The 113518-nt window shown below is 34.7% G+C and overlaps 2 protein-coding genes and 2 long non-coding RNA genes across 7 annotated transcripts; 3 read left to right on the top strand and 1 right to left on the bottom strand.

The window, feature by feature from the left end:
- The first annotated feature begins 7751 nt into the window (after positions 1-7751).
- On the top strand, positions 7752-67156 carry jim. Of its 2 annotated transcripts, none has more exons than XM_069036756.1 (5): positions 7752-8381; positions 26305-26769; positions 43262-43633; positions 54832-55494; positions 63807-67156. In XM_069036756.1, the coding sequence occupies exons 1-5, from the start codon at positions 8294-8296 to the stop codon at positions 64115-64117; spliced, it is 1899 nt and encodes a 632-aa protein (XP_068892857.1). In that variant the 5' UTR covers positions 7752-8293; the 3' UTR covers positions 64118-67156. The 2 variants fall into 2 exon arrangements, with proteins under 2 accessions (XP_068892857.1, XP_068892856.1); XM_069036755.1 differs by having other exon boundaries at positions 7755-8381; positions 43262-43717.
- An 89-nt stretch (positions 67157-67245) lies between these two features.
- wde (windei) lies at positions 67246-82320 on the bottom strand. 3 transcript variants are annotated; one of them, XM_069036728.1, is made up of 6 exons: positions 82144-82320; positions 75651-75809; positions 74408-75571; positions 68847-69451; positions 67894-68362; positions 67246-67837 (listed from the first exon to the last, which is right to left on the bottom strand). In XM_069036728.1, exons 2-6 carry the CDS (start codon positions 75805-75807, stop codon positions 67344-67346), a joined length of 2889 nt encoding a protein of 962 aa, XP_068892829.1. In that variant the 5' UTR covers positions 75808-75809; positions 82144-82320; the 3' UTR covers positions 67246-67343. The 3 variants fall into 3 exon arrangements, with proteins under 3 accessions (XP_068892829.1, XP_068892837.1, XP_068892845.1); XM_069036736.1 differs by lacking the exon at positions 82144-82320 and adding an exon at positions 77599-77748; XM_069036744.1 differs by lacking the exon at positions 82144-82320 and adding an exon at positions 77614-77733.
- Positions 82321-95188: 12868 nt separating this feature from the next.
- LOC138122318 (uncharacterized) lies at positions 95189-96711 on the top strand. The gene is made up of 4 exons (XR_011156432.1): positions 95189-95610; positions 95659-95955; positions 96024-96064; positions 96112-96711. It is a non-coding gene; the product is annotated as an uncharacterized lncRNA (long non-coding RNA).
- Positions 96712-97748: 1037 nt separating this feature from the next.
- On the top strand, positions 97749-105800 carry LOC138141394 (uncharacterized). Its single transcript, XR_011163133.1, has 5 exons — positions 97749-98026; positions 101724-102337; positions 105273-105413; positions 105478-105618; positions 105669-105800. It is a non-coding gene; the product is annotated as an uncharacterized lncRNA (long non-coding RNA).
- The last annotated feature ends 7718 nt before the right edge of the window (positions 105801-113518 follow it).

The raw sequence follows: 113518 nt of genomic DNA, 5'->3' as shown, positions 1-113518 counted from the left end.
ACCCACACAGTTGCCATATACATTTCCGTACATATTGGATGATTCAAAATGATTGTGGCCAAGTATGGCAATTATGTACGAAAATTTATGTGGCAACTGTGTGGGTAGGGTAGAGTTGACATTTCCTTGACAGTTCATAGTCGCGCAATTTTGTAAGTTGTCAAATCAATGTGTGTAATGGAATTGAAAAAATCAAATGCACGCTTATGAAATGTCATACAAATGTCAACTCTACCCAATTCACACAGTTGCCACATACATTTTCGTGCATAGTTGCCATACTTGGCCACAATCATTTTGAATCACCCAATAGTTGTAGTTGCCATACATATCCACAATAATTTTGAATCACCCAATACATACATACAGTAGGTATAAACAACGGGTGTTCAAATGAAGAGTTCATCAAGTTGGCTGACTTTTTGATGAAAGAAGACCTACAGCAAAGAATTCAACATAAAATAATGGAAATTAACAATAATTTGATGATGTTGGAAAATGTGATGAGACATTTTGATCATAGAGGTATAAAATGTATCGATAAAGGTGGTCAACATTTTCAACATCTTCTATGATTTTAAAATTGTCTTGGTGTGCATTTAAGACCTTCAACATAAAAAAAATAATATATGTAACTTAAGATTTTACAGAATACACATACGAGTAGTTGCGACGTTCGTCAAATTAAGAGGTTTTGTGTTCAATGTAACCAAATATGTAGCCAGAAACAGAAATAGTCTGTATTTTGTGCGAAAACATAAAGCGTTAATCGCGAACAATGCCTGGAATTGCCTGAAGACAGCGTTTTCAGAAACTGTCTGACTTTGAAAGGGGGCGAATTGTCGACATGCACGAAGAGGGTTTCTCGTTCCGTGAAATAGCGCGGCGTTTGAACCAAATCCATTCTTCGTGGTCTGAAGAAGGCATCCAACACCGTCGACCAGGAAATGGACGCCCTAGAAGAATAAACGAACGTGAAGATCAGCGTCTCAGTTAATTGGCTGTAAGATATAGGTTTCACCCTTCAGCTACAATTGGCGTGGATCGAGTAAGAGAAGAGACCTAAGACAATGGGTGCCAATCCGAACTACTGACACAATTGCAATAAAGCAGCGAGACTTCAGTGGTGTCAAGAAAGGCAACAGTTGGGCAAGAATGGGATCAAGTCATGTTTAATGACGAATCCCGAATTTGTTTGTGGTAAAATGACCACCGTGTACTGGTTAGAAGATTCAGTGGAGAGAGACGCAATTTGGAGTTTACTGTACGGGACCATGGCGGCGTAACACCAGGTGTTATCGTATGGGATTCCATTGGCACTGGGTCTTTATCGGAGAGACAGTTTAAATGCGAATCGATATATCGATGATCTTAAGAACCGTTCTGTTACATTTGATAAATGAACACCCTGGAGTAGTTTTCCAGTAAGATAATTTCCGATCCCATATCGCACAAATTAATAGGACCTTTCTGCAACAAGCAGACGTAGAAATTATTCCTTGGCCAACTCGTTCATAGGATTTAAGTCCCATAGTACATGTGTGCGATATCATGGGTCGACGTTTTGGTCAACTAGCAAACAGTTTGGAGGAGCTGCGTCGTCACCTACAGCAAGCTTGTGATGAGATACTTCAAGAAAAGATCGATCATCTTATTCGGGGCATGCCACAGCTAGTTAGGTGAAGTGACAAATTATTATTTTTTTTCCTTTAATTTCTATATTTTTTTTCCAAAATGAAACAAATCAATTATATATTGAACTGTGAAAATTTTAACTTTGTAATTTGACCCCTTCTTCGTGGTGCATTTTTATCGGCACGTCGTTAAATAATAATATCTACAATATTCATGAACATTACAAATTTAAAACTTCCTCAACAATAGTTACCAATTTGAAAAAAAAAAACTCGGAAACTGATGAAAACTCGACACCATTATTCGTAACATAATTGGTTGCAATTTCCAATTATTATTATTTTCAGGACAATGTATAGATTTCAATACCTAGATGGAAAATTAGTATAAACTATGGAAGGAGGTACCCAGACAATTCAATTAAAATTGATTATATTTAGGAGTAAGTACTTATCAAACATTTAATTATTATTTAGCTTTTTTATGACATCAAAGAGAAGTAGTTACTGGAACGACAGCAATTACATTATTATGTTGTATAAAGTTCTGGCTGATTGTTATAAAATAACTATTTGACATAGATCGTTTTCAGTTTCCGATTCCTTCTACATGACCTACGCATAGTTTGACACAATTTATCCCTTCGTTGTTGCCCCAATAAGACTAAATGTGGGAATGGAAGTCCTTCAAACTTCTGAAATGATTTGTTGACAAACAACACAACTTCTCCCACTTGCTTGTTCTAGTGTACTCTGGACTGAAGCAAACTACTATGTATTTTGTAACTCACTTGCGGACTTCGGATGTCGTGAAGTTAAACCAGCGACACGTAACTTGAAAATGTTATTTTAAGTATATGTACACTATACCTACTAATATTGTAATTTGAAAAATTTGTATATTTTATAATAAACGGTACCTTATTTGAATGAGAATCGCCCTCAAATGTCACATGATTTATATTGACAAATCACAACTCCGAATTGTTTGAATAGCAACCAATCACAATTTAATTAAGCGGAAATTTTCCCTAGGGAAAATTTCCGATATAATTGACCTAGGGAAAAAAATTTTCGGGCGATTCTCTTCCGAATATACCTCGGGACAGATATATCTCGCCAGAAATTTTTTCTTGCAGTCCAACACTCGTGTTTGTCGCTCAAAATTACCCTCAGGCTGGCGCCCTCGTGTAATTTTCTTGCTACAAACACTCATGTGTGAGGACTGCTCGAAAAAATTTCCGGCAATATATCTGTCCCTTGGTATATTATATATGAAAATTAATTTACAATAACTTAGTTTTCAATATGTTTATAATATAGGATTTTATACTAACAAACAAGTAGTGATGTTCTAATGTTCAGCTTCCTGCAACGGATTGTGCATTGCTTTTATTATAAATCTCTTAAGGATAAGCGGAGACTAGCCATTGTAGATTAAGGGCCAGTTTACAGAAGCGAAATTAAGTTAATCGTAATGCAATGCGAAATTAATTGAACACGTGACTAGAATGAACCAATCGAATTTTCGGATTCATGGGTTAATGGCGCATTAAAATTTAATTCGAATTAAATATTTAATTCTCTTTCTATAAACTGGCCCTAGGTCTATCAGCCAAAGAACTGACATTATTATTTTCAAATAGTCGTTACAGTTGATCAATCTGGATTTAGAATTTTTCTTAGAGCCAAATAAATTCTGGAAAACATAATCTTGACATGGCTCGTAAAACCATTTTATTTTGAGTAAAATATAACACAGTTCAACAATTATGATGGAATTCTGTAGAATATTTATTTCAAAATAAGAATTATAAGATAGATTTTCATTATTCTATATTTATTAGAGCTTATATCTCACAATTTAAATAAAATCTCAAGTTAGGTTAAAAATAAAGTGAATTTTAAATATTCTTTAAACTTTAAATAACTCACCATAGGAAAATAATCATATCAAACTAAATCCTATTTAGTTGACATGACTCATAACAATCCTTCAGAATGTGCTTTTAAGATATTATTTAAGAAATACATACTGGGTGTAGAATGGATTTTGGTACATAGGCACTTTACGTGTAAAAGTAAAAATTCTCGGATATTGGCTCCCCTAATTATTTTAGAACAAAGCCTTAAATACAAAAGTTGTAGAGTTTTAAAAATGGTTCCCAATTCTAATGTGTTTTGTTTTTTAACATCTTCCGGAAGTACACAATAATGGAAACAAGAATTAAAGAATTTGTCAAAATAGCAATAGCTGGGAAGTGTAACCGAGGTGACAACCAAAGATGACAATGTATGATATTTGACATGTCAAACTTGGAACTGGTCGCTCCGGATAGAATACAGGAAATGTTGCTTGCATGTCTCTAAAAGACAATCCGGAGTAATATCACTTTACGAAGTTAACTTTTTCTTCTTTGTTAAAAGAGTTCATTCTTTGAGAAATCAGCAAACTCATTACGTTTGTCAAAAAATGCACTTAGTTGTTGTCGGGAGTCATGGGTATTACTATTTTATCGGGAGGTTTTTAATATTTAATTTTTCTTGTCTAGCAGAACCAGAAGGTGTTAGAAAATAATTAGAACAGGATTTAGGTACAATTTATTTTTTACTGTACTACTTTTGTGTTTAAGGTTTTGTTGGAAAATAATTAGGGGAGCCAATATAATTGGATATTAATATATGTAGTAACATTTACCTCAAAAATATTTTAATCATATTATCTTCAAATACAGCGGTTGAGTTTTTAATATTTTAAAGTACATACATACTTACATAAAATATAAAAATATTTTACAGTCTACAGCCTTGATGCTTATCCGGAAAATTATGCTTCTATCTTTTTTTTTAAGTTGAATAATAAAATACAGGCTGTTTGATAAAAAACGCCTCAACCCATAACTTTTTTATGTATTTTCCGATTTCAATGAACAAAAAAAACAAGGATATGGTTTTTCATGCGCTACGAAGCAGCTATAAATTTTTTTTTTTTGGCGTTAATTTCAGTAGCTAACGATAGTAAACTTTTTTTTTAAATGGACATATGTAGTTTTTTAGGTTCAGTCTGGAAAAGTTTTTTTTTTAATCTAATGATGTATTAAAAGTTATCGTTTGGTCCATAGCCGACTGGAGAAAAATAAAACAATTTTTAATTGTGGTTCAGCTTATTATGAAATTTTCAAGTGTGCCGTGAAAGACAATTGGAATACAAATAGCAACAAATGTCAAGTGTGAGTTTGAAAATTTTCGGTTGCAATCTTGAAGCGTTTTATTATTATTTTTTCTATTCTACTAAATTTTTGTTTTTGACTAATTACGATTTTTATTATACTCGAACATAAAATAATAGCCAAATGACTGCTATCCTGCATGACTGACAATGTTGTTATTTTATATTTAAATAAAAAAAGTTTGAAAAAGCAGATGAAAATTTCTAAGCTGACGTTTAGATGACATTTATCGTACTTTGTATTCTGATTGTTTTTCACAGCAATTTAAAAATTTTATAATAAGCTGAACCACAAAAAATTGTTTTATATTTTTTCAGTTAGCTATGAACAAAATATGAACTTTCAATACATCATTAGATTCAGAAAAAAAAAACTTACCAGACCAACCCTAAAAAACTACATGTCTCCATTAAAAAAAAAAAAGTTGACTATCGTTAGCTATTGAAGATAACGCCAAAAAAAAATATATTGTATGGCTGTTTTGTAGCGCTTGAAAAGCCATATCTTTGATTTTTTTATTCATTGAAATCGGGTAATAAATAAAAAAGTTATGGGTTGAGGCGTTTTTCATCAAACAGCCTGTATAATACTTTATTAACTTCCTCAAAATCGTAATAAAAGATTATAATTTTAAAAACCCGACTAGGTACATTATTTTTCTCTTTTTCGGCAATAATCGATGCAACTTTACTGACTCAGACCTTCAAATCACGTCAGAATCTTGCTAATATCAAAGTAGCATGTCTGTAGTTATATTTTGCAATTTATTCTTTAGGGTGAAGAACACATTCGGAATCCGAAAACGAATTAGATGATGATAAGCCCCAACAAAATATTTATGTTAAAATTCCATCTTCACGAAATATCTATCAGTGAAAGTTCCGGCGAAATCCGTTTCAATATTTAAAGGTACAAATAATATAACGGGTGTTTTTTTTTTAATTTGGCGTAGAAGTTGGCGTTGAAAAGTCGATTGTGAACGTACAACTCTGATCAGCTGTTTAAATCTAACCTCACTTTTTGCATGTTTTTAATATGCAGTTTGAAAAATCAGTGTTTTTAAGACGCGTGGTTCATTTACATTCGACTCTTCATCGCCAACTTCAACGCCGAATTTAAAAAAAACACCTTTTACAAAGAAACATACATTGCACCCAAATATATCGAGCGATCAAATTAATTTGTAATCGAGTCATCCATGGATTTGAATCCGTATGTCTTTTGTGATTGATATGTCGAAATCTAACCTGTGTTTATTGGAGCCTGGAGTTCAAGTAACGACATACGATTTCAATTTCATGGATAACTCGATTACAAATTAACTTGATCGCTGTTTACATATTATATCGCCTCCTTCAGCAATCAGATAAAAACCAGCATATTTTTTCAATTTTTGTCTGTATAATTAAAGGATTTGCTATTTGCTTGTTATAATAAACTATTTTCACGAAAAAATTATTAATCCAAATCATAACTAACAAGAAGCAGATTTTGATAATTCTCTACGTTATTCTGAGGAGTGCTGAAGTAAGCCCTACCTTAACATCATAAGACACACTTTAGCTCACGAATATTTATTTGTTAGAGACCTGAATTATTGTTGTTAAGTCTTTGAACAGTTTGACAGAATTAATAAATATTATTTGAGTAACAATAGAAGTATGGTGGATGGCCAAAAGTCAAATTGGACTTGGACTGGTGGTGGTTATCATTGCTTTGCATGATTATTATCTATTTGTTCGTTATTACGTGGAAGCAATGGCCGTATGATGAAGTTAAGCCTGAATGCCGGTTAACTGCCGGGTCAACGGTGGGAATAGACAATAATAATAATAAGTTTGGTGTTTTCTTTCAATATGTCATCAATTCAAAACTATTAAGGAGTCAAAGATCATAAAACTTAAAAATTCAAAACTAGTAATCTGCGGTAGTGGTTACTTGTCCTAAAGTGGATCAACTCTAGTATACTTCATCCAGCGAGAGATTGGGAAATTTAAATTGTAGGTTTGTAATCCAACAGTCCCAACATTACAAAATGCACTAGAATACATTAATTACAGCATAAGTTCGAATTGTTTTTTCTTTCTCTTATATCTAGGGTAGAATATTATTTCGTTTTTCAATTTTTTTTTTGGAAAAAGATTTTTTTTTTACATTTTAAATATAAAAATTTTGTTTCAGGTGAATAGAAAAGTAGTGAAGAAGAGTTTTTCATTTTCAAGGTTTATTAATGTTATTGCAGTTATACATTCATCTTAATCATCACAACATACGTCAAGATTAGATGATAACGTAACGTACATTATTTGTAAACATTTTGCATATTAGTATTAGTTTTACTCGTTGAATGTTTTCGAATAAAATCTTTTCATTTTTTGCATGTCTACCGATTACCACTAGAAACAACAGAAGCAGAACGAAATAATATTATATCTAAAAGTAATTTTCTGAGTATTTACTTAATATTTTTTTATGTTGTTAGTATTTCAACTTTCATGAATTGTCCTCAAAAAAAAAGGTGATACTTGTGGTTAATGTTTTCCCGATGAAATAATGAACAAATCATTTGTTTTTTTCGTGGTGGAATTCTTGTGCTGTTGAGCATCACAGTTTGATGAAACCAAACTTGTTGTTCTTTGTGCAGTACAGAAGTAGTGGAGCGATGTCCTCGTTTTTCGTTAAAAGTTTGAAAGGAAGAAACGATTTTGATTGAAAAATCAGCCTTCACCGGTAGACAGAAGATACAAATCGACAAGGAGCGACGGCTAACGTATGACCTAGAGAAACTGGTGAGGGCAGAAGGAATAAATTATTGTGTAAGGTGTCGACGATGCGATCCTGACCATGTAGAACAGCACTAGGTGTGCTCCACCTAACCGACAGTTTTGGACGTGGTGTTCTAGAGTTGACAGTCCACAGTCTAGCTGGCGCGTCTCGGCGAGTCGGCGAGCGAGGCAAGGTGCAAAGCCCCGCTTCAAGTCGGGTCAGTTTTTTGTGATAATGTGTGATATTGATTCGGGTGCAGCAGGCCGGCGCGATGCACGTGCATAGGACGGAGGGGGTGAGGTGGGTGGTGAAGTGCAGCCAGACGGGCAGAGCACGGCGGCAACAGCGCGGGCTCCTCATCTCGCGAGATCGCAGCAGCGAGCCATGAGGTCGTCGGCAGCCGACACCGACTCCGACTCCGCCGACCCACCAGCGTCTGCATCCCCGCCACCGAACTCAAACTTGAGCGAAATCGTATGCAGCCAACTCGGTTAATGCTGCTCGTGTCCGCGTCGCCCCAAATGGATGCTGCCGAGGCTCCGGTCGCTGCATCGCCCCCGAAGAGTGCATCGCGCGCGCTCCCAGTGCCAGTGCCATGTGGTGCGTGCCCCCTGTGAGTGACTCGAAATACTCCTCGAAGACGCGACGGTGATCTCCGACGGGATGGCCATCAACTTCTCCGCGTCTTTCGCGGCGTGTCTGGCCGCCGGCCTCAAGGTGCCCCGCCAGATCATGTACTGCATCTCTCAAGGTAGGCGCCCCGGCCGCGGAAAACACCACACCAGACGGTGCTGCGTCCGCATCTTCTCTCCTCTTCCTCCTCCTGTCTTATTGTTGCCACACACGCATCGCGTCGGGACTAACGCCCGGCATCGGGACGCAGACTTGTACTGACCCATACCTTCGCTCTTGTTTTGTTGTTTTCTGCGCGTATTGCAGTTTTAGAGGAACGCCGAAACGAACAAAAGGAATTTGCAAACTTAGCCGACTTCGCGATGCTGTCTGCTGTCTGCTGCGGTCATGATGCATTATGCATGCACGCATGAAGCCCACGCATCCAATTATTAAAGCAGAAATATATCGTGTCTTCAGTGAAAATAACACTTGCTCTTTTTATTGTTATTATCTTATCTAAAATCGATCAAGATTAATTGTTACTTAAACACTTAAACTAAGACTTAATGATCATAAATGAAGAAAATTTATAGAAAAAAAGACAAAAAAAAAGATAAAATTAATATCGAAAATAAGTAACCGTGAACCGAATAAAATATTTTCAGAATTTCCGGTTCGAAACATTTTAGACAGACATCGAACGTGTCGGACTCGATATGGTTTCTGCAATTAACATTGCACTCCAGTAAAATCCTTTAAATATCAGAGCCGTTGTTACTATAAATTTATTATTTTCTTTAAATAGTTTCAAATTAAATGGGTGTCGTCGCTTAGACCCCTCGTTAGTTTTTATAGAACCTAGTGTCCTTCTGATATCGTGGACGAATATATTCAATGAGTGACATTTTTGACATTTTCAATTATTAGAAAGTCCTTTTTAAATTTCTTAGGATTCGATTATTGTATGTTGTAATTTGTACATCACGTAAATGGTCTTTTTGACGAAAAATTTAAGTAAAATGGATCCATTGGCGACTTGCTGTACATATATTTAGAATTTACCTTGATCTGCAGAAATTATGTACATATAATTAATATTTAAGAATAAATATTTTTATTATCTTATTCTTGTCTCCCACAACAAATTTTATTTGAATTTTTTGCTTTTATTAATTTATTTCTATAAACTACAGCTTTTGTTTGCCTATGTGAAAAACTACATCTTTCTAAGATAATAGAATGAATCATAAAATTGACGAAACAGAGAACAGCTATTGGGTATCGCCGTGAATGTATTCTCAATTCAACTCCTCATGACACTTCTTGTTGGAAACGCAGAACACATGTACTTCTACCTACACAACACGTAAAAGGGTTCAGAGTTTTATATACATGTTTCATATTATATTAAATATTAAATTTACAATGCATGTAGCTATTGTTAGTAATTAGCTTACATTTGATTAAATTTAATCCGAAATATTCATGACTGTTAAAAGATTGAACTTTTTCACATTTGTACTTGGTAAAAGCTGAAGTAAAAGCAAACCTGTTTTTTACTGCAATCGACAGACTGTAAAATGTACTTGTACTTACGAAAAATCTGTTACAATACAATACATTATATGACTTCAGTTACGATAAGAAATGAAGAATAAATGCAGTTTAGACTGTCATGAGTCTGTTCTAGATACCAGACTTCTAAGTTGCATGGTGTAGGTAAATCCCATTTAGTCTGTCTGTATATTCTTAATTGTATTTATTTGGTGTATTAATTAATATCTACGTTGGTGTTGATTTTAGAACAATTATATTCTAAATTATGTAGTGGCCTTTGTTTTTCGTCTTTTCACTTTCTGTATTTTAAAAAGACGTATTAATCATGTGCAATAATAATACTACAGATTATTTTAAATTAAGCCTGATAGATTATTTTATTCATTTCAACATACGCCTTTACTTTGAAGAGTAAGGTAACATCGATATCTTTAATAAGAAAGTAAAAACTTGGCAAAATGGTTAAGCTTATTTTCTTGATTAAAATTTCACTGTGAACTTTAATTAAATTTAAAATTTTCAACAATATTCTGAATTTGAATGTTTTCAGTAAAAATGTGTTAAGTAATTTTGTTTGAATATATGTAGTACGTAGTAGTACATTATTAAGTAGTCATTAAAATATCAGGTAAAAATGTTTTAAAAAATCGATCTTTTTTGTAGAGGATATGGACGTATTTGTTACACTAAGGGCCAGTTTACACAAGCGAAATTAAATTAACCGTAATCAAATGCGAGATTAACTGAACACGTGATCAGCTTGAACCAATCGAAGTTTCGGATTCATGGCTTAATCGCGCATAATTTTCTAACATGAATTTAGATTGGTCCATTGAGTTGTTCCCCGAATTTTGGGGCACTTATATAACATTTTTTTATGCAGTTTTTTATTACAAAAAGAAATCACTTGATGATTATCAACTAGAGAAGTAGATATTGTAATTTATCATGTGTTTGACATAATGAACATGCACTAAAAACATAAAAAAATACATTACATATATTGTAAAATAAATTTGATATTTATGAATGACGAACTACCATAATATGACCACAACATGGTCATCTTAAAACAATTACGTAGACATTTTACAAATGGTTCATAATTATGTCATATTAACGTAGAGCCAGATATTTTTTAATAATTCAACATTAAATTTTGAATCAATCGTAAAATTAATTGAATTAATTTACTGTGACGACAATTTTATGTAAATAATCTAAACATTTTATTTTACTTGTGACCTGTGGTCATTTTAGGCCTTAGGACATGTTATATCAATATCAATGCCCGATTCTACTTTTATGTCTTAAAATTTATAAATGTACTACCTACATACATATTGGTATAAATTTACTCTTAACAAGTTATTTGCTGAAGAAAGTAATAATTTCAAATTTTTGTCACTCAAGTTTACTACAAAGTTGTTGCTGGATTTTATGATTATTTGCGATTATTACAATTATTATGCATAATGTATAATAATAATCAATGATTATTGGTAAAATAATATAAAATTTGATCAAAAATAGTAGTGCTGCATTACTCACTCTGAAATCCTGAAGATTGCGTTATATCACAGCCTAATTCAAAAATATTTCTTAATCAGACTGACACCCTGAAACATAACCTTGTATATTATATTATCAATTGCCAACTATTATTACATGCAATGATAATTATGTATGTTATGCAGCTATAATAATTATGTTCATTAAAATTAATATAAAGACTGATTCACATAACTTTCTGACCCTAATGAAATTTAAATGCAGCCAGCAATACGTTGATTCAGTTATAATTTGATGTTATACCTTTATGTATTTACCATGAAATCTGAACATTCCTGGCATTATTGACAATCACTTGACAATTCCTTTTTGTATCATTCTGAAATATTTTTTATTTAAGAATCAGTTTCTTAAATTAAAAAAATACTGTGGATTGCTGCCATTTTAAAATGTTTATAATTGAGACTTTTGTAAAGGATGTCCTAACCATACAAAACTTTTAAATAATTCATGTTTTTGGATCAAGTTATGAATGAAAAACGTATTGCTGGCTGCATTTAGGCTAGGGCCACACTACAGACTAAATAATCGGCCGATAATTTAGTCCTATTGGGTAGCTTCCGCGCCCACCAGGTAAACTAAACTGTTTTCGATCAATCTGTCGGCCGACTACAATCGCTTTAGTGTGCGCACTCACATAAGTCCTCATACTTATTAAGCAACCAACTAAACTGTCGGCCGATGAAAAGTCTGTAGTGTGGCCCTAGCCTTAATGTTACGGCCCAAGCTCGAAATTGTTCATTATCAGTATTGGTCGGCTATTATCCGAATCGGCCAGTTCAGGTTGTCTAAACCCGACAAAATTGTACCGTCTGTAGTATTTCGAGTTTAGGCCAGCCATTATACATAAGGACACACGTGATTCGGCCATTTCTACAGGTGTCCTAGCTAAGAATTTCGAGCCTAATATATCGGTTATTTGCCAACGGATTTTTATGAAATTTAATAAAATACAGATATCTTTGAGGGTAAAGGTTCAATTAGTGATAATAAAATTACCTCAAGTTAAAAAATGTAATTTTAAGAAATGTTTTCTTTATTGGAAATTAAGCGCAATTATTATTAGATTGTTAAACATTAAGAAATAGGTGTTTACACAAACAATTAAATAAATCACTCGTCTGATTCAGCGAAAAGATTAGATTTTGTTGTTAAAAATTTGATCTAAATTTTGAAGGTATTTGAGCAGTTACCTTTTGAAACAATTGATGATTAATTGCCAAGCAACATTTTCTACACCCCTTAAAATCTGTCAAAAGTGGGCGCGCTTTATTAGAAAAGTCAAATTGTGTAATTTGTGTATTGAAAATAATGGCAAATAATGGCAGAAATTTTTATATTTTTGAAAAAGGAATTTTTTTTTGCCTATGTCGTAATTCTCCGAAATGTAGGCTTTACAAAATTTAAGGTTCAGAGAGTCGTCAATTTATTTGAAAACACAGGAAGCGTACGTGAACTAAATTACCTTTATGGAATTTCCTTTATGGAAGAATTAAAGCATCCAGTATAATAAATTACGTCCAAATGTTGTCTTTATCTTTCTAAGTGTTTGCAAAGTTAGAAATATAAACGTCAAATATGTCACCTGCGTTTGTCAGAAGAGGGGTGACCAAAATTCGGCGATAGTGCGCGTTTGTTTCATACGCGTCTACGTTTTTGCATCTGCAGCCACGTTTAACACAGTTTTTTCTTTTTTCTTGCAAACCAGACGTCTTTCAAGGACGAGTTTCTCCTTACAGCATTTTTTTTTGACGATCAATTTTTTGATATAAATCTTAAGTAATTCAACATTTTAAAAAGGCATATAAAAATTACGTTTTTAACACTTCGGTTATTGCATTAACGGGATTTTTACTCTAAAATATCTAAAATATCTAAAATATCTATGTTTTAAATTTCACAAAAATCGGTTGGAAAATAATCGAAATATTAGGCTCGAAAATCTTAGCTGAGACACCCTGTACAAAGAGTCGAATTGTGTCTACGTCGTGCACATGGTGTATTTTTTGAGTTAAAGCAGTTAAGGGTCTTGGATTCTCTCATGGGATGTGACCTTGGAAATATCTGCGCAAAGGCGGAACGATAAACCAGTGAAAAATCTTTAAATGAAAACTGAAAACGTCGATTACTTTCAAATTAAAATACTACATACTAAATACTAAATACTAAATAGACGAGAGAGACGATCTTTTCCAGTCGGTTTGTAGCGCCTACTTGAGACCGCTTGTCGTCATTTGAGCAGACATGACCCATAGCCCATAAGAATATGCAAGACCTCTACGAGTGATAATAAAATGGAAGCTATGAAAGTAAAGTTTAATAGTAAAGTAGACATTCTATTGGCTAAGAAAAGTAAGCTTTGTTTTACAATATTACAATAGTATGTAATTAGATTCACGGGGTTTAATTATCCGCTACTTTGTTTTATTTTAATTTTAGCCAGATCTAAGTAGCTATTATTTATACTGGCCGGCCCAAACTCAAAATATGTATCATTTATTACTATTTCGAATATGGGCCAAAGAGCTGTTTGGTCAATACTAATATTGACCGGCCATTGATAATGCCAGTATTTCGTGTTTAGACCGTAACACACACAAAACTAGAAAATAAAAATAAGTCATCAATTATTCCTTTATTTCTATTAAATGGCGTTAGGTATTCTACACATTTTATGATCATTTTGATCAAATTCGCCATTGTTAAAATTATTTCGGTCACAATTTTTTATTTTCTTGTTTTTATTCTATACTTTTGATTTAATTAAACCCAGGAAAAATTATCTCAAAAATCTTTCATTTTAGTAGGTATTTAACATATGAGAAAAGCTGTTACATATTGAAATGTAACAATAAATCTGGGTATACAATACCTAAGAAACTGCTCCGACTTGGACTCCAGTCTATTAAATTATCTTCAGAATACATGGATCAACAAGAGATTTTATTCTATTTTAGTCAATAATCGTCTTTATATGCCCTCAGATGAGGGCATGAATTGGCCTTTATGGCACAGATCTGTCAAAAATCTGCCAAGCAACGGTAATTATTCAAAAAATGGTATCAAACATTATTTTATTAAAGAAAATCATACATTATATATCGGGCGTTCAAATGAAATCCTGGGCTGAGTAGGCGTTGGAAAAATTAAACCGTTCAGAACAGTGTAAAGTTTGAATTTCCCACCGTTTGATACGAAAGATATTTGTTTATGTTTAATCGGGACATAATTGAACATGTTTGTTTTCAGCAAAGGGTGTCCTTAGATATTTGGTTCGAGAATAGGAATCGTTAAGTTATTCAATTTTTAATGTAAAACATTGCAAAGAGAGAAAAAAAGAAAGATCTTTTTGGCTTTAAATTTTAGGTTAGCTGTCAACATACTCCAATTAATCTACGCTTTAAAAAAGCACAACAATTGACGGTTGAACACAACTTTTAGTTGATTTCCTTTAAGGAATACTAAATATTTGTTTGAATCTTTTAGAAATTATAAAATAGAATAAAACATTGTATGTAACACGGGCATAATTGTCGATTATGGCCCTCGGGAATTTAAAAGCCCTCGTTCCTCGGGCTTTAAACATTCCCTCATGCCATAATCTCCTGATCATGCCCTTAATACATAAATAACTATTACCTACGTGCTTAAATGTGTGAATGTGGATTCACAACTTGTCTCAGAAATTTCTTGGGACAAGTTTTTTACTTAAATTATTTGAATATCAATATATCTTTGGTAACAAGTAAAATTAAGTTACTTATCTCTGACTTAAAAGCAAAATTTAGCTTATCGCTGCAGTGGCAACATTTTAAAATAATTGTAGCATAAAAATAATAAGTTGCAACTGCTTTTATTCGATTGTGAATTTAATTGTGGAACCTTACACTCCAATTAAAGTATTGTCAACACATTCTTTGCTCGCCAGTTGATAACCTTGTTGAGCTAAGGCACACGAAGGTTAAATCGGTTTTGTATATTTGTAGGTACCTATATTTTTTAATTTTGAAAACTTGTTCAAGGGTTACAACACTTGCATATATCGGGTGTTCATTTAAATTTATCCTCAAAGTTGTCGTTGAAGAGTCAATTGTGAACGCACCACTCGTCTGCAGAGTAAAAACACAAACAACGCAGAAAGTGAGGTGAGATTTAAACAGCCGATCCGTGATTTGTAATCCGTGGTGTGTTCACAATCGACTCTTCAACGCCTTCTTTGAGGATAAATTTAAATGAACACCCGATATATTCATGTACATATTCTAAATATTGTTAGTAGTAACTTATTATAATCAGATTTGAAAATTATTATGACAAATACCATTACAGCTCAATTTACTCTCAAAAAAATAGTTATTTTTATACTAAGTGCGTGAAGACAGTGTTTTTTCTGCATGAAAAGGTCTTTTAAGACGAGACCCAGGTCGAGGCAGTAAAACCCTTTGAACGCACGAAATATAAACAATATTTTTTCTATAATTGCTTTCAAAACTTAATTTAAAATTGAAATTTTTGAAAGAAATCTGACCAGTGACCATGTTGCTAGGTAAATAATAATTCCAGTGTGAATGTTATTAGGCGTTTTGACCAACAATTAAAAGAAAAAAAAAAGTAACCCTGACAAATATGTACATACGGTAGTTTTTAGTTACCTATTGCGTTGCTGCCATTTTCATTTTCACTTTCTGGGAGTTTTTTCTTTATCTGGGTCTGTGTTAAGCCATGCTATGCTACTAAAACGCCTATCCATCCTTTTTGACACACATTTTGATATATTATGCATAACATATTATCATGCACATAAATTGTATAATTAAAAATATATGCTTTCATTTTACTGACTTGGGGTATTATATGGACTATAATAACAATAATAACTAAATAATAAAGTTGATACCACAGTTTTTGGTGAAATGATTCGTAGCGTTTACACTAAAAGTAATTACAATGGCGGACAAAAAATTTCGTCCACAACTGTCATTCCACTCACGTATGCTGTACTCGTAAAGCAGCCTTTAGGAACGAATAACCTCACTTCACAAGTTCACGTGTCAATCAAATTGTGTCCATGTTCTTATGGGTGATAGTAATAAATTTCAAATTTAGTTTGCAAACGTCAATCATAATGACAATAAACGTTAAACTACACCCAATTTTTGTGAAGTGACAGGAAAAGGGTGGACGAATTTTTTTGACCGGAATAGTACTTCCACTTTTGAGCATAATTTTTTAGCTTTAAATTATGATTTATAAGATATTATATTAAAAAGAAGCACTCGGTATATGTTTATAAAAATATCATGTGATCAAGACAATTTGTAACTGAGTCAAGTCAGTTTTGGAGATGAAACCGTATGTCTACACCGATTGATATGTTCCTTTTGCCGTCTTAAGTTCCGTTATTTGATGCATTTTTATTTTAGCTGCTACTTTATACTTATTTTTCGTCAGATTCTTCGCAGGCATTTCACTGCAACTTAACTACGTTGCACACATCACCTACATTCCTACAATTTAATAAACTAAATATCCTCATAGTACATATACAGGTTACAGGTGTCCCAGAACTGCCTTCCCAGAGAAAAAAATGAGTATTTGGGTAAATGTGATAATCATAATTTTAAAGAAAAAAAAGTCCTATGTCAAACGATAATCCAGAAAAGACATCCTAAACTTGACCACTCAGAGTTGAGCAGCATCAAGGTAGGATGACCGCAATTTTGCGTTGCCGGGGTTTCGAACTCAAAATTCCAAGTAAACTTTTCGCTGATTGTTGCGATATCAATTATTTTTGCCGTCTAGCAACCTGTCAGATTTTTTAAGTAATACCTGAGGACGAGCTTCTGGGATTGGTGAAATGAAAACTTTATGTGAGCTACAGAAAAAGTTATTTTAGTCATCTTGGAGTCTCTTTTACTGTCGGCACACGCCTGTTTTCTATGGGGAGGCAGTTCTGGAACAGACTGTATGGACAGGGTACGACAAGAGTACGAGTCTAACGCGGCCTGTGAATTGGGTTGCATGTTAAGCTCGTACTATTGTGTGAATAATCCTGTATATACAGGTGCCCCACCTAAGGTTTTATATCTCTTATATCTCTATGTTATATATCTTATATCTCTATTATTTGTGGACCAATTTTTGGAAGTTTAACGGACTTAAAAATTACTAGAAAAGTTCTCATCAGATGTTTGTTGGCTGTTTACCCCAACAATGAGGTTTTTATTTATGAACTGTAGTTGTAAATCTTGGTCATTTTTCGTTACATATTAATATTAAAATTGGAATAATTCAAAAACGAATAATTTTCTTTTGATGCGAATTTCATAAATGTGTTCTTTGAATTAATTGTGAATTATGAGTGTGTACGAAATAGTTATTTTTATATTAAGTGCGTGAAGAGAGTGTTTTTTGTGCATGAAAAGGTCTTTTAAGCCAAGACGCAGGTCGAGGCAGTAAAAGCCTTTGAATGCACAAAAACCATCTTCACGCACGAAATATAAATAATATTTTTTCTGTAATTGCTTTCAAAACCAAATTTTAAAATTCAAATTTTTGAAGAAAATCTGAAGTATAACAACCAGTGACGTAACTAATAAAAACAGTGCGTGAAGTGAAAAACAGAAAAAGTTATGTGCGTGAAATCGCATTTCACACACTGTTATGTATTGTTTCTATAGAACTAAAATAAAAATTTGTTACACAGTCTAGGACTGGTTTACAAATCTATGAGGGGCATGATGACCAACTCAATAGACCGGGACCAATGGCTTAACGTGACTTCCGAATCACGAGACAGAATATAGCCTTTTTTTTTTTAAATTATTATTTTAAATTTCGCCCTGGGTCGGAATCGAACCCGCGACCCTCGCGTCCCTGAGCCGAAACGGACTCCCTTAGGCTATATTCTGCCTAAATGTAAAAAAAATGCACTAAGAAAATGACCCACTTCACGCATGGATAACAATCCGTGAATATCAATTTTTTGAATCAATTATAGAAAAACTTTTTTTTGCTCAATTTCGATTTTTTAAATGTTATGGCTCTGAATGAAGTGATAAGGGAAATTTGATTGCACACATTTGAAGCCTTATATCAAGAGAATATAACCCTCAAGTTTCGTAATTTTTACAAATTTTTTAATAGGGTTAATCGTGCGGGCGGTAAAACTTGACTCACTCTGTACATACAAAGTCAGTAGTCGTAGATCTAGCGAAAATAATCAACTTCGCGTAAGAAAAATGTCTCCGTGCAAAATTTTACAAAGATATTCGATCTTGATAACTTTTTATTGTCCAGTCAATTTTGAGAATTTTTGGGTCAATGTTACGAGTATATATCTTTTGCTATTTGGAACACTGTATCTTGGATAACGCTCTTGGGGACTTGGGGGCACAAAGCATCTTCAGACTTTCTAAACTAAAGACAAGGTAGTGAGTTTATCTTCATAAATTTTAAGCTCATTTGCAAAATGTTCAGCCTGTTTTACGTGAAAGAGATATACTCATTTGATGCCGATAAAGCTTTTTCGAGATAAACAATCAATTACATATCAAAATTACAAATTTTAGCTTATTGAAAATTTAAAATTGAAACAAACGGAATTCAATAAACGTCTTTTTGCTGGCTTATTCCTTGCTTCTGGTTATTAAATTGAAATTGTTTCAATACATCATCATATCCCACAACTTTACTACTGGGTTGAATATTTTCATGAGGACAAAAGTTACCAGGGGTTGAAAAATTAGCATGTAAAATCCTATGGCCACTCCGTACATTTGATCTATTGAAAAATAAGTCATTATTATTTAATATTACAGACGCTAAAATGTTGTTTATTAAATTAAAATCGTGATAAATCATTGAGCACTAACCTTGAATTAACCTCTTTTTCATCTAGCTTTTCAAAAGGTAAATATACATATTTACAGGCTGTGGGCCGTTTTTTATAAGACAGCCTGTATAATAACATTACAAAATCAATTAATTAAAAAACAGTCTGAGGGGCCAGTTTATAGAAAGAGAATTAAATATTTAATTCGAATGAAATTTTAATGCGCGATTAACCCATGAATGCGAAACTTCGATTGGTTCAATCTGATCACGTGTTCAGTTAATCTCGCATTTGATTAAGATTAACTTAATTTCGCTTCTGCAAACTGGCCCCTAGGTATTTTATTTTATTGTATTGTTCGTTATAGAGGTGAACATTTTTTTGACATTTCTAAAAAACATGATGTAAACCAACCATTAGTGTCATTAATAAGTGAAAATTATTAAAACTCACTTTGAAGTTTTTCTTCTGACATCAAAAAAGCAGGGAAATGGCATTATCGAGTCAAAAGTTGGGTTATATTTAATAAAGGGCAGTTCACACATATTTGTCAGTTAAATGTCAGTTGTGGCCAAGATTCCATGTCCGGAATAGTACATACGAGTATGTACATATACCGGGTGATTCAGATTGGTATTCGCGCCCCTATATCTTTTTTATTTTAAGAAAAAAGTATAGCAAACCATATATATTTCTAAATCGCTTATGAAACTACAATAGATGACGTTGTCAAATCTTATCTACGATGACATATGTCAAAGTTAAGACAGTCAACTTTTTTTTTTAAATAATACACTATACATTTCTTAGCCTATTCTTGTAAAGCTTTTTTTTCTACATTTGAATGTGTAAAAAAAGTTGACACTTACATCAGAAAAAAATCGAGAAAAAAAAAAGATTTAATTTATTCGAAAGCGTTATTTTCTAAAAAGAGCTAGTTAGCCATGGAGACAATTGAATTTTGACATTAATAGCGTCAATTATTAAAGTACCTACATTTAAATAAATAGCTATGTTATAACCTACATTTAAATAAATAACGATGATAACATCTGGCTTCGAAACCTAACTTCTTCCTGACTATACCGATTTGAATGCATACACGATGAAAATATGTAGTTGAATTTTGATAGCGCATGAATGACATGATGAGTCTTGAGAATCGTATTCGAATTATTCGAATACTTATTTGAATAGCTGACTATTAAAATTCGAATAAGTGTAAATTCTAATATTCGAATAAAATAAATTCAGGATGGATTGGGTATTTCACGGTCAAATAATTTTATTTTTTAGCTATGTAATTCTTAAAATAATGAGATGCAGGGAACCAACATAACGCGAATTTAGCATAGTAAATTCAGTATGGATTTGGTATTTCGTCCGAGTCTTAGTTTTCTGGCCGAGGCGCACCCGAGGCTGTAACAAACAAGGTCAAATAATTTTATTTTTTGGCTACGTGGTAGTCTTGTAAATAGTGACATTCAAGGAACCAACATAATGCGAATTTACAAATGTTTGGCTAACTAGTTCTTTTTAGAATATAACGCTTTCGAATAAATTAAATCATATATTTTTTTTCTCGATTTTTTTCTGATGTAAGTGTCAACTTTTTGTACACATTCAAATGTAGAAAAAAAGCTTTACAAGAATAGGCTAAGAAATGTATAGTGTACTATTTAAAAAAAAAGTTGACTGTCTTAAACTTTGACATATGTCATCGTAGAGAAGATTTGACAACATCATCTATTGTAGCTTCACAAGCGATTTACAAATATATATGGTTTGCCATACTTTTTTCTTAAAACAAAAAAGATGTAGGGGCGCGAATACCAATCTGAATCACCCGGTATAGTATGAAGTTAATACTTTACTTTGTTGTTGGAGCGGTCACTTAACTACGTTCTTATATCTAATACGAGTACATTGATATTTTTACAGGGAATTATTTGGATGTTTGTAGTTGTAAATACCTGCTTTAAAGTTACAAAATGCGTTTAACAAGTTTTAGCTTTACTTGCAAAACATCTTAAAAGTTGTTGTTAAATAGGGATAGTGAAATAAAAACGTAAACCGATAATTTTAATAATTTATCATTTGAGGTCGTCTCCCTTATATTAATTAATTAATTAATGGAAGATTTAAACGTCACCAGGACATTTTGGTACCTGATAATCCTAATTGTTAATAATAATAATTTTGCGAATAATTGTGGGATAAAAATAGAGTTAAACGTTTTTTATAATACACATAATAAATTGGTTACGGGATCTACCAACAGTGCAATTTGTCTGGTCGTTAGTTTATATACAGACTTAAGGTCATCATTATTAACCATTTGTGCAAGCAGAAAGTGATGACTTTTGTATGATAATTACTGTTAAAAATAGATTTGCATAATATTATCTCTTTAATATATATATCGTTTGTTGTCATCAGGAGATTAGATAGTAACTTTGCCGACAGCGAATATTAGTTTAATGAATGCATATCTTTTTTTTATTCCCTTAGACAAAATTTATACAGGGTGTGGCATAACTCACGCCCCAGAGGAAACTGACTTGTGCCGACAGCAATAATACAGGGACAGGGACGATTGATTCTTTTTTCTTATCTGGTTTTTTAATCGAATTATGAGAATATCAAATCCACCAATCCCGTTAATCAAGCGCGGATGAACTAGGGAAGAACAGAACGAATAGAGCCGTTGCTTGGTTTTCAAAAATACTATTATTCTACACGAAATATCTGATCAACCTGATCGACTGTATTTTATTGTCAAATCTGGCACATTATTGCACTGTCAAAAAACGTAGCTTAAGAATAATGTCAACGAATTTAATAAAAGTTTTCATCGTATAACCGTAAATATTAATAGGTACAAATTTATTATTGGGCAGAAGTCATAAAGTAAACAACAAATGGTGGTTCAAAAAAGAACCGAGTTTAATAGAACGAAAGCAAATAAAATAACAAAGCGAAACACCAACAAAACTCAAAGAAAGAAAAAAGAATTAAAGGAGATCCTCAAAATGTCCACCATTCATTTCGAGACATAGTTATGCACACCGTAGTAAGCTAATTTAGAGGCCCTGACCATTTCTGGTGTAATTGTTCCAAAAGCCTGTAATCTGTTTTGAATATCCTCCTCGTTATGAATGGGTCGGTGTAAATAACATTTTTCACGTCCCCCATTGAGGATTGAGGTCCGGAGCTCGTGCAGGCCAGTGGCGTAGACCACGTCGTCCGATCCAACGATTAGGATACATTCGATTCAAAATACCTTGCACATTGTGACTGAAATGGGGTGGAGCCCAGTCATCTTGGAACCACTGATTTACGAGAAAAATCAATGGAGTATCTTCAAGTAAATGAGGCAGTTCCATGTTTGAAAGGTTTGTGTACACTGCTCCTGTTAAACGCATAGGGAATTCAAAATCTCCGATGTGAAAATAAAGAATACCTAAACACGCATTCTTTATTTTTACAATTTTGTCCTGTCACTAGTCCTGCCCACAAATTTAGGGAAAATCGACGTTGAAATGCACGCGGATAAATAGCCCTTGGATTATTATCGTACGACCAGACATGCAGATTTCGATGGTTGAAACATCCTTGCCGACCAAAACTTAATTCATCCGAAAACAAGAACCGCGAAATAAAATTTTCATCTACTGCCGCTTTATTAAGCAATCAAACACAAAAATTTCTTCGAACAGGGTCATCTTCTGGTTCAAGGTGTTGCACACGAGGATAGTGGAAAGGATGAAGTCTGTTCTCCTTCGAAACGCGATGTACCGATCTCTTGGAGATATTCAATTCTTGAGCAATTTCTCTTATACTCCTAGTTCCATCTTCCTCAACGATATATTCAGTATTGCCTCTTCATTAGTCAAGGTTTGTGCGGTTCGTGCACCTCCGCCAATTTCATTCCGATTCGGCAAACTTTCCTTGCTTCTTGAGCCCTAGCAAGTACTCTCAAAATTGTTTTGTGATCAGGAGAAGGTCGGTCAGGGAAACGATTAGAGAAAACTCTTGCTGCCTCCGCCCGCATTCTCCAAAAATAATAATCAACATCTCAACATAATCGGCAGCTGAATACATCTCGGCAAAGTTTTACAACACGATTTCAGATCTTGAGAAAGCACAATGACAAATTAAAATGTTTAAATTGTCAAGGTGACACAAACATCTTTAAAAAAAAAGCAGTGGCCCATTTGATTATAAAAAGTTTCGCCCGGGTCAGTAATATTGGATTGCGTAGCGACCAATTAAGTCCTGGATGGTATTCTTGTCTGATTGGTCAATTTCGCAATTTTTAATTTACATTTCAGCGTAATCCCACGAATTTGTCAGTCTTCTGTGGGGTGTCAGTCCTGCCACACCCCATATTTATGTTTTCATTATTATTACACTAATTATTTTTTGTTTCGATTCACCGAGAACCACAGTGTTATATAAATAATATAATTTTTTTGTTCGACACTGGCAGAATTTGAGATTTTGCTCCTATCTGAACGGATTTTGATAAATGTGACAACTTGTCAAAACCAAACGTCAAGTTAATTTTAAAGATTTTAAGCGATTTGGAGCCTTTAAAAGGGTCGTCGAACAAAAAAACGTTGTATTCAACTCGTTCTTGTGTAAATTGGACTTTTTTTGGCACTCGTCTTTAAAACATTCGCGTTTTAATCTGGCCCACTCATACCAAAAAAAGCCCATTGTACACACGAACTCGTTAAATAAATAACTATTATTATATCGGACCATAAGCTTATTCCACATTGTAGCGAGTTGTCTTTTGGATTGTCAACGTGTCAAATAGGTGCTAATCATTATAGTGTCAAATTCTTTAATGTTCTCGCCCTTGATATACGAGGTCTGAAATATAAGAACGCATACTTATTGATTTTTTAAATTTTAATTTGTTAATTATATGTATTTTTAATTAATATGGGTAAGTATCTTAACACTAATAAATTTTTTTCTATCCCACCTCCACCCGGCGGCACGGCAATTTTGCCGGAGTACATACACTATTACGGATAATACTATCAAGTAATAGTGCAGTGCTTATCAACATAATTACCGGCGTCTCGCCTCCGCATTTATTATTAATACATTATTATCTATATAGTTTGAGTATCTAATCAAACAACGATCTAAACATGAAGTTAAAACATTATTTCAATATGTAACACATCCTTCTCCACACTTTGAGGTACTTACCTTAAACAAAAAAATGGAAATGCTTGAAGATTCTTAGTTGTCCTCATTTTCATCGATATTCAGAACATTATAATAATCTACCTATTGGATATTTAACGCCTCTAGACATAAACTTATCAAAACAGCTTCGAACTAGCGACATTAGAAAGGAATCTTCATTAAAAACAGCACTAGATTTCTTAATTACTTTAATAACTCTTTAAGTTTGCCTTTCTTTATGTTAACGGCTTTATGCAAAAAGTGTCAAAAGAATCAAACTAGGTACTTGTTAACTAGGCTTTCACTGGAGTATATTTATAAAACACAGAAAAACAATTTTAAGTAAAGAACTTGATCATCATTTTTAGTGGAGATGTGGAAGATGTGAACCGTTTATGTATAAATTACGTGATCAGATATTCGACTTGTTGACCTATCACAATATCAAGTTTCTCATTCGCCGTGAAATCTACTTTGCATAATACATAGTTTATTTCGAGGTGGACGGTAAAAAAACTTGGGATAGGTAAAGTAGTAGAGGTTTGGCATTTTACTTCTATGACGTATACTTCTAAAAAAATTAATGATTAGCGTTATTTATGGATGCCTTTTTATGAGAATTTTTCCGGTTTCTAAAAGTATACATTCTTGGTAACAGTTCAACTCAGGCTATATTATTATTTGTAATTTTTCTTTATTTAATTTAAACAAGTATGTTTGCTGAATAGCACTTAATGCACAATACTGGTTCTAATAAATATGTATTTAAGAAATAATAATTAGATTAATCCTATGCACACTCCTTTTTTAGGTTACAATAAACAATAAAATTAAAGAAAACAAACAACCAAACAAGAGTTTAAAGTCATACAGCAACTCAGTGTAAACTATAAATTGTTCAGGATGAATGTTTGTTTGTACTTATACAGAGAACAAACGTAAAAAATTAACAATTTACAACTGTAGAACTTCTGCAGTTAATCTTATTCAATTTTTACGTCATATAAATTTTTTGAATTTCCTTTTTAAGTGGAATGCTCTAAAAAAATAGGTTTCTGCAAAAAATGCATGATTTTAAACTGTAAATTTATGTATAATACTTAAAAGTAATTACATAGATACAGGGTGATCAAGAAGGACTGTTTAAGTTGGTGCAACTGGTACAACTGGAGTAACTCCCGGTTGTTGACGACTTGTTCTGTATTTAATTTAATTTCTTTCTACCGTTAATTTTTACTTGTTACTGTTAATGTTACGTCAGGTATCTGTCAAATAAACGAATAAAACATATCCAGTTGCAGTGTTGCAAATAGCCGAATAAAAAAAAAATCTTCATTGTACAGTCGATGGACAAATAAAACTGGGACAAAAATGACAATCACATAAGTCAAAATTTACAAATTTGCATCGTTTAATTACGGCTTTATCACAAACAGGTTAACTTTGGTATGACATGTTATATAGACACTGACAAATATATTGACAATTCAATGGTCTGATTTACATAGATTAAATTTTAAGTGTCCCAGTTTTATTTGTCCACCGACCGTACATATTGCCAACACAAACGGTCCTTCTTGATCGCCCCGTGGAGTCGGTAAAAAATATAGAGGTATTAATAGTTTAATAGTTTAATGGAAATTTGTGTATTTTAAATAAGCAGAACAAAGAAGAAAACAGAAAGATAATGGTATTTTAATGCACATATGAATTTTTAAGATCCGCCTGCGTATTTATATGTACTTCCGTCGTAGTTGTTCGTTTATTAAAATATAAAAATATATTAATAGCAATAGCTTAACTGAAATAATATTATTTTGTTCAAATGAATGCAATGAAATAAATTGGTTTGCTGATTAACAAATTAACTTGCTAACTATTGTTCCAGATACGGCCGCTCCCTACGTATTATACAAAGATGGAATGGATCAAACTAGAAGTCAGTGGGGTGCCCAAGACGCATATCCACCACCACAGCAAGGCACCACTGGTGCAGGGAGCCCCCAACAAGCCTGCGGCCCAACCGTATCACTTGGAGTTGAAGCAGACGCCGTTCCTCCCAGAGACCAAAGTTTACCTTCTCCCGCTCCTTCTCCTTACCCAGCAACTCAAGCAGAACCACGCGATGATGAAATACAGCCTGAACAACCGACAATGGATTTAGAACCGAGACCGGCGTCGCAATGTTTTCCGACGGATCTTCAACAACAACAAGCGTACCAACAGTACGCTAGAGCACCACCACCTGCGGCACCACCTCCTGTTCCTCCACACATGTTGGGAGCTGGGAGTTTTTCTGCGCTTCACTACTTAAAACAGCCCGGCGTTATGCTAACCAGTCTTGGATCAGAAGGTAATTATGTAGATACAACCCATTCAACAATTGAAGTGGAACGCTCGCTTCGAGTGATTTAGAACCAATTCATCTTAAGTGAACAAGAGCTCACTATACTTACGGTTATCACCGTTATCTTATTTGATAAACACATCACTCACTTCACTTTTTGCGTATGTTCGCCGCCAGTGATCACAAGTGACTGTAGTTTTGCTAACAATTTTATTTTATGAACACCGAATTTAATTTTCTATTTATAATGTAATTGTAAATATCGGCATGAAGAATCATACATCTGACTTCAAGTTTCTAGAATCATTTTTTTAAATAATGGTAATTGTTCACTTTAACTACTTCTGGAATTTTCGCGTTTTTTCTGGCTAGACAGCCTCAGGACGTCCTCCTACATCGTTTCCCACCAGTCAAACCTTGTGCAAATGAAAATTTCCTTACCCTTTAGTTACACTAAGACTTGGCGCGACCTTGACGCGACCTTGAAACACAACAAGAGAGAAAAAAAGGCATTTGCACAAGGTTTGAATGGTGGGAAACGATCTAGGAGGACGCCCTGAGGCTGTCCAGAAGTAGTTAAAGTGAACAATTACCTAAATAATTTTTCTACTAGAATTTGGGAAACTAACATAATGTGAATGCTAATTTGAGTTAGGAAAAGTGGAATATTTCCTAACAAGTGCGGAAATAATATTTCAACAATAAAAGTTCAATTTTGATCGTTTCCTGAGATACGTAACTTGAAATCTGTCAAAGATAACCTCAAAATTTACAACAGAACTAATAAATGTTTTTTTAAGACTTTCCTTAAACTAACACGAAAAAGGTTGTTCAATATTCGTGCGCTGTTACTTTTACTGTCTTGCATATTCTTCAATATCAAACGATTCAATATAGCAGACATTTTAATGGAATTTCCGTAAATTTACTCGAGCGAACACCTTAAACGCCTACACAAACTTTGTTCCTTTTAAACTTCTTTTAAAACAACAATTTTGTTTCCAATTTTTAATTTATAAATAATTTTCGAAAATTTAAAATAATCAAATTTAATTTATTTTTTCTATAATTGATTCAAACAATTGGTATGTATTCACGCACCGTTATTTATGCGTGAAGTTGGTCATTTTCTTACATACATTTTTTTTACACTGTTGTAAGATTGAAACTATAGAAACCATACATAACAGTGTGTGAAATCCGATTTCACACACATAAGCTTTTCTGTTTTTCACTTCACACACTGTTTTCTATTCCATTAGTTACCTAGCAACATGGTCACTACGTTGATACTTCCTTAAAAAAATTGAGTTTTCAAATTTAGTATTAAAAGCAATTATAGAAAAAATATTGTTTATATTTCGTGCGTGAAGATGTTTTTTGTGCATTCAATAGTATATTATATCATTAAGAGAAAAGTGAGTCTTTTTGTGACTAGCACAGAGATTGAAGACCGAAACGCAGTTTCTTTCCTTGTAATATTATTGGTACTTGAAGTTTTCATAATATTAGTAAAGTCTACGACGCTATCTAAATAATCCGATGTACTTTCAGCAAATTTCGAGGTAAAACTTTCTCAAAATGGTGAATGATCGCGATTTGTAATTATTAGTATCCTAAAAAAATTTTTACTAAGGTAGCAGAGCCCTAATCTTCGATATCTCCCATTGTCAGGTTGGTGATTTCGTCGTATCGACAAGCCCTGTCACACCAGTAGGTATTTATACACCTAACCTACAATAATAATTTATAATTCTTCCTCTAAGGGATTCAAAATTTTTACCTATGTAGCCGAATACTTTTCATCAGAACCAGAGCATTATGTAGAGGAGGGTTATTCTAAATGATTGTAGTCGAAGTAGGCCATGCCCATGTTATTACATTTTTGCCGCTTTCATGGGAATTGTCAGTTTTGTCGCTGTCACTGTCATTTTTTAGGTGAAAAGTGCGGTGATGGAATTTTGATTTATTTTTGTTAAATTAACGATTGAATCCAGAAATATTGAGTTCTTTTGCACTGAATTTAACTCTCGTGTGTGAACGGTGTGTACTCACTTAGGGATTCACATCATTTTGATGTTTTTTATGTGGAGCGGCAACCATAAATTTCACATTCAATTTTCACGCCTATTTCGACTACAATCATTTAGAATAACCCTGTAGAAATCATACACTTTTCGCCGGAGACTAGTGCGATTAGATCTCCATAGAGTTTGCCGCGATCTGCATCAATTCTTTGAGTCGTGCCCCGTGCAATGCATTTCGTTTTCACTGGCACCGGAGACAGATAATTCCTAAATATTACAAAAACTATCAAAACGTAATTAGCAAACGATTACAATTTACATTTACAAATGTTTATTTTTACCGAACGACCATCTTGCTTGCTGTCTTGCTGATTTTGACATCACATCTGACAGCAAGGGAAATGCGACAGCGGGGTCGGTTAAATATTGGCTAATAATTTCGTTATTTCGCTTTTTTAGAGGCTTTATTTTAATGGGGGATAATTTAATTATGAAATATTTCGTGTAATTGATAAATTAATCGTGATAAATGCATCAAATGACCTTACATTTGACTCGGTCGAGCCGCCTCTGGGACACTTCTACTCCTTGGACTTGAAGTACTTCTACTCCGCTCAGAAAAAGAAATGAAACTTTAACAGTCTCATGGAGATACACAAAGGCGCGATTATCGACCTGTTGAAGATGAAGGCTTTTACTGCCTCGACCTGCGTCTCGGATAAAAGACCTTTTCATGTACAAAAAACACTCACTTCACGTACTTAATATAAAAATAACTACATATGTATTTCCAAACTCCAGTAGAAAAAATCGTGTGTACAAGACGTAGGAAATCCATTTTTTCCATACACGCCTAATACGGAAAAAATTACATTTCCTAACTTATTGCACAAATAGCTACATATTTCAATACGAAAAATTTCAGGGGTATTTGTCAGAAATACTTATAGGTACGATATATGGACTATATTGCTGTAAGTTCAAATTTGTAGAAAATTGCGCATATTTTTTAAACAAATTGAGTTCTTCCTGTGACGAATATTTTACAAAAAGAAAATTCAAATCGGAGCACTTTTGCAAACGTTATTTCGAACGACAGCAAATTGCAAACAGAAAATTGTCTGGAGAAAAAAAAATTTCGAATCTAATTCGACGAGATAATTTTGAGACTGTGGATATACAGGCTGATTCACATAATTTTCCGACCCTAACGAAAGTTAAATGCAGCCAGTACTACGTTATTCAGTGATACTTTTATTTACTATGAAATCTGGACACTCCTGGCATTATTGACAACTACTTGACACTTTCTTTTTGTATAAATCTGAAGTAATTTTTGTTAATTAAAATGTGCTCCAATGAAGAAAGAATCGATATGATATTGGTATATGATAAGTCAGTTTCTTAAATAAAAAATATTTTTTGTCATTATTCGGTACATATTAGGGTTCTGTAGGTAAACTGCGGTAACTTACAATTTTTACATAATTGAATCTATATGATTCAGAAGTAGAATTATTCTTATACAGGTGGTCCCGATATAACCTGCCAAAAAAATTCGGGGTCATTAGACGGATCTAACAAGTCTAAAAAAAACCTTTTCATTAGGTCCAAAATAATGGGGATAAATTAACCCCTATCCACACCCATTCGACGCTGCTGACCACAAAAATACGTACCTACTCAGGAATTAATTGTTGGTGTTTGTAAGGATGACAGTATCTAAGCAACATAGGTAGGTACCTGAATCGTTTATGACAAATCTCAAATCTGACAAACTAAATCAAATTAATGACATTTATTGAAAACGCTGTACACGGTGTGCGTTAATTCACCAGCTTATTTATAGGTACAAAAGCTGATTTTGTAGACTGAGATGAATGAGTAATAAATAAAGTGGTGTTCCTCAATGTGTAAATAAATGTAGAGGTAGTGTGTGCAAAATTGTGGAAGAACTGTGTAATAAGAGTATCATCTTAATTGTGGTAAAATAGCCAAAATAATGTATTGAATAAATTTATTTACACTTTACATATTCGTACTTTCAACACTAACTGAGAATATCTACTAACTAATGAAAGGTAAACTAGACTAGAAAAATTATTTTATAATAAATGTTCTGTGTGCCTTCCGTTGGCATTTAAGCACATTTGAATACGCCGGTACCAATTTTCATAAACAGAAATCAGCATTTCTGGGTTTTTACGAATCTGGTTCTGTCTGTTACGCGTTTCTAGAGTTGGCCTTTTGTTTTTATTTCAACTTCGTATACCAAATCTTTCGTGTGGCCCCAAAAACTAAAATCCAGAGGGGTAAAATGGGGGATCGGGGACGCCATCGTATTGGAATCAGTCAGAACCAACCTCACATAAATGCAGATGTAGCTCCACAAAAGTACAACGAGACGGAAGGACTCCTTCAGGAAAACGCTCGCCGTATTGTCGCTTTGCCGGTCTTGAATTACCACGTGTTTCGCCATAGAGTAAATGCAAATCGGCGTATTCTTGTTTTGTGAATTTCATAACTTTTTGAAGGATTCGCAAATTTAAAATTTTAAACTTGACAAATGTCAGGTGTTACAGGTACCGTTGCTAAAGAAATTGCAGCCAAGTAACCAGAATTACCTTTTTAAAACCGATTAACTCATTAGCGTACAGCAAATTTTGACCAAATTTTCAATTATTTTTATCTCGAAAACGAAAAGACTTTTATTAGAAACATTGTTTGTGTATGAGTTCTACTCATCGTCACCTATTACTGTATTTCGTCTGGCAGGTTATATCGGGACCACCCTGTATATATTAATGCATTCCTCTAAGAACTACTGCTTCTTTATTATTTTGCCACGTAGTTTTTTTCTCAATAATGGCGCTTCTAATTTTTATTTAGACGGTAGTCTGAAGTGTAATAAGAACATTTACAAAATTAAAGATATTTGGATGCGCCGAGTAAAAGTTTTTACTGAAGTGATAGAATAAAGTGTCTCACATACCTTGAAAATGCGAGCAACACTTGAACGATGCTAATCCCTTGGTTGCAGATACCTGGTCAAAACCCCTGAACAATTTTAACCATGTGCGCAATTTACCTGCGTCCTATATCTAACGTAGAATGCAGTGTTGGTGGAAATTTAGAATTGAGACAGACTATAGAAGACAAAATATTAGTTTTATTTGATCATTCGTGGAAACAAATGGTGTTGGTATAGTAAACGATCAACAGAGGTACACTTTCTGTTCACTGAAAAAGCATACACGTACATTTTGCTTGTGAAAATCAGGTTTACGAGCATCTGATGTCACTGTCATTGTCAGTAGGTAACTAAAATAATTCGATTTCAGCGTACTCGTACTTAATACACCCTCAATTAAGTATGTATTACTCTTTATTTTCAAGGTTTCTTGTGAGTTCTTTTAAGTTTAGTACAGTATTATTCTAAATGATTCTAGCCCAAGTAGGCGTAAAACTAAAAACTGAATGTAAAATTTATGGTAGCCGCTCCGTATAAAAAACATCAAAGTAATGTGAATAAGTGAGTAGATACCGTTCACACACAGGAGTTAAATTAGGTGCAAAACAACTCAATATTTTTAGAATTGGTTGCAAAACAACGCTACATTTTTGAATTCAATTGTTAATTTAAAAAAAAAAAAAATTCTCATCACCGCACTTTTCACTTAAAAAATGACAGTGACAAGGCCGTTTCCAGCATCGTTTTTCCATAAATGTTTGGGCCGGGATTATTGGAACACATCTGATAGGACCGTTTGTGTTACCAGCAAGATTAACAGGAGAAAATTATTTAAATTTCTTAAATGTTGATCTGCCAGGTCTTTTGGAGGAAATTGTTTTGGAGATTCGGAGGGCCATGTGGTTCACGCATGACGGTACTTCGGCGCATTTTACTTTAAATGTAAGACATTTTTTAAACGTTTCATACGGACCCCAATGGATTGGACGAGGCGGACCAACTGCGTGGCCTCCTCGTTCCCCTGATCTCAACAGTTGCGACTTTTATTTATGGGGTTATATGAAATCTATGGTGTATAGAACTGCAGTAAATACTCAAGACGATCTTTTAAACAGAATCATGTTGGCTGCAGAACGAATTGGCAACGATCAAGATGAGTTAGCACGGGTTAGCAGGTCATTATTAAGACGTGCTAATGCTTGTATTAGGGCAAACGGGGGACATTTTGAACATTTACTATGAGTTTTTTATTTTTTTCAATACAAATAAATAGTTTATACAGAAATTAACGAATCTCATTATAGTTTAAGGTACCTAGATGTTGTATCACAAATGAAGCTGTAGAAATAATTTCAGTTCTTTGTAGCAATAAAAGAGGACTTACCTCAAGGCTGTGGTAAATACAGATAAATATTTTGAATATACTAAGATATTGGTGTAAAGGAAAGGAAGGTGGCTAGAAGTCTCAATTTTATATGTAGTAAAAATTTAATTTATTTATAATTAAACAGTAACTACACTATTCTTTTTATGTCCATTGTTTGCACTTACATGAGTCCCTCTTGAGAAAACCGATTATTGTCATGACCGCGCGGTTTTATTGTTACTAGAGATTTTTCTTTGAGATCAGTGAAAATTTAATCTTGTTCACCCGTATCTGTTGTTGACAGATGGATGATGGAGTCTTTCTTACTGACACCTCCTCATGAGGCGGCACCATTTGAAATTGGCGGAAATTTCAAACAGAATAACATGAATTTTTGATGAGATATTATCCAAGGGGACTTTTAAAATCGAAACGTCATTGTGACAGTAGGTATTCGATAAAATCTGACATAGAGTCATTGTTGTTTTTGGTTGCTAAGCAATTAATATTAATTACAAAACGTTAACTATTTATTTAATTATCACAACAATAAAATCGTGCAAAAGTTCCCAAACAGTGGGGCACCGTTTTAAATTTTTATTTTTGAGAAAACCATTCATGTTAGGAAAAAATTGTACTAAGGTTTTCGACCACATTTTCTCTCGCAGACTCACCGTGAAATTCTCGGGAGACCATTCCCTAACACCCTGTATACCTAGTAATATACAGGGTGAATCGAAATACATTAGAATATTAAAACCCCAGGATCTTCAGACCATTTAGTTTTGCACTACACCTCCGCATGAGGGCAGAAATACAATATAGCGGGTGTTTTTTCTTTTAATTTGGCGTCGAAGTTGGCGTTGAAGAGTCGATTGTGAACGCACCATCGGGTTACAACTCTAGTCAGCTGTTTAAATCTAACCACTTTTTGCGTATTGTTAATATGCAGTTTGAAAAATCAGTCTTTTTAAGACGAGTGGTTCATTTACAATCATCTCTTCAACGTCAACTTCGACGACAAACTTAAAAAAACACCCTTTATGTATGTATTATATGAGCAATCAGTTCTTCAATGGTGTTAATTTAAAATACGTACACAGTTTCATAAGTCCCCACAAGAAATCACACTGATTTAAAACCGGTGACCAAGCTAGGCACAAAATGGGTCTGTAGCGACAGATTGTGAGGGGTGCACAGTGTGGTGGAACTCTGTCGTGTACCTAAATACTACATATCACGTCATGTGGCCAAGGTAACATCATCCAGAAGGTCATTCAATATGTTTCGAAAAAAATCTAAATACTGGCACCATTTAAACGCAGAGATAAAATATGAAGCCCAATTAAACGATCTCCGCCTGCTCTTGCCCTCACGTTACTTGAAATGATTCTGGAAAATCATATTAATGTGGTCATAAATGTTTAAACTCCCGCACGTACGCACGGCTTTTCAATGACTTGTAGAATGCTATCTTCAAATTCCAAAAAACCGTCACTTCCTGAGCGTCCTAAATCTGGAGTTGAAAACTACATTTCTCGTGATCACGTATCTGTTGTACCAAGTGTAAACTTGGCATTAGTGAAGTTGTTCACGAAAATCAAAATAATAGTTATTTGTGTATCAAGGCCAAAAAGTGGGTCTTTTTCCTCCGAGTCTGGGTTTTCTAGGCGAGGCGCAACCGAGACTTGAAAACAGGCGAGGACAAAAGGCACTTCTTGGCCGAGGTGCACATTAAATTTTTTTGGTGATTGCATGAACTACAAAGTAAAAAACATCATTGGAAAAAGTACAAATTTATTTTGTATCTACTTTTTTCAAATAGATACATTTATTAGTACATATGTATTAATAATTTTTTATAGTATTTTTTATCAGCTCACCAACAAAACGAGAAATTTACTATTTGCAATACAATTACTTATTTACATAATTATGGTGACAGGACAATTATTGCGATTATCATCTGCGATGTCCGGCGGCTTATTAGACATTAGACATCATTTTGGCTATTGTATTAGATATTTCTTCATCACGCTGTTCCTACCGATTATACTGGGTGCCCCAAAATTCTGGGAACAACTTAGCAGTACGTTGTTAAGTAGTCATTAAAATATCCGGTAAAAATGTTTAAAAAAATGTATCTTCTTTTTTGTCGAAGATATCGACCTATTTGTTACACTAAATGTGGCAACATTTAAAAACATTCTAAACTCGGTACAGGTTGCAAAGACACACTTGTCATTTGCAACAGCACTTTTATGTTTTATGGCATTAGTCATTTGAAATTACTTTAAAACTGTACTTATATAGAAAATATTCAACCCAAACTATGCTTTTCTTGTCCCTTTGTGCCTTCATTTGGTTCAGAAATATGAAAAAATGCTGTTGCAAATGACAAGTGTGTCTTTGCAACCTGTACCGAGTTTATGTATCCCAATACATAGTTTGCAAATATTTCATTTTTGTTGTATCCATGGAAATGAGAGAGAAAATCAAAGCCATGCTGCCGTACATTATTTGAGGTAAAACGGACATAAAATTACTATGTATTTGTAAATAAAGTTGACGCAAGTTGCAAAAAACCACTTTGCATTTGCAACAGCACTTTTATGGCATTAGTCATTTGAGATTACTTTAAAACTGTACTTATATGGAAAATATTCAACCCAAACTATGATTTTCTGGTCCCTTTGTGCCTCTATTTGGTTCAAAAATATGAAAAAAATGCTGTTGCAAATGACAAGTGGTTTTTTGCAACTTGAGTCAACTATACTTGAAGTAATGAAGAAAATAATTGCAAACCTGATCAAGTGAACAGTGATCAATCAATCGTTCAGAATTATTATACCACCGGCTAGTAAAAGATAAATAGTCAAAATCTTTTTTTATATTTAAAATAAATGATATCAAAGCTGCACCTTTTGAACCCCCATATCATTAAATTTAAGAAGAATAGAATTTTTCTCATTATTTTCTAACATGAGTTGACATTGCCCCATTGAGTTGTTCGGCAAATTTTGGGGCACCCAGTATGAACGTTCATTTTCTTATTATGCACCAAATAAACAGCAGAAATAAACGATGCAACACTTTTTCGGGCAAATAAAAATACTTTGGTTAAATTTAACTGTCAAACTAAAAACATTTTTTTAAGGACCCTTAATGAAAAAGATAATTTTACGTACTCCCATGAAGACGAGAAGTAACTCTTTTTCGGACGCACTTTTCTGACCATGGACCGTGGCAACATCTGTTGGTCTGTTTACTAAGTTAACAACAAAACCGACAAAACCGAGTAAACCGACTGAAAACAAATGAAAATTTGACAATTAAATTTAACCAAAGTATTTTATTTACCCGAAAAAGTGTTGTATCGTTTATTTCTGGGGCTTATTTGGTGCATAATAAGAAAATGAACGTTCATACTGGGTGCCCCAAAATTTGCCGAACGACTCAATGGGGCAATGTCAACTCATGTTAGAAAATAATGAGAAAAATTCTATTTCTCTTAAATTTAATGATATGGGGGTTCAAAAGGTGCAGCTTTGATATCATTTATTTTAAATATAAAAAAAGATTTTGACTATTTATCTTTTACTAGCCGGTGGTATAATCGATAGCAACAGCGTCTAATACACCAGCCAAAGTGATGTCTAATGTCTAATACGCCGCCGGACATCGCAGATGATAATCACAATAATTGTATTGCAAATAGTAAATTTCTCGTTTTGTCGGCAAGCTGATAAAAAATACTATAAAAAATTGTTAATATGTATTAAATTAATAAATTTATCTACATATTTGAAAAAAGTAGATACAAAATAAATTTGTACTTTTTACAATGATGTCTTTTGCTTCGTAGTTCATGCGGTCACCAAAAAAATTTAATGTGCACCTCGGCTGTTTTCAAGTCTCGGTTGCGCCTAGACTAGAAAACCCAGACTCGGACGAAAAAGATGCACTTTTTGGCCTTGATACACAAATAACTACATAACGTGAAAAGTGGTATATGTATAACTAAATACATATACAGTTTGTCCCCGGATGGGTGAAACGACTCTTGTAAAAGGTAAAAAGTTCTCGATTTAAATTTTCATTTTCTGGAGTTCAGCCCTGCTTGGTTAAAGACTAATTTCTAACATCATTTTAGTTTTGAAAAATCAAGTATGCCTTAGAAATTTTCAAAAAAAAAACCTATTTTTCTATAGAGTAAAGTGCCTTTTATGTGACAAATACGACAAAAAGTTATTAAGAAAAGTTGTTTAGAATCAACATCTAGGCCCCTATACCAAATTTCAAAATCATCGACCAACTATGATTTTTCATTTTTTTAATGTTTATTTGACAAATCAAAATTATACGGATCTAAGATTTTGATTTTAAGTAATTTTTCTAAATAACTTTTTGACGTATGTGTTACTAAAAAGCAACTATGTATCTTGGAAAAAATGCATTTTATTTGTGATAGATGTTCCATATTACACACGTTAACATAAAGCTAAATAAAAATTTTAATTAATGTATCAGACTATAACGCATAATAAAACAATATTTTTTTTGTCCTGTGCTTGTTTTTAATACTAAAAAAAAACAATTGAACGGTCAAAATTTGTTGTAGGGCGATTTGATTTTAATTATTTATGACAATGTGACATCTAAAAATAAAGTTTTAAGGCCCCTTCCTTTTAGGCAACCAAGTAATCACATCAATTTATCTTTAGTTTATAGTACAGTACAGTTACGCTATACGTTATACAGATGTGCCAAAACTGCCGCCAAAACTACATGGTAAAACTATACTGAATAATAAATCTTTTTAAAAAATCCATTTACCTTACAATTCGCAATGTCAAAATTTAATCAACTAATAAGACAAAAATTTAAATCTCTGTAAAATCATACAGACGCATAAAAAAACCGTTTGATTACGATTTCGCGTTAATGTTGATATGGGAAATTGCTGTGTAACATTTTTTGGTGATAGTTTTGGAACACCTGTATATGGCACAATTTGCAGCCAATTACGATACCTTGATTACGATGTAAGAAACATTTATATGTAGCAACACTGTTTAAAATGTAAAAATATTGTAATTTGAACATCATACAGAACATTGAATTGTTATTGTGATGTGTTCAGAAAATGTAGGGCTTTTTTGGCATGAGTGGGCCAGTTTAAATTGCGAGTGAAACGAGCGTTTTAAAGGCCCACGAGTACATACAGCTGCCCTAAAATTAAAAATTATTTTTTTATTGTTATTCAATAATATCCAATGACGTCTAGAAGTCAAATTTCTGAGTAATAAATTATAGTTATTAAGGGTGTTACAAAGTTGATAACGCGCGAGGTCGGCAGAGTGAAACCCGAGAGCCCCCGGCCCTAGAGAAGTACATCGACCGAGGGCGTATCGTTATAACACCCGTGGTGCCTTCAAAACTTAATGTCCAACTAGTTTCGTGTGTTTTTGGATTGAGAATGATTGATTAATTTATACCAATCAGTCAAAATTTGGTCGTAACTAAGCAACGAAGACCTTATAACGCTCTAGAGCCTGTTATTTGAAGATAATGTCCTAGGGGATTATTTCTCTAATAACGTATCAGAAAAGTGTGTCATTATCGTTCAATAACAATACGGTCGGACATTCATAAAATTACAATTTTTAGTAGGCAATTGAAAGAGAAATTTACTAATACTGAAATTTCAAATATTTACATAATCTAGCTGACTAAACCTAAGATAAAAAATTTGTTAAAATGAAAATTATACATATTGTTTAAATCTAATAAATAGCGTAAATTACAATCTGCGGATGACAACGTGAAAGTTTGTCAACATTGCAATCTAAACGCATGGAAATCTTTCAAATAATTATATTTCAATTTGTAATGTTCACTCTTGGTTTTTCCTTATATGTAATAAATTTCGTCGGTTTGCGGGTAAAACTGATAAAGTCTCACTCTTCTTCGTTGACATTTTACTACTTTACGTCGTGAGCAACTGATTACTTGCGATCATGCCATATTGGTTTCACGTAAATGTAAACTTTTGTCATATTATTACTTAAATATTTAAAAATCCAATCATATAATTAACATAACAGCAGAAGCGTGGGAAATGCCCAGTAGTCAAGCTGGACTGCTGTTTGAGGGTTGTCACTGCTTTACATACAGTGAGCGGCAAAAGTATGGAATAAATTTCTTAAAAATTAAACAAAATTTTTTTCAAAAAAATCTTTGGACATGTCAATTTTAGTTTATAAAAATACATATTTTAATACAAAATAAAATTACAAGCAGTCATTTGTTTTCGAGTTATGACGTCATCGGTACCTTTTTTAAATGGAAACCCCCTATTTTTTTTCTTGATTCTGATAGCCCTTTTAATTGTCTAAACGCCAGTATAAAAATTTTGTTACCTTACATAAGGAAATTTTTGAGAAAAAAAACAATAAAGTTGGAAAAAATAAATTTTATAACGAACAAAAACAAGTCAAAAACTGTGTTAGTTAGTACTTAAAATTATGGAATTAAATGTTTGAATTGCCATCCCCGGCTTGTTCACAATAAGCAAGTTTATGAAGAAATTCCCCCTGTTTTAGTTTTATCCCAGCACCCAATCAAAATTAAAATTTCTATACGTTGTGTTTTTGTTAAATGAGTCATTTTCGAAAACGTTTTGTAAAACAAATAACACATACGAATGAAATTGACAGTAACATTTGACTGTTTGATTTATCTACTTGATTTTTTGACTTCTTTTTGTTCGTTATAAAATTAATTTTTTCCAACTTTATTATTTTTTTCTCAAAAATTTCCCCATGTAAAACAACAAAATTTTTATACTGTCATTTAGACAATTAAAGGGGCCATCAGAATCAAGAAAAAAAATAGGGGGTTTCCATTTAAAAAAAGTATCGATGACGTCATCACTCGAAAACAAATGACTGCTTGGAATTTTCTTTGGTACTAAAACATGTATTTTTATAAACTAAAATTGACCTGTCAGATTTTTTTGAAAAAAATTTTCTTTAATTTTTAAGGAATTTATTCCATACATACTTTTGCCGCTCACTGTATAATACATACATACAGGATAATTCACGAGTAATAAGGAGCCCAACATAATTGAAAATGTAACCCACACTACATTTCCGAAAAAAGCTGGCTATTGAAATTAAAATATCCAGCTTTTTTCGAAAATGTATTGTGGGTTGCATTTTCAATTCCGTCGGGCTCATTATCATTCGTGAATAACCCTGTACATAAGATGACGAGCCTGACCAGGTAAAAAGGCAATTCACAAAGCAATCTCGATCCCTATTACATTATCCGGCATTATCATAATGCGCATAAAACATAGATAGCTTTTAACGTCAGTCTAATGAATGTCAAGTTCTGACAGAAAAATACCTCTCTCAACAAAGTATGATTTAATAACAATAATAATAAAGTAATGTGTAAGTAGGATCATGTCGGTTCTGTCATCGTTCTAAAATATTTTCGAAATATGAACAAAAAATGCAATGACAGATGTGTATGGATAAATCTTTCAAATTAATAGAGGGTGTTTTCGAAGTTGAGGCGTTCCTTTTAACATGTGATAGTATGCGTTGTTCTAATGTGTTTTAGCCAAAATCACCTTAGTAAAATGTGTACAGCAATGAAGATAAAATAAGTAAATTTTTTTGAAATGTTTAAAACCGGTCCTGCTCAAATTTGCGCTAATTTGTTAGAAATTAGAATTGATTAAAAAAAGTCAAATGAGCATGGACGTTAATTAAAAATACGGTCAGAGTTGTCATCTAATTAGTCGGAATGGCTTTATCATTACGAAAATAATGAGCTCACAGATTATGTTGCTAATGTATGGGCAATGTTATCACGTTATCAGAATGCATTACGCCAAATTAAGTGAGATGGAAATATTCGTCGCAACCGTTGTCGTTACCTTATTTATTATCGAGTACCTTAGGTCAGGCTCGTCATCTTATGTGAATAACTCTGTATGTATGTATGTACATATTATGAACGTACAGTCGTTGACCAAAATAAAATGGAACAAAGGAAATTGCGATTGTGTGATTCGATATTTTTGCGAAATCCATCTCTTAAGGCGGCCTTACACCAAGGCAACAATTGACAACATGTTCCCTGCAACATTTTTTAGTATTGTTGCCGGTCATTACTAAAAAATGTTGCAGGCAATATGTTGCCAATTGTTGCCTTGGTGTAAGGCCGCCTTTAGGAAACAAGTGTCAGAAATTAAAAAAAAAAATCTGTTGGCATTTATTTTTGTTTATTCATGGGTATAAATTTGAGAATATAATTCACGTGTCACATGGTACATTTTTGATTAATTTCATAGGTTAAAATACAGAAACAAAGACGCAGAAGAGGCTATCAAATCGATGATAATTTTATCACCGCAGGTCAGACTGACAGATCGTTTAAAATTTTTGACATTTTTAAAAATGTATTTTCTGTTAGCGTTCATTATATTCTCTCACCAAATATAACACGTGTTATATAAATATATGTATGTATATGTATCCATTTATTATAATCGCGTCAGACCCCAAAAAGTTTATTATGACAGAAGAATCGTTATTTTTTAGAATAATAATTCTGTCAGATTCTATTGTAAGTGCATGTAAAATTAATTCTTTTTTGTGCAACTGTACGCGAAACGAGCATTTCGCGTACCTAAAACATGTCGCAATTTCGCGGCCGTTGTTCTTAACGACGGCCGTTAAAGTAAACGTCATTTTAATATTTGATACAAATCAGAGTTTCCATGTAAGACTGCCGTTTAGATTTTTCGGGTATCACATTAGAAACCGCAGAATTTACAACTTTTAACACGAAACTGAAACATCGCTATCACTGCAATTCGCTTCCGACATTTTTACGATAACTTACAAAGTGAATTTTTTTGGTCATTGTTCACGTTAACTACTTCTGGAATTTTCGCGTTTTTTCTGGCTAGACAGCCTCAGGGCGTCCTCCTAGATCGTTTCCCACAATTCAAACCTTGTGCAAATGAATTTTCCTTACCCTTTAGTTATACTAAGACATTGGCGCGACCTTGAAACACAACAAGAGAAAAAAAAAGGCATTTGCACAAGGTTTGAATGGTGGGAAACGATCTAGGAGGACGCCCTGAGCCTGTCTAGCCAGAAAAAACGCGAAAATTCCAGAAGTAGTTAAAGTGAACAATTACCATTTTTTTTTTATTTGTGTCATTTCTATAGCGACATGTAAGCCGAATTTATATGTATTTATTGACAGTGAAGTAATTTTACTTGTTCATTTTATAATAATTACAAATTTTCGGTTGCACATATGTATACACCTTGGCCGCGAAATCCTCGAGAACGAGATTGTCTTGTCTCGGCCTTGATATATAAATAACTATTAAAGTGTTATTACATATTTGATAAATATGTAGTGGTTAATAATGTGATGACAAAGATCACAGTGAATTTAGTTACATTTTTTTTCTAAAATAAACAATACTTAAAGTAACAAAAAAAAAAATAACAGACGTTTCAATGGATGATAAAACATTTATTTAAGTTACATTTTTCAATATTCAGTTACTCTCTGTTTTGCTTTCATGAATTGCTTCTGCATAATAATGATGACAATTTATAATTTAATAGTTTTGTGACTGAAACTTCTTAGCAAAAATATTAAACATTATTGGAAAAAAAATGAATACACGTGGAAACGTGGCGTTAAAATGAAGAATTGCAGTATGAGAGGAACATCGTTCTCCAATTCTGCGTTATACCCATCCCATCATCCATTGCCACATCATAAATTGTCGTAAACCGATATGCACACCCGTTACCCGATCTTAATTTACATCCACACATACTGTCGATGACTCAAATTCGACCATATTAAAAAAACTCTTGAAGCTATATAGAAATAATATAAGAGAAGAATATAATGTATGTATAACAAATCGCTTGATTGGTTCGTGTTAGTATGTTCATAGTATATGTATACGTCTAAACGAAAGGATGTACATATTTACGTACGAAGTGTTTTACTTTAATTGTTGAAACTGATGATTCCTTTGATTTCTTGAAACACTGACTAAAACACAGTTTTAATTTTCAGGAAGCGGGCAACTCGACCAGTATACGGGAAACATGCAAGACTTGCGATCGGCAAGCTTGCCGGATGTGATTCAACAGCAACAAGCGGGTTTAAAACAGACCAAAAACGGCCTCGGTGGCGAACTAAGACTATTCAAGTGTTTGACTTGCGGAAAAGACTTTAAGCAGAAATCAACACTTCTGCAGCACGAGCGTATCCATACCGACAGCAGGCCGTACGGGTGTCCGGAATGCGGAAAGCGGTTTCGGCAACAAAGTCATCTAACGCAACATCTACGAATCCATGCCAACGAGAAGCCGTACGCGTGCGTGTACTGCGAGCGCACCTTCAGACAGAGGGCCATCCTGAACCAGCACCTACGAATCCATTCCGGTGAGAAGCCCTATGAATGCCCGGAGTGCGGGAAACACTTCCGCCAGAAGGCCATCCTCAACCAGCACGTCCGCACACACCAAGGCGAGCGCCCCTCCTCAAAGGCGGCCACTCTCGCGGCCCCGTGATCTATTTTGTTGTTCCCACCGCACGGGCGGTTAGAGTTGGTCTGCTGCACTCCCCACATATTCACTCTTTTTTTGTGGTTATCGTTAGTCTATTTCTATTCTGTTCTGCTTCGACGTCGAAATTATTGACATTGCAGTTTTATTTAATCTATTTCAACAAAATCGACATGTTTATTACAATACATCAACATTTTATTTTCGTAAAGAGTAACTTAAAATTGAACTTGCATTCATTCGTTCAGTGCCGCATTGATCCACGATCACGATGGTGTACCGAGTGAGATAGAGGCGGACAACTCGACGGGCGTAATGTGTAAGAAGAATGTAAATCATTACAACTTTACTATTTTATAATTACCAAATTGTTACAATTTTATTTGTTGTGTAGGATTACCCAAATAAACGGACAACACGCATCAGTTGTACGTAAACTACGTGAGTCACTTCACCGACAATGCGACAATGTCGACTTTCGGTATTTGGTAACTAGCGACATCTATTCGACAAACAACAAACTCCATCAATTACTCGTCAATTTTACAGATTTGTCTTCTTGTCCAAGTAATTTGTGGTTCGGATTAACCTAGCAAATGTTGTAAAAACAGTAAATTTAATAGAAATGCCAAAATTCTATGGCATTACGATTTTTATGAGTTAAGTAAAAAGTTAGGTGCATCTTACTATACATGCTGTACTATGGCAATGTACTTACAACTATAGCCAACTAAATCTAATTTACCTATGTTAAAATGCAAAAAACAACATATAATTTGTGCCAAACTTAAAAAAAAAAACACCCACACTCCATTCTAATCCAAAATTACAACTGGGAACTCTATTTAACGGAAAAGAAAAAAAATGGGGTTATATTATCAATATCATAATTATCAGTTGTTTTCAATTATGTTGGTTATTGCGAATCATCTGTAATTAGTCTCTTGTTTGTCTCCAGGTCCGCCAATAATATTGTTTCAAACAAATGTAGACCGTCACTTTAAAAATTCTGATCTAGCGTCTAAATTGCGTTGGGATCCCCTGAAAACGTCCATTTGACGTAGTGTTTTTACGTAGTACACTTCTATTAAAAAAAAGCGTACTATTGGGAGCATGGAATTGTCAAACCTAAATGTCATAATAATTAATTTTGACTGAACTTCAAAATAAACTGTCACAATTATTTTACATTTTAGTTATTGATTTCCAAAGTTTAATCGAACTGTTTAGTTTTCGGAAAATCACATCAAAGCACTTGCAACTTTTCAGGATTGATGAATGCAATTTGTCAAAATAATACCTATGTGACAATAGGTAGTATATAATAAAATGAGGTTATTAATACGTCTAGAACCTAAAGCCTATTTCACATCTTATATCAGTCAAATTTGAAGGCTGCCCGACATTCCGTGCTCCCAATAGTACGGTGCGATCAATTAAAAAAATAGATCGAGTCGGCGTGTTACCTATGGCAACCCATGCTATAGCATAGGATCCAAAGCAAACTCGATTTATTTTTTAAATGATCGCTCGGTACTATGACGGACAATAAATTTAGGCCGGCAAATTTCTGACATTTCAAAAAAGTCAATGCAAGCGACCATTTATTGTCATTATGAGTTATGAGTACGACTGATGTGTCAGTTTGTCGAACTGAAGGTTTTCAAGCTGTTTGGCGTTTCCTTCGCCTTTTTCGTAACTTAAAGATCATGACGCACAAGCATAACTGATTTGTAGTAGCACTTCTCTCTGGTGCACGCTTCTTTTCCCAATTTTAATTTTGATTATCGCTGTCACGATGACAAGAATGACAAAAATCGAAAATGGGGTTAGTTGAACATAATGCCAGCTTCACATTTTGATGTCAACTCAATGACAGGCCGGCCTAAATTTATTGTCCGCCATAGTACCTACACGTATTGAGGGCTACCGTAAATGGGGATAAAATTAATATCGCTTCCAAGAAAACGTAGTACCTACTGACATTTTGTATGTATGTCAAATGTGTGAAAATTGCTTTTTATAAATTTTGAAACTTGTTAGATTGTTGAGAGTTGTCTTTTTCTATAAATACTTCTTACTCATTGTCAGCTAAAACGATAAATAAACCAATTATTACAAATTTGCGTAACTGTCCTCATAGAAACAAGGAGTATTCCTGCTATAGAAATTAAAACTTAGTAGAAGATAAGATTGTCAAATTACACTATTCGTTTCTCAGAATCCTGTAACAGAATTCTAATACAACACATGCAAGCAACACTAATTAAAGTGGTCGTCGAGCAATAGTCAATTTTGACTTAAATTGTAAATCATTTTTTTCACTACTAGTCTTAGAAGGCGTCATTATTGACTCTCGAACTGAACCCAGAAGTAAAATTTCTCTCCTACTAATTAATAATTTTTCATTATTAACCAGTGGTTAATAATGAACAGCCGTCACCTAGCAACGAAAGATTTTCTTTGATTTCATTGGTTAACGTAGACAGACGATTTTCAGTTTTCATAGCAACCGTTGAAAAATGAGAACTCGGATCGTCGCATCGGACAAAATAATTTAATTAATAATTATTATTAGAAAGGGTTTTAACGTATCTAGTTGTGAAAAAAAGTAATATATACACCACGGTAGAGAAGACAATTTTAAGCCTCGCTTCTTTATAATAAACTACCTCGGCTTAAAAAAATGTCTTCTCTACCTTGGTGTATAATTACTATTACAATAGGAGAGAAAACCGTATTATAACTACAGTCTATTTTTTAATCAAAGAACCACAACACCGCAATTTACACCCAAAATAGAGCTGACAACATTGTACACTTTTGACATAGGGTGAAAAATCTCATCATATAAAAATTGAGGTTATTAGAGATATTAGTAGCGCGGCATGTTAATAAAGTTAATAACAACTAATAACAACTAATTTGAGAGTTTAATAAATGTCTTACTTTGCGAGGCATTTTTAATAACACGTTCAAATTTTAATTGCGAGTTTGCGTACTTTCAAGGACATTAAAAATGACAGGCGTTGACTGGAATAGCCAATAGATATCATTAAATTCCCTAAATTTAGTAAAATTTTATATTTGCAAACCTAAATCAACAGGTCGTGGTTCTTTAATTAAAAAACAAACTATACTATCGCGGCCAAAATACTTTGGTCGTCACTTTTTGACACTTCAAATGTAAATAAAGTATTAATATTGACATTAACACATTAATACATGACAATTTCAAATTATTCTTGTCAAAAATATGGCATCTTCAGTTTTTGATAAATATAGAATCGTCTTACTTGCTTCCGAAGGTTGTCTAAACCGCGACCTTGTTGATCTTTTGCTTTTGAACCCTGCCTCCACAGCTGGGATTTACCCCACCCGTATGACAATAATGGATTAAACTAATTTTGACAACAGTAAAAAATAAGGTTAAACATCCTAAAGTCTGCTTAACAATTGAATATCATTTACTATCGTGTCAAAAATAAATTACTCCCTAGGATTTAGGGATTTGCGTTACTAGGTTGCCATAAATTTGGTTAGGTCCACATAGCCTCCCATGTGGTTTCTGGTGACAAACAAAAGATATCCCAAAAATGTAAGGCAGCAAATTAATTGTAATTTTGGTTTCTGGTGGCATATTTAGTTGTACTAAATCTCTCAATTCAAAGTAACCAACCTTAGGCATTCAAAATTACTTTTGAAAATTCTAGTTACACACAACATGAAAAACGTTATTTCCCTAAAAGTTCGAAATATAGGGAGTAATTTATTTTTGACATGATAGTAAAATAAGTATGTCACATTAATGACCAAAGTATTTTGGCCGCGATAGTACCATAAATAATTCCATTTTATTGCCCGTTTATTGTGCAGTGCCGACTCAGGGAAGGACAAACAACAGGTAAATTAGCAACCCCTACTTAGAGTATGTATAGTTGGCTTAAAAAAAACGGGAAATGAAATTTGACCTAATGTGAATTGGAAATTTAATTTGTCAATTTATGTCAATTTGTGTCTGTTTGACAGTAGTATTTGTATTTGCATAACTGACATTTCTGGCACATAAGTGTAGTTTTTTAACCTAAATTCTAAAAGACCATTTCAAACTACAAAAATTTAATAAAATTTGACAGAACTTTTTCTGACAGTTCCCGTTTTTTTTTTGAAGCCAACCGTACTTACTTAGAGCAAAGGAATTATTTATGGTAGCTATAAGACAATTTTCTCTCCTATTGTAAAATGATTTACAATTTAACGACAAACACTTTACCTAGTCCTTAAGTTTCCTGAACAGTTTGACAGTAACATTAAACATACAGCAGAAACCTGGTAGATGGGCAATAGTCCAGTTATCTAGGGTTTGGGGGTTGTCATTGTTTCACATAATTATCTATTCCCTTGTTATTACTTATAGTTGACTCAGGTTGCAAAAAACCACTGGTCATTTGCAACAGCATTTTTTCAATATTTGTGAACCAAATAAAGGCACAAAACAACCAGAAAATCATAGTTTAGATTTAATATTTTCCATATAAGCACAGTTTTAAAGTAATTTCAAATGACTAATGCCATAAAAGTGCTGTTGCAAAGGCGAAGTGGTTTTTTGCAACTTGAGTCAAGTTACCTATTGTTAGTCGCAAGACGAAGTTCAGTCTGAATGCCGGTAACTGCCGGATCAGTGGTGGAAATGAATTAAACAATTAAAAAAATTTCGCGACACAAAAAAATAAATAAAAAGTTATACATATTCTGAGTTTTGGTATTGATAAGTGTAAAATGCAATCAATATGTCGCGGTCATCACGAACATTTAGAATATATAACTCCACGAACATTTAGAATATATAACTCAAGAAGGAGAAATCATTAAAAATTTAAATAAAGGAGAATTTTATAAATATTTAGGTATTAATCAATCAAATCATATTCAACATTCAATTATAAAAGAAAATTTAGAAAAGCAATTTTATTTAAGAATTAAATCTATTTTAAAATCAAAATTAAACGGTAATAATTTAATTAAAGCAGTTAATACATATGCTGTTCCATTACTGACCTATTCTTTCGGTGTTATTGAAAGATTTAATTTACCACGCGAAAACGGTGGTAGGGGTTTTTCAAATCTAGAAATACTGCTAAAAAATCAAATTGCTTCACTAAAAAATTATTTCCTCAATAGAGCTCGTGATAACACCTTTTTCAATGCTTTGGTTTCAGCCGATAAAGGCTACACACCTTTAAATTTAAGTGATAATATAATTTCAGACATTGTTAAGCCAAATATACCTGACACAATAGCAAATATAAAACAGAAGTCTTTACATGGGAGATACTTTAAAGAACTGGAACAACCAGAAGTTAATATTCAGGCATCTCATGCATGGCTTAAGAAATCAAATATTCACCCTGAGACGGAGGGTTTTATATTTGCAATACAAGATCGTGTTATAAATACAAGAAATTATAAAAAACACATATGCGGTTTACAATCGATAATTGATAAATGTAGGATTTGCGGAACTGAAGGGGAAACAATTGAACACATTATTTCTTCTTGCACCGTTTTGGCTCAAAGCGAATATAAAAAACGACACGATATATTCGCTAAAATTATACACATGAATTTAGCTGTTAAATTCAATTTATTAAAGAATACACAACCACATTATGGTTATACACCAGAAAGTTGTTTGGAAAATGACAGTTACAAGTTATATTTTGATAGAACAATTTTAACTGACATTCATATTAAGCATAACAGACCAGACATTATTATTTTAAATAAACAACAAAAGCAAGCATATCTTTTAGATATAGCTGTTCCAAATTCACATAATATAACACAGACATATAACACAAAAATTAATAAATATTTAGAGCTGTCCGTTGCTATGAGAAATTTTTGGTGTTTAGAAAAAATTTCGATTTTACCACTTGTAATTTCAGCAACGGGAATAGTACCGCAATCTCTTTTTAAAAATTTAAAAATTCTGGATTTAGATAACACATTGGTAGTTGAAATTCAAAAAGGTATATTATTATACTCATGTCACATCGTGAGGAAGTTCCTTAACATTGACACAGAACATAATACACAACAAAGTCAAAATGCGGAGGCAAGACGCCGGTAATTATGTTGATAAGCACTGCACTATTACTTGATAGTAATATCCGTAATAGTGTATGTACTCCGGCAAAATTGCCGTGCCGCCGGGTGGAGGTGGGATAGTTGATTTCTGAACTAATAAAGTAATTATTTTTTAACATATTAAAAATATAAACTTTTTGGTTTCACGGTCGAACCTTCTATTTTGTGTATACATATAAGTATTTGAGTGATACGAATATGAACGTAATACATACTCGTACATAAACGTTGTTCGCGTTGAGTTGACAATTTCAAAGTCAAATAATTTAATTTTTTGGCTCTGTAATTATGTTTTGTAAATAATGACATGCAGCTATCCAACATAATGCGATTTAGCAATGCTCAATCCAACGTGAACGATGTTTACCTGCATGTTACTATTTACAAAACATAATTACAGAGCCAAAAAATTAAATTATTTGACCTTGAAATTGTCAACTCAACGTGAACAACATATACCTATATACCTACATTTAAATTTGTCTTGGTTCCTTAAAAATCAATTGAATATTCATTTATAATACCACGAGTAGTCCAAATTATGTCGATTATTTTTCAAACTGGTCACGAATTATCAATTGTGCTTGGGAATGAATCCACGAGTGCGTCAGCACGAGTGAGATTCCCAAGCACAATTGAATGAGTGAAACCAGTTTGAAAAATAGTCTACATAATTTGGACTACGAGTTGTATTCGGAGGACTATTCCATGAACCAACTTTGGCAATTTGGCAGCAAATCGGAAGAAGAAATTAACGCAGAAATCGAAGAAAATGTTTCCAACAACACAAAAAAGACACGTGAGTCCATTTGGAAGCAATTCTCAAGGCTGCATTCATTTGTTAAAAATTATCGCTGGGATCACTAGTGGTAGGTATTACCGATACAATTTCCACGAGTGGGAATATTCGGTCCAATTTTTTGAAACCAGGGTAACAAATGTGTAAAATTGTGTTTTTATTGGTCCAGTTTTAACAAATGACACGTGAATGGAATAGTCAGTATAAGTTTCAAGTTTCGATTTCCATATGAATTTTAAATGATTACAAACTACTCAAAATCGAATAATCGGTATACCTACTTTAATCAAGACTGATGGTAGCATACGGTTTCATTATCACCCTCTCAAAAGTTTGTACAGTAAAAAAAATTAATATTTACTTAAAAAGAAAAGGAAAAATCAGCCTATATAATTGAAATTTTTTAATAAACAATTGTCAAAACGTTGTCATGTTGGTATGAGCCAAACAGTGATTTTCATGTTAATACGGTTAGTCACGCTGAGTGTCAATATTTTTTTAATGTAACTGAGCCTGCACCCTGACGAGCGAGAGTTTATTTCAAATTCGAAAAAGATTTCTGCTGATTTCTCATTCAACTTGTTTTGAAAATGAATTCGCGGAAGAAAGGTACGGGAAGTGAAGTCAACATAACCTTAACTATGATTTGGTGTCAAATTGTTATAGGTACCGCTGGTCCATTTGCGTACATTTTAGGGTGGTACAGATGGTTTTTTATATATTTTATTAAAGATCCTTTTTCGTGAGTAGAAGATAAATCAATTATACCGAAGTACTTAAAATTCACCAAATAGAAGAAGGTCGATCACACGTGTATTAAACATAATTTTCAACTTTTAAATTTTTCCAAACTTTCTTTTTTTTTTAATTCTATTGTTGATCCATATGGTGGACAAATTACTCTGCAGCTCTGCGTCGTATTAAAATTGAACATACCTACTCTAACTAGAAATGGAACAACATTCTAGATAACTAAAATGATTAAAATAATAGTTTTGCAAATGACAAGTGGTTTTTTGCAACTTGAGTTAACTTTACATCATGCATAATATTTGAGGTTACACTTTCTTGTCAAAATTCATGACCATGTAGCCAAGCATTATCATTTTCCAATTAACTATATAGTTTCGAGGACTCAATAATGTGTGTATTTAGTGATAAATGTAAATATTGCACAAATTTAAAACTAATTTACCGTAATACTTAATAATTATGTCAAATTTGACACTGGTCTAAAACAAAAATGAATGTATTATATGTTGTACTTTGTTTTTACAAAATGTTCATTTTTTTTTTAACTTTGTGTACCAAAATCAGAAGCAACATTTTTCTACCACTGTAATATCAAATCGAAATTATGTTTAAAGATCACCGCTCTCTTTAAATGAAATACAGCGTGTCCCCTTATGGAGAATGTTTAAATGTAAATAAATCTGGCATCGTTGCATGAACAATAAAATTTACCTACATTTTAGCACTATAGCAACGTGACAGAAATGAAAATATAAATAAAAATAAAACACTGACACTAAACTCATTTAATTTTGACCCCCATGGTGATATTACAAATAAATCAATTATTGCAATTAATAATAATACAACGTAACCAAAGGTAAACTACCTTGCAATGTTGTCGTAGTGGATTTAAGAAAATTTTTGCGATTTCCAAAGCTTCTAAATTCTCTATTATACACGATCAAATATTGGTAGTGACTTAGTGAGTGATCTTGTAGGTACTTTGTGATAATATGTACGATTCGAGGTAGTTTTCATGACAATTTAATACATACAAGATGATTCCTGCAACATAAATTACTCTTTCATAGAATACTTTGCTGTTTTTCATTTTGAATAAAATTTTGTGATCATAGTAATCAAATTTCAGAAAAATGAAACAATAGTGTCAATCAAATGTGTCAGAATAATTATATTTTTGTAAATAAATCAGACACTATTCGTGAATCACCCTGTATATTTCGAAATAATTGTCCTGTTAAGTGCCACTTTGAAAGACCCTCAAATCAGCAAATACGTCCAATAGAATTTTTTTCACATTTTCATTATGTTTACGGTAATCTCTTCTACACCGTAGTACGCCGTTAGTGCGCAATTTTTGGGACACTTGTATAGATAATTAATTAAAATGTCGGAAATGTAAAAATATGTAGCATATCTTGATAATAAACTTGAAGTAGTATCCAATGAAAGTTAAACGTTAAAACAAAAACATTTGAAGTTTTACATTTTTGGTAAAACTTATTACGAAGTAAGTGTTAACAAAAACTTATAGTTATAGTACTTTCAAAATCAGAATTACGAAGAATTTATTTATATTAGATTTAATTAAACATATTTTGGTAAGCCTTAATCAAGCGATCTCCAATTCTTCCGTCATAATACATTTCACACACTGGCACATTTTAAAACTAGACATTTGCTTTTTTACTATACAGGCTGTTTGAAAATTGCTAGTACAAAAAAAACCTGGTAATTGGTGATGGTGAGTTGAAGTCATCGGCAAAAGAAAATTCTAATAAAAATCCTCTAGTTTTCGAGATAAAAATTGCTAAAAATTGGGTTAAAATTGTTAGTGCACCACTGAGTTAAGGTATTTTAAAAAGACACTTCACGTTGTTTAGCAATAACGAAATAAAAAATTAGATGTTCCTAAACTGTCAATCTGTGGTTGCCAAGATCTTGCAAAAAAATATACATTTTTCATATTGTTGTATAGTCCTTCATTATCACTACGATTATCACGCTTGGTTACCAAGGTTTAAAAAATATTGTCCCGCCTGAGGCGTAGAATATGCAGGAATAGGGTTACTTTATCCCTTTTGTTTTAAAAAATTAAAAATTGGTTTCTTGGATTTCTTAGGGCTTCCAGATGCCACAGTTTTTTTTTGTACTAGCAATTTTCAAACACCCTGTATAGTTTTCAAGTGATTTTTTACGATATTCAGGTATTAAATTATTTTTTTCACTACTAGTCTCAGAAGGCGTCATTATTGACTCTCGAACCGACCCCAGAAGTAGAATTTCTCTCCCAAGGTTAATAATAATTTTCATTATTAACCAAGGTCAATAATGAACAGCCGTCACCTAGCAACGAAAGATTTTCTTTGATTTTATTGGTTAACGTAGACAGACGATTTTCAATTTTCATAGCAACCGTTGAAAAATGAGAACTCGGATCGTCGCATCGGACAAACAAATTTAATTAATAATTATTATTAGAAAGGGTTTTAACGGATCTAGTAGTGAAAAAAATAATACATACACCACGCTAGAGAAGACAATTTTAAGCCTCGCTTCTTTATTCCCCGAGAAGCGAAACTACCTCGGCTTAAAAAAATGTTTTCTCTACCTTGGTGTATAATTACTATTTTATGCTAGTTTTATAATGTAGTATGGAAATTCTGATACAGTTATACGCCAAGGTAGAGAAAACATTTTTTTAAGCCGAGGTAGTTTATTCCCCGAGAAGCGAAGCTTCGAGGGGAATAAAGAAGCGAGGCTTAAAATTGTCTTTTCTAGCGTGGTGTATATATTATTTTTTTCACTAGTAGATACGTTAAAACCCTTTCTAATAATAATTATTAATTAAATTTGTTTGTCCGATGCGACGATCCGAGTTCTCATTTTTCAACGGTTGCTATAAAAATTGAAAATGTCTGTCTACGTTAACCAATAAAATCTAAGAAAATCTTTCGTTGCTAGGTGACGGCTGTTCATTATTGACTACTGGTTAATAATAAAAAATTATTAACTAGCAGGAGAGAAATTCTACTTCTGGGTTCAGTTCGAGAGTCAATAATGACGCCTTCTAAGACTAGTAGTGAAAAAAATAATGCATTAACTAAGAATTAAAAAACGAATTCATGATTAATGTAATAAATTAAAATTAAATACAATCGATATTATTAAACATATGAATTATTCGGGGTGGAAAAAATGGTTCAATTTTAAATTACTACTAAAGACTTATATTTGCATAAGATAATATTGTAGTAAAAAAATATATGAACAAAATGTAAGTCTATTTTTAAATTTTAAATTGAATATCTCATTTTTTTTTTTCATTTGCAAACTGAAATCCATCTGTTCAATATAATTTTTTATTTCAGATGTAAGCCCACATCTTGTTTTTAAAAACGGAATCAATCCAACGCTGTGGCCTCAAGATGTTCCTTTTCCACCAGATGAGGGAAAAGAAGAAGTAGCTTCAACGTACGGTGACGGTGACACGAATTCGCAAAATGATCGCACCGGTTGTTTTTCTCCCAATGGAGTTTCTGGGAATCTTCAATACCCCGCCTATTTTAAGGACGCCAAAGGCATGAACCACTCCGTGTTCGGATCAACTACGAACTTTGGAGCTTTGCAATATCTCAAACAACAGCAGTCTGGAAAGATTTTACCCGACGTCATACAACACGGTAGATCAGCTGGAATGCCATTGTACGTGAGGTGTCCAATTTGTCAGAAAGAATTTAAACAGAAGTCCACTTTGTTACAACATGGGTGCATACATATCGAGTCGAGGCCGTATCCTTGCCCAGAATGCGGAAAAAGATTTCGGCAGCAGTCGCATTTAACCCAGCATTTAAGAATTCACACAAACGAGAAACCCTATGGATGTGTTTATTGTGGAAGGAACTTTAGGCAAAGAACAATTTTAAATCAACATCTCCGAATTCATACGGGAGAAAAACCCTACAAGTGTGGGCAATGCGGGAAAGATTTTCGACAAAAGGCCATTTTAGATCAACACACAAGGACCCACCAAGGTAACTTTCCTTAATTAATTTTGCTTTTATAACCTTAACCACTAAGATAAAAGGTCTGTACATTTATACTATTATATTGTTCATCTTTAAATGGACATTTTGGATTCTTTAATATGAAATAAATATAAGGCTGAATTGCCCTGATTTATTTGTAGTCATACAAGTTACTACGAGTAATGGCACCAACTCTACTATTTGCGTCCCTGCAATTCATCGATTCTGTATCACTAATTCGTAGATATTATTGATGTTTTCTTCTGTGCTAAGAGTAGTGAGTAGTAGTGAGGACTTCCAACATGTGCATTCCTTGTTCCATTCTTCTACATTTAAATTTTACCACATCATATAAAATAGGGTTGTTAAATCATGATACAGGTGTCTCAAAATTCGCGAATTCCAGATTCAGAGCGTTGTAGTCCAAATATGGAAATTTAAAAAAAATCGGGACTCCCCCCACCAAGATACATTGGTCTGAAGGTGCACTCTTTGAAGTGCGTTTTCTTCAAATACAGGCTGAAAAGTGCAGTGTTTATTGTTATTTATGGTGTGGATTGTGGAAAATAATAACGTAAAACAATTTTTTTAAAAATAGCTTTACTTTGGAGTAAAAAATCTTAAATTTTTGTAATTTTTCTTAAAAATGGAACGGCAACGTAGCTAGAATAGTATTTTGTCACTGTGGATATGAAGGCTGCTATGTATTGAACAAAATGAAAGTGCTTGTATCTTTTTCAGGAAGAGCGATTTTTCGATCTCCACTGGGGTCCTTCCCTACCACGCTCTGAATTCGGAATTCTCGAATTTTGAGACACCCTGTAGATTTGAATCACCGTGGTTGTAAAAAAGAAATTGTGAATATCGCCCTGTTTATTTCAATATTTATCTATATTTCCGTGGCCATGTGTATTTTAAATTCTACCTTATGATTCATTATTATTATTTCTACTTTTTTTGATTATTTTATTCGAGTTTTGTAGTTCTTTTATTTCTTTAGTTTACATTAAAATGTTCTCAAACAATGAATATGTGGAAAATCATCTACTGTTGGGAAAATGTAGAAACAATGCTACCTCTGCTGCTGTGATAAGTACCGGTTAAGAAGATGTTTTAGCAATAATTTTTTCACAAGGCGGAACCGAAGAATAAGAGAAATTATAAGGTAGCAGCACCGACGGGTGTATTCTATTGGTCGGCATAGATGTCGTCCAGGAGGTTATTAGTAAACTGAATTTTTGAAGCAGCTTGTTCTGTTAAAGTGCCCAAACTAATATTATTAGAATAGTTTAGATATGCAAATAGATATCTGCACGACAAAGTTTTGAACATTGGTTCTAATTTTTTTTTAAATTTTGACATTTCTGTAAGTACCTATCATTATTGACTTCGTTCGATGCCTCCCTAGAAAGTGAGTCTGTATCCGTACTTACCAGTGGGTGAAGGTTTCACTTTCGCTCACTTGTTTTCATTCCGCATAATTGAAATTCGATTTTATGAAAAAGAATTTGTATATCCTGTTCACGTTGGATTGAACATCAGTGGTGCAAATCGCACACATTTGGCATTAGCTTTCATATGAGTTGTCATAGTAACAGGTCAGGTCATTTGCACCACAGATGTTCATTCCAATGTGAACAGATATTATATTGACAATCCAACTCGAAAATTTTTAACCAATCGAATTGCAGCATTTTTCAAATTTGGACCAATCAAATTCAAATTGATTTATAGTGACAATCCAACTCGAAAATTTTTAACCAATCGAATTGCAGCATTTTTCAAATTTGGACCAATCAAATTGATTTATAGTGAAAAAACACCGAGCAGAGTGAAAAAACAACCAGCTGAGTGAAAAAACAACTAGTGGTTTTTCAGCGAAAAAATTTATGTCAAAATGAAACGTCAAATTTATTAGGTTAACTCGATAAAAATTTTCTCGGTGGATTGTCAAGTCGAATACAATTCGTGGTCTAATTTTTTCTTCAAAATTTGTCATTTAAGACATACGTAGCTTTTGCTTTTGGAAAATTACACTCGTCTCCTTCGTCGACTGGTGTAATTTTCGTTGCAAAAGGTACTCATGTCTTAAATGACAAATTTTGTTGGAAAAAATTAGACCACTTCTTGTATTATACCGGGTGTAGAATTGGTTTACGAGACATAGGATTTTACATGTAAAAATAAAGAATTTCAATTATTGGCTCCCCTAACAATTTTATGGCAAAATAGTTAAAATGAAAGTTAGAGAGAATTAAAATTACTGTCTAATTTCAATTTTAGTTTTATTCTAACATCTTGTGGTACTGAAAGAAAGGCAAGAAAAGAGTTAACACAAAAATACTAAAAAGTACTATGTACTAGGCATGAAATTTTATTTCTTTCTTTAAATGGTATTATGGAGGATCTTCTTTAAAAAACAGATTTCCCAGACCGACCAATTTCAGCCATAGAAACAATTCGAAGAATTGGAGAGAAGTTTGAACATTTAATGGAAGATACCTTTTCATTCGTCCTGTAGCCCTGTATGAGTTCATTTGAAGGGCAGATCAAAAGAACATTAAATAATAGTGACAAATAATTTTAGAAGTCAAATTTCATTGCTAATACTGCTTTTTAGTATTTTTGTCTTAATTCCTTTCTTGCTTTTCTTTCAGTACCACAAGATGTTAGAAAAAAACAAAGAGTGGAATTAGACAGTACTTTTAATTCTCTCTAACTTTCATTTTAACCATTTTGCCATAAAATTATTAGGGAAGCCAATAATTGGATCTCCTTATTTTTGCATGTAAAATCCTATGTCTCGTAAACCAATTCTACACCCGGTATATGAAAATACAGTAGAGTCTCGATAAATATGAACATACCATAACGTGAACATCCAAAAACGTGAACGGAAGGTTTGAAATTTACGTATTCCAAAACGTGAACGTCAAGATTTTTCATACTCTAAAACATGAACAATAAAAAAATTATACCAACTTTGAAGAAGCTTAGGCTCATAAAAATTCGCGTGAAAAGAACACCATACTCGCAACTAAACAAACTTTTCGGCAAAGTAATTTATTGGACTTTTTCTCCAGAAATTAGTAGGTATGTTCTGATACCTGTAATAACATAATGTACTATTCCGGACACGGAATCTTGGCCACAAATGACATTTAACTGACAAATAGGTGTAAACTGGCCTTATTGAATATAACCCAACATTTGACTCGATAATGCCATTTCCCTGCTTTTTTGATGTCACAAGAAAAACTTCAAAGTGATTTTTAATAATTGTCATTTATTAATGACACTAATGCTTGATTTACATCATTTTTTTTAGAAATGTCTAAAAAATGTTGGCCAAGATTCCGTGTCCGGAATAGTACGTACATAAAAGTGTTTTTTTTTTTTAATTTGGCGTTGAAGAGTCAATTATGAATTAAAAACACTGATTTTTCAAACTGCAGATTAAAAACACATACAGGGTTATTCACGAGAGGGGTACTTCTGAATTTTTATTTGCCGCAACCAACAATACTAATGGCAGTAACTACTAAATCAAATGTGTTATTTCTTTTAAAGTAAGTTGCATAGATTTGTGAGAAATGTCAGATTGGCAGATAACCTGTATTTAATCAAAATTCACCAAATAAATTAACAAATTAAGTTAATGTAAAAGGTGTTCGAAGTGTCCACCATCGGCTTCTAAACATCCGCAGCGGCGACAGAATTCTTTCCACACTCTCCATAAATGAGGAGCATGTCAGTCTTTTCGTCGTTATTGTAAAATACATTTTTCGAATTGACAAAGATTTTTTGCTTTAACGTCAAAGAGACAGAACTAAGAGCCATCGTGAATTCAGTTATAATTATTTTCAAATTTTGAAATCAAGATATTGTTGCAATGTGTATAATGGGTTGCGGTAAAAAGAAATTCAGAAATACCTCTCTCGTGAATAACCCTGTATGTATGTAGGAAAAAGTGAGGTTAGATTTGTCTGCGTATTCCATAACGTGAACTTTTCGAAAACGTGAACACCGCCTGCATTAATTGGTTCACATTATCGAGACTCTACTGTAATAACTACATTATAACAATTCATAACTTTTTCACAATATGTACCGGGATATTAAAAATTATCTCGGTCAAGGGTGGTCATGGATAGGAAAACGTCCGTCGCAACTTATTTAGTGTGACTGACGATTTCTTCGGTACGAACGATTGGCCTACCAGCACCTTTTTTATGAGTTACAGAGCCAGTTTCACAAAACACACCAACACAATTTGTGAGGCATGCAGAAAAATCCTTCGGCATTACCTACTGCAAAGTGTGGGAAGTGCTCTCAAAAATTGATTTTGACATTCAAAAAATTGTTTGACTCAAAACTTTTGACAATTATTTGAAAATTCATGACCACCTTTGACCAAGATAATTTTTGATATCCCGGTATATCTAACTTATCAATTTTACAATTATTAGCTCCTAGCTACACCAGTTTTGCAATTTCTACAACTAATGTTGAATTAACGTCCTCAAAATTTTCTTCTACGTCACTGATCATCGTTGTACCTGTTCAGGACAAATTTATACCTATTTTGAAGCCAAACCTCATTTTTGTTCGACGACCCCCCATATAGACTCCAAATCGCCTAAAATCTTTAAAATTAGCTTGACGTTTCGTTTTGACAAGTTGTGACATTTATCAAAATCCATTCACACAGGAGAAAATTCTCAAATTCTGACAGTGTCGAACATAAATTTTTTTTTTAAATCATCATGACGAATTCTGAATTCCACATTTCTCATTTTGTCTCGATGAACAATTTTCACGCCTGGCGATAAAAAGTTTCAATTTTATCTCTTGTTGTATAAATAGCTGTTTTCAGCTCTTTAGTTAATTTACCCCATTTTTCAGTTACGTTATTCATTGCCAGTTGAGATAAATTCAATAACTTACCAAAGTTACCTTCAGAAAAGGTCCATTATCTTCGAGAATAAAGGAGATGTTTTTTTCCACATTTTTCTAATGTTCTTTTATGTTTAGGTACAGTCGATGGACAAATAAAACTGGGACAAAAATGACAATCACATAAGTCAACATTTACAAATTTGCATGGTTTAATTACGACTTTATCACAAATAGGTTAACTTTGGTATGACATATTATACTATAGACACTGACAAATATATTGACAATTAAATGGTCTGATTTACATAGATTAAGTTTTAAGTGTCCCAGTTTTATTTGTCCAGCGACCGTACCATCGTGATCATTAAAAACGACTACACTAGAAATTTGGCTGTGTAAATTTGAATGAATGTCATTGTGACAATTAAAAAATTAAGAGATTTAAAAAAAAAAACCATTTTGCAAACCCGAATACATGATGGTGGTACCGTTAGAAACATTGCTGCTGAACTGGGTGTTAGCACTAGCACTGTGTTGCGGGCGGGTTTATTTTTACAGACTTGAAAATTTTAAATATTGAGGTTGACAAACTTTGACAAATCTCGGTACATTCACTCAGCCTAAATTTTCAAAAATTAATTATTATTCTTTATTTTCAAGGTTTATTGTGGGTTCTTTTAAGTCTGGTATAATCAAAATTTCTTTTGTAAATTCTTACCTGATAACTTACATAATTAGTATGGGTTAGCATGGAAACAAATATCAAGCAAAATTACACAGCCAAAAAATTGCAAACATCTCGCTCAAGGGTTGCATGCTTTTTCCGTGAACAGAAGTGTACATTTTTAGCGGTCCTGAACTAAGCATGATTTGTGACTTTTTTCTAGTAATACCGTTAAAAAACATATTCATGTATACAGGTGTCCCAGTATTCGCTCCCCAGGGAAAACTGAGCAATGCCGACGACAATCTATACTCAGCGGCAAAATTAACCGCCCATCAAAATTTTATTAACTATTTTCAAATAAATTAAAGTTTAGCTGAGTTTTATTTGATTTATCTCATTTTGTCCAGTCAGTAGGGGATTTTGCCTTACAAAAGGTGGGGTAGTAATGATTTTGAAATATGTTGTTTAAGTAGAGACCCTTGGGGGCGGTGAGCGCGAGCCGCCATCTTGAATGAAAAGTGCAAAAAACAGGTTCTCACAGAATAACTCGCTACGGTTCGTTATGAGAAAAATGTTCAAATAAAAGTTGTAAAAATAGAATTTGGCAACTTTTTTGTATTTATATGTTTCTTGTAAGTTTAATAGGAACTGAGATACAATTGACGAAATATGCAATTTAACGAAATTTTTACTCCAAAACACGTCAAACTTTATTGTTAAAAGTAAATTTTGCAAATGATCAAATCAAAAATATTTTGTGTAATAAATAACAATTATTATTAGTACTATGGCGGACAAAAAATTTTGAACGACTTGTTATTCCTTTGACATATAAATGTAAAATTGGCTTTATAGTCAACTAACTTCATTTTTTATTTTTGCCTTTTTTGTCATGTCACCAGTGACAGATTAGTCAATCATAGATTAACACAAAAATTTTGGTGTGCCTATGTCGGCTCACGAATGGTGAACGTGGATGAATCTTAATCGTTTCGTCTTTGCCGTCGAAATTGCGAAAGTCGCTGCAGCCCCTAGGCTATCGAGTGGTGTAGATTGTAGAATGTAGATACGTATCTATTTCCTTCTTAGAGGTTTAGCATCAACACAAAATCAGGAATGTCTTCATCATAGATGAAACCAAATTTAGTTCATTTACGTCAAGACAGAAAGACCCAACAGGTTGTATTTTGGTACGCAAATATCAAAAAATTCAAAGTACAGATCAATCCACAATACTAACAAATTATAACATGTATTTATTAAATATAAAATTAAAAGTTTAAAATGAAAAAACTTTACAATTAAAACTGAAGAAGTCAATATTTGATCTCTGTAGCAATAGGGGGCTCCTGAATACAACATTTTTAAGAAAGAAATCTAGAGGATTTAAATCGGAGGACCGCGCAGGCCAGTGACGTAGACCGCCACGACCTATCCATCGATGAGGATATTGTTGATCCAAAATTTCTCGTACTTGTCGACTGAAGTGTGGTGGTGCGCCGTCGTGTTGAAACCAGCCATTAGCATAAAAAAGAAGTGGCATGTCTTCAAGCAAATTGGGAAGTTCTGTATTCAAAAATTTTGCGTAAATGTCTCCCGCTAACCGTGCAGGAAATTCAAAAGGTCCTACCCAAACAGGGAAGTTAGCTGACATGTAAACTAATTTCTGTTGAAGACATCCCACACTATTCCCTAATAGACCAGTCCACAAATTTATATAAAATCGTTCTTGAAATGCTCTTGGAAATAGAGCATGTGGATTTTCTTCCACCCAAATGTGTCTGCCAAAAATTGATTCATCAGAAAACAAAATCCGAGAAACAAATTTAGATTGTTTTCTTCTAGATTTAAAAGCCATTTACAGAATTCCCGTCTGGCGGGGTAATCTTCTGGTTGCAAATGCTGCTCATCACTCAATGTACAGAAGTTTTCGAAATATTCAATTTCTGAGAAACTTCTCTAATGCTTTCGAAAGTACTTTCTTCAAAGGCATCTAAAATAGCCTCTTCGTTCTCAACAGTGCATACAGTCGTGAGAATTTGATCTGTCTCGACTCAGATAACACTGAGGATCGGAATGATTCCTGTTAGGAAAACATCGGGTATAAACCCTTGCTACCTCTCTAGCATTCCGTCCACATTCTCCGTAAATTATCAACGTTTCCACATAATTCGCTGCAGAATACATGATGAAAGAGCACGGTTGACCACGACGGCGGTACTAAAGCGATTTGAAGAGATTTTAATGAAATTTTGACACCGACGTTTCTCAAAAGTTTCTTAGGGCCAGTTACACCAACGTCAGTTAAAGTTAACTGTGGGTTAAAATGCTTCGTTACTTTAGTTTCTTATTGTTATAATAATATTTTCGTATATTTTAATCTGTACCTAGTTAAATTTAACTCATATTGGTGCAACCGGCCCATAATCGCTCAGTTTATTGAAAACAACAATAGCAACAATTACGGGAAATAAACCTGGATGGCTTAAAACGCTTTATTGACTAAAATAGAATAAATAACTATAATTGATCGAATTAAAATGTTCTTTTCTTGAATACCATTCAAGATAGAAAAATTTTTCTTTGGGATTATTTATTTCTCCTTTTCTGGGGAGCGAGTTCCGGGACAGCCCCTGTATAGAATGGAACATCTGAAAACTTTTAATGACACATTTAAAATTTAACAATATAATAATAGTACATATTTTATGATAGTCAATTTGATACATTGTTTTGGTTTTTTATGTTTTAGGAGACAGACCATTTTGTTGTCCAATGCCGAACTGTAGGAGAAGATTTGCTACCGAACCAGAAGTTAAAAAACACATAGACAACCACATGAATCCACACGCTGCCAAGACAAGGCGGGATTCTACAGGTTCAGATGGAAAGTTAACGGCGAACGGCATGCTGTCTCGAGGACTTACACCTACAACGGTAGTAAAACCTGAATTATATTTTCCGCAGTGCTATGCTCCAAGTTTCAACCCTCCAACAAGCGTGGCCCAGTTTCAAGCTACGAATTCAGAATTCAAGCCGCCCAACGCCTTGCCAACTCAGTGACTAACGGCGAGCTGGCAACTGGGTCCGTGTATTGGGTGACCCCTTGCCAGTGTATGGACTGAACCCAACACTGTTACTTAGTTTCAAGCTTAACAAACTGATTTGAATAGTTAAGTTATATTTATTGGTGATTTCAATAAAATATCGTCAAGATATTTTGCTGAGTGATTATCACATGGTGCTGAGAACCACAAGGTTTGGTTCACTGTAACATACGGAATGTAGCACATTCACTAATGCGATAAGTATACATACTACTATAAATATATGTAAAATGTAAAAGTATTTTAAATTTTATTCAGATCGTGTCCTGTTCACTTAGTGGCAATACTTTTAAGAAGAAAGTACTTTAATAAGTATAACATTATTGTTGTAGTTAGATTTTACTCTTATGTGATCTCTTTAATGTAAATTGGCAAGAGAGAATGATAGAACTGTTTGACGGGTTCTAACTACATGTTCGCGTTACATGCATTCTAAACATATATGTACATTCTATACATACTACAATCCTCTTCAATTCTCTCGTTTTTCGCAATATAAAACAATCCAAAAAATTTCTTTCAATGTAATCTCAAGCACTTTTGAACTTTTGGTCGTATTAAATTTTACTTACCTACATTAAATACAACACTTTGAAAAGTTACAGCTAAGATATAAAATACACAACATATAGTGGTGATGGTCTGAGAAATCAATTCTTTATAAATGATCTACAGTTTTTATAAATATATATTCTATATACACAATTATTACTTAAGAGTTAAAATTTTATAGTCGGTCTACACACCTAATTTGTGACAGTTTACTACTTCTAGTTTATATCAGTTTAAATGAATCGAAATGTGGTTGTAATTGTGCTACTACTACTACTACTACTACTGTTACTTTGTTTTGTATTTCCAGAATTTCATTTGAGTTGGTAACAATTTAAAATTAAATGAAAGAAAAATTTTCCAATTAATGCAAATGCTTAGAAACAGCGATTGTAAATTGTACATAATTTCCTATTTAGGTCCCGTCAAAACCATAAATATTGTAATTAACTAATGACCAAATCGTTTTGTAAATGTATTTGTTTATATAGATTATTTGTATACGATTACTTTAGTAAAAAAGGATATATTGAACTGTTTAGAATTTGAAAGTGGTGTGCAGGCCTACCTTTTTTAATTATGATATTGATCAAGGCTGTAGCAGCCAAATTTTGTTGAGCTACAAGACTTACATAAAACGTGATAGCATTTAATTAGTTGTAAGCCATTTTTATGTATATAATTAAATTTTTAAATCATTTTTACTAAAATGTGTTAAACCTACTGTAATAATGTAAAGAGATAGACGAGATTAAGTGATTGTGTGATATCCCAGTTGGGTGACTTTTGTTAACTATTCTACTCTACTAATTTTGAAATGGAAACCCTTTTTTAAGCTGATATTAATCTCTCATTTTATCTTAAGTTTACCACTAAAAAGACTGATTTTTACAATCACAATATCGTGGTGGTCAAAAAGTAACAATTTAAACGTGCTAGAAATCGTTAACTTTCTATTTATTGTTTTTGTAATGCATTTAATGCATACCATCTGACGCAGTTTTTTGTTCAAGTCTCATGTGCAACGTTACTTCACCAAAATAGCATTCCCGAATTGTCTGTTCAGCAGATACATTCCAACCATCCTGATGCAGTTAGCGAAAAAATGTCAGTTTACAAAAAGGTTTACATTATTGTTAACAATTTTTATAAAAATGTTTTTTATAGAATCGAAATGGATCTATCGAACTCTGTAGCTTTAATATTCTAATTTTCAGATACCAACTTGAAAGAGTTTTTTCCATTTATCTTGATATTATCCTGTTACAATAATGGTTCCATTTCGATGATACTGTAGTATAACTACTCTAAAATACTCAGATAGTAATAAGAAATATTGTACTAAGTGCAGCTAAAATCAATGAAGAAAATTAAATCTTACTGTTTCTGCTGTATTTTTTGATTAATGTGTTAGTGAAAATTAAACTTAAGTAGACTTTTTGTTTTGAAGTATTTAATTTTGTAACATGGCTGCCATAGTAACAACTGTAAATACTTCGAACAATTTGAACTAAGATCTCTTAGAGTGGAAATGGTGTAGAACTAATTAAAATATATTTAAGTGCCATAGTCTAATAAATATTGTAAGGGTTTTTGTTTTTTATGTTTTATATTACCTATTCATTTTACACTGCATTTTAGTATGTATGTTGATATAATTAATGTGTGACCAACATAACATTCAACTGTTACTTATTAAATTTTCATGTAAAGAACTACTAGGGGTTCGTCAATTTGCCAAGTGATATATTTACTTAGAAAATCAAAATTAAAATCCTTAGTAATTCTAATTGAAACATGTATCAAATATGGAAAAAAATCAATAGTAGGAACAGATCGAACCAAAAGACTGGGATATTAATGAACAGGGTTTTTAAAATTGTCTTGTAAATGTTTTTAGTTAGTCAGAGTGTTTGGACAATTGTGCGTTTTTAGTGTTTTCAAAACGCCCTGATTTCTTTCTGTACGACAATCTCTAAATCAAACATTATGTTTATCTTATAGGTTGGTTTTTATTTTTTCTATGAAAATTGACTTTATTTACGATGTTTTTGAAGTATTACTTAGTTGGATTGAAATCTATGAGATAAACATAAAACTATTCAAAAGTTTATCCAGTGGTATATGTGTTTATAAATCGAAACTATTTTGCGTCCAGCGTACTTTGAATAAGAGAATCATTTCAATTTTTTTCAACTACAACTACTCACAGTAACCTCAATAATGCCATTACACAATGACAGTTACTAAATGCTCAACCAATGTACAATAGTCGTATTTTTTTTAAACACATGCAATACAAGTATTTGCTCAAAAGTACAAATACTGTAAATAATAGATACCGGAATTGTTTTATATTATAAATATATTCTAATAGAAATATATGAATTGATTCTCTTTGTATTGCATATTAAATAAATATGAATGTATTTGTTAAATCCCACCTTGTTATATTTTTGTCCCCCCTCACCTCATAAACAAGTCATCGGTTTACGTAACTCTTGTTATGGAATTATCAATAAAACACAAATATTCTACTTTATAAGTTATTTAATGCACATTATAAACATAAATTATTAAATATCAAATGAAACATGATTGAATGCTACCTAACTACAGGGCTTGTATATTTACAAAGAGATTTCTTCTGGATCACTAAACATACCGATTCTCTTATGAATATCGACAGGACGTACCGCAAAGTAATATTTGTTTTTATCAGCAAACTGAGTTAAAGTGCAAGCCATAGGAAGAGCAAGCGCTTTCACGTCACCAACTTTCCTCCACATATCTGTACTAGGTAGCGCGCTAGTCTCTTGATATGCATACAATTGATAACTTGCTATTATTTCATACATATCTAATTCGTATGGCATTTTCCACTGAAGAATTATACCGGTGTCTGTTTTTCTTATAGTCAAATGTGGTTTAGGTGGAATCGGCTTGAGGGGTTTGTCCGGGTTTATCCTAACAACCGGTGGAGAAGGTAAAGGGGCAGGATGTTTACTAGGCATTTTAACTAATTTATTATTCGCTAGCGTTTTAGCAGGTGCAACCGTTTTCAACTGAATGGTGTTCGATTGTTTAGGAATAACAGATACTGCGGAACCATTCAATGCTGATGCTGCAATAAATTTTAAAATTAATATATCTTTACAAGCAATATACACAATAACATACTTAACACACCATTAGCCGACTGAAAGTTTACGACCACTGCTTTAGATCCTAACGGGGATGTGAGAACATTTTGAGGCGACGACTGCACAACGTACATCACTTGAGGCGCACTAGACGTAACCACCGAAGTAATTGGTGAAACCTTGCCTTGGGAAGTGGTTAGTCTAATCCCTTGTGTTGTGTTAACACGCAACGGACTTGTCCTTAAAGGAACTGTGATGTTTTTCGGAGGAATCATCTTTAAGGCAGAGTTCTTATTTTTATCTTTCTTATCGTCTTCATCTGTCAGATCGATCACAGATGCCGAAGGCGCTCCACTTTTGGGATCGGCGGGTTTCGTACGCATTACTTGCGGAGTTACTTTATTAGCGGAATCGTTAACACCAACTCTTCTGTTTTGTAAAGCCTGGGATAACAACGGTGTGTTAGGTTTTACGATCTGCTGCTGTGGCTTCTGCGGAGACGTTATCTGTGAATAACAATAATTGTTATTGCTTCACATAATTATCTATTTACTAGTTACTACTCGGTAACAAAACCCGTAATGCAAAGTTCAGCCTGAATGCCGAGTCAGCGGTGGTAATAATAATTATAATAGTAACAGATGGGCAATATTAAGACGAAAACGAAGGTAAGTTTCAACGATTTGCCTAGTTGTCACTTGAATTATTTAGAAACCATGTACATAATTCTAAAACTCTAATACATCATATACAGGGGCGTGGTAACGCTCTTGGGGATGCTCCCAGCTGTCCTACCCGAAGGTATTAGGTCTCATACGCAGGGACGGTCAACACTTCATGGAAACTCGCTCAGTTAAAAGTAACACTAAGCTCATTAGTAAAATTTCCCATATTTACCCCGCACAATTCTGCCAATTGAGTTATTAGACTATTTTTGGTCATATACCAAAAAATATCCGCGAAAATTTTGATTAAGATTTAACGACATACCTGACGACTAGGACCTGGTGGGACTGCGTTTGGAATGTTTCGAGGACCTCTGGGGGGTGCCGCCTGTTGGATTTGAACCTTCTGAGTAGTTATGGAGGCATTTGGTTGTCTTCTCTTCATATTGGCTTCACATTGTGGCGTAAACTTAACTTGCAAACCCACAGATCTCGTTATTTTGAGAGGGTTAAGAGGCTTCTGTGTCGCTGTTTGTTGTTTTAAATCATTCATTAACTTTTTATTCACGATTTCCAAGTCGCGAGCTTGTTTAGTAAGTTGCTGAATTTCCCTTCTCATTGTTTCAATTATTTGCTCTTGCAATTTTAATTGATGATGAACATCTCCTAATTCACTTTTATGGACTATTACTTCACAAATTTTTTGTACACAAAATTCTTCCAAATCGTGCATAGTCAGTCTTTTGCTGTTTTTTTTAGGTTTCATAAAATCTGATAAAGACACTAGTGTCTTTAATGGCAGTTTTTCTTTTGGCTTTTCCACTTCTTTAATTTCAACATCCGCTACTTGTTCGGTTCGCAATTTTTTTGTAGCACCGATTTCTCCTTCGTCAAATATCGTTCTTTTTAGGGATCTTCTCTTCTGGGAATCTATGGAATAATATTAAACTGTAAACGTTCTCGCATCTAAACATTAACATACAGAAGGATTTGCGTAAGTCTTTCTTTGCAAATATAGGTACTGAATGACCCACACTTTGTAACTTTGTACGACCTATTAAATTCACTTTTTTATCACAACTATTTCAGTCACATTGATAATACTAAACTAAATTTAAAGATCTAAACTATAAAATCCAATATGCATAAGTTATCATAGGAGTAACATTTTGATACTATTAGACCAGACTACTTGATTAAGATTGTCATCGAGCAACAATATTAACGAAAAAATAAATCAAAATTATGTATAAAAATCCAAAGAATTGGTGTTAGATACTGACAATATAATTGAAAATGTACGGTGTCGATAGTTCTGCGGCTGTCACTTATGGCCATATTAAAACATTTGATTGTAAAACGCTTGCTAGAGGTTAATTGAAACTTGCTAGATACACCTGAATAAACATTTATTTTATTTCCTTCACTATGGTTACGCACCTGTGTTCACTAAATTCATGCGTTCAAATGAAAACCTGGGCTGAGTAGGCGTTGAAAAAAGTAAACCATTTAGGACAGTGTAATAATGTTTGAATTTCCCGCCGTTTTTTGCTTTGAGAATAGGAATCGTTAGTTATTCTGTTAACATGCTCTAATTACAACTGTCAATTTACACTTTAAAAAAGCAAAACAACTGATGGTTTCTAACGCCTTTCCAGCCCAGGATTTCATTTAAACGCCCGATATCGATATATGGAGCACTACAGTGTGGAATAAAATGATCTTCATCTAGTTACCTTTGCATTACCCTTGTAAAAATACCATGCGCCGTTCTACGAAAAAAGGAAGGCAGTACCCCAACCTCAAAATATACATACATCAAAATTCCAAATGTGATCAATTACAAAGGGATGAGATCGGAAATACGCCTCAATAATGAATGTTTTCTTGCATGGTATATACTTTGGGAACGAGAAATTGGAACTTTAGCTTCTTCACTTGCAATGGGTTTAGGGTAGGTTGTAAAGATTATAATAACGGAGATTTACGACTATGAGCACTCCATTCCAGGAGGCACAAACAATCTGCATTTTGCCGATATTCGGCATCCCTTTTTAATAACTAGCAGGTATACTAGACTAGCTCGTCAGCAGGCAAAAACTGACCACTGTCGTAAATCTTCCATATCATAATCTTTACAACCTACCCTAAACCCATTGCAAGTCAAGAAACTAAAGTTCTAATTTCTCGTTCCTAAACTATACAGTCGCGGACAGAAAACAGTAGGACAATGTTTTTTCGCTAATGTAAGTCTGTTTACTATTTCTATGGTTACTATAAAAATATTTATTTATTTATTATAGTAAGCCCGGTTTACTCAACTCAATTTTATCTAATTTTTGAATAAAACTTGTCCTACTTTTTTCTGTCCGGGACTGTACATTTTAATCGTTTATTAATTCAATCCAAAATTTGTAATAATTGTCAATTTGATTGATGATATTTATTAACAGAACTACATGGCTACTTCAAAAAGAGTAGAGCGGTGCAGGAAAATTTACATATGAAAAAATTCCAAAGCCAACTAGATGATAATCATTTTGTTCCACACTGTAGTTACTTGTTACCTGTTAGTAGCATTATACGTAGTCACTACGTATATTTTTCAAATAAAGATTTAGAATCAATAAGACGAATATTTTGACATTCCTTCTTATGTATTAAATCTTGGTTATAATCAACGTCAATTATTATTATTCATACTAAATTTTAGTAGCTAATTCTAAATGTTCATAGTTATCTCCTGTGTATACTGGTGCCCCAAAAGTCACGGAACAACTCAATGGAGCAATGTCAACTTAGTAGAAAATTTGAGAAAAATAATAAATTCTATATCTTTTAGATTTGAAGATATGGGGTCTCAAAAAGTGCAGCTTTGATCTCATTTATTTTAAATATTAAAAAAGATTTTGAGTATTTGTTTTTTACTAGCCAGTGATATAATAATTCTGAATGATTGTGATCACGTTTACCATTATTTAGGTACATTGCATTGCATTTCCAAGAAGTGTCTGTTGGCAATGAAACAATTGAAAAGTACTGGTGTTTTTTGTCTCGTAATTGGCACTGACAGTATTTTTTAACTTGAGACGACATTAAAAACCATTTTTGGTTATGTCAGTTATGTTTATGCTATTACAAAAATGAACCTTTCATGGTAAATTTCAAATTTCAGATAACTTTCCGAAACTGACGAAGTTTAAATGCAGCCAGTAATACGTTTTTCATTCGTAACTTGATTCAAAAACACGAATAATTTTAAACTTTTGTATCCCTCACAAAAGTCTCATTACACATAAAATTTTAAAATGGCAATATTTAGCATTTTTTTCAATTTAAGACACTCACCATATATCGACCCTTTCATCATTGGAAACACATTTTAATGAACAAAAAATATTTCAGAATTATCCAAAAAAGAATTGTCAAATGATTGTCAATAATGCCAGGAGTGTCCAGATTTCATAGTAAATAAAGGGGTGTAGTTTGTCCAGCGAGAGATTGGTTGACATAACTAAATTCTACGTATAGAAAGTAGTACCGTGTGAGCAACAATTACTGTTTGATTGGCAATAAATTCTGGTCATTTTTGGTGACTTTTATGTCATGTCCCAAAGAGAAAACCATTTTATTAATAAAATATTACAAAAACCAAGACGTTTAGATGGAAATAGGTACAATGAGGCACATGGAATCCTGGGCAGTCTGTTATTGTCATTTCAAAAAGTGTTAATGTAAATGCACCTTTACCGTCATTATAATTGATATTTAAAAAAAAACTGTCAACTTGGTTATGAGTAGCTAAGGTATGGTTTAGAAATTTTGACAACTGAATGACACATCTGCCCAGTTTTCCGTGTCCCCAACAGTACAATTCATAGCCTTGCCAATTTCATGTACATTTTTTATTGCCAACTGAAACAGTTATTGTTGCTCACCCGGACTTAGCGCACGTAAAATTTGAAATATATCCTTCCAGCAGTAAGATTTTTTAATTAAAATTATGCTCTAATTAATGTATTCCACTGCATTTTGTATTGTTGGGTTACAAGCCTACAATTTAAAATCTTTCAATCTCTCGCTGGACGAAGTTATATCAAGATGTAACTGAATAACGTATTACTGGCTGCGTTCAAAATTCGTTAGGGTCGGAAAGTTATGCGAATCAGTTTGTAAATACATACAAAATGACAAAGTAGAATCGATTTCAAGGCAAAGAGGTTCCTTATACCTAAATACGGCACGTGTTGAATACAAGAATTGTAAATGCTCTAACAAGCGAAGTATTGCAAAATTGTACATTTTTATGTATTTTTAATATGCTATACATATCAGTTAACGGTTTCTATGTTAACACGAATTTGTATAGCGTGCTATTCTTTATAAAGTCTTGTGGGATATGGATTTTCACTTCATTTACTACTTTCAAAGAACGTATTTATTTCATCAACCGAAAACTACTTATAAATGCATTTTTTTTCTTTTGGTTTCCTGTACAACAGAGTAGGAACATCAAAGGATAAATATCGACTACAAATGACACGCGCTGCGCAGATCTGGCCAGCTTTTCAAAAGACTAACGAAAAAATGTAAACAAAGACTCAGGACTATATACCAATGTAACAATCATACCTCCATATTTACGTCGTTGTCATAAATTTCTAAATAAAAAATATACACAAAGTAATAAGTTTTAATGTATTATTGAAGTTATTTACAAGTTTTCCATAAATTTACAGTAACAAGGATTATAATTAATAAAATAAGTTTAAAATGGTGCTTGTCATATCCAAAAAAAAAAAAACAATTGCTGCTACAATACTTCTCAGTTCTTGGGGTCCAATTTCCATGTTTGTTAACATTCAAAACTAACCCGAAAAAACTTTCAAGTAATTGTGGTGATTTATATAATAAATATTACTGTTTCAAGAATTGCAATACAGGTATAACAATAAAAACGATATTTTCTTAAAAAAAAAAGAAATTCAATTATAAACATCGTTAAAGAACACTGATAAATCGGAAAATCGTATTTGACATTTGTTTTTGCTGTTTTTGCCAACCGCAGAGTCATCGAATTGCCGTTGAATAAGTGTTTTAACATTAAACCGCAATTTTAACATGAGACCCAATAGCATCGAAACCTGTTACATTATGATAACATAAAATATAGATACAAAGTGTTAGAGCATTGCACAGTTGGTTTTAGCTCAGATTTACTGCACTTGAATGAGTATTTAAAAAAATTGGACACGACAGACACGATACAGGTGATCAATAAATCTCAGAGACTGACGTGGCACTAGCAGTTAAACCTATAAAATCCCTTATACAATTCATAACTTACTGTAATATATCGCAAGATCATAGTAGCGGCTGTTAGATGCCACCGTTGAACATTCTCCATCTCGGAGGGGTGAGAATTTCAGAACATTTATTCCAAAATTGTTATTCCCAAAAATATTATTGTGTATAATTATGCACTTTTTTGTGTATGATTTTTATTTTTTATTTTTATCACGGTTCATTCACTTCAATGTTAAAAATTAACGCTAGAAATACTTAATATACTTCATCCAGCGAGAGATGGGGAGATTTTAAATTGTAGGCTTGTAACCCAACACTACAAAATGCACTAGAATACATTAATTAGAGCATAATTTCAGGGCAAAAAATGTTACTGCTTGAACGGTATATTTTAAATTTTACGCGCGCTAGGTAATACTTTCTCTGCGTATAATTTAGTGATTTTTTGTGAACCAATCTCTCGCTGGTCAAATATTCTTCCTTTGATGATATCAAAACACTACTTCAATAGGTATAGCAAAAATATATTAACTTGGTGAGATTGTTAAAAATTCTAGTTTAATCTTATTTTTCACCTACCTTCACTAGCATGATCTGATCCTTCTTGAAGGGTATCTTTTTGATCAAGGTTTTGTTTACAATTAACTTGCAAACTATCACCAGGAATTAGGTCTCCTGTAATTTCATCCAATCTACATTCCGTGATACCTCCTGTAGTTGCATTTGATGTATCAGTGGTTTCTTGCATGCGGCTTTTATTATTAATTTGCACTAAGTCAGTCTTGTTACAATTATCACTTTCCCCATCACTAACTGCATCTCTAACACCTTCACAATCCAATTTCAAATTTCCCTCTTCAATATCTACATCATCACTTTTTAACTGATCTTCGTGTTTGTCAATGTCCATTTCTTCCTCTTCTTCAAGGTGATTAACTTTATCACTAACACAATCGTCTTCCCCTTTGTCATCATTTCTATCATAATCTTCATTTTCTTCAGCATGGGCTTCATTGTATGCGCTTTCTGCATTATCTTCGTCGGCATCTCTAATTATGCTAATGTCAAATAAATCTTCTGAATCTTCGTTTTGATTCTTTGAAGAATCGTTAGAATTATCACACTTTTCTACCAAATTATTGTACGTTGACGTATTTTCGTGTGATGGCGACAAATGACTCTGTTCGACACTGTCAAGACTTTTTTTATTAAAACTTTCTAATTGGCCATTGATTTTCACAGATATTTCTTCACTGTCCTTTGATTTATCTAATTTAGATGATTCCTGTCCCAATTGTGCAGTTGAATTTCCACTCGATCTATCTATTGCACAAGCACTCTCATTTGTTCTGTATAATTTTTCCTCTTGGTCTACATTAGGAACATCATTGCAGGCAACATCACTCGTAACTGCTTCAGCGTTGTCAACCACTGTGTCACCATTTCCGATAGTAACACGATCCACCCACTCATTAGTTTTGGTCCTTCCGTCACTAGTATCACTTGTATTTTTATCCGAGGAAGTTTCACCATTAACACCACGGTTTGCAGGAAAACTTTCCTTATTTTGTGCATTTAGGCCGATGTCACTTTTATTTTCCTTTTTTCCTTCATCCTCATTTAAAAGACAGTCTTCTAATTGAGAATCTATCTGTTCCAAGGGGACATTTGTACTATCAAATTTATTTAAAATTTCATCTTCTGTTTCATTACCACTTCCGTTTTTAATAGGATCTTGAGATTCTAAAACAAAAATAAAGTGTTAAAAATGCAACTAATCCTGTTATAAAAATCTAAGGTAACTCAAAAACAATATACCCACTTGTTTCTGACTCATCATCATCCAACGGTAGATGAAAGCTTTCTTCGTCAGAATCTTTATCTTCTCGATGTTTATAGGTATCAAAAACTTCCAAAGAATTTGTTAATGTGGTCATGTCTGCTGGCTTACTGATACAGTGGTCCAAAGACGGCATCATAACTAAAACAAAAAAGAACTCCCTAAAGGAACTGAAGTCAAGAACTAAATTGAACTTTGCGATTTTTAAATAAAACCCGAAGTAAACCTAATTAGACATTTTAAACAATCTCTGCGGACAAGATTTACGAAATATCATACCATGACAATTTTTCTTCAATCATCACTATTATCTGTAATCTATTATTAGGTAGACCCAAAAATTGTGAAGCGCAGTTAATGGATGTAAAAATCGATGCTACCAGATTTCTTTAACTCGTAAAATTAGAAACATCGTCTAACACCCTGATAAGTATGTAAGTACATAAAGTAGTAAAATATCGGGTGTTCATTTAAAATTATCCTCAAAGTAGGCGTTGAAGAGTCGATTGTGATCGCACTACGGATTACCAGAGGATTACCGATCACGGATCAGCTGTTTAAATCTAACCTCACTGTTTGTGTCGTTTGTGTTTTTACTCTGCAGACTGACGAGTGGTGCGTTCACAATCGACTCTTCAACTTCAAGGATAAATTTAAATGGACACCCGATAGTAAGACGAAGGAGTGTGATATACGATATAAATTCGATTTTCATACATTCTACTTAAATATGAACTTCTTATGATTGTCACGATTTTAATGACTATCTGATGGATCTCGTAATTTACGATTATTAACAACCTCCAGCATTAATAAATAAACTATCCACTTCATAGAGTTATATTCATGTTCGACTTTTTTGATCGAGAAATTTTTGTTTTCTTCGTATATTCAACATTTTTAAGAATGCCCAGAAATTTAAAAATAAATACATCCAGAATTTAACAAATAAATACGTATGTCCCCCTTTTTACAGGTAGGTATACAGGTACTGGCAGGCAAAAATTTATCCCTGTCCTAAATCATAATGAGCCTTTTACATTTATAAGAGATGGAAAATATGCCCAGGAGATCTGCGCATTGTGAGAGAACAGTTGACCGCTACATTTATTTCCATTGGTTTTTGTTAGTTTAATTCGTGGAAATTATTTTACCTAACTGTCAACATCTTTGTTGTTTCATGGGACGCATAAATTCCTTTGCGCAGTGACGTCACTGTGCGACAAGGAGCATCCCTATTTGTAAAGGTCCATAATGATAACCCTTATAGTTTTATTTAAATACAGCCCAAAGTAATTTAAATCAAGAAGTCAGATTCACATTTTGCCCGGCCGCTACTATAACTATACATTCATTTCTCTCTTGAATCGTTTTTCATTTAAAATAAAATAAAAGTTTGTGTACCTATAAGTTAAAATAAATTCGAAATTTTAATCGAACAATTTTGATTTTAATGAGATATATGGCACTAAAAAGACTTAAAATAATCTATTAGTTTTTCACCGATTTTTGCATAAGAATATACAACAAGCGTTGAATATATATGTATCGGGTGCTCATTTAAATTTTCGGTCGATTGTGAACACACCACTCATGGAAAAACACAAACAACGGTAATATTTAAACAGCTGATCCATGATCCGTAGCGCGTTCACAATCGACTCTTCAACGTCAGCTTTGACCGGAAATTTAAATGAACACCCTATATACATATAACAAAGATTAACGTCATGAACCCCAACTGTTTATTTTAATAGTAAGGTAATCTACTTGTACAAAAAAAAATCTGATTATTTTATTAAAGAGCCATTGTTATCAATGCAACTCTATTTAACATACGGTTGCCCCCCACCACGTGCAACTAAATTATGGGACATAGTCAGCTCGACGTAACTATACTGCGTGGTTGCCATTCCAAATAAATATGTACCTCATTATACGTTACCATGTTGAAATGAGCAGCGGATACTTGTTAGAAAACCGAAATTCTTTCGTGGCTACATCACTAAACCCGAACGATGTCGAGAAATGTGTACATAGAGACTAGGAGACTGCAGATCCGATATTCTACAATGCTGCATTCTACTTTTATCCGTTCACTGCGCTTGCGCAAACGCAACCATGGATAAACTTGGTTCTTGGACCGCAAAATCAAAATGCTTTTAAAAATCTTCTCCAGTCTCTTGGTATCTCTAATGAAATACCTTCTTTCAAATCGAATAGGAGAACAAATCGGATGATCGACAACTTGATCAATATTTTAATACAATTACTACAATTACAACCATTGGTTAATATAAATAAAATCTTGAAAAATGGAAACATGTTTTCAGTTCTAAAAACTTAATTTACAAGCGATATTTAAACTCTTGGATGGAAACAAAAAGCAAAAGTCCGAGAACAAGCCGTGAAGAACCGGAGAGAGGTATAGATACTTAACAGGCCAACTTTGACGCACGGCTACAAAACCTGCAGTGCTCGTCACTTACGTGGTTTCGCATTGTACAACGAATTTCTACGTATTGCGGCTGCATTTTTTCTCACAATCGTCTTTTGTTTTTCCATAATAACCCAAAAGTCTTACGGAAATTTGTCATTTTAGTTTTATATTCATATTAATAATTTAAAGTTATCCTACTGTGGTGGCTTCCTCTCTGCTCTGGTTAAATTTGCAAAATCTACCGCGTTATATTTAGTCAAGTATTTTTAACCTCAAACATTTTTGATTAACACTAAAAATAGTTACTAATAGATAAAGATGAATAACAAACAAAGATAAACATATAAGTGGTACCAATTTAAGTAAACAATTCTAATTAATCTGTTAGTAAAGAGAAAAAAGGCACCACTTGATCAATACTGCAGCAAAATGAATTGGAAGCCACAATCTTGAAAATGATGGTCAAAAACAACTCCCTCTAAAATTTACCAAAATAAGAAGATTTGAGAAATGCAACATCGAAACGAAAAAATCGTTAGAGATGTGATGAAGGTCGAACAAAAGCATTGGTCGTAGGCGCATGCGCACACAGTTGACCTCATATTCTCTCGATTCTCGACTGTTTCAGGTGACCAAATTGGCAACAGATTAAAACAATATTATTCCGTTTAATTTGACATACAAAAAAGTAACGAAACACATAAAAAATACTGTAGAATCAAGTAAAATTACTGCAAAATATAGTAACACTAGAAAGTTTTTTTTTTACTATAATAACGTTATCTATTCGTTTTTCTGGTGTTAACAACTATTTGCTTTGCTACAGAATTAAAAGAATTAGCACCGTAAACACTGTTTTGAGTTTGTCCAATACTGTTCATAAGTTTTCATCAGTTTAGAACTACTGTATTGGAAATCAACAGCCAAGGACAACCGTGAATCCAATTCATTGAGTGGCCTTTTTGGTTCAATGAGTTAAAAAAAAACTATAAGAATTGTTGGTTTTGTAAGATATTTTGTTTCAAATAAAAATTATCACGATGAAATTAAAACCATCTTTATCTTTAAAAGATCTTCAGGGATTTTCTAACCCCGTCTAATATAGCATAACATAAAACGGTTACGGACTGCATCCTTCTCTTGGAGTATTACAGGACGGGTCTATTAGTTTGGGCGTCGTGCATTGGAGGGGTGTCCGTTGGAGAAACTAGAATCGGGCTCTATACCAGAGTTTTTAAGCAGGGTATATGTTTAATAATCAAAATTGAGACCCAACTACCTACATTGTTTCTTTTGGGACATATACCTATTACGTTAAAACAAAATTGTTCCATCACACATTTTGGAAATATGAAGTTTTAAGTGAATGAATATATTTTCTGGGTAATTCGACTCTCTGGATGGAACAAAAATAAAAACGATCAAAAAGTACATAAGAACTTTGCCACCTTGGGAATCATATTTAATTTAAAAGTCACAACATAAACAAAAATACTGTTATGTATGTATTTCATATTTCATTGTTACGTGAATGTAACGTTGCGCTACGACTATGCTAACCGCGTGCTGATATCAAATTGGGACGCAATAGGCTACGGCAACTCCCCTGTATAATTATAATGGACTCGTCCGAACCAAATGCCGAGAGATTTTTATATTTCTTTTCATTTTGTGAAACTCGGACGGTCTGGGAAATAGAAAAATAATTAAAACTTTAGCAATCTTCTTATGTGATATTCTAAATTAAAAATTATTACAACAAACAATGAACACTGTTGGAAATACGATGAATATATTGATCTAAAATCGTACTCTTTCCTAGTACCTTTAAAGGAATATTCTGAATGGAAAACTCTTAGGTCCAGCAAAAATAATATTAGTGTAGGTATCCAAGTTTGAGATAGCTGCTGAAAATAATCTACTCGTAATTTACTACCAAACAAATCCCAATGGTCTTCGTGAAATTGTCGTATTTTGTGTTTAAAATAAAATATAATAGATAAAATGGTTAAACTCCGACTTTCGTGGCTTTCTTTTTCGTAAATACTAGCTTATCTTTCCCTTTGGGCTACAAGTCAGAACATTTAATTGTTTTATTTGCCATATAGATATTTTCATATTTGTTAGTGTTGTGATTTTTACATCTAAATTTGGCATACTTTCAACTTCGTTGGAAAAAGTGTTCGAGTACCAAGAACCGAATTAAAAAGTGTAACTCGTGAGAATATAACCCGTACCTAGTCGTGATTGACCAAAATCACATCCAGACTGGTCGAGTCCATTTGCTGAATGTAGGGGTGTACGCCTGAAGAAAACGCTAGAGTAAGACATTCTGTTTTGCCGCACTACAACTACATCTCATTTTACCTCATGTAATATGTCTCTTTACAGTAAAATTAAAAAAGGAATATAAAATGTCTGTGCCTATGTTACTCTGACATATATATTGTAATAAAAAATGTATGGAATCCACACTTTTCGCGTCCTAAAATTGTTTCCACGCAAATACGGTACTTGGTTCAAGCGTCATTAACACGTCTGTTTCTGTTGGACATTAGATGTCAAAATTTTGATCCCTTACCACGCCATCACGTGATCAATTGCTCACGTTTTCCATTCTGAAATTTTGCAAAATCACGCAGTATACGAAATTTGATTAGCTATTAGGGAAAACCATCTATTTACTACAACATACAAAAAAAGTCTTTTGGACTTCCTCACAATACTGTTATGGTCATTAAACTTAATTTTTTTAAGAAGCTGAATACATAAATTTTAGAGTTGCCATGTAACGCTGTAAATTGTTAGATCTTACATATTAGGTTGATATATCATTGTGACCTTGAACTACATGTAGTCACTACAATTAGATGGAATCGAGTCCGTACTATATTCCAATTTTCAAAAAAATCGTAACCAGTGATTAATTTTGATATACTGCACGTGAAAATATCAAAATGTTTTCTAGACTATCAACGTCATCACTTAAATTATTTTGACTTTCTACCAGGTTTGCGCACGGTAAAACTGGCAGCGCTGTTAGAGGTAAACGAACGAACTCCCCTGTCCGCCGCAACATGAACTCGTCGAAATAAGCTAGACACACAGTACTTACTCGGCATCGACAATATGGCGGCCACAATGAATACTTTTAACTTTTGAAAACTCTTATGTATAAATATCAGGTTGCATGAGAATTTTCACAAAAACAAGTCATGGCAATAGGACTGTAAATTTATGATGTAATATGAATTTCTACATTTTTCCAGAAATAAACGATAGCAATTAAAACTATAAATCGGAAAAATCAATCTCATAACACATTGTCTACCGACAAAATATAAAAATTACATCTTCTACGCAAATTTGACTTCTTACCATTGGTTAAGTTGCAAAGTAAACAGAAAGAACTCTGAAGCACATTAAATTCTTCAATTCCAACTTATGCCAAAGTAAATTATAACCAAACGATAAAAAAAAAACTTAACTAAACCTTAGGAGTTCAGTTTTATAAAAAAAAAACGTCCCTTTTGACTATTACCAACATTAAAAAGATAAACACATTACCTAAATTAAATGTAAGGTTGTTTTACACAATACCAAAAATTAAAACTAAAACGAATGAAAATGGGCATCTCTGTTACATCTCAACATTTTTTTGAAATCACTACCCAGTTTTACATTAATTTTTGCTCTAAATTTATGGGTTAGGAACGTAAATACCGCATTACATTATTAGACTTTCGAAAAAAATCTAACAACGCAAGACATACTAAGTACTTCACTCGACTACGCTCGTTATCGGTCGTAGAACTTCGGGTGAAGATTCTATTCCCCCCTCCTATTGGCTGGTCGCCATTTTGAAAGTATTTCACATAACCTCACTTTCTCTTTCTAACATTCAAATTACATAGGATGTTAAGTTCTATTTGCGGTAAATTTTTTATTGTATCAACAATATCGATGGTTTAATCACGTGAATGGTTTTCATGCCACCATATTAACATTACTAAAGATAAAAATGTATAGGCTTACCTTAATAATTCATTAGCTGACAGCATTTGTGACATGTGTCAATAAAGTTTATGATTTGAACATGTTTTTAATTTATAAAACACTAACTAAGTGCCGCCACTATCGCTTTGACTGTTTCCGTACCCACTGTGTCATAAAAAGCAATGTCGAGAAAGACTGTGAACCGAGCGTTGTTGCCAAACATGCTACAACCGTGCTCTACGTCTACGGCGCAAGCAGTACGCGTCTGCTTTTGTACCCTGTTCTGGTGAATGTTTAGCAACTTGATGTCAATTTCTGTTTTAAATTAAGTAATTTTTAGTATCCCCACACCGTTTACGTATTTTTGCACATTCTGATATGTTACTCCACGTACATACCTAAGTGGTACGTTATTACTTATTACTAGGTCGGCAATTGTTCGGGAGTTAAAAACAATATAGCCACGACACATCAGAAAAAACTAGATGTAACTAAAAATTTAAGATACACATGGTCATATATGACGTAGTAAAAAAACTTAACCATTATTTTTTCTTTTCATGTACATATTCGAAAAACAACTGTTTAATTACTTAATTTTAACTCAACTTTACCGAGTCGATAAAATTACAGTTTCAATATGCCTATCGTGTAGATGTTATTAATAATGAACAATACTGATAGCCGCGGGGGTGACATTTTTTTTTACTTTAAGACAGGAATTGATCGAAATTACAGCACCTAGTAAAAATTGTGTTCAGCGCGCATGCTCGAATATGCTTTTTCCCAACATAGCAGCTAACATGGAGAATGAGACAGGAAATAAGTTTGGCCTCCCAATGACAATATTCATTATTTTATTTTTAGTCAAACTTTACACCAATCATAATGTAGTGTGAAACAACATTCGGTTGAACAAAACTTTGCTGCAAGTTTAATTCTTCTATTTAAAGGCAAAACATGAGGCAGATACAGATAACATTGATTTTTCAAACTGTCACTGCTTATTTTTGAAACATGCGAATTTAATGTCAGTCAAACATCTGAAAATTTAACAGTAGTGTGAAATGAATCCGAAACTCCCCACCTGTCCGTACAATTTGGCGGGCGAAACCAGTAACCAGTTGGCCTGAAGTGCGGCTTTTGCTCCTTTACGGTGCACCTCGTCGGAGGGTCTGACGAAGCGTCAAAATCAACGCGTCCACGCTAGGAGTTGCAGAGTAGAAAACAGTATCCTTATTTGCTTAAATGCTTGTATCGAAAAATATGAAAATGAACAAGAAAATATTTCCTAGCAATATTTTGTGAAAGAACCTCAGAATCATACAGCGGATAGTCCCATAATCAGGACATTTGTGCCGAATGCTCAAAAGCAATCCCAGAAAACTAATACGTGCTTTATGTATTTCGATTTATAGGATAAAATTCTACTTACGTGGTATGAAGTTATTTTAATCACCAATGGAGGCGTGAGAATGATAGTCCACGCTAATTGTATTTTTTTCTCAGTTTAACACGTTAAGTATTGTGCTTTTTATAAGACAATACTTAATATCTTGCATTTTCCTTAGTTATTTTGTAATCCTCGTAATTAAGTCAGTCGCTTTTAAATGTGTCTTAACTAGACAGAACGCACTGTATTTATAAAATAACTTACTAGATATTATTAAATTAAATTATTTTAACATTCTAAAAAATAGTGTGACAAAATTAAAATTTTCGTTTTAATGTGCAAAATAATAAAGGCCTATTTTTAAAGAAATTTTGCCACGGCGATTTAATTTAGAGTTATCGACTTTTAAATAAGTCAGCGTCTCGGTCGGGTAATCGATGGTCAAGTTGTTTTCTCTTTCAGAAATCGCCTTATAAAATGTCAAAACAAAGAAATATTTATTTATTTAATTCATCTATAATTTTCAATATGAAATACTTAATTATTTTATAAGTCTGTGGGCCAGTTTACAGAAGCGAAATTAAGTTAATCGTAATCAAATGCGGGATTAACTGAACACGTGATCAAATTGAACCAATCGAAATTTTTACAAACTGGCCCTATGAATATTTAAATAAATAAAAATTATTAAAAACAACTTTTCGTGGATTTATTATTTTTACAGTTAATATTTTCAACCTCCTTTACAATTTATTCTCGATAGATACACCACAGAATTTGTTAAAAACAAATTCATAGTCAAGAATTCTAACTATCTACATGATACCCCTAACTGAAAAAGGCAAATTCTTATTCTTATATTTGACTCTCAAATTCATTCTCATTTATCTGATGGCAATGAACAAATTTAATCCGACTGTTCTGATGTTCCGTTGATTGCAAACTGATAAAAGTGTTTATGCAACCAGTCGAAAATATTTTTAAACACTATCGTCCATTCATTTCAATTGCGTTGTATGCTGTATCTGACATCTGACAAGTAACAAGAGCAGCTAAATCATCGCCACTTACTGCGCATGCGCAACTATGTAGGTGTATACGCGGAACGTTCGAAACTGACTGAGGCAAATGACTAAAAACAATATGATGAATAAAACAAGAGATAAGAGGAGGCTATGGAAACAACATTTCTAAACTATTTAAAAAAAATCAATTCACTTAAAAGTTAAAATTGGCAAGTGACATACCGGGTGTCCTACCTAAGACTTTCAGGTCTTATATTTCTCTTATTTATGGACCGATTTTTGTAAAATTTGCATAATAGGTATTCTAGCGAACGAAGTATAAATTACTAGCAATAAAATGCCCGATTAATAAAAAATGTAATTTTAAAACATTTTCGTTTATTTGAATCTATACAAGACTAGTGTCCAATTGTTATTCGTTAGAGAACATGTGTCTACAAAAAAAAAAATTAATGCACATTTTCAGAAATTTTATTTTTCATTGCCGTTCCTTATCTCTTCTTTTGTAGATTATTTGGTATAAAAAATGGAGTTACTATACGTACTGCGATTCGTCCTCAGATTGAATTTAGAATTGCATCAGTTTCATAAAAAAAAACATTCTAAATGAATTTACCACAAGCGGTAATCAGAATTCCATAAATGTATCCAAATCTGCAAAAAGGGAGGATTTTCATTAGAATAAAAGGGCGATGATATCATTACGGGGAAACGATATGGGATGGAAAAATTAAAATCATGAAAATGTTCGGAGAGTCCGAATAGAGTCTCAAAACTTCGGGTGTTGGTCAGTTGCCCGCCGCGGTCAGTTTACTCTTTGATACACATTTGACGCCCCCAAAAGGTACAGGAACAGGATTGCACACGATTGCATTTGCACGCAAATGAGAGATTATGATATTAAACTGTACCTTTAACGGTAAACAGGCAGGTGTACTTATTGCCTATTGTCTAACCATTTAGTGAATGTAAGCTGCATCATTTCTATGCCTATTCCAACTCGAACATGTACATACTCGTATCTTTTCATCTTGCTATTCTTAGTATAACCTGAAGGTTTTGTGAAGTTAGAGAGATTCCGAAATTTGAGAAAATCTTCAGGAAGTGGATGAATACAATAAATGAAGTTTCTACCTTCCACATCCAGATATTTTAAAATTTATACACATATTGAAAGATGTACAACTACATACTAATATTAAAATGAATAGCGCTGATTTGCGTGTTTCGTGCACAAATTCAAAATATAGGAAGTGTTACAAATATACTTGGTGGAACAGCTCAATGGGGAAATGTCAACTCTTGTTAGAAAATAATGAGAAAAATAATTAAAAAATTCTATACCTCTTAGATTTGAAAATATAGGGGCTCAAAAGGTGCAGCTTTGATCTCATTTATCTTAAAAAAGATTTAGTTGTCTTTTACTAGCCAGTGGCATAATAATTCTGAAGGATTGTGATCAGGTTTGCAGTTATTTTCTTCATTATTTACAGCATTTCCAAGTAGTAATTTGATGTCCATTTTACCTCAAATAACGTACAGCAACATGGCTTTGATTTTTCTCTCTCATTTCCATATATACAACAAAAATGAAATATTTTTGCAGGCTATTGGGATACATACAGTGCATTCGTAAAGTTCGGAATAAATTCGATAAACTGTAAGTACTATCGCGGCCATCCAAAAGTGAACGTTTTTTTTAATGATTTGATTTTTACTTTAAATCATAGGCGTCCTAAAATGTCAAAGTTTGACACTAGCGATAAAAAAATTATTGAAACTATTTTTTTTAATGCCACATCTCACTCCGATGCAGACAGCTAGGGCTATTGCAAAGCCCGAAGAAGGTTTCTTTACTAAAGCTTACTTTCACTTTAATAATGTATTAATTACTTCTCAGTCTCATTTTTATTATTACAACTTTTTATTATTAAAATAGTAACGCCTGCTGCACGAACGCCAATGAATACAGTCTGATTTAATCTAACGAAAAATACGTAAATTTTCGTAAGCTATCGTTCACTTTTGGATGGCCGCGATTGTACATATTAATATCTGAGAAAAATTCTCGAACCGGTCAACTTTGTTTTTAAAAACTGCATATTGTACAGTACGTTATTTATGTTGACAGCTTGTCATATCCTAATAATGACGTCATCAATAATTTTTTTTAATGACAAGCCCCACTTTTTTTTTATCTTTTTCTGGTAGACCTTCCTACTACTTAAACGACTAGTGAAAAAAATTGATACCTTACATAACAATTTTTTTGAGAAAATGACTAATTTTAGTTAAAAAAATTTAACTTGTAACAAATGTAACAAGTTGAAGGAGTTTATTGAAACTTAATATAACATTTGATATTTTGTTGGTACGTTAAATTAAAAAACTGCCACAGGTGGTCTCTTTGAAAGCCCAGACGAAAGAGCGCGCAACCAAGATGGCCATATCAGAGCAGGCGGTGTTGAATGCGTCGTTGGACAGCGTCCCCTATGGGCCGTTTTGTTACACTCCCCCTTTGGATTCCACTAGCTGTCGTCAGGTGGGATCCAACTGGGCACGCTTGGTTTATATTTGGTCTTCTCGTGGTCGAGCAGCACCTCGACGGCCTCGACGAACTCCTCGGGTTTGGCGTGGAGGAGAGCGTGGTTGGTTTGACGTTGCTTCGTTTTCGGAGCGGTCATCGGACTGCGCCTTCCGGGGGCGATCTCGTCTTCGGAGAGATGCAACGGATTCGGCGTGGGTCTCACCTACGGATAACACAAAAGGTCTCAGTGCCGAGACGTGGTATTTACCTAGGGGACGGTCCGGGTCATCTACCGCAGCCACCACATAGGCGACAGGGCCCTTCTTTTCTATGACCACGTAGGGGCCGTCACGTCGTGGTGCGAACTTGCTAGTGTACGAGTGGGAGGCTTTGCTCAAGGCGTGCACGTCGACGAGGACTCGATCACCCACTTCGAAGGGTGGACTAGGTCTTCTTCGCAGGTCAGCGTACTTCTTGACCTTGTCCTGCTGCCGCTCGTACGTTTAACGAACATTGTTCAAGATATCAGCGATCTTCCTCAGATGCTGGGTTATCTCCGAGACAACCATCAGGGTCTCCCTCTGTGTTCCGCGTATGGTGGGGGTTCATCGCTCTTCTCGAACACTTCTTTGTGGGAATCAAGCAGTCGAGCAAGTTGTTCTTTCTGAATTTCGTCCAGCTCAGTACCCTCGTCATCTCGCAATGGCTCCAGTTGAACGGTGCTTGCCGTCAGGGAGACTTCCTTTTCACTGACTAAGGGGGTCCAATTTGGCTTGTTTCTGAAACGCCACTGCATCCTTGGAAAGTCCAAGATAACGTCAGCCGCTTTGATGAAGTCCATACCCAGCAGAGTCTTGCCTCGGCTATGTTCAGGTATGGCTGTAACAGAAGTGTGTACTATTCGACCGTTCACTTGTACCTGTACTTGGTAGACTTCGGTGGCTATCTCCACAGGTTCTCCATCCGCCATCGTTAACTCTTGGGTCAACCTGGTGAACGGCGCTTTTATCCGCTTCAGATGCCCGTATAGGTTATGTCCGGCTATACTACGGCTGGCTCCCGAGTCAACACAAGCCAGACCTTCTTTTCCGGTGATTGTTACTGGCATGAACGCTCTGCAGACATCACCTAGACCTGCAGTCAGTATTTCGGCGGTGGTCGAGTTCTTCTGTTGGCGCTCGTTTGGGCACTGCGAGCGCACGTGTCCTGGTTGGCGACACCCAAAACAGATTGTTTGCCCTGAAGTTGTTCGCGTTGTGGTCGCTTGACGTTCTGAGGTGGCTTCCTGACTCCTCGCGAGTTTCCGACACTCCTTCTCCGTGTGTCCATGAGCTCTACAGTATGAACACTTCGGGCGGGTCTTGGTTCCTTTTTCGATTTCTGGGATTTCTTCTTCCTTCAGGGCGTCCTCAGCTCCTCGTGTCTTTGCGATAAACGTCTCGAAGTTGTTCAGTTCGTCGCGGGGAACCAACCTTCGGATTTTGCTGCTGAGAAGTCCATAGATCATGTCGATCTAGTGGATCTCGTGAAGGGGAGGCGTGGAGGATAGCTTCGACAGCATCGCCCTCGCGCTGTTTATGAACGCGTCTGTGGCCTCCGTGTCTTTTTGTTGCCGGGAAAACAGCTCCCTAAAAATTTTGTAATTTGGCTTGAGCTCACCGAAACTTCGCCGCAGCGCGTCGATCGCGGTCTCCCAGGTGTCCACGGTGGCCTTGGCTCCCTGCCACCAAGTCGCTGCCGCACCGTCCAAGAGCATCGCCAGCCCTTTCAACGCATTCAAGTCGGAGACACCGACGCAGTCTTTGTAAATCGTCACGGCGTCGATGAAGGCCGCAACAGATTCTCCCTTGGCTCCTGCGAACCTACTTTTGCAGTCAGCCAGATTTCCACTTAGAGTCGGGCTTGATCCGGTCTTCAGACTGGCCAATAGTCTCTCGAATTGTTCCGGACTCATCACGAGATTTCCTGACGTCGCGTTTCCTGGCATTGTTTTTTGTGTCCCTGGCCTCAAGCCGTATCCGTGTGGTTCTTTGCTCATTCACAAAAAATGTTGTTGGTCGAGGTGCAAGAACCCTTATCTCCTTTGATTGTGCGCGTTTCTCAAGGCCAACTTCTCTCAGCGCTCAAGGACGACGGTTTTCTTCTGACGAATGACCACGTGCAATTTCACTTTTCCGGAGAGCTTCTTTTCGTCTAAGCGCGACTTCTCGGACCAATTCCACCTGGTGCTTGAGAACGACGGCCTTTTCCGAAACGGTTTTCACAAAACTCGGGCGTTTCACAGTTCGAGCCCGAGTTGGAGCGCCAGTGTAACAAGTGTAACAAGTTGAAGGAGTTTATTGAAACTTAATATACTTAACACTTGATATTTTGTTGGTACGTTAAATTAAAAAACTGCCACAGGTAGTCTCTTTGAAAGCCCAGACGAAAGACCGCGCAACCAAGATGGCGATATCAGAGCAGGCGGTGGGGAATGCGTCGTTGGACAGCGTCCCCTACGGGCCGTTTTGTTACAAACTTAATTTTTAATGTAAAAATTGTAATTGACCTCAAACAAAAACAAACAAACATTTAAGGTTAACAATAAAATTTAACGCAAATGCTGAAATTGCCTCCCGCCAACTATTTGGCAGTCACCGACACTTTGTGCACTGCGCTCAATAATGTCAGGGCTTATTTGTTCTATTTCAGCGCGAATTCTCTGTCGCAAATTTTCTACATTGTTTGGTCTATTAAAATAAACCTTCGATTGTAACTAAACCCATTGAAAAAAAAATTACGTTAAAAATGAAATTACATTTTTTGAAGTAAAATTTGTCATTTTCTCAAAAAAATTGTTACGTAAGGTATAAATTTTTTTCATTAATCGTTTAGCTAGTATGAAAGCGTACAACGATTTTTAGTGCAAAAAGTGCCTACTTTTTACACAATCCTAATAATAGCTATTAACATACCTAGCGATGTTATAACTATCGTAACTCCCGCAGCTGTCGGTTTGAAATCCGAGCTCGTAGAGCGAGGATTTTAAGACATCTAAGGTTGTTATGATTCAGAACATCCGTGGTTTGTTCAATGGTTTACCGATTTCAGAAGAAGCCGAAGAGAATAAAATAAAACAATTAAATCCAAAAACTCATTTGAAAATAGATTGAGTTGATCGCGTTTGCATGATATATTCAGGTGTCATAGTTACATTTAATTGTTTATACAAACAGACATTTCGCAAAATGAGTTTGAAAATGATAGTGTTTTACCGGAAAACGTCTTAAATGAAGAAGAACAAGCTTTAAATAATTTAATACCGGAAAAATCGAAAGGCAGGAGGTACTTATTTGAAATCATAGAGACATTCAAACAATGCCAATGGCAGGATCTAAATAAGGTTACAACTGTAAATGAAAGTGATGTTGGCGTATTTTCATGAACTGGTAAGTCCTCATAGTGTAGTTTCGTAGCGTATTTATCTATTTGTTTATACAGTCGAAGAAGCCCCTCATCATTATGGACGTACCACTCGATGCTACGAAGTGCAGTTCATTCTTACTATGGCATTGCTCTGTCTATTTAAGTAATTATTATTATTGTTTTCAGTTCCGTCTGTTTGAATTAATAATGAATAAAGTTAGATATTGTCCTTCATTTGTTGATTGTTGTTGACATGTCAGTATGGCAATATTACCCTACAGCATAACTGTACTAGTACTATGCCGGACAATAAATTTAGGCCGGCACATTTCTGACATTTCAAAAAAGTCAATGCAAGCGACCATTTATTGTCATTATGACTGATGTGTCAGTTTGTCAAACTGAAGGTTTTCAAGCTGTTTGGCGTTTCCTTCGCCCTTTTCGTAACTTACAGATCATGACGCACTAGCATAACTGATTTGTAGTAACATTCATCTCTGGTGGACGCTTCTTTTCCCAATTTTAATTTTAATTATCGCTGTCACGATGACAAGAATGACAAAAATCGAAAATGGGGTTAGTTGAACATAATGCCAGCTTCACATTTTGATGTCAAGCTAATGACAGGCCGGCCTAAATTTATTGTCCGCCATAGTACAGTTATGACTCACCTACCATCCAACTTTTGTGAATGTAAACCAAGGCTTACTATACTGAAACCGGTAAAAGTATTTTACAGTAGAAGTCCCATAGAATAATACTGGCCAGGCTGTAAAGGCCCTAACGGACGTGTATTGTACAATAGTTTTTGTAATATCTCTACGATTTGTTCACAATTATCTTTTTGAAATACACTTTTTTCAACGCCATCGAAAAAACCGAATGATTAATAAGTGTGCGGAGGACGTCGTCATGTCAACCGTTGTTTGTGAAAAAAAAAAATGTTTCAATGTTGTTTGTCAGATTTGTTCAACGCTTAACTTTCCGTTGAAAATAAGTGAATGAAATCAATAAAAAATCGCAATCAAGATATGCCCGATATCCGGAAGTGAGGTCATCGTTATTGCCTGCAAAATCGCGCTTGTATTAGTGTTAAAATTGTGAAGCATCATCTTCGATCTCGTCTACATCTGCTAGTGGCATACGGATTTCGATTAATTCAAGGTGTGTCCTATAACATAAAATATTAATTATTGTACCAATTGTAAAAAAGTTGAAAAATAAAGTTTAGATCTACGTTGCTATAGTTATTTAGTCATTCATAACGGCCGCTCCCGCTCATAACGGACACCCTTAACGGACTCCGGCCGTTATGAGGTTGTTCACATGGTGACAATCTGTCCGGAAAGCCACCTTTAATAACTAGATATTACAAAAAAGAATTAAATGCAGGCTCATGAAATGTCATAGAAACGTCAACTCTACCCCACCCACACAGTTGCCACATAAATTTTCGTACATAGTTGCCATACTTATCCACAATAATTTTGAATCACGCAATATTATTAGTTAGGTATAAAATAAACTTTTGGTTGGTGCCATTTACGATATAATAATAAACATAATTAAACGGGGAATTTATCAAGGAGATTCTTTAAGGGCCACTTTCATAATAAACTTAAAGTCGACTTTATCTTAACGTGACTTTAATGGATTGTTGGAACAATATGTTTCTATGGTAAATGGTAAACTTTAATGTTAAAGCAACTTTAGGCTGATTATGAAATTGGGGGTAAGTCCTTTATGGTTTTGTCTAGCCATTAATCCTTTGACAAATCTATTAAATAGTACTGGATATGGTTTTAATATTAGACTTAATAATACCACACTATCCAAATTAAATCACCTTCTTTATATGGATGACATAAAACTTTATGCATCTAAAAAGAATCACATTTTATCTTTACTAACAATAGCTGAAAATTTCTCAAATGATATTTGGGATGAGTTTTGGTATTGATAAGTGTAAAATGCAATCAATGTGTCGCGGTCATTACGAACATTTAGAATATTATAACTCAAGAAGGAGAAATCGTTAAACATTTAAATAAAGGAGAATTTTATAAATGTTTAGGTATTAATCAATCAAATCATATTCAACACTCAATTATAAAAGAAAATTTAGAAAAGCAATTTTATTTAAGAATTAAATCTCTTTTTAAATGAAAAGTAAACGGTAATAATTTAATTAAAGCAGTTAATACATATGCTGTTCCATTGCTGACCTATTCTTTTGGTGTTATAAAATGGTCCAAAACTAATTTACAGAATATAAACATTCAAGCTAGAGTTCTCTTTACAAAATTTTGTAAACATCACCCCAAATCTGCTATTGAAAGATTTAATTTACCACGCGAAAACGGTGGTAGGGGTTTTACAAATCTAGAAATACTGCAACACAATCAAATTGCTTCACTAAAAAATTATTTCCTCAATAGAGCTCGTGATAACACCTTTATTAATGCTTTAGTTTCAGCCGATAATGGTTACACACCTTTAAATTTAAGTGAGAATTCAACGCACGTGTCAAAGAACCAATGAACGTTAAGAATTGGACTGAATAACAGCCATTTACGAGCGAGCTTTTTTGATTATTCTGTAGGTCCAAAATAAATAGGCGATTATTCTGCATCTAACTCTTCAATAGTCACAAAATCAACAAATTCGCTTTTGACAGTTTAAATTTGTCATTATGCAAGAAAATAGATGGGGGTCTACTTCAGTGGCAGAAATTACCATTGTTGATATAATTAATAATTAATAAATACCGTTTCGTAAATGTCTGTGGTTCTGGTTTGTTAAATTCTCATGTAAAATACAACTCTTGACATTGACATGTGCCATGTCACTCGTTATATTACTACTGATAATATAATTTCAGATATTGTTAAACCAAATATACCTAACACTACAGCAAATATAAAGCAGAAGTCTTTACATCGGAGATACTTTAATGAACTGGAACAACCAGAAATTAATATTCAGGCTTCTCATGCATGGCTTAAGAAATCAAATATTCACCCTGAGACGGAGGGTTTTATATTTGTAATACAAGATCGTGTTATAAATACAAGAAATTTCAAAAAACACATATGCGGTTTACAATCGATAATTGATAAATGTAGGATTTGCGGAACTGAAGGGGAAACAATTGAACACATGATTTCTTCTTGCACCGTTTTAGCTCAAAGCGAATATAAGAAACGTCATGATATACAGGGAATGGCAGGGCTGACGCTCCACAGAAGACTGGCAAATTCGTGGGATTACGCTGAAACGTAAATTAAAAACTATATTTTTTTACTCTCAAAATAAGCGAGAAAAGACATTGCGAAATTGACCAATCAGACGAGAATACCATCGAATATTATCGCACCGCGCGAAACTTTTTATAATCAAATGGTCCACTGCTTTTTTTGACAGATGTTTGTGTCATCTTGACAATTTAAACATTTTAATTTGTCATCGTGTTTTCTCAAGCTCTGAAATCGTGTTGCAAAACTCTGCCGAGATGTATTGAGCTGCCGATTATGTTGAGATGTTGATTATCTTTGGAGAATGCGGACGGAACGCTAGGGAGGCAGCAAGACCGACCTTTCCTGATCACAAAACAATTTTGAGAGTACTTGCTGGGGCTCAAGAAACAGGGAAAGTTTTACCGAATCGAAATGAAATTGGCGGAGGTGCACGAACCGCACGGACCTTGGCTAATGAAGAGGCAATACAGAATATCGTTGAAGAAGATGGAACTAGGAGTATAAGAGAAATTGCCCAAGAGGTAGATATCTCTAGCAGATCGGTACATCGCGTTTTGAAGGAGAACAGACTTCATCCTTAACACTATACTCGTGTGCAACATCTCGAACCAGAAGATTACCCTGCTCGAAGAAATTTTTGGTCGGCAGGGATGTTTCAACCATCGAAATTTGCATGTCTGGTCGCACGGTTGGCTTCAAAAAAAAACGGGAACTGTCAGAAAAAGTTCTGGCAGATTTTATTAAATTTTTATAGTTTGAAACGGCCTTTTAGAATTTAGGTTAAAAAACTGCAATTATGTGTCAGAAATACTACCGTCAAACAGACACAAATTGACATAAATTGACAAATTAAATTTTCAGTTCACATTAGGTCACATTTCATTTCCCGTTTTTTTTGAAGCCAACTGTACGATAATCCCAGGGGTACTTATCCGCGTGCATTTCAGCGTCGATTTTCCGTAAATTTGTGGTCAGGACTAGTGGGAGATTGAGTGGTAAGTCAAGATTGTAAAAAATAAAGAAAGCGTGTTTAGGTATTCTTTATTTTCAGATCGGACCTTTTGAATTCCCTATGCGTTTAACAGGAATAGTGTACGCAAACTTTTTAAACATGGGACTGGCTCATTTACTTGAAAATATTCCACTGATTTTTCTCGTAAATCAGTGGTTCCAACATGACGGGGCACCACCCCATTTCAGTCGCAATGTGCAAGGTATTTAGAATCGAATGTATCCTAATCGTTGGATCGAACGAGGTGGTCCACGCCACTGGCCTGCACGATCTCCGGATCTCAATCTTCTGGATTTTTTTATGGGGGTACGTGAAAAACGTTGTTTACAACCGACCCATTCATAACGAGCAGGATCTTCGAAACAGATTATGACAAGAATCTTTTGGAACAATTACACCTGAAATGGTCAGGGCCTCTAAATTAAACTTACTACGGCGTGCACAACTGTGTCTCGAAATGAATGGTGGACATTTTGAGCATCTCCTTTAATTCTTCTTTCTTTGTTGTTTGCCTTACGACTTCCGCCCAATAATAAATTTGTATTAATAGTTGACGATGACAACTTTTATTAAATTTATTGACATTATTCTTAACCTAAATTTTTTGACAGTGCAATAATGTGCTAAATTTGACAATAAAATACAGTCGACCAGATATTTTGAGTATATATTACCATTCACGATGTTTTGGCATAAGGGGAGGCTATGATTTCATTTTTTAACGTTGGATACATGTTTGATTTCTGTCATCTCTGCTGTCACTAAAGTGCCTGACATGCGGACCTATCAAAATGAACGTAACATGTTGCCGAATTTACCGTAATCATAATTAAGCGACTTTAAGACGCATTGATGATGTTTGTATTAGACTGCAGAACATATTTTCAGTAAGTTACAATGAAGTCAAGTTTTTTTGTGTATAAATTGAATCGTAGGTGAGTACAAGAAAAAAATGTAACACGGATAGTGAAAGAAGAAACGACGACCCAATTGAAATGGCACAGGGATTTTGTAAGACCTATTACAACTTCGCGATAGAGTTGTGAATATATGGCTTGAGTCTATTTTGAAATGTACTCCTGAAATTTGCCAATATTTTTGTAGATATTGTGAAGAACTTATTTCGGAAGAATGGGCAAAATTAATGTGAAATCTTTCATTTGAAAACGTTTTTCCTTTAATAAGTTCATTAGGAGAAGCTGCCTCGGAATTTGATTGGGATTTTGATGCAGGTAATGATGATTCAGAATTTTCTAATGAAATTATGGAAGTTGAATAGTTTTGTTCTTTTTTGTCATAGACGATGGGTGTGTAAATATTTTGCAGAAAGATTCGAATAAGGTAAGGCTTAATAAGTAGGTACAAGATTTTATACAATCTAGTTCTAGGAATGTTTTGGTTAAAATGAAAAATTCATTGAGAAGTTACTAACCGGTTGGTTAAGACACTGTATAGGTGGGTTATCTAAGTGGTGTATAAATTAACAGGAGCCATTTCGTCTTTCGGTCCCGGTCCCTACTATTCTGTAGTTTGTTCAAGTCAGTTTCCTGTTTTGTTAAACTGGATTAAAAATGTGTGAGTATTGTTATATTGCAAACTAGTAAAATTGACAACAATGCACTAGACAATGACGCAGTTTATAGCCTCAAACTTAGAAAAACATAACCTAATTCAACAGACAGCTTTACTGCCAACTTAAATGCACTTTTTCCATGGCCTCCCCTTATGCCAAAACATCGTGAATGGCATATACAGGGTGTTTCCGAAGTTGAGGGGTTCCTTGTAACACGAGACACTATACATTATTCTTAAGAATTTTAGCCTAAATCTTCTTAGTAAAATGTTTGTATTAAGGGAGATAATTGATTGTATATTTTTATTGTTTTCTAAAATTTTGAGTCCGGTCCTGTCTATTTCTCCGCTGTCCTAGATTAATAACTGACGTGGCCCAGGATGGTCTCTTTCTGGAAATCGCTCTGCGTACTCTCTGGACGCCGCAGCTGCATTCTGATAACTTGATAACATTGCCCATACATTAGCAACATATCTGTGAGCTCATTATTGTCGTAATGATAAAGCCATTCCGACTAATTAGATGACAACTCTGACAGTATTTTTGATTAACGTCCATGCTTATTTGATTTTTTTTGTCAATTCTAATTTCTAACAAATCAGCGCAAATTTGAGCAGGACCGGTTTCAAAAATTTAAAAAAAATCAACTTATTGTATCTTCATTGCTGTACACATTTTATTAAGGTGACTTTGGCTAAAACTCTTTAGAACAACGCATCCTATCACAGGTTAAAAGGAACACCTTAACTTCGAAAACACCCTGTAGAATGATAATATTTTTGAAAACCAAGCAACGCCCTCATTCATTCTGTTCTTCCCTAGTTTTTCCGCGCTTGACTAACGGGATTGGTGGATTTGATATGCTTCTAATTAATCTGTAAACACGGCCGCATGCAGGTGAAGGACGTGACTAAATTGTGTCAATAAGTTTTTGCAAGACCTACCCGCCTGGGTTTTCGCCGTATTTACTTTTTTTGCGTTAACCTTTTTCGTACGAAGCCGCTGTTCTTCCACCGTGCCATCCATAAACGACTCGATGACACGGAATACGGTGAAAATAAATTTAAGTATAAATTTGAGTTTTCGAAAAAATGGTAAATAGAAAAGTAATTTGTTTTGATGACTTCTATCACCGTTTAAATTTTCTTAACGTATTTCAATAACACGCTGTATACATATACACTGTGTCCAAAAAGTTTGGAAACACCCCAATAAAATAGAAGCGAATGATTTTAGAGAAAAACGCAAAAACAGGTGTTAGCGTTTTCAAAAAGCTTTCTGTTGATGGTTTCTGTTTGCTGTTTTTGATAACCTTGAAAGAGTTATCATGTCATCAGAGGTTTTTTTAAATGGCAACGTCACATTTTTACTACCGTTTTTAATAGATCTTTTAATTGTCTACCCGACGGTCAAAAAATTTTCAATTTACATAAGAAATTTCCTTTGGGTGTTTCCAGACTTTTTGGAACTTTTGGACTTTTTCAGTCCCACGTTATAAAATATGTTGAAGTAAAAATTCCCAAGGAGATACATAAGTGGTTTATCGTCAGGTGGTGACCACTTTCGCGGACAAAATGAAGCAGAAAGACGCCCTCTTTAAGACCACAGTCTTTTTTGTAGAGGAAGAAGAGAGGAGTGAACAAAACGAACACGTTTAGAATTTTGTAGCCCCTAATTCGACACTTCGCTCATGGGATAATAATCAATTAGTCATCAATTGAAACGAAAGCGTAAGTGAAAATGTTTTTGTGCGATAAAAAGTTTGCAGTTTCTTTTGAGAATCGCCCTCAAATGTCACATGATTTATATTGACAAATCACAACTCCGAATTGTTTGAATAGCAACCAATCACAATTTAATTAAGCGGAAATTTTCCCTAGGGAAAATTTCCGATATAATTGCCCTAGGGAAAAATTTTTTCGGGCGATTCTCTTCCGAATATACCTCGGGACAGATATATATCGCCGGAAATTTTTTCTTGCAGTCCAACACTCGTGTTTGTCGCTCAAAATTACCCTCGGGCTGAAGCCCTCGTGTAATTTTCTTGCGGCAAACACTCGTCTGTCAGGACTGCTCGAAAAAATTTCCGGCAATATATCTGTCCCTTGGTATATTATATATGAGAAAAGAACGACCGCTTTTTACAATGTTATCGTTATCATTATTAAAAAGTCACAGTACGGTAGCGGTTCGATTTTTAAACCGAAGTTAAAAATTGTTTTTAAATTTTTAAAAATGGTGAATTTCACCAATGCCGAATTAATTAACTGATATAATTATGGCGAAGCTTTAGATAGAATCGTAGAATTCCGAATTCCCGAACTTTTTCAGCAACTGTTCAACGAGTGCGTGATCATGGAAAATTTGATTCACCAACTCATGATCTGGGATGTCCAAGAAGTGACCACGTTTGTTTTGGAAGTAGAATCTGAAATGTTATAAGCCATTGAAGAAGAGCCAAATTTGAGTATCAGAAGCTTACTTTACGTGTCGGTGCTTCCAATTTTATTGTCTGTCGCTCGTTAAGGCGACCTTACACCAAGGCAACAATTGGCAACATTTTGCCTGCAACATTTTTTAGTAATGTTGCCGGTCATTACTAAAAAATGTTGCCGGCAACATGTTGCCAATTGTTGCCTTGGTGTAAGACCGCCTTTACATGAACAAGGATTACCTACATTTTTACCTCGTCCAACGTGTTCAAGGTCTTCAACATGGAAATCCATTTCGGAGGATTGCTTTTTGTCAATGGCTTGGCCGGAAGATCGGCGAGATATGTACCAAATTTTCTGAGTCGATTATTATTAACAACGTACGAAGCGGGTTTTACACGTGATAGTGTGTTTAATTAACATCCATAGCAGTCATGTGTAGTCTGACGAAAATCCTCATAAAGTCCAAGAACGTGGTTTTCGAGAAAAAAATTCAATTAATCTACAGGGTGTAATCAAAATAGGCGGAAATATTTGAAGCCGTAAACCACCAAGACATTTGAAGACGATTTCCACTGGCCGAAATTGAGAATTTAAAAATTTAAAATTCACCTCATTCCGACTCGTGGTCGACGCTAATGAAGAGTAAATGAAAGTGAAATGGTAAAAAAGCCACAACGAAAACGATTACCTACCACGCAAGAAATTTGACATTGACACTGAATTGTCTCGGAAAACGTACGAGTACAAAGCACTTTTACTTTTAGCGTACGTTATTCACAGTAAATGCTGAAAATGTTGTCCTTGATGCGTGATACACGCCTGTGCCCTCACTGCCCTTCGCGCCATTGAACATTGGATAGGATGTAATGGCCCCGTAGCATGTCCTGCCAAGTCGCCGGATCTGAATCCTTGTGATTTCTTTCTGTGGGGTTAACAGCTTGGAAATGTTAGGGGTATCGTAACGTTAAATTTTTTTTTCACTCACCGCCTAAGGCGGGTAGAATCAAATTAACGCGCGAGTTAGCGTCGCAGCCCGAAGAGCGCCGAGTCCGTGGTCGCTAGATCAAAAACCCGAGGGAGCAGATTATGTAATAACACTCAAGATGGTGAATATCGAGGAACCCTCCTATATTTAACAAGCTTACAACCCAATTTTGATACTGGAGTCTATAATAATAATATAAATAATTAAAAATTCTGAAGGTACAACAAGGTCTATACGTTTATCAAAAAAAGGGGTATGACCGAAAGAAGTTCGGTCTGGTCTTATCTCTTACAAGGCCTCTGCCCGAGATAAGACCAGCGAACGAACAGGACAAAAAAAAAGGGAATTCTCAAACCAAATGTGTCTTCCGTCTAGGTTCTCTGCCAGGTTATTCTCAGGGAGGTGCTGTTGACAGCTTCTCTGATCCAGGGGTTGGACTGGTCGGCTGCTCCGGGCGAGGAGTTACTGAGGCGGAAGTCCCTCGGATGAGGGTTCCCGGTTAGCGAAAAACGGGACTGGCTCGTCGCCCTCCGGTGGGTCTACTCCGGGCCCGAAGGTTTCTAATGTGGTGGTGGAGCCCTGTCTCCGCGATTTGAACCGATACCAATCGGTTCCTGCTCGACCTAGCGCGAAATTCCCGTAATTTCAGCCCGAGTTACTACTTGCTCCCGAAAGGGATAACGTAAGGCGTGTCGATTTTATTACCTAACCGGAAGTTGTGCTATGAGTTTTGATCCGTCCTAGGCGCACGGTTCACGAGTGATCCCTTTTAAAGTGCGGTCCTCTTTTCCGTCTCTGGACGTGCGGGGCTAGATCCCCTAGGCTTCCCCACTTCTGGATACTGCCCCTATTGGAACCGCACAATTACTCGCGTGAGCAGATGTGGTGTTCGCAGGTCTTTTGGTGCAAAAAAATTCCTTTCGCACTGCGCGAGCGTCTCCTGAGACGAGTTCTTGAGAGAAATTTTTAAAACGTTACAGTACGTATCGAAAATCCTGCTGTACCGATTTGAAACAATTGTCACGGTTAGGACATCCTGTTTCGTTTGTTTCTCGATTTTTGCGGATTTGACCGGAGGGAAGGCCCAAGGGTTCCACTAATGCTTGGGGATGTACCATCGTTATTCGAACATCTCGAAAGTAACCTTGAAAGTAACCAACTCGGCGAACGCTCGCTCATAATTAGGCTTAGAGTAACCGCGTTACCCCAACTGTTTTGTTCCTGTTCCTTTTCCTTCCCGATCCCTCATCTTCCCGTTTGTTTGTCGTCGACGTTGGTCCTTCTATTCAACTTGCCTTCTCTTCGAGTTTTTTGCTGGAACTGTGCCTTCTTCCTCAAAATTTCAGCCGGACGGTAGCTACATACCGTCGGGTTTGTCAGGCTGCGAACCTTGGCCCATGCCAGAAAAATTCGTTCTTTCCTATCTTCCTTTCTCTCCACGGCCTAGAGTTTATCGGAGTTTGGGCAAGTCGCTTGAACGTACCTTTCCCTTTTCCCATTTTGGACTCCAACCGATAAATTCCCTTCGTCTTTCCGACCCTTGATTTTTCCTCTCCGTCGACTACTCAGTTTCACTTCCGCGCCTCGAAAATTCTAGACCGCACCTGCCGGTTCTCAATTTTTCCTTCTGTCGGCAGCCGTTAAGGTCTGTTTTCCTTCACCAAGACTGGGTAGACATTTTTGGGGTAGGTGATAAATACTCGGTTCGACGCGATTCTGCCTCTTTCTCATGCAAGTATCGTGACTGGGTGCACTTCGCCGCCGTTGTCGTTTGGACGTCTCCCGTACCCAAACAAAAAGTTGAGTGGTTATTCGTTTCTTTGCCGTTGTTGCCTTTTGTGTACCTTGGAACTCCAATTCGTGAGGAAATTTCGGATCTCTGGGAGTCACGGTCTTGCACGCCCCAAAAAAAGACCTCACGCCAACTGAGTAAATCACGTTTTTCTATCCAGATCAGTATTAATTCACGTCTCCTTTTTCATGAAAGGGTCTTTTTTTTTCTTCCAGTCTCGTCACGTCTTTCGTCTCGTTTCTTCCCCTTCGCTTCACTCGTTACGGCGAAAAGGACCTGAATCCGGAGGAACCATGTGGAACTCTTCACCTTTCCGGAGATCAGCAAGGGAACATCAGGCTACAGTCACCGAGGAACCACAGTCGCGAGGTCAACTCCCTCAGGACGCCGCGAACACCACTGGCTCCAGCTCAGGTCGAAAAAAAAAAACATCTTCCACCTTGTCGGCCTTGAGGTGCGAGTTATCTCCCTCCGCCGCGGCCTCCGTACTTTCGCGGGAAGATAACCTTTTGTGACAACTCTATTCCCCTCGTGCCTTGTATTTTCTCTTTTTAGATCGCCCATTCGTCTCTGACTCGACATCGTGCTCCGCCGATGAGTCAGAGACAGCTGCGCTCTAACAGGAGGGGCAACCTCCTGACACCCCCGTCCGCGGCATCCGCGATCCCTGCATCCCTGACCCCGAGCTCCTCGAGACGCTGCTCCACGTGTTCGAAGGAACGCTGTTCCGCGTGTCCCCGGTTAACTTCATCCATTAAGACGACGATTGCCCTGAGCATGGAGTCGTCAAAACATCACCGCAATACACCAACGCCAACAAACCCTAACGGTGAGTCCACTAAACATTCACCGACTCCTACACCAACTAATTCGAGGGCCGGATCTCTTAAATCGACCTTATACAAGTATACAATCAGGAACATTCCACCTGAATTCGCGGGACAGAAAAAGTTCCATACCCTCTTAACAACTTATCTTCTAGTAAAAAAACATCCACAAACTAGTCGTAAATTGGAACAAAACCGCGTTTCTAATAACGTCCCTCCACTTCCCAGATAAATTCACTCATAATCTCAAAGCTGCCACCGGCTCAAAAACCACATCTTGTAGCGCCCTAAAGCGTAAATCAGAACAAACCCCCATTCAAATCGGCAGCGGCTCCATCCGTAAAAAACCACAACTCTCGGTAGTCGTTAAAGGAGTCGATTTCGACATTGACGAGAACGACATCCGTAACCAACTCGACGCGTTTCCACTCATCTATAAACTCATATGACGCATCAAATCGCATAAGACCAATAAATTCACAAACCTAATTCGCGTAACTACCGAGAACACTGACACGGAGGATTTCCTTCTAACGTACGGACTCGTCCTCTACGGCAAGCATCATCAATGCGAACCGTCTAAACCACCAACCCCGACCCCACTCCAGTGTACGAAGTGTTTCCAGCTCGGCCACCACGTCACCGCTTGTCCCAACAAACCTGCATGCCCCAAATGCCCCCAAACCCCCGCCCCGAACAAATGCGAAGCCGCCGTCTCAACTTGTCTCCTCTGCGGAGGTCCCCACGCCCCCACGATAGTAATAAACCCCCCCGCGGAAATCTCGGACCCGGACATCGCGCTCACCGAACCCGTCGAACCATCAATCAGCGCGAAACAAACCATCGCTTTTGTCACAAAAATCCTTTACGACCTGTTCCCCCTTCAGCGCCCCAAAATTCATGAGCTGATCTAGCTCACCGCGTACAAAATCTTAAAAACCAGAACGCCCATTAACCACACAGGACAGATTAATTTCGAATAGCTGCGCTCCGGCTCGTCCTTTCAGAACACGGCCTTCCAATGGCTAACACACCTACACCGCCCCCCGCCGCCCTCAGCGGCGCACCTACAGCCCCTCCCCAGTACGCTCCAACATAGCCACCCTGAACGTTGCTGGTCTCAACCGCAAGAAGCACGCCCTCGAAAATCTTACCGAAACCGACCTAATAAAAATTGTAGCAATCACGGAAATTCACGAAACCACGTCAATAAAAATAAAAAACTTCACATCCTACAGTTTACACGGTCAACCGCTCCCGCGGAGTGGTCCTACTCCCATACTAGTTGCCTCCAACATCTTGAGCATAAAGCAACATAAAGCATCTCTCAGATCTCGAAGCCGTAGCCGCTGACCAATCAGAATCGTCAAAGCAATCAAAGAAAAACGCAAAATCTTCCGAGAATATACGCGAACGCGAGACCCCTTCCTCAAAACCGCGCATAACAGACTTAACGCCCTAATCAGACGCGACATCAACGTATACCGCGAAGAAACTTGGACAAAAGTATGCGAATCTCTTGACTACCGCGACGGCAAAAAATTCTGGAGTAAATTCAAAACTCTAACTGGACAAAAATCGGTTCCGAACCATCACCTCGTCTACAACGCCCAAACATATCATTCCTCGCGTGACAAAGCCAACTGCTTCGCGGAGCTTCTGGAGAAGGTTTACCAAGTCCCCCAAAACCCCAATGTCGAGAACGTCTTCTTCGAGAAAATCACCAACAATGTTAACGCATTCAAAAACTTTCCCCTCACCGAGCCTCTTCCCCACCCCCTCAACGACGAACATATGACTGACGAGGTTGAGTCTATTATCTCCCAGCTTAAAAACACAAAAGCCCCAGGACCGAACGAAATCAGACCCATCCTACTTAAAAACCTCCCTGAAACAGGCTTCCAAGCCCTGACCAATATTTACAATAACTGCTTGAACACATGCATGGAAAACCGCGAACACCATAATGATTCCCAAACCTGGTAAAAGCCCAAACGACCACAAATCCTACCGCCCAATCTCACTACTCAACATCACCGGCAAAATTTTTGAAAGAATCCTAACCAACTGTCTCAATCTTCTGCTTGAATCCTACAACCTTCTTCCCCCCGAACAATTTGGTTTTCGCGCTCAACGGTCAACACAAAATCCCATAGTACTCGTAGAACTACAGACAGACATCACCAGACACGCCAACCTTGGCGAGTGCACCGTAGGTGTCTTTCTGAACATCGAAAGAACATTCGACAAGGTTTGGCACGACGGACTCATTCAAAAACTCCTCAACATCAGACTTAACCTCAAATGATTTACTATAATGAAAATATTAATTTTTGACTTTTTGACCCTAGGGACTTAAAGTGACACATTTTGACCCTAGGGACAAAAAGAAACAAAAAAGTGTCATTTTAAGTTATTTTTGACACATTATCCACTTCTTCGGAGAATCCGCGCGATTGAATATTTATTACAAAACATTCATACCTAGAATAGGCCCAATGCGATACGTGTTTATACAGTTTACATTGTGTTGCCATAATTTTGTACTGCGTTTCTAAGGCAATCTGCAAACAATTACCGCCATTGCAATTTTTGTGCGCAAATATCGCCAGTCGTGTTGAAAAACAAGCAGTAAAATGAGTAATATTAGTGATTCTGAAAACGAAGTGGATGTTGTAGAAGAAACTTGGAATGTGGGGTGCGTTCAGCTCTGATTTCTGACAAATCCAGACAAGGCTAAGTCTAGAAGTCACTCGTTTCCTCGAAGTTCAGCTATATTATTAGCTAAGGTGAAGACCTTCTTGGACTGAAAAGACACATAGGGCGGGTTGTCTTCAAGTGCAGCTGAAGGCTACATTGAAAATTGAGTCGAAAACAAGATCCAATTTGCAAGAAAATTCCTCCTAGCGCAAGTTCGCTAATGTTATTTCATTACAGCGGCAAGGAAAGCCGATTACAAGAGCCGTGTGAGTTTCCAGAAAGTGCTAACATCTTGTCTTCAACTTCTGTCCACATAAATAGAGAATTTTCCAAACCAACGACCTCAATGTGTAATCAAGAAGACAAGGAAAATTCGAGGTATGAAAATTTTGACAATACTAAGTAATGTCGCGGCAAGTTCGCTAATGTTATTTCATTAGAGTGGCAAGGAAGGCCGACTACAAAAGCCGTGTGAGTTTCCGGAAAATGCTAACATCTTGTCTTCAACTTCTGTCAACATAAATAAAAAAAATTCGAAACCAGCGACCTCAGTGTGTAATCAAGAAGACAAGGAAAATTCGGGGTAGGAAAATTTTCATGTCGCGGCAAGTCCGCTAATGTATTTCATTCCAGCGCTAAGGAAGGCCGACTACAACTGTATAAGTTTCCAGAAAGTGCCCCAACTTCTTGTCTTCAACTGCTGTCTACATAAAAATTATTATAATAATTTTTTAATTTTGAATAAATTTACTTACCGTTCTAGAACACCAACAATTGCTTACCGTCGAGTTTATCGTTAGCAACGAGTAAACATAGCTTACCGTCTTGGAAACAGACGTGGTAAATAAGCAAATAGAGTACAATCGCGCAAAAACATATACTTATTTAACACTATGGTCGAAAAGACGTTATAATTTAACGAAAGTGACACTTGTCAACTGTCAATTTTCACTTTTCAGAACAGACTGTGTAGTTTTGCTGGTTTGATGATGATGATGTAAATGATGTACTCGTAATGTATAACTTGACAAATGTATATTGTCTCGTGTTGCGTTGTGTTACAAAAGGTATGATACAGGTAAAGGCAGAGTGGTGACAGAGAGACGGACAGTTCTGGACAGCTCTCGTCAGTGGTTATATAAGCTAAGTTGGGGTGGGAGAGGGACACCCCTACTGGTTACTTAACACAGACGCTACGCTTCTGATTGGTTCACAGTCAGCGCAACCGCATCAGATATAAAATACAGTGTGGAAACTTTAACTGGAATAAAATTCATAACTTGAACATAGGTAAATTTTGTAAAAAATCCCGAAACAGGTCGATTTTTGCTTTTCCTTGCCCACATTTTGGCGTATATGGTTTTTGCGTATCTACTTCCGGAAGTTCGCAACCACCCCTAACTTTTTTTTCAAATGGAAGGGTATGCAATTTTCTCCTGTGTCAACTGATTTTGATAAATGTCACAACTTGTCAAAACGAAACGTCAAGTTAATTTTAAAGATTTTAAGCGATTTGGAGCTTTTAGGTGGTCGTCGAATAAAACAACGTTGGAGGTCCTCAGGCTCCTTCGTCGCGATAAGGCCCGGAGAAGAACCTCACTTGGTAAGCGCCGGTGCTCACTTCCAGGTAAGGTCGATGACAATGTGATATTAAATATAATGTATAATAGTACCTATATTAGATATTATACGAGTTTAATAAGACGATTTATTAACACATGAGTATGTTTAAAGCACGACGAGCGTAGCTAGAAGTGCTTAAATGGAACGAATGTGATAATACGTCTTGTTAAACGAGTGTAATATATTATTTTATCTACTTTGCTTTACTAATTCCTGCAATTTCAGCTGCTCAAATTTTCATATTAGACTAGGGACTTTCGCGTGGGTTGGCAACAGACATTTTTCACAAAAATCATAGTTTCACTCATTACCTTAACACCTGACGTCAAACGGCTGATGTTGCCAATATAACAAAAGCTAAAAGCTCGGCTAAAAGTTACCAAAAACAGTTTTATAATATGATTAATTATTATTAAACTGTTTTCGATATAATAATGAGCTCATTTGTAACGCAAAGTAGATTTAAAAAATTATGAGATTCTACGAGAAGGAAAATGTATAATGCTCCCAATCCCGTCATTAACAATAAATGAACAATGATAATGATATAGCAGCCGCGCAATTAATGATAAAATGTACGAAAAAGAATATGATTTTTGCCGCTCGTCCAATAATAATGAGAACCATGATGGAATGAAAGATTTTAAAAGCCACGGCCCTCAATGATATGCAAAGCGAATTTCACCATTCCTCCGGGACCTGGATCCGGTGATGGCTGAAATCCAGGTTCCTTCAGCAGAGCCTCGGGGACGACGTCGGTCAGCAGACGCTGGCGTGGGTGTAGATCCGCTCTTCGGCGTTCACTTGTGAAGAAGCCTACGCGGTGGGGCCGCTAATCCACAGTCCGCGCTTGGGTCTGGAATTCCTGAAGAATCATCGTTCCAGCCAGCCCTCGTCGACTCCACCACGATACCACACCAGCACCAACTGCACTCTAAATCACCTAAGGTTCTCGATGTTAAATAAGGTAACGACAACTCATTGTTTATTTTTGAGACTCCAAATTAAAAGAGAGGACATTATCGATAAATGTCTTGAGTGTGACAAAGACAGAAGCACACTATTTTTAGGGATTTTTGCGACTTGAAATTTTACGTTAACGCCAAATTAAGTGAGATGGAAATATTCGTCGCAACCATTGGCGTTACCTTATTTATTATCGAGAACCTTAAAATTACCCTCCTTTGACTCCCCCTTTGGGACACCCGTAGAAGAATCGTAACATAAAGTATCCAGCGATCAAATTAATTTGTAATCCAGTTATCCATGATTCCGAAAACGTATGTTGTTACTTGAACTTCATGATCTAATAAACACAGGGCGAAACACAGGTTAGGTCTTGACACTTGAGATTTCATGTGAACTGCTGCAATGGAGGTTAAAGTTACAACGAATTTAATTGTATAGCCAGGATTAGGATATGACGAAAACCAAATCAGTTTTAAAAAGTCTTTAAAATGACGTAACTTTAGATCACACAATTAAGCATATCAGTCGTAAAAGACATACAGATTCAAATCCATGGATGACTCGATTACAAATTAATTTGATCGCTCTTTACAATAGCATTATGTTAAAAAAAATGTTTCTTCCTGTAAATGAAATAAATCTGATCCAGATCCACTAGTTGTTTTGGTTTTATTTTTTAAAGTATTGAAATACTGTTATTTGGCGAAAACTGTAAAAATTTGATAACGTTTATTAAAATCACGAATTTAGTCGAATTATACTATCACATGATTGTGCTTTTAGATGTTGTATCGGGTGTTTTTTTAATTCTATCTCAAAGTTGGCGTTGAAGAGTCGGTTGTGAATGCACCACAGATTATGCTTGTTTTACACGGTCAAAGAAATTGATGAATTTTTTGTCCTTGAATTGATTGTTGCGTGTAATACACAAAATTGACGACAATAAATTCATGAATAAATTGTCAAAATAGAACCAGCTCTAATTTTTCGTAAATTTTTTGGAGAATTCTAGTTACATTGTGGTTTATAAATTCGTACCAACTTTAGTGTGAAGACTGTCAAGTCACATGTGAGGGTATCGTTTCGGCAACCGGCGTATTATTGTCATCGTTTATATTATAGTGTTTATTTGTTTTGATATTGAAAGTTTAGACAAGTTTAGTGGATAAAGTTGGCAACACATTCGCGGTGCAAAAGTCCCTAGTTTATTGTGCGCAAAACTTTGATCGTGTAAAACACTTTCACATTTTTAATTTATTCATGAATTTCTTCACGAATTAATTTATGAATTTATTCGTCAATTTCTTTGACCGTGTAAAACAAGCATTAGGTACAGATCACGGATCATGGATCATTCGTCCATCTGCAGAGTAAAAACATAAACAACGCAAAAAGTGGTGTTAGCTTTAAACAGCTGATCCGTGATCTGATCTGTAATCCGTGGTACGTTCACAATCGACTTTTCAACGCCTACTTTGAGGTGAAATTTTAAAAAACACATGATATGACTAATTTTCTTTATCTATAATTTGTATAAACTCGGTACAGGTTGCAAAGACACACTTGTCATTTGCAACAGCACTTTTATGGCATTAGTCATTTGAAATTACTTTAAAACTGTACTTATATGGAAAATATTCAACCCAAACTATGATTTTCTGGTCCCTTTGTGCATTTATTTGGTTCAGAAATATGAAAAAAATGCTGTTGCAAATGACAAGTGTGATGTGTCTTTGCAACCTGTACCGAGTTTACATAAGTACGGTCGGTGGACAAATAAAACTGAGACACTTAAAATTTAATATATGTAAATCAAACCATTGAATTGTCAAGATATCTGTCAGTGTCTATATAATATGTCATACCAAAGTTAACCTATTTGTGATAAAGCCGTAATTAAACGATGCAAATTTGTAAATTTTGACTTATATGATTGTCATTTTTGTCCCAGTTTTATTTGTCCATCGACTGTACATACACGGAATCTTGGCCAACATTATTTTTTTGACATTTCTAAAAAAAATGATGTAAACCAATCATTAGTGTCATTAATAAATGATAATTATTAGAAATCACTTTGAAGTTTTTATTGTGACATCAAAAAAGCAGGGAAATATGTAGCATTATCGAGTCAAAACTTGGGTTACATTCAAGAAAGACTAGTTTACGCATATTTGTCAGTTAAATGTCAGTTGTGGCCAAGATTCCGTATCCGCAATTGTACAGTGGCGACCATAAATTTGGAAACACCAAGATTTTTCTATTGTATGCCATAGCTATGTCAACATCATCTAATACAGAGTGATCAACAAGGACTGAAGCTGTTGGCAACAATGACAACATGATGAAAATTTCAGTGAAGTTGGTAGCATTACATTTTCAGTTGTCAGTTTTGACGGGCAAATTTAAACTTCAAAATCAAGTGTCATTTTTGTATCAATTTATTAATGAAAATGGTTTTTATACTAGAGCAAGACATTTTTATTGGTATGGCGTACTTTCGGACTGGAAATTTGGATGCTGCTAACGGTTGGCAGTATTCCACGGAGCACGGACGATACATTGCACCAATTTCAACAAATGTTCCCCGAGCCAGTTGGTACTTTGGGCGGCGCGGTACCTTAGTCGCGTTTAGGCAGCATTGCACGAGATTGGTGCAACGTTACCTACAAAGTACAAACAGATGATGTGAAAAAGGCAAAACCTACTGGTAGAACATCTACACTTACACAAGATGTATTTGAGAATGTTCGAGGTAGAATGGAACAAAACCCTCGAAAGTCAGTGCGAAAGCTTTCACTCCAAACAAGCGTGATTCTTATGTAAAACACACGCATCCAAAGTTCTTTGTTGGGCACGTTTAATGCAGGTCTTAATAATCCTTACCATTAAAAATCCCTTCATTCCTTTTCCTTACTTTACAGGCTTGTCATATGGAAGTTGCCTAACCATTTTAAAGAAGAAATTAAAGTTACACCCTTACAAATTTTCCCCGATCTAATCTCTGCATCCCACAGAGTTTCAGCTCGAAAATAATAACGCATAAAACATGTATCTGTTTCTCAGGAGGGCCATGCGGGCACGGCCTGTCGCTTTGATGAATATCGAAACAATGGGTCATTATTAAGTACCTACTGCTAATTACATTTTATACTGTTTTTGGTCGTTTTGTACGTATCTTGTTTTAAAACTACCAACTCGTAACATAACCTAAATTTTTTGACATTCACAACTTGCAGCGGGTGCCAACACTGACGCACAAAAAAATTTCATACTTTGGGAATATTTTGCTGTCATTTGCTGCCAACAGCGCTTCAGTCCTTGTGGATCACGCTGTATTTCTCTTGACGAAAATGATAGTTTTTTTGAATTTAAATATCCTCAAGACTCAAGATTTCGTTTACGAACTACCCACTGGAAAATTAGTGATAAAGATTTAACCGACGCAGGTCCTTCGAACGTTAATATAAATCTTGACGAAAAATTCGGAAATGTCAAGAAATGTCACAATACAATTTATGAAGATAAATTAGTTTTTCAATGTGAAGAGTGCAACAGGAACTTTAAAAATGAAAAGGGTCTTAAAATTCATAGAACAAGAATCCATGGACTAATGGGACAATCTTTTTTGTGTGAATCATTTTCCTCAAAAATTGATAAAACAAGAAGAAAAAATGAAACAATCCATCAAATTCTACCTACTTCCATGGATTATGAGAAACAATCCGGATCACAAGATAGTCAACCTGATGGATCTCAACGATTACGTTGTACTCTATGTCCTGGAAAATCATTTAAGGATAACAACAGATTGAAAATTCACGTAGATAAGTATCATGTCGATAATAATCTATCAACTTCTTCTACTTCTTCTTCAACCGATTCACTAACAAAATTGCTAATTAATTTGAAACTTCAGTTAGCAACTATTAGAAGAATTCCAAAAGCTTGTAGACATTTAGCTGCAGATAAATTAAGTTCCGTTATTAATAATTGTCTTTCGACCAAATCATTATCATCCTTTGAGAATCTTTTGCTTTTTTCGTATAGAGCTTTCAATGTAGCAGAGAAATCTGATAAGTCGTTAAATAAGCATATAAAAGAAAATCTTTCTAATTTTGAAGTACCTCAAATACGAACTGGTTCTAAGAAACGTACAAATTTATCATTAGCTAAGAAAGTAGAAGCAAAAGTAGCCGATTTTGATATCAGAGGAGCTGTTAAATTATTGTCCTCGGATGACTCATTAGCTTCATTCAACGAAGATGTTGCTGAAGAACTTAAAAAAAACATCCTTCACCATCTCGCGAACTTTTTTTCCCAGACCCTTCCAAACCAGGAGACATTAGTTTAATAGTCAATGAGCAAAACGTTCGAGAAGCTATCAATTCATTTCCTGCCGGTTCTTCACCAGGTTTAGATGGCATGAGACCACAATACTTGAAAGATATCATATCTTTGTCAGCGGGTGAAGCAGGTCAGAAGGCACTAAGAGCTTTAACCAAACTGTGCAATTTTTTATTATCTGGGCAACTTCCTTCAGAAATCTGCCATTTATTGTATGGTGCGTCTTTATGTGCCCTTAACAAGAAAGATGGAGGACTTAGACCGATCGCTATCGGAAACTGGTTGCGAAGATTGACCTCAAAACTAGCCTGTTTTCAAAGTCGAAATATTGTAAATTCGTATTTATCTCCACACCAACTTGGAGTTGCAACTAAACTAGGATGCGAAGCAGCAATTCATACCCCACGAACCTTTGTTAATAACGATCAAAACCGTGGCAAAGTTCTTCTTAAATTAGATTTCAAAAATGCCTTTAACTCAGTCGAACGGGATTGTATTCTGAAAGAAGTCCAATGTCATACCCCACTTCTGTACCCTTATCTTTATCAATGCTATAGAAATCCTTCAACTTTATTTTTCGGTAATCATTTAATTTCTTCTTCTGTTGGAGCTCAGCAAGGAGATCCCTGCGGTCCCATGATTTTTAGTCTTGCCATTCAACCAATTATTTTATCTTTGGATTATCAAATGAATATATGGTATTTAGATGATGGAACCTTAGCTGATTACCCAGAAGTAGTTTTATCAGACTTTAAGAAAGTTATCAATTTATCTCAGGAAATTGGCCTTGAATTAAACTTTAACAAATGCGAGATCTTTTGCTGTTCTGGAGACACAGATTTAAAAGTCATAAAGGAATTTCAAAATTTAGCACCAGGCATTAAAATCTGTGACTGAGAAAGTTTATCTCTTTTAGGCTCTCCAATCTTTGACCAAGGTTTCAAAAACACCGTCTAAAAGACTATAATTACAGTTGAAAATCTTTTAAACAAAGCTGAACTCCTTAACAGACACGTGGCTTATACTTTAATCAAAAACTGTCTTTTCATATCAAAATTTAATTTTTTATTAAGAACAACTCCATTTTGGAAATTTTCTAATTATGTTAATTCAATTGATTCTTCTTTAAAGTCTTGTTTAGAGAGAACACTTAATTCACGTTTAACTGATTTACCATGGCGTCAGTCCACTTTACCGATTAGATTTGGTGGTCTGGGAATTCGTCGCATTTCCGATATTTGCCTCCCTGCTTTCCTATCTTCAATTAATGGGGTTAAAAAGCTTGTTTCTTTATTACTAAACTCAAAGGATAATGAGCTTAATATTCACAATTATGATGAAGCTTTAGCAGTCTGGGGTGTAGCAAATGAGAACGAAATACCAACAATTCCACAATTTCAGAAGAATTGGGATAATATTAATATCAAAGGAATAATTGCCAATGACTTAATCTTTAATTCACCTAGAGACTTGGCTCGTTTTAAAGCTTGGCAATGCAGAGAATCAGGATCTTGGTTACATGCAATACCTTCTCCTAATATTGG

The sequence above is a fragment of the Tenebrio molitor genome, chromosome 1 (assembly GCF_963966145.1).
Source record: "Tenebrio molitor chromosome 1, icTenMoli1.1, whole genome shotgun sequence".
NCBI lineage: Eukaryota > Metazoa > Arthropoda > Insecta > Coleoptera > Tenebrionidae > Tenebrio > Tenebrio molitor.
Note: the sequence above shows the minus strand (reverse complement) of the source record. Positions and strands in the feature narration are given on the sequence as shown.

Coding starts and splice junctions, on each gene's coding strand:
- jim (XM_069036755.1), top strand. CDS start 8,294: ATGGCCATCAACTTCTCCGCGTCTTTCGCGGCGTGTCTGGCCGCCGGC. Junction 8,382..26,304: donor CATGTACTGCATCTCTCAAG/GTAGGCGCCCCG, acceptor CTATTGTTCCAG/ATACGGCCGCTCCCTACGTA. Junction 26,770..43,261: donor AACCAGTCTTGGATCAGAAG/GTAATTATGTAG, acceptor TTTAATTTTCAG/GAAGCGGGCAACTCGACCAG.
- wde (XM_069036728.1), bottom strand. CDS start 75,807: ATGATGCCGTCTTTGGACCACTGTATCAGTAAGCCAGCAGACATGACC. Junction 69,452..74,407: donor ATCAGATCATGCTAGTGAAG/GTAGGTGAAAAA, acceptor ATTATTCCATAG/ATTCCCAGAAGAGAAGATCC. Junction 67,838..67,893: donor GTCGGCTAATGGTGTGTTAA/GTATGTTATTGT, acceptor AATTTATTGCAG/CATCAGCATTGAATGGTTCC.